This window comes from Dromiciops gliroides, chromosome 5 (genome assembly GCF_019393635.1).
Source record: "Dromiciops gliroides isolate mDroGli1 chromosome 5, mDroGli1.pri, whole genome shotgun sequence".
NCBI classification, from domain to species: domain Eukaryota; kingdom Metazoa; phylum Chordata; class Mammalia; order Microbiotheria; family Microbiotheriidae; genus Dromiciops; species Dromiciops gliroides.
The window spans coordinates 290,374,239-290,516,607 of NC_057865.1; the positions used below are offsets into that span (position 1 = coordinate 290,374,239).

A 142,369-nucleotide genomic window follows, 5' to 3' on the forward strand; every position below is an offset into this window, starting at 1 on the left:
CTAAAGGAACTTTCCACAGGCAGATGGTCCACCCCCATCAGGCCTCTATAAAAGTACTTTCCAGTCTCCTGTTCGAGGAGATTTGGTACCTCTGAGCCATGTGCTTTATGCCAAATCTCCCCATGAAAAGTCCAAGGATTTCTTTCATGGTTTCCCTCCCCCCACCTTTCCCTTCCCTTGCTCCTAAATAAACTATCACCTTATTCTAACTACGTTTTGTATGCAAGAGGGTGTAATTCTTTAAAGAGGAATTCCTAAGAACCCCAACCTGTACCCCATTTTCCCACCATTACACTAAGACAATATCAGGAATAAAAGAGGAGATTAGAGCTAAAACAGATCAGAGGTCATGACTTTCCTTCTTTCCTGGGATGATTTTAGGCTGCTTTAACAGAAATATGGTATTTATGAGAAGGGAGGTGGTCGGGCAATGGATGTGCTGTCTGGGTTTCCTGAATTGCTTTGCCTTCTCTTTTAAAATTCGTTACAAAGGGTGACTCTTCAGGCAAGTGAGGGATATGTTGTTATAGTTTGTCCTTCATTCCAGAAGAGGGCCATAGGGGGCATCTAGGTGGCACAGTGGATATAGCACAGGCTCTTGGAGTCAGGAGTACCTGAGTTCAAATCCAGCCTCAGACACTTGACATTTACTAGCCGTGTGACCTTGGGCAAGTTACTTAACCCCAATTGCCTCACCAAAAAACCCCCAAACAAACAAAAAAACCCAGAAAAGGGCTGTGACATTGGGAGGTAATGTCATGACTTGTACTGAATTGGATTTAAGTGAGGGAGGGCTGTACAAGGTCACCAACCTCATTATCTCCTCCAGAACCATCTGAATCCAGTGGCAAAATGTACATCAGGAGACTGGAGATGGCCCCAGATGTTTGAGGCAATTGGGGTTAAGCGACTTGCCCAGGGTCACACAGCTAGTAAATGTCTGAAGTGAGATTTTAATTCAGATCCTCCCAATTTCGGAGCCAGTGCTTTATCCATTGCACCACCTAGCTGCCCCTGGTGAGGAATATATTCTGAAATGAAAGGGACGTAAAATATATAACCTATATCAGATTGCTTTCTGTCTTGGGGAGGGGGGAGGGAAGGGAGGGAGAGAGGGAGACAGAAAAATTTGAAACTAAAAATCTTATGAAAACAAATGTTGAAAGGGATGTAAAATAGAAGATATTTACATAAACAAATTGTTGTTGTTGTTTTAAGGAAAGAGGTAATAGTGTCACTCCTCACTCTTGGTCGGACCTTATGGAAAGGTTACAGTCAGTTCTGGAAGTTACCTTTGAGGGAGGAAATTGCCAAAGGAGGGTGATTAGTCTGATGGGAGGGACCAGGGACTATGCCACATGAAGAATGGTAGGATTTGACAGCTTCCTTAAAATAACTGAAAGCCTGCGGGTTAGAGGAGGGCTTAGTTTGGTTCTTCTTGGCCCCAGAGGGCAGAATGAGAATGAGATGAGTAAAATCGAGGCTTAATGAGAAGCTTCCCAAAAGTTAGTTATAGAGAAGTGTAATGAGCTGTCTCCGGTTAAGGAATTCCTCTTTAGGTAGGAGTTCAAGTAAAAGTGTGTTGACATGTTGATAGATCATTTCTGAAGTCGTAGGGTCACAGGAGCCCAGATTTAGAGCAGGGAGGAAGGGACAAGCCATCTAGTACAACTTACTCATTTTACAGATGAGGAAACTGAGACCCAAGAAGATTAAGCAACTTGCCCAAGGTCACAAAGGTAGCAAATATCAAAGGCAGGATTTGATTCGACATCCTTGGAATCCAAGCCAGAGCCAGGGTTCCTTCTCTCTCTTACAGAGAGGGATCTGATGGTAAGGTCTGGGGTTCCCATCTGTAAATGGTAGCCCCTGAGCCCAGGTCAGATGGGCAAGGCAGCAGGATCCTTCAGTGGGGCTGTTGCCTTAGCAGTTGGGGTAAGAGGTTGGCTTCCTTAAGATTGGCCTCTCTAGGGGCAGCTAGGTAGCACGGTGGGATAAAGCACTGGCCCTGGATTCAGGAGGACCTGAGTTCAAATCTGGCCTCAGAAACTTGACACTTACTAGCTGTGTGACCCTGGGCAAGTCACTTAACCCCAATTACCTCACTAAAAAAAAGAAAGAAAGAAAGAAAGAAAGAAAGAAAGAAAGAAAGAAAGAAAGAAAGAAAGGAAGGAAGGAAGGAAGGAAGGAAGGAAGGAAGGAAGGAAGGAAGGAAGGAAGGAAGGAAGGAAGGAAGAAAGGAAGAAAGAAAGAAAGAAATAAAGAGAAAAAAAGAAAAAAGACTTTCTCTACCTTTCTCCATCTCAAGGGGAGCCCCAAGCCCTCTACTGGCCCCTTTGTGCTCCAGATCTGTTTGCTCATCTGTCTGCTGAGGATGTTTGTACTTCTCAGGGACATTTGGTGGCGGAGATTGCCTTGAAAACCCATGTACAGAAGCAAATGTTCTCTAAAGTCTCTTCCAGCTAGAAGACCAGGATCTATGCAGAGCAGAGGCTGAATGGATCTATCCCAGGGAATGTGATCTAGAACTTTCCCAGAAACTTCTGGAGACTTCAAGGACATGGTGGCTCAATGCTGGGGGCATTTGAGGAATGTTCTGATTGTTTATGGCATAAGAAATAGGGCTCCAGCTCAGCCCTCTTGGCTACAATTCTCCCTCATAGTGAGCAGAAACCTCTCTACTTGAACAAACAAAAGCATGTGTAGGGGGTAAAGGGGCAGAGGGAGGTCTCTCTTTACCTTGCTTCTGTCTCCACTCCCCCCCCCCCCCATCATGGACTCAACTAGGTGAGCCTACCCATAGATCTTTGCTTGGCTTTTTTGTTTTGTTTCTTTTTGTACTTCCTTCTTGAGTTGGGGACTGCCCATTGACCCCAAGGTGGACATGGGCAGGATTACGGGTGACTGTGAGTTCCAAAGGTCCAAGAAGAAGAGCAGGTAAGAATATTTGACTATGGCAGATATAAGAGGGTGAGAACAGTTGAGCAGCAAGTCCAGAAGAGATTTTGGTTTGGAAAGGAGAGAAAGGACAGAGTGGAGGTGAGATGTAAACTGTTTAATTGGCAGTCTCACAAACTGCTTTATGACCTTGTGAATGAATGAATGAATGCAAAAGCATTTATTATGTTCTTACTATGTGCAAAGCACAGTGCTAAGCTCTGGAGATCCAACAGAAAAACAAGACAGTGCCTGCCCTCAAGGAGGCTCACATTTTAATAGAGATAACACACAGAGGAGAGTTCAGCTGCAAGTCAAATGGAAAGATCCCTAAGTTTGTAGTTATGTGTTAAGTTACTGAATCCTCTCCTACTAACGAATGATTATAAATTGTTATATATTTAGTCTTTCTTGTGTTTGTAGGAGCAAATGCATCCCATTCCTGATTCATGCTGTACCCAGGATTCCTTCTTTATTCTGCTCCTTTCCACCTCTTTTTGGAGAGGACCTCGACACGAGCCATAATCTAATTTAGGAAGAAGGACTGGACTTGTGATTTCATTAATATAGAGAGGTCCCTAAGGAGGAAACTTCCTCTGTCAGTGCAGACTGGCACCTTTTTAGGCAACTTAGTCTTGGAGGTTTGTCCAAGGTCACACAGCCAGTATGAATCAGAGTCAAAACTTGAACCCAGGTCTACCCAGGGCAAGTTCCTTATCCATTATGCCCATGGAAGTCTTTATAATCTAACTTATTATTTTTATTTTGTTTTGTTTGTTTGTGGGTTTTTTTGTGGGGCAATGAGGGTTGAGTGACTTGTCCAGGGTCACACAGCTAGTAAGTATCAAGTGTCTGAGGCCAGATTTGAACTCAGGTCCTCCTGAATCCAGGGCTGATACATTATCCACTGTGCCACCTAGCTGCCCCTAATTTATTATTATTAAACTTGCTTCTGGGTCACAGAGGTGAATGAAGTAATGTGCCAATGAGTATAAGAAAAGGGAGCCCCATTATCAGCCATGCAATGATCCAAGACAATTCCAAAGAACTCATGATGGAAAATGTTCTCCACATCCAGAAAAAAGAACTGTGGAATCTGGATGCAGATTGAACCATACTGTTTCTACTTTTTTATTTTTTGAGGTTTCCCCTTGTGTTCTTAGTCTTCTTTCACAGCATGACTAATGCAGAAATATGTTTGATGTGATTATACATATGTAACCTATATTGGATTGCTTTCTGTCTTGGGGAGGGGGGAGGGAAGGGAGGGAGGGAAAAACATTTGGAACTAAAAATCTTATGAAAACAAATGTTGAAAACTATCTTTACATGTAACTGGAAAATAATAAAATACTTTTATGATTAAAAAAGGGGGAAAAGGAAAAGAAAAAGAAAAGGGAGCTCCTTTACCACTAGATTGGCAAGTGCTCCAGGACCCAAGTCAGCCCCAACCACATCCTTGACTGTAGGATAGGAGCGCCCCAGTTCTTGTGGACCCAACACTGATACAGAGGATTGAGATCGTGGTGGCGGGGAGAGTCTATCATCTGGAGCTGCACTGGGTGTTTTAAATGGGCTCTGAAACTAGGTTGTTGAGAAAATGGCCCAAAGAGACAAACCAGCTCCATTTGTTCAGACCCCCCCAAGATAGGGAGTGGCTAAAAAAGCGGAAGCCTGCTGAGTGAATGCTGACCTGAGGCTGAGAAAGGCAGTGATGGGATTTTGCTTCCGCCCCCTGCTTCTTTCTGGGGATGGCAAGCATTCATGCCAAGATCCTTTGTGAAGTTGGCTGGGATTCCTGATTTAGACAGTACTTGAAAAACTAGGTTATTGTGGTTAAGAGCCACCCTTCTTTAACTGCTTTTGATTCACGTACGTGCTTAATGGCTACAGAAAGGAGGAACAAGGCTGGTATGGGGCCAGGGGAGAGAGAAAGACACACAAACACATACAGAGAGAGAGAGAGAGAGAGAGAGAGAGAGAGAGAGAGAGAGAGAGAGAGAGAGAGAGAAGGAGGGGGAGAGGGAGGAGAGAGGGGAAGCAGAGCTGACATTTTTTCCGATAAAAGTATTTTATTATTTTTCAGTTATATGTAGAGTTTTCAACCTTCGTTTTTATAAGATTTCTAGTTTCAAATTTTTCTCCCTCCCTCTCCTCCCTCCCCCCTCCCCAAGACAGCAAGCAATCTAATATAGGTTATATACGTACAACCACATGAAACATATTTCTGCATTAGTCATGCTGTGTAAGAAGAATCAGAGCAAAAAGGAAAAACCTCAAAAAAGAAAAAAAAAATAGAAATAGTATGGTTCAATCTGCATTTAGATCCCATAATTCATTTTTTTCTGGATTTGGATAGCATTTTCCATCATGAGTCCTTTGGAACTATCTTGGACCATTGTATTGCTGAGAAGAGTTAAGTCTATCACGGTTGATCAACACACAAGGTTGTTGATACTGTGTACAATGTTCTCCTGGTTCTTTTCATCTCACTCAGTATCAGTTCATGTAAGTCCTTCCAGGTTTCTCCAAAATGTGCCTGCTCATTGTTTCTTATAGCACAATAGTATTACATTACATTCATTTACCACAACTTGTTCAGTCATTCCCCAATTGATGGGCATCCCCCTCAGTTTCCAATTCCTTGCCACCACAAAAAGAGCAGCTATAAATATTTTTGTACATGTGGGTCCTTTTCCCTTTTTTTATGATCTCTTTGGGAAAAAGACCTAATAGTGGTATTGCTGGGTCAAAGGGTATGCATAGTCTTAAAGCCCTTTGGGCATAGTTTCAAATTGCTCTCCAGAATGGTTGGCTCAAGAGCTGACATTTTAATCTAGATTGTTGGGGTAATAAAAGGGTAGAACTTCATACCATTGGATGATGGGGAGCCTGAGCCATATGAGGGAGAATCTTGATTCTTTTACAAATGTTTCCAAGATGGTCCCAGGGTCTTCTCTCAGTCTGGAATGAGCTTGGTAGCCATCATGGCGTGGTGAGAGTGATGGGCTGCTATTATGATCTGACTTGGTGGGAAAAGTTAGGAAAGAAGGCCCCCACACTGCCTTCCAGCTGGTGCTTATGATGAATCTTCCCAATTCCCAGAACACTTTGGATGACATTTCACATCCTGGCTCTCCCTTTGCCTTACTTTCTGACTTTGGGAAATTCACTTTCCCTCTCTATGCCTCAGTTTCCTTATCTGTACCATGGGGCTAATATTGTTTATGCTAGGCAGCGCTAGGTGGCATAACGGTAGAGTGCTGGACTTGGAATTCACCTTTTATCCTGAAGGACTGTCCTTTGGGTGCACATCATATGGTCCTAACTAGACTTTAAAGCCCAAGAGGGCCAGGGCCATGCAGCCTGCTGTAGTGGAAAGGGCTGTGGAACTGGAGTTGGAAGACTTGGATTCAATTCTTGGTGCTGACATTTATTTAATATCTGTAGAGACTTAAAGCTTCTTGAGGGCAAGGACTGGGTCAAGTACATGAAGTCTTTCCCCATCTTCCCAGCTGTTTTTTCTCCTCCCCTTTCACCTTGTAATGACTTAGTATATACTTGGGTCTAGTTTATATAGAGAGACAGTGGGGTTTGGGGTGGTGTGGCTAGAGAGCCAACCTTGAAACCAGGAAGACATGGATTCAAATCCTCCCTCTGAACTCTCCTAGCTGGATGACCCTGGGCTGTCTTTGCTCGTGTAACTGTCTAAGACAGGGGCTGTGTGTGTGTGTGTGTGTGTGTGTGTGTGTGTGTGAGAGAGAGAGAGAGAGAGAGAGAGAGAGAGAGAGACCTTTGGTAGTCTGGTGAAACCTTTAGACTAATTCTTCTCTGAATAATATTTTAAGCATTGAAGGAAATAAATTTCAGTTACAGATTAATGAAAAGAAATGGGTGATTTTTTCCCCACCCAAATTTACAAACCCCATGAAATCTATCCATAGCCCATCCCCTGTTCTAAGACTAAGATGTAGAGAAGGGGATGACCTGCATTAGTGGAAGGGATTTCCTCATCTGAGTATTCTCTATCCCAATGGAATCACTGGTCCTGTCCCTATCCCTCTGTGTACACACACTGTCTCTTTCAGCAGAATGTAAGCAGCTTGAGGGCAGGGGCTATTTTATTTTTTGTCTTTGTATCCCCAGCATGTGGCACATAGTAGGTGCTTTTTGGTGATCATTTTTCATCTTTGTATTCCCAGCCTGGAGCCTGTGCCATCACACATAGCAAACAAATGTTTGTTGTTAGTGAAGTTGGCTGAATGGTGAGGGTCGTACACCTGAGAGGAGGGGCAGGTGGTGCTAGGGCAGGCAGGAGAGTAGGGCGTTTGCCTGCTCTGCCACTGCCCTGAGAGCCGGTCGTCCCTCCCAACCCAACCCCCTGGAAAGAAGAGGCAGGAAGTAAACATCACGTTTATTGTCAACAATCAGATTTACCAAAAAAAAAGAACCACATGTTCATAAATATGGCATAGCTCACACGCACACACGCACACACAGCACACACACATGTTGCAGCTCGTGTCACAGATGTACAAAATGGGGTGGTGGGAGGGGGTGGGGAAGGAGAGGAAGAAAGAGCAGCTTGGAGGAGCCGGGGTGTGGTCTCAGTGATGGGCACGAGAATCACAGTGTTGCACAGCTCAAACACAATTGTCTCACAGGCCAAGTCCCACAGGTGGTGCCTGTGTCAGACACCTCCCAGGGGGGTGTCTCATGGGGCGATGAGTAGAGTCACACTCAGGGAAGGGGGGTAGGATTTGGGAGGAGTCAGAGGGCAGCAGGTAGGAGAGGGGGGCAGGACTGGGAGGAGTCATCTAGGGCATGGGGAGAGCATCGGGACATCAATGGGGTCAGGTTTGGAGGAGGACAAGTTGTTGAAGATGAAAGCCTTCCCTTCCTCCCCACTCCCATCTTGGGGACCTATACCTCAGAGAAGGTGGAAATTTGGCTCCTTGACCCACCTGATCCTGAGCTTCACAGAGAGATCAAGGCAGGCCCTCCCCCAAGCTGGCCACATGACACATGGCCCCATAGGGAGAAATGTCCTCATGCTGATATGACAGAGGACTCAAGAGTGTGGGAGTCTCAGAGGAAATGAAAAGAGGAAATATAGAGGAAACAGGCTTGGATTAGGGGACAGCCCTACTGATGGGGCAGGACCAGTCCCTTCTCTTTCTGGGAGGGTCTGAGACCATCCTATTTCCTTCAAGCTTCCCTATGGGGCCAACCTTGGATCGAGCCATCCTGCTACCTGTCACCTTCTTCCTGCGACCCATACTCTTGGGAAGAATTCGAGGGCTGTCTTGTAATAAGCCACCCCACTTTGAGTTTTTTCCCAGAACTGATGTGCACCCTAGTCCACTTCCTTCTCACTTCAAGCCTGTGGTGGGAATGGGACAAACTGTACCATGTGAATAGTCCCAACAATTAATTTTCACACCATAACCCCACTGTTTTGCCTGACTCCAGTCATTGGGATGTTTGAGCTGGGAGTGTCCAACTCTTTTTCCACTCAATAGAACTTAAGATTTCTGAGGGCAGGCACTGCCTTCCTTTTGTCTCTGTCTCCTCAGTGCCCAGCACACAGCAGGCACTTCATAAGCACCTGTGAATGATGGGTAGTTGCACTGTAATAGCACCCCCAAGGAAATAACCTCCTTCCCTGTCTTCTCTGACCCAGAAGCACAGAAACAGGAGAATACTTGAGACAACCAGGATTCAGAGCTGGAAAGATGAGACCTGGAAGAAAACTCAGTGAGCATTCATCAAGAGCCTGTTATGTGGTCAGATACTAGAGAAACAAAGTCAAAAATTGAACACCTTTGCCCTTTGGGGGGGCTGATATTCTTCATGTAGCCCCAAACCCTTTAACTTACAAATGGGGAAACCAAGGTTCAGAGGGATCAGTTGACTCACACAGGTAGTAAGTAGCAAAGGTGGGATTTGAACCTAGGTCCTTCACTCCAAATCCATTCTTCCTTCCACTGTTCTAAAAGTAGGAAAGGGAGTAGCTCCAGCTACCCTAGGCAGTAATGGGAGCCAAGTCCTTCCTAGGCAGGCTGCTGAAGAACTGACATCTTTAGAGAAATCACCTTCCTAGACAGAAAGGCACAGGTGGAGACACTGAGAAAAGGAGAGATGTCTGGGGCACAAGCCAAGACCCTGACTTGACCTACACCAGACTTTCAATTTCTCTTGGTTGCTTTTCCTTTCTTCTCTGGGAGGCTGCACCAGCAGCTGGGGACTCAGTCAAGAGGGGTGAGGACCAGGTGCTCCCTGCGAGGTTGTCTTGGTAACAAGGCCGAAAAAGCCTTGAGCATAACTTGATTTAACTGGCTATGGCCAATGGCATACATGACAGTTCTGAGACATCACCCCTAGACACTCCTTCTCTTCCATACCTGATTGTCACAAAGGCTTTATCTTTGAAGAAGGGGGAGGAGAAAACCCATACTCTAGACACCAAATTCTGAATTCTACTGTCACCACGGTAACAAGACATGGCATTATTGATAGAGCTCTTGACCCTGAGCTCTTACTGACGTCACCAGCCATTACCAGGGCAACTCAGACCTCTGCTGGTTCTGGTTGAATAACAACCACGACGTCACTAGGTCTTTGGGGAGGGTGGCTGCAATCAGGTGGTGGAGAAAGGAGAGAAGAAATGTTTTCTGCTCTTGAAATTCAAATGTGCCAGTGGGGAAGGGCCTGTGGAGCCGGGGGGGGGGGGGACTTTGGACAATGATGACTCCTTTAGAACAAGAATATGGCAGTGCCAAGTCTCTGGATGGGGACCAGAATGGGGGAGGACTGGGGGAGGCCAAGAGAGGGGGAGAGGAGCAGTGAAGGCTAGGCTTTGTAATGCAACCTAAAACTAGTCAAAGTGCAGTCAGCCTCTCAGGAGGTGTTTCTCTGTGGCAGGATCCCTTGGTTCAATCATTCCACCTGCATCATGTGTTCCTCTCAATCAGTGCCTCAGTTTCCCCTGTTCAAGGGAACAGTGCCACAGGAGTTGCTTCCTGGGATAGGCAGGTGCAAAGGTTTGGGGTTATGGTATAAATAAATATTTTCCTGTTGCTAGATGCTCTGGTTTCTTAAGATCACCATTCATCCAAAGCACCAAAAGCCAGGCAGCTTCATGTGGAGGAAAGAGAACTGGGCAGGGAAGCATCAAGTTTGAGTGTGAGCCCTGATATAGCCCAACCCACTACTAGATCTCAGGATTCAACGTCTTTTGGCCTCAGTTTCCCCTTCTGTAAGGCAAAGGATGAAGTCCCCCAACCAACTTGATGGATTCCCTTGAGGGGCCAGCCCCAAGTGAGACTAGATGCCCTGGGGGAACCCTGTCACCTCCAAGATTCTACATGGAGATTCAAGGTTCTCCACAGTCTAACCCTAAGGTATCTTTATAACTTTACCTCACACTACTTCCTTTTATTCATACCCGATAAGGTTATCAGCCTACACACTCATCTTGTACTTTCTATATGTCTTTAAGGCTCATGCTGTTCCCTCTGCTTAGAATACCACCTTATAACCCCAATTTTCACTTGTTAAAACCAAGGCCCAGTTCAGATACCATCTCTAACAAATGTTCTTAGCACCTTCTTCAACTCCATCCAACAAGCATTTATGAGGTCCCTGCTGTGTGTAGGACACCATGGGCATGAAGCCAAAACAAAAAGTAGTTTCTGCCCCCAATAACTTGGTGATGCTTTCCCTTATCACATTTCACATAGTTTATTTTGCATTTGAGTTATTTGCATGTGTGTGTGTGTTTGTGTGTTTGTGTGTGTATGTATATATATATATATATAATCTTCTAGACTGTATCCTCCATAAGGACAAGAACCAGATCTTATCTTTATACCTCACCCCACACTTAGCACACTGTGTATAGTAGGTGATTAATCATTGTTGGATGAATGAATGAATGGACTCTCCCATGGTATAGTGATGGAGCCTAGTAGCTGGAGCTGAGGCCACTTCATTAGTATGGAACCAATGGAGATTGCCTGGGGCCTGAGAGGATAGAGTAGACTTTAGCTTAAAAAAAAAAAAAAGTCACTTCCACTCAGGGAGCTATCCAGGGTACTGACGGGAGTGACCCTGCTGGAAGCCCTCTTGCCAGAGGGAACCAGGGTTTCCTATCTCATAGCCAAACCTCAAATCTCTGTCCACCTTGAAGCCTCCTCTTGACTGACAACTCCTGACATCTTCCCTAAACTACGCCTTGCCTATAGCGTCTGATAGATCTTTGTGTTGTAAGATTGTATCTTTCATAAAGGCAGAATCTATGTCTTATCTAATCTTCAAATCCAGACTTTGTGTGCTTTGTGAAGACAAAGACAAAACGAAACAAAAAACAAACCAAGTGTTCTGTCCCTTGTCCCTGAAGAGAAATGAGAAGGCGCCTCTTCTTTGTAGAAATGGTTTGGGGGGGACTATGGGTAAAGAACATTGCATACACTGTCAGACTTGGTTTTGCCTTACTATTTTACAATACTTTTTTTTTTTTTTAGTGAGGCAATTGGGGTTAAGTGACTTGCCTAGGGTCACACAGCCAGCAAGTGTCAAGTGTCTGAGGCCGGATCTGAACTCAGGTACTCCTGACTCCAGGGCCGGTGCTCCATCCACTGCGCCACCCAGCTGCCCCTGCCTTACTATTTTAAATTCTTTGTTATAAGGGATGACTCTCTGGATAGGGGATGAGGAGGGATATATTGAGAAATGAAGGTGATGTAAAAAGAGAAGATGAATAATTTCTAAGGTTTGCCCCTACAACTTACTCCTACCTTGCTCTGCCAAGCTCTGGAGCAGTAGACTGGATTCCCAACTGGGTTCTTTAAAGCTGGTTCTGACCCAAATATAGTATATAGAAACACATTAACACTGGTTCAACGACTAGAAATTCCCTGTATCCAGGAAGGTACCTGTCATCTCTTAAAATGAACCCAAAAGGGTGGCCTCATAGGGGCTGAGTACCAATGGGGAAAGGCCTCATTTCTGACCTGCCTGTGAAGTCTGATAGAGCACTTTTTTCCTTGAAAATAAAAAGAGGAAGTGGGTGAATTGTGGTGATGTGATGATTACCAGGCTGTAAATGAACATCCACAAATAGGATCCCTTGGGTTTAGCCTCTGGTCAATTGGAATATCTTTGAGCAGCCAAAGGGTTTGCTAAACTAAAACTACAAGATGGGTGGAAAAATTCATTGTTAATAATATGACCAGTTTGAGTAACTCCACTATGATCCTCACCTCACCATCACCAATTGTGCCTTCAGATCTTTACAATGCATCATCTGGTGTCCAGAACCTCAGCACTGAGGTTTACCATCATGCCCTTTAATACACATCTCAATGACCTTGTTGTCACAGGCTGACATATCAGCAAAAGTCTGGAATCTTAGATTAGTCACTCCAGATTCTGATAGAATAGATGGGCTACAGCCCCAAGGATTGTTGCTGCATCCTTATCTATCAGGCTTGAATCATCTTTCACCTGCTTAAGAAGTTGTTACATCAGAGCTTACATGGTGCTGCTAGAATAGGAGTCAAGAAGGAAATGAGTGTTCTCTCTCTCTCTCTCTCTCTCTCTCTCTCTCTCTCTCTCTCTCTCTCCCTCTCTCCCTTCTCTCTGTCTCTCTCCCTTCCTCCCTCCCTCCTTCTCTCTCTCTGTCTCTTCCTCTCTCTTTTCTCTCTCTCTCTCCTTACTAGTATTCTGCTATAAGCCTCAGTTTCATCATCTGTTAAATGGGTTTATTGCTACTCAGAGTAAGTACTTACTTCCCATGGTGGCTGTGAGGATCAAATTGTTTATCTATAAAAAGCCCTTGGTGAAACTTAAGTCTTAAATGTCAGTTGTCTTTGGCTCAGAAATGCATTCTATTAAACGGGGGCTTATGGCTTCTTGCTTAAACAGACTTGAGAATGGTTCATATCCCATCTTCAAGCTCTCAATCAATCCAGCCTTGAATGATCTAGATTTCATCCAAGTAAAGAAACAGGCCTTTGAGGAGCCATAGGGCAAGGATGCCACCAACTACTATGCCTGGTGGTTATGCCAAGAAGCTGGCCCCCTTCTCTATAACTCAGATACCTTCTGTGTGTTTGACCAAGGACTGCACTGGAAGGAGGTGGCCCCGAATGATTGATTAATTATGGCAAGTGCTGGGTGATACCGTTCAAGATGAGCTCTGTAAAACACAGGCTAACTTGATCCTTGTGTTTGAATGAAGGACAGCCACACTCTGGGAATCAAACTTCCTGGTGGGGTGCAGTTCTTCTCTTCTTGACTTTGCCTTCTCATTCAGGGAACCCAAGCTAAAGACCTAGGTAGTGCCCACTCCAGACTGATCCCAGTGAGGGATCCATTTCTGAGCCAATGTTTGATCATCCTGTGGTCTACCTGGCCCCTCCATATGTACTATTGCCCAGTTAAATAAAAGTCCACCTTGAGTCAAGAAGGAAACTAACGAGTTTTTCTGAAGGGAGAGCCACCAGTGACTTGGCCCCGAACAGTAAGATGGATGTCAGTCCATCTCTGTTCTTTGATTCCTTTCGGTAATGCTATCTCTTCTCAAGTTGTCAAGATATGGTGGATTCTGTGATTTTAGGAAACATTATGGACCACAATTTTGTAACACAAACCAGCATACCCATATGGGAAAAGGATGAGCCAACAACTGAGGAGACATTAATAACCAACCCTTAGCCTTTAGGCCAGGTACCCTAGTGCCTGTCTGGAAGGTGGGGCACGTCTTATTGTCCACCGAGTAGAGTTTAAACTCAAAGTTCTACACCACCTGGTACCACCAAACCTTTCCATCCTAATCTCAATAATACTCTCCTCCACATACTCTAAGCTTCAGCCAATTTTGATAGCTCTCTATTTCTTGTATGTGGTAATTCTCTATGTCTGAAATTCTCTCCTTTCCCCACTAAATCCATTGAATTCCTAACCATCTTCTGAGACTCAACTCACACACCAGCTACAGCATTTTATTTTGTCCCTTGCCTTTGCACTTAACAGATGATACTGTGTATTATAGTTATCTGTGATTCTCATTTCCCTATTAGACTATAAACTCCATGAGGGAAGGTCTCCCATCAACACCTACACAGTGCACTAGGCATGTCAGGTACCTAAAAAGCCTTTATGGGACCAAATTGAATGTGACTCACTCAGTCTATTTTCCTGTCATCTTGCATGTCCTTTGACTGTGATGACTCCAAACTATGATGTCCCCAGCCTGTGTCCCTCCTCCTGTCACAGTAGGATATCAGGTGGCCATCACCACCTTAAGTTCATCTTTTGAGAAGATTTTCTCAAATAATCTTCCTATAGCCCGGGTCTGACCATGTCAATCTCTAGCTAAAAAAAACATTATGTTTCCCAATTTCTCCCAGAATAAAATACAAACTATTTGGTCAGATGGCCTTGGCCCTCCACAGTGCATTTCCCATCTACCCTTCTGGTTTTATGTCACATGGTTCTCTACCTTGAGGCCATACTGGAGTTGTAGGGACTCCTCAAATCTGAAAACCATCTTCCATTTCTACGCATCCACAGAAGTCTGTGACCCTCTAGCCAGGGATGAATTCCCTCTTAATCTCTGACCTTTCTTTCAGATCCCTTATTTTCCTTCAAGGACTATCTCAGGTACTGCCTCCTCCATGAAGCTTTCCCTGATGATGTCAACTGAAAGAATCCTGTCCCTTTCTGAAATGTTCTTAGATCATTTTGTTGAGAGAAATGATGATGATAATGGCAAACTCTGCAAGGTCGTGCCAACTGACAACAGAATCACAAATGCCCTGCTTTCCTTAGGATGATCAAACCAGTGCCAGATTTACTGGTCCTTCTTTCTGGTTAACATTTCAAGAGCCCCAGGTGCTAAGAATCAGAGAGTCGATGCCCACACTACTTTACAGAGTATTTGACCTCAAAGGAGGGTGACCTTTAGCCTTCTCATTGCTCTGTAATTATTTTTGCCTAGTACATCCTTGCTAAAGTAGCTTCCTCCCACTGAACCCGTTTCCTGCTATGTAAATAAGGGGGATGTCATCTACTCTGGCACCTAATAGGCACTTAATACTTAGAATAGATAGATAGATAGATAGATAGATAGATAGATAGATAGATAGATAGATAGATAGATAGATAGATAGTCTAAGGCCTGAGGCAGCTTACATCTTGGTTATTTAAATGAAGGAAAGTGACAAATGAGCTCTTCACTTAGGAGAGGTTCAAGCCCAACATTAGGCAAATGCCCATGCCCTCTTTGGCTCAAGATGGACTTCCCATAAGACAGGCAGGACATGAGGCTGTGTCCAGAAATCCCTGTGGACCCTGGCTGGGCTAGGTCCCGAACCTGGACCTCAGGATGCTGCCTTTTGACCTCTGTCTGGTCTAAGACCCTCTGTGGCAGCCTGGGATATGTGGTGGCTCAGGAGATTGAAGGATGCCTCACAGATGAGTCAGAGATGGAGCAGATCAATGCTTACTTCTGTGATTTCAGGGGCACTAGAAAGGGAACAGAGATTCCCACTCCCCCAAGCTCTGACCCGAGAGCTGAATGATGCTTGAAATCCTTTAGAGTTATGATCTGGTAAGAAGGCAAATCTGCCCAGGATGGGTCCAGAAAGGAAAGGGAGTTGGCCAAAGTTACAGAAAAGCCCTGGGCACCAGGGCACTTGAGGCACCAATGCCTATTCCTGTAAATGCTAGGTGCAGTGGGAGGCCACATCTGTTGGCAGTGCTCAGGGGAGCTCTTGGGAACGAGCCCCTTCAGAACAGTGGGATGGGAGGGGATGGGCCCTTCAGTGCTCGGGGCAACAGCCCCTGCCCCGTACATCTGGTGATGCCTAGATGCCGCCTGATGAGGCCTTTGTGATAGGGATGATGACAGATGAATGGAGGACCAGAGGAGGGGGGCAGTGTGGTACTGTACCATAGGAGAGGCCGATAGATTTGGAGTCAGAGAAGACTGGGGTTCAAACTCTGCCTTTGCCAGTTACAATGTGGGCAGTAACTTAACCTATAGAGTTCACAGATTCCATCTGTCAAATGCAGGGTTTGGACCAGACCTTAAAGTCAATTTAGATCTGAATCTATGACCCTGTTGCTGTTCAGTCATTTCAATCGTGTCCGATTCTCTGTGATTCCATTTGAGGTTTTCTTGTGAAAGATACTGAAGGGGTTTGCCATTTCCTTCTCCAGATCATTTAACAGATGAGGAAACTGAGGCAAAACAGGGTTAAGTGACTTATTCAGGGTCACACAGCAAGTATCTGAGGCCAGATTTGAACTCAGGTCTTCCTAACTCTAGGCCCAGTCCTCTATCCACAGTGCCATCTAGCAGCTCCATGATCTTAAGACCTCTGATTTTGTCAGAGGTGTGAACTTGGGCAAGTCACTTACACTGTTTGGGCCTCAGTTTCCCCATCTGTAAAATGAAAAAATCGGAGTCCATCACCCTAATGTCCCTTCCATCTCTACATCTATGCTTTTGTTAGAGTTCAAGCAAGTCACTTAAATGTTCTGGGCCTCAGTTTCTCCATTTGTAAAAAAAGGAAGATTGTAGTAGATGGACTCTAAATTCCCTTTAGTTATGATCTGTTCTAAGCATCCATTCTGGTCAGTTGTTAATTATTGCACCCTAGAGTAGAGAGAGTTAGAGATGTGCCCAGGATGAATGGGCATTGCCAAGCTTCAGTTGCCCTCCTCCTGCCCCCCCTTTCCCCCAGGACTCACCCTACACTTGACAGAACAAGCCACAGCTGCTCAGTACCACCAGACATCTGTCCTCATTACCTGGAGAAAGTGGTAGAGTGGGGAGGGAGAGGAGGGGAAGGGATGATGTCCAGAGTCTAGCAGGGAAGGGGGAAGGGGGATGAAGGGAAGGGATGCTGCCCGCTCCGTGCTCCTCTGGGGAATGGCCTAGGAAGGAGGAGGGGAGGCTGGGACTACGGGCCCTCCTCCAGGCCTCACGCTTTGGCCTTGGCCTTGGTTTTGCTCTTGCAGGAGTCAAAAGCCATCTTGGTTGCACCCCCGAAAGCTTCTACCAGCTTGTCACTCCAGGGGATGATGTTGCCCGATAGGGGAGAGGTGCAGTTGGCAATGCCCAGGATCTGCGCCGGTGTCAGGATGTGGTCCCACAGGTTGAACTGAGCAATCTCACCCACAAAAGCCTGTGTGGCATCAAATCGGCCTCCCAGTGTGTCCTGGTGGGAGGATGCAGGGGGTAATGAAGAGAGGAAGGGGAGAAGTGGGGTAAGGGAAGAGAGAGACAGATGCAGATTCCATGAATAAAACACTGCCCTAAAGTGGGCAGCAGGGGTTTGTGGGAAGGGCCCAAAGACAGAAACCTGGAGACCTGAGTTCTAGCATTGGTTCTGCTACTAACCCCTTGTATGAACCTAGGGAATGACCCCCTCTCACCCTTTTCTCATTTGTAAAACGAGGCTGTGAAATTATAACCTCCCCCTTTCCTCCCTCCTTCTCTCCCTCCCTCCCTCTGAATCCCAGAACCTGAGGCCTCCTCACCTGTTCCTGACCCAGGATGATGACCCCATGGGGTTTAATGGGATGCCAAGCAGCCAGGTTATCACTAGAGCCACGCAGCTGGCCATCCTGGTAGGCTGACCACAGGCCATCCCTCGTGGTCCATGCAATGCAGATGTGGTGCCAACGCCCATCCTTCAGATTCAGTGGTAGTTGGGCCACCTGGGAATGGGCACAAAAGACCCCTCCAGTCACAGAGGCCCCTGCCCAGGGTAGATACTCAGGAGTTGGCCAATTGACTTTAGCAATTCATTGAAAACCTCAGAGCTGAAGGGGGCATCAGGATATCCCTTTTTTTCCCCTCTTCTTCTATTACATCCATGACAAGTGGTCATCTAGCCCAAAGCTTCTTAAAGTGTGGGTCAGACCCCATATGGGGTCAAGTAACTGAATGTGGGGGTTGTGAACAATTTGGCAACAGTAAAAGGGTATGTATCCCTATTTTATATACCTATAGAACTGGGGTTGACTAAAATTTTCTTGGGTGAAAAGGGGTTGCAAATGAAAAAAGTTTAAGAAGCCCTGATCTAGCCACTCATGATGGGGAATTCACTACCTGTATAGGCAGCTCATTCTTCTTTAGGGTAGTTCTATTGCTTAGGAAGTTTTTCCTTATATCAACAACCTATTTCACATCTATTGGGTATTCACTCTGTTCTAGGGGCTGGGCATGGTTGGGAGGTTTTGTTGGTATAGGAAACAGTATAAAAATTCCTTCCACTGATGGGTGGAAGGACAGAATAGCTCACCATTTAATCTTAGAGAGTTACCTGGGACTGTGAGGGGTTAAGTGGCATGTGCCATGGACAGAACTTGAACTCAGTTCCTGACTCCAAAGCTGGCTCTGTCTCATGATGTCTGCAAAGGTAGTGAACTCCCCATTATTTTGTACCCACTGCTCAAGGATGCCTGCATTTTCACGGGCTCCTCCCCAAAACCAAAAAGCTGTTGGGGGCCAAAATAATGAAATCCTCCTGCAATGAATGAACTTCAATCAAGCCATAAGCAAGCACTTAGTACGTGTTTATTCTGTGCTGCGTGCTGTGTTAGGCACTGGGGACACAAAGAAAGGCAAAACAAAAAAATGGTCCCTGCAGGAGTTGGGCGTATGTGTGGTGAGGTGCTCTTACCTGAGTCCCTTAATCAGATCCTCCTGAAAACCCTTTGAGGGAACTAATGAAGATATTATTCTTCCCCTTTGGCAGATGATGAAACTAAGGTTAAGCAACTTGTCCAAGGTCCCAAGGTTAGCAAAGTTCAGAGCAAGAAACACAAGTAGCTAGTTGGTAGGGTGACTGAGTTCAAGGCTTGGAGTCAAGAAGACTTGAGCTCAAATCCAGACTCAGATACTGCCTAGCTGTGTGACCCTGGGCAAGTAACTTAACTGCTCATTGCCTCAGTTTCCTCATCTGTAAAATGAAGGGATTTAGACTCAAAGGCCCCTTCCAGTTGACATTCTAGGATCATAGGTATCAGAGATGGAAGGGGCCTTCCTGGTCCTCTAACCTGATCCCCATATTTTATTGAAAAGGAAATTGAGATAATCACAGTGTCTGGCACTCAGTGAACATTTTATAAATGCTTGTTGATTGTTGACTGACTAAGTCCCAGACAAGAGAGAGGACTTGTCCAAGGTCACCAAAAGAGGAAGTAACCGTCCTGGGATTCAGGCTGAAATTGTCTGACTCCAAATTTCATGCTCTTCCCAGGGTGCCTGAGCCCAGGGTCTGCCGTTTAATCCCCCACAACATACTGCGGGTAGCCTGCCCCATCTCTACGGTTTGGGGGAAGAGATCTAGAGATGGGAGGCATTGTGGACGTCACCTCTTTCCCAGAACCTGGTCTTCAGCGGCCAGTGGCCAGTGCCCAGCAGCCTCTATGTGCAGCCCTCAGAATGGGGTGAAGAAAAGCCCATTCATTGTCAGAAGATGTCAGCCCAACAGCTCAGAGCAGAGGAGCCAGACCCTGAGTGGCCCTTGCCTCATCTGTGAGCGACCCTGCAATCAGGATTTCTCAAAAGCCAGGGTGACACCATTCTCTATTGAGGAGGGACCGCCCCATGACCCACTGGAGATAAGCTGGGGTCTCATCCCAGGCTGAGGGGTCTGGGGTGGAGGGAGTAGGGGGTGGTGGTGGTGGGAATCTGTCTGTAGGCAGCACTGGAAATTAAGAGCTGGGCCCGGGCTTCGATCCTACGCGTATTAGCTGTGTGATCACGGGCAGTTACTTAGCCTGTCTCGGCCCCAGTTTCTTCATCTGGAAAGTAGGCTGGAATCTTAGCTTTCGAGACTATTGAATCCAACTCCCTCATTTTACAGATAAGTAAACTGAGTCCTGGAGAGGTGAAGAGATTTACCCAAGGTGGTAAGAACAATGATAATACTTGTACTGCATCCCTTCTATTTTTTTTTTTTAGTGAGGCAATTGGGGTTAAGTGACTTGCCCAAGGTCACACAGCTAGTAAGTGTTAAGTGTCTGAGGCCGGATTTGAACTCAGGTCCTCCTGACTCCAGGGCCAGTGCTAGTGCTCTATCCACTGCGCCACCTAGCTGCCCCCAACTGCATCCCTTCTAAATGCTATGGAAAGAACGATGAATTTCAAATCAGAAAACAGGAATTCAGATATTGGCTCTATTACAACTGTGTGGCTTTGGGCAAGTCCCTTCCCCTCTCTGGGTCTAAATTTCCACATCTATAAAATGAGGAGGTTGGGCTGCGTGGACTCTGAGGTCGGCTGGGGGAAAGTGCTTTGGAAACATTTTAGCTTTAGGGAAATGTGGGTTGTTGGTTAAATGGTCCTGGGCCAGAGATCAGCCTAGCTTAATTAGCATGACTCCAGCCCCAGCCCCAGCCCTAACTCCCCCTGGGGGAGCTGATGGACTCAGACTTCAGAGGCTAAACAGCCAGACTGCACTGAGCCCCAGGGGACCTCAGTAAGAAGGACAGACAACCTAAGCAGATGGTTTCCTGCTCCTCCTCGCTTTTCTTAACCATCGAGGGCTCCATCCGTTGCATGAATATAAAACATCCTTCCTCCATCCTCTCCAACACGATCCCCACCCCCAGCAGAGAAAGAGAGAGAAAGAGGGAGAGAGAGAGAGAGAGAGAGAGAGAGAGAGAGAGAGAGAGAGAGAGAGAGAGCACACACAGCCCACACCCTGATGGAGAGGAAATAATACTGTCTTCCTTGGGGCAAAGGAGATGATGGCCTCTGTTAACCACTTCCCCCATATCCTTCCCTGGGGACAAGATGAAAGAAGGGCAGTGTGTGTGTGTGGGGGGTCTTCTCTGTTAAGATGGGCATCAGATCTGGGGGAGAAAAGGGAAAGGCGTACACTAGGGAGGAGATGTTAAGGTAGTCGCTAGAGGTGAATGGCAGGGAAAGGAACCCCTTCCTCACTCTTCCCTTGGTGTCTTCCCCCCAAACCTCCTTACTCTCTGGTCCCTTCCTTGCCTATCTCTCATAGGTGCCTTTCATGGTGGATAGAGCTCTGGGCTTGGAGTCAGGAGAGACCTGCCTTTGAATCCTGGCTCTGACACTAGCTTTGTAACCCAGATAAAGACAGTCTGAGCCTTAATTTTCTCACTTGCAAGCTGTGGGTGTCACTACCTGCCTCTCAGGACTGTTGTAAGGAAAACTTCTTGTAAACCTTCAAGCCCTATGGACTAGTAAACTTAGCTGAGCTGAGCTCACCTGGTCCCCTCTCCTCCCCAACTCTCTCCCTCCCTGGTCCCTGACCCCTCCTTCCCCAGCCTTCTCCACCACTGGTCCTCTTCCCCTACCAAGTCCCTGTGCTTCTTTCCTCCAGCCCTAACTCTTCTGGGTCCTCTTCCTCAACCCCTAGTTCCATTTCCAGCCCCAAAGGCTGTCTCCCAAGTCTGGGATGTGCTCTTTCCTCATTACTGCCTCTTGGAATCCCTGGCATCATTCAAGACTCACCCCAAGTGCCATCCTCTCCACTCCTCTCATCCTCCCCGATCCTAATTCTCTCCTTACTACCAAATGACCATGGATTCCCTTTCTACAGATGATGCACTTACTGACTGGTGTATGTGTTGTCTTCCCTACAGGTTGAAATCTCCTTGAGAGCAGAGCCTGTTTCACTTTTGTCTTTGTATCTACAGTGCCTAGTATGCAGTTGGCATTTAATAAATGCTGACTGAACTCCATTCCACTCCCCAGCCCCTCACCTTGTCATTGATGAGCAGTTCCATGGGGTCATGCCCCGCCTCCAGCAGCACCATCTCATTAGACTGGCCTGGCACTGAGTAGGAGAAGGGCGTCCCTATCCCCATCCCTCCAGACTTGGACTTCAGCCACATGCAGACAGTGAAGGAGTACAGCTCCGGCAGGGTCCTACGCACTCGGGCATACATGTAATTGTTCTTCACTGGGATGTTGATCTTGAAGGCATCTGGGGGGGTGTAGGCTGATGCTCCTGAGAATCAGAGAGGAGGAGACAACAGAGGGCCACAGGGGAAATGACAAAGAGGCAGAGGCAGACTCCCTCCTGACCACCCCCAAGCTCTCAGATATAAAGAGCTTATCCACAAGTTGGGATTGCTGAAGTCATTGATTCTAAGATTCTGTTTGGTCAACTGAGCTGGATGGGGCCTTGGAGTCAGCTCCAGATCAGACCAACATCTGAACTAGGATAAATCCCCTCTTACAACATCTTCCACAACCAGTTTTGTCCAGTCAAAATTCCAGAAGGGCTAGAATCATGGCTACCTATGCAAAATTGTAATGTATTTTGGAAGTATTAAGTGAGCTTATATATATATATATATATATATATATATATACACATACATATATGTGTGTGTGTGTTTGGTGGGGCAATGTGGGTTAAGTGACTTGCCCAGGGTCACACAGCTAGTAAGTGTCAAGTGTCTGAGGTCAAATTTGAACTCAGGTCCTCCTGAATCCAGGGCTGGTGCTTTATCCACTGTGCCACCTAGCTGCCCCCACTGTGCCACCTAGCTGCCCATGAGCTAATAGCAATAGCAATATCTAGCATTCGCTTAATACTTTAAAGTTTGCAAAGTGTGGTATATTATATGTTTTTAATACATATTTTATTTCATTAAATATTTTCCAATAACATGTAAAATTGTTTTAACATTCATTTAAAATTTTTTTCAGTTCCAAATTCTCACCCTCCCTCCTGTTCTTCCCCCTCCTTGAGAAGGCAAGCAATTCGATGTTGACTATATATATGAAGTAATGCAAAACATATGTCCATGTAGCCAATGTATATATTATATGTATGTATGTGTGCCTATGTATATATATATATATGTGTGTGTGTGTGTATGTATGTGTGTACAAATAGATATATTTTTATATATGGTTGTTAAATGATGTAAATTAGAATGTAAGCTCCTTGAGGGAATACTTCCACTTTTGTCTCTGCATCCTCAAGCATAGCACCTGACACATAATAAGACCTTAATTATGGACTGGTTGATTAACCTTCTACTGATGCTGTTTTGTTAGCCCCCAACTCTATGTAACCAGAGCCATGTGGGTATTCTACTCCCAACTGCTGGAGAAAGTCACGAAAACTGTGCTGGCTGCGTTCATGATGTCTAACCCCAACTAGGTCCTCGCTGCTACATGGCAATCCTTTTAAAGGTCTAAGTTTCTTTAATGATACATTGTTATTAGTTGTACTTTATGGTCTCTTATTGACTCACTCTCACATTCCCCACAGCAACTGCTCCAAACCTCCTCCTTAAAGTCCTCTTTCAGTGGATGGTCCTCCTTCCTACTTGACTAAGAAGCTCTAGACCATCTGGCATGAGCACTTTATCTTTCCTCCTACAGATACCCAAACCTGTTTGTATTCCATCTTCTTCTCTCCTCCAGCATCTGGGGAAGAGGTGGAGGAACCTTGACAAGACCAGCCCTTCTAACTTGTGTCCCAGATCCCATCCCCTTCCACTCCTACGGACCAGGCTCCAAATAGCAATCCCCTTCCCCAACCTCATTTAAAATCTCTCCCTCAGAAAGGACTGTTTGCTTCCTGCCTACAAATACGCCCAAATCTTCTCAGTCCTTGTCCTGCCTCAAGCCCCTCCAGAAAAATACCAAGACAAAACAACAATAACCAAATCCTGTCCATGGTCCTGGACCTCTTCTCAGGCTCCTAGCTCTGGAGAGAAAGGGAGGCCCAGAGAGGATCATAGATTTAGAGCTGGAAAGGACCTCAAAGGCCATCTAGCCCATCCCCCTTTATAAAAGAAGTAGGTCCATGATTAAGTGACTTGCCCAATCACAAAGCTAGTATCCAAAGTGGGTTTTGAACTTTGGTCTTCCTGACTCCAAGTCCAGTGCTCTATCCACTGTGCCCTAAAAGTTCTCCTTCCCCATCTACACCTCCTTGATTTAAACTACTCTTTCCATGACCTCTTGACTAGAAGATCCCAGAATTTCGAGCTGTAAGGGATTCTGGACATCACCTACTCTGGTGCAGTAGATAGAGCACTAGCCCTGAAGTCAGAAGGACCCGAGTTCAAGTCTCACTTCAGACACTTATTAGCTGTGTGATTCTGGGCAAGTCACTTAATCCCAACTGCCTTAAACATCCAGGGCCATCTCCAGTCATGCTGATGTATATCTTGCCACTGGTTCTGGAGGAGAGAGTGAGGTTGGTGACATTGCACAGCCCTCTATCACTTAAATCCAATTAACTGCAAGTTGTGGTATCACCTTGACTTCATGGTCCTCTTCAAAAACAAAGGACAAAGAACAACCCCCCCCCCCCATTTTGTAGATGAGGAAACTGAAGACCAGAGAAATGACTTGCTAGTCACACAGCTAGTGAATACGAAGATAGGATTTGAACCTGGGTCCTTTGACTTCAGAGCTCTCTTCCCTACCATGTGTCTTCTGCCAGTAACCTTTTTTCATTCCTCTTCCTCCTTGATCTTTTCAAAGCATTAGACACTTGTCCAGTGCCTCCTCCTGGATAATTTCTCTCTCTTTCTTTGCCTTCCATTCTTTCCTTCTCAGTCACCTTTAATGTTGCTTCTTTCTCCCACCAGTAAGTGTGTCTGTTTCCTAAGACTCTAGCCTCTTCTCTTTCAAAGATCACCTCTATGAGGATGACTTCGACACTTGTAGCTCCCTTAGCCCTAGAGCTGAAATCCCATGTAGCTGCTAGTTGATTCCACCTGGATGGTCTACCAGCACCATAAACTCAACATGTCCAAAAGTGAGCTCATCTCCTTCCTTTGAAAACCTAAAACCTTTTACTGATGCCTTATGTAGTTATGTCACTGCCATTTCCAATCATGTCCTCCTTTGTGACCCCCCAAAAAAATCAAGCAAAAACTTCCCATGCAGAGACACAGTCTCTTGACAATGTATACTTTATGCTGTCCTTGTTGTCCACCACCTGTCTGTTGTAGGTATGGGAGGAAGTACGTTTCATTATCTCTTCTCCCCAACATTTATTAGCTTTTCCATTACTCAGTAAATTTATCATTTCCCCCCAAAACTATCCATCTTCCCACCTGCCTTTTTCTGTTGAGGTCACTCCTATTCTTGAAGTCACTTGAAAGTTTGAAGTCATCTCTGACTTCCTTCCTCATTCTCTATATCTCACGAATTGCCAGATCTTTTCCATCTTCTCTCCACAACATCTCTTCCATCTCTCTCCTCTCCACTTGCAGAGACATTACTATAATTCAGGCCTTTATCACCCAGAGTATTGCATTAGTTTCCTGTATGTAATAGACTGTATTCATCACCCTGCATCCCCTCTCTCCACTGAATTGTCAAAGCAATCTAAAAACACAAGAAAGAGCCCTGACTCTGTGGTCAAGAGGACCTGGTTCAAATCTTCCCTCTGCCTTTTACTGCCTGCATGACCATAGGGATGTTCCTTCCTCTCCCGGGGCCTCCCTTTCTGTAAAATGAGGGGTTTGGAGAAGGTCTCATAGGAATCTTCCAACTCTGGATCTAGAAGCCTGTGATTCTATAATCCTAGGGCAGACCGTATTATTCTCCTGCTCATAAACCTTCAGTGACTTCCAACTTCCTCCTGAATAAAATAACAACTCATTCATTTAGCATTCAGACTCCATGGTCTGGCTCCATCCTGTCATTCTAGCCTTATTCCACTCTCCTTCCCTTCCTGTACTCATGGCCAGGCAAACAGCACCGCAAGCTCTTCCCTAATCCCCCATTAGAATGTAAATTTGAGGGCAGACGCTGATTTTTGCCTGGAACATAGGAGGCACTTAATAAATGCTTATTGACTAACAGACTGACCATTCACACAGGACATCCCCTTGGCAAGACTGGCCTCTTCCCATATGTCTGCCCAGATAACTCCATTTTCACTCCCTCAGGGAGGGTAAGTGATGAGCTGTAGTTCCCGCTCTATCCCAGAGGCTTTTTGGCTAGATCGAATCACTCCCTTCCCTGCCCACCAACACCTAGAACAGGGGAGATCCTCAGTTTTTGCTGAATGAATGAACAGGACCAGAGAGGCCTCCCTTTCCCCTTGCCGGCTCTACTTTGCTCCTGATGTCGAACATGCCAATGGGCTACGGCAACCAAAGCAGCCTGGGACAAAGCCTGCGCTTGCTACTCTGCTCACTATCCCTATGCCCTCAACCTGTCCTTGCTATTTTCCCTCCGGCTCTCACCGTGCTCCAGCTCCGACACCCGGTCCTGCAAGGCGCTCAGCTCCTTCTCTACTGCCTGCTGCTGCTTGTGGTTGCTGCTGCTCAGGGATGAGCGCTCCTTCTCCAGGGCCATGACCTTGGACAGAAGCTGAGCCTCGAGGGTCTCCATCTGGGTGTGGAGGGGGTCCTGAGCCGGGAGGGGACGGGCTGTGGTGGCTGAAATGTTCACATGGACTGGTAGCTCCTGCTGCATGGGAGGAGAAGGGAGGGAAGTCAGAGTCTACCCAGAGCCACCAGAATTGACACACCTCTCTTCTGACACCATTACCATTACCATTACCATTACCATTACCATTACCATTACCATTACCATTACCATTACCACCGCCACCACCATCATTCACTTTTTTTTTTTTGCAGGGCAATAGGGATTAAGTGACTTGCCCAGGGTCACACAGCTAGTAAGTATTAAGTGTCTGAGGCCAGATTTGAACTCAGATCCTTCTGAATCCAGGGCCGATGCTCTATCCACCTAGCTGCCCCATCATTCACTTCTTATAGGCTTGCAAAACACATTAGATATATACTATTACATAGTATATAGAGCCCTGTACCTTCAGTCAGAAAGTCCTGAGTTGGGTCTAACCTCAGACACTTACTAGCTGTGTGGCCCTGCACAAGTCACCTAACCTCTGGCTGGCTGTTTCCTCATTGGCAAAATGGGGATAATTAATAATAGCACCTCCTCCAGAACTGTTGTGAGGATTTGTAAAGTACTTTTAACACTATAGAAATGCTAGCATTATGTTATCCTCACAACAGTTCTGTGACATAGGTTGCTATTATTATATTATGATATATGTATATATATATAATGGTTATATTATGATACATTTTTGTCATCTGTTGCATTACTGTGGTGTCTTTTAAAAGCACTTCTATTGGTATCTTTTGATTTTTACATCGTCATTATTTCTGACTATATCTTTTAACCAGTGATCTGTCCCTTATATAAAAAAATAACAAAGAGGGGAAAAAAGTAATTTTTCAAAACTCACCAGTACATCAATAGGGTTTGACAGAATTCATGTAGTATAACACACCGAAAGCCCCCACTTTCTAGTATGTATGCAGTATTTCATACCCATAGCCCCCACTTTCTAGTATGTATGCAGTATTTCATACCCATAGCCCCCACTTTCTAGTATGTATGCAGTATTCTATGCCCTCAGCCCCCACTTTCTAGTATGTATGCAGTATTCTATGCCCTCAGCCCCCACTTTCTAGTATGTATGCAGTATTCCATACCCATAGCCCCCACTTTCTATTATATATGCAGTATTCCATACTCATAGCCCTCTATTCCAGTGTCTTTTCCCCCTAACTTTTCCAAAGCCCTTTCACAGACACTTGAGCTCTACAAGTATTCTCGTGAGGTGGATGGCTATGGGAAGATTTCCCCCATTTTCAGATGAGCAAACTGAGGTCTGAAAAGCACAGCGATTTGTCCAAGATGGCACAGAGAGTGACAGAACCCAGCATGGAGGCCAAGTCTTCTGACTCCTTGACAAAGGCTTTTTGCACTAGCTCAGGCCCTGGTCCACCAAACACTTGTTTAACCCTTGAGAAGCTCCACTGACAACCCTCCCATTCTAATGCAGGAGTAGCTACTGCCCAAGCAGCTCCTGCCAAACTGGGAGAGGGGGGAAAGAATGAGGACAATGATTCTAAGAGTTTGGGCTAGAAAAGCCATCTTTAGCTCTAATGATCTATGGTTCTTTTAACTCACATTTCTGTGCTGAAATATGGGCAAGGGAAAGATAGATGGTGGGTACAAGCAGAGGATAACAAGCTACCAAGTGTCCTTGCCTGTGAGAAGTGACATAAAGGGGATCTTTGAGGGCACATGAAACCTCCAAGCCTCTGCTTGATGGGACACCCACTCCCTCCTGCTGTTGTTGTTTGTTTGTGTGTGTGTATGTGTGTGGGGGGAGTGGTTAAGTGAGTTTCCCAGGGTCACACAGCTAGTAAGTGTCAAGTGTCTAAGGCTGGATTTGAACTCAGATCCTCCTGAATCCAGGCCTAGTGCTTTATCCACTGCACCACCTAGCTGCCCCCTTGACATGAGGGTGATGTCATGACTTGCAGTTAATTGGATTTAAGTGAGGGAGGGCTGTGTAAGGTCACCAACCTCCCTCTCTCCTCCAATGGCAAGATATAGATCAGGGTGACTGGAGATGGCCCTGGATGTTTAAGGAAATTTGGGGTTAAGTGACTTGCCCAGGGTCACACAGCTAGTAAGTGTCTGAGGTGAGATTTGAACTCAGGTCCTCCTGACTCCAAGGCTAGTGCTCTATCCACTGTGCCACCTAGCTGTCCCTACCCGATCCAGCAGGCAGTGTAGGAACACACCCTACAACTTTCTCTTTCTCTCTCTCCCCCCCCCATCTCCATCTCCTCTCTCTCTTCCTCCTTCCCTTTCTTTCCTTTTCTCTTTCCTTTCCTTCCTTCCATCCTCCCTTCCTTTTTCCTTCTTTCTTTCCTTTTCTCTTTCCTTTTCTTTCTTCATTCTTTCTTTGTCTGTCTTTCTGTCTTCCATTTTCTCTTTTCTTTCCCTTCCTTCTCTCTCTCTCTCTCTCTCTCTCTCTCTCTCTCTCTCTCTCTCTCTCTCTCTCTCTCTCTCTCTTGCTCTCTTTCCTTGGAAAACCAAGACCCAGGAGGGGGAGGGGATTGGTCATGGTCACAGAAGTGCTAAGTGACTGAGCTGTGATTCAATGCCAGGTCCTCTTTCCACCATATTATGTAGCTTCTGATCCCCTCATCAAAAGATATCAGTCAAGGCAGATTAGAATCAGCAACTTCTCTATGCCTGGCATTCAGTTCCTTCATAACCCCCAACTCTTAGAATCCCTAATTTTCTTCAAAGCTTTTCCCCTCTCTTCCTCCTTTTTCCTCTCCCCTCTTCCTCTTTCTCCCCTCTCTCTTCCCTTCTCCTCTCCCTCCATCTCCTTCATCCTCTTCCTCTTTCTCATCTTCTCCTCTCCCTCCCTACCCCCTCTTCTTCTATCTTTTCCCTCCCCCTCCCCTTCCCCTTTCCCTCTCTTCTCTTTTCCTTTCCTCTCCTCCCCTCTCCTTCTCTCCATGATTTCTTCCTCTGTTTGAGGGCATAGAAGGCTTATTATCAGGCAGAATCATTAAGAGGATGCTTAATAATTCAGCACACTTCTCAGAGACTAAGAAATCCTTTCTGTGTCTTTCCATCCTTCCTTCCCTCCCCCCACTCCCCATGGGTCCAATGTACTTTCTGGTCCCCTATTTATTCCTAGTTTCCAGCAGGCTGGTAGAACTGACATCGCTCCAGTAATTCTGACCAGCTGGTGTCTACTCAGCCTAGCATGGTGGAGGGAGCCTCTTGTCCTAGCTCCAGCCTTGGGACCAAATAGGAAAATTCAACTCAGGAACTTGAGGTGGGAGGGAAGATGGCACTGTACAGCAGAGGGCAGGAGGCTGATTACTTCTCCCCTTTTGTGATGCCAAGAACAGACTAAGGGAAGAGAAACTGAGGTAGAAAGAATGAAGTTTGCCTTGGTCTTCTTGCTCAAGGAGAATTCAGAGCTCTCTACTGGTAGCCACAAAAGTAAAGAGAAATACACAAAATACACTTAGGCAAGGGGCAATGCTGGACCCCAAAGGACAGGGTTTTATGCACAGTTCCATTGAGAATGGAAATCTCTGATCCTTGCTGTTGAGAGCCAAGAATTCAAACTTTGGCTCCCTGTCCAGGTGAAGCTGGGGGTGGCGGGGGGGGGGGGGAAGGTGTGGAGAGTTTATTTCATGCATGAGGGACAGCAAGATGTACTAGGGGAGCAGCTAGGTGGCACAGTGGATAAAGCACCGGCCCTGGATTCAGGAGTACCTGAGTTCAAATCCAGCCTCAGACACTTGACACTTACTAGCTGTGTGACCTTGGGCAGGTCACTTAACCCCCATTGTCCTGTGGAAAAAAATAATGAAAAAAAAGATGTACTAGGAAGTGGTCTGGGAGAGGGGTTAGTAAACCTGGCTACTGCCTTTCTAGTCAGAAGTTACTATGAGATCTTGGGGAAATCATCCCCCTTTGCCTTAGCTGTGAAATGGTGAAAAGATTTCCCCCTTGACTTCCAAGGATATTATGGAGAAGAAAAAAAGAATACTCATAGGAACAAAGCTCTAAATATGGAAGGGCCTCAGAAGCCAACTTCCCCACTGTTACAGTTTAGAAAACTGAGGAACTAAGGTCCAGAGGCGGGAAAGTGATGGATTATTTCAGATCTGGACCTAGACCTGAAGGGAACCACAGAGATTCCTGGTCCAACCCTGCTCCCCACCCCCATCTTACAGAGAAGTAAAGAAACTGAGGTCCAGAGAGAGGAAGAGACTTAGGATCATATGTATGTATGTATATATGTGTATACACACACACACACACACACACACACACACACACACACACACAACTGGAGAGACCTAAGAGACTATCTAATCTAGCTCTCTCATTTTACAAATGAAGAAACTAAGGCCCTCGGGAGGGCTGACTCACCGAAGGTCACACTGAGAATGAGTGGTCAGACATGGGATTTGAACCTGTTATGATTCCAGAGCCCTCTTTACACTGTGCCCTGCCTCATGCACTTTATAAATCAGAAGCATCATACACCTGTAAGGCATACCCTACATTGGGCTCTGACTGAACAATTTGGAACTCTGCCCAAAGTGCTAGAAAACTGTGCATAACCTTTGGCCCAGCAATACTGCTACTAGGTCTGGACCCCTAAGTAAAAGTAAAAGGACCTATATGGATAAAAAACCTCACTTTCTCCTCTAGAGCCTTCTGGGTGCAATGGCAAGATATACATCAAGATCTCATTGCCCTGAAAAAAAAAAGAATCCTCTTGACTTATCTGGTCATTCCTTGATCATCTCCAGAGACAGGGAGCTCACTATTTTCACAAGTTAATGCTATTGCATTATGGACTGGCTTGAACTGTTGGAAAGATTCTCTTAACATTACACTGAAAGTTCTTCCTTGTCACTTCCTCCCTCCCCCCACTGGGAGCCTTCCCTTCTGAGATGGCCTTTTATCCACTTGGTATAAATCTTGTATATACATTTACTACTCATTGTCCTTTCTCCCTACCCCTGTTAAACTGTGAGCTCCTCGAGAGCAGAGACCATGTTTTTGCCTTCCTTTACATCCTTAGCACAGTGGCTGACACTATATTATTATTAAGTAGGTACACTATTATTAAGTAGGTACTTAATAAATACTTTCCCTACCCAGAATTTAAACTCCTGGGGTGTCCCTCAACTGGAGAATGGACAAACAAGTTATGAATATGATGGAATACTATGGTGCTGGAAGAAATTATGAGGGGGAGGTTTCAGAGAAACCTTAGAAGACTTATATGATCTGATGCAGAATGAAGGGAGAAGAACCAGGAGGACAATTTCCTGAATAACCACAATATTTTAAAGACCATCAATTTTGAAAGACAATAGTCAATGTATTGCCCAACCAGTATTCCAGAAAACAGAGGATTAAGTCAGCTTCCCAGCTCCTGACATGGATGCAGGGCATAGAATGAGATATATTTTTTGCACGTGGACAATGAGGGGATTTGTTTTGCTTTACTATGCATGTTTCATACGAGGGTTTTGCTTTTCTTTTCTAATGGGTGGGGAGGATGTGAGAGGAGGAAAAATGAATGCTTGTTAGTTGAAAAAAAATGTTAAAGGCTATGAGTTGCTTTTAGGATAGCTTTATTTTTGTATTAATATCCACAGAGCCTAGCATGTACCTGGCACATAGTAGGCATTTATTTAATAAAGGCCATGTCTCCAACACTTGTGCTAGTCTTAAGGATAAGATTAAAGAAATCCCCTCCTCTGATTCTCCATTTCTTAATGGGGAGAGGGGAACTTTCTCTTCTCTCCTCTTCCTCTACACCCAAGGATAAGATTCCTCACTTCTCTCATTTGATAATCATAAGCTATATAAATTTATTTTATTTTTATTGGATTGTTAGACCTGCCTAACATCCCTATTTTTGTTGTAATGAACTATCCCCCCCAGTTGAAAGAAGGGACATAGTCCCACATGGAGGGGCAGAACCCTAAAAGGAGCTCATCTCAGCCTACCATCAGGTAACTTTCTAGCTTAGCTGACAATTCACCACAGGTGCTGCCAAGGACACTGTAAATTCAGTGCCCTGGGGAAGCAGTCCCAGTTGTCCCACCCCGGTTACAGCTCTTCTCTCAGCCCTCACACAGTGCTTCGGCTCTCTCTGGAGGCTGGATTGTAAAGGCCAGAAGTATAAGCTCTCAGGGCTGAAAGGGACCCTTAAGGTCTTCCAGTGTACCCTCTCCTTTTACAGATGAGGGGACTGAGACCCAAGATCACATAGATTTTGAATCAGGTCCCAGGACACTTTGCAATTTGCCACAATGTCTCAGTAGCAGGTATTAGCAATAAATAGTCTTTGAAGCCAAAAATATCAATCTTCCTGCAATGGTCCTGGTGATGAACCTCTCTAAAGATAGCTGGCTGGGCATGGGATAACACATATCTGTGCCTAGACCCATTCCTCCAGCCTCTACTTTCAGTGGCTAGGGGTCTACAGGAGTTTAGTTTTCACTGACAGAGCTTTCTGAATTGTCTCAGTGCCATGAGAAGGAAGACTCGAGTGAATGACACCAATGCAATCTATGATTTCTTGGAGGCCAGAGGACCCAGATTCAAATCCTACCTCAAATGCTTGCTCCCTGTATGACCTCAATCAAGTCATCTCCATTCTCTTTTCTCAACTGTGAAATTATTCTAGATGGTCAACTTCAAGGCTATGGCCTCATGACCAGTCACTTGACTATTTCCTAGGAGTCATTTCCCTGTAAAATGAGGGTCTATGAACCAGTCACCCTCCATGAGAAGGGTCCCTCCACCAACGCAGAGTGAAACCCACCCTTGCTTACCCATCACTCAGCATTCAGCCACGATTTTGCCCCACGATATCACCACTAATAATAGCTTGCATTTACATAACACTTTGCTGTTACAAATTGTGCTATATAAATGCCAATTATTAGCATGACTATTCATTTCATGCTGGTAATATATGCAGTAGAAGCTCTGGGGAAGGAATGAGGGTGTGGAGAAAGGGTGGCTGGCTGTTTTGGCTTTGTGTGTCTCTTCCTTGGGCTCATCATGTTTAGAGCAGGGGTCTTTAATCTGGAGTTCATGGATGGATTTCAGGGGGTGTGTGAAGTAGGATGGAAAAAATGACATCTTGATTTTCCCCGGCCTCTAATTGAAATTTCTTCTCATTCTGAATGTTGGCACCATGCCAAAGTAAGGCTACCAGTGTCTGGGACTTTGTCACCAATAGAAACCTTCGATCTTTCCTGGGCATATTGTAGTTGTCATCAATATCTCCAAATGTCACTTGTGCTATTGTTATCACTACTTGGAAATGATGGTAGGTATGAAACCCTCAGTTAGAAGCATCATTATCTCACAAGTTTGTTTTTTAATTATTTTGATAACCATATTTTGATGTGATTGGTTTTCTCTGTCATCTAATGTATTTCATTTTATGCATTTAAAAACACAATTCTAGGGGGACAGCTAGGTGGTACAGTGGATAAAGCACCAGCCCTGGATTCAGGAGGACCTGAGTTCAAATCCAGTCTCAGATACTTGACACTAGCTGTGTGACCCTGGGTAAGTCACTTAACCCTCATTGCCAGCCAAAACAAATAAACAAAAAAACAATTCTGAGAAGGGGACCATAGGCTCCCCCAGACCAACTGCCAGAGGGGTCCAAGACACAAAGGAGGTTAAGAAGCCCTGGCCATCTACTCCAACCCCCCCATTTTACAGGGAAATGACTCCTAGGGAATGGTCAAGTGACTGGTCATGAGGCCATAGCCTTGGAGTTGACCATCTAGTATTATCATTTCCAAGGTTCCTCCCAGAAATAACTCCTGTGTTCTAAGGACCTTTCAGCTTGGAATTCTCTGTTCTCAGATCAAATGAAATAATATTTGTAAAATGCTTAGTACAGAGCCTGACACTTAATAATGCTTATTCCCTTCCCTTCCCTTCTCTAAGGTTCCTCCCAGTTCTAACATTCTCTGTAGGATCACAGGACTCTGAACACCCCCCACCCCTTTTTAAACATCTACCAACAGGTATGAAGGAATAAAGCAACTTCATCTGATAAGTCCATTGGACAAGGCAAATAGTGAGCAGGGACCAAAGATGAAGAAGCTATTTCTAATTGGGCAATGAGGGAAGGCTTCCTGAAGGTGAGGCTTTAAAGGCTGGGCAAGAATTCAGTTGAGGTGGATGGGACTGTGGAAGGAGAAGGGGATGAGCATTCTGGATCTTGGAATGAGGTGAACAAAAGTGAAAGCAGACCAGCTATGAAGCAAGAGGCGCTGGCCAGACAGCACGAGTTGGCTGGAATAAGAATAATCGAGGTGCTTTCACAGACATGACCTCATAACAACAAAGGAAGGGAGGCAGTACAGGGATGGTTGTCTCCTTTTTAGAGGGGAGGGCCATGACAGGGCTTAAGTAGCTTCTTCAAAGTCACAAAACCATAACATTGTAGAGCTGAGGGAACCTTAGAACGTGGAATATTAGAGCTAGGAGGAAACTTAGAAAAGGATGTGTTAGATCTGGGAGGAACCTTAGAAACCATCGAGTTTCTGATTTTCTAGGGGGAAAGAGCGAGACCCAGTGCTTTCTTCAAGGTCATGAATTGATTCAAGGTCAGGGGCTCTCGAAGAATCACTGAACTTTAGAGTTGGAAGAGACCACCCTATTCCTGAAGCCCTGATCCCCGGAGAAATGAATGCAACTAGTTTTGTAAGACTGACACAGTTCTAGGTTCTAGCTTCCACCATGTTTAAATTTGCTTGGACCAGATCATCTCACTCCCCACCCCCTTCAAACCAAGGCTGGCTGCCACTCAAGCCTGTCGGGAAGCATGGTCACTATAAACCTTAGTCAGATCCCCAGCTCAGGAGGGGGAAAGCCCACAACAAACACAGGCTGGTGAAGGTGCAGAGATGGCTCAGCAGTTGCAGTTGGGGACGAGTGGGGCTCGTGAAGTCTATTCATTTCCCTCTTGAGGCCCTGACTGTCTGCGGCATCCATTGATCTGGAAACCTCAGCCACCTTGCTGCATGCTGGTGCTACAAAATCCTTGCTTCCCTTCTGAGCCCCAGCCCAGCTCTGCCAATTCCCCTTAAAAACATCTCCCTCTGCTTGGACTCTTTCTAGAAACTAGGGCTCAGGCTGAAAAAATTCTGCTTCTTAGCTACTCCCTAAACCCCCTACTGATGTAGAGTCTGGAAGACGTAGATTTGAACCCTGCCCCAGATACTGTGTGACCCTGGGCAAGTCACTGTACTTCATTGAACCTCATTTCCCATCTGTGAAATGGAGATAAGAATCCCTATAGTACCACTCTTGGTGTCAGGCTCTAAGGAGGTGGGTGCCCAGAAAGTTTAAGCTACTAAAGATTGTGCTTAAGTCTCTTGTTTCCATGACCCTGGGGCTTCCTTCTACTGTTCAAAGAGCCTAGAAGGCTGATGAAAGGTACCGCTGGACTAGAGGTCTCCAAGGGCTCTTTCAGCTCTACCATGGACAGTTCTATGAATGAGGTTCCATTCTCCAAGCTCAATCCAGGCATCAGTGCTCCACTTTATGTGCCCTCCCAGCTGTGACTTTCTGGGTCCTAAGAGCCCTTTCAACTCTGACATTCCAGTTCATAAGCTCCTTCTCAGCTCCTCAGGGTCCTAGGGTCCCTCCCAGCTCTGACATTCCAGGTTCTAAGGGTCCTCTGACACCTGACATCCCCTGTTCTAAGGTCCCTCCCAATTCTAACATTCCATGATTGGGATTCCTCTTTCAAGGACTTCATGGGATGTGTGCTCACACAAGAGGTCTGCAAACACAGCCTATTGCTTCTGAAGCCCACATAGCTGGCTCTCCTCTCTCTAGCACACCACTCCGTCAGTCACTCCACTCTCACTCATTGCAGAGAAACAAAGAAGCAGGATAGGCAGAGAGCTCCCAGAGCTGCTGGTTGGTCAGGAAGTGGCCACTTTGTCCCTACCACTTGCCAAGGTGGGCTGGGAAGATTTGTTTAGGGAGGAGGTGGGAATGGAAGTTGGGGCTGCTGGAGGTGGGTGGCATTTGGCCAAACCAGCTTGGGAAGGCAAACTCATCAGATCCCATTCCCCTGATTGGGAATCTTGGCATCTGGAGGGGAACATGGCACGAGACCTCTCCCCCACCCCCTGCCAACTTCCCCATCTGCCATCCCAGTCTGATGCTCACCAGGGTGGAGGAACTGACTGTCTTCCAGAAGAGCCCACTCAGAATTTATGAAAAGATGAGAGGGGGTGGATGGAGAAGAAGGGAGGAGGGAAAAAAGCAACACTTTCTCACCACTCACCTACTAATGGATCGGAAAATCTGTCTCTGCTTGGCTTCTTCCTGGACTCCTCTTCCTCCTCCCAGCCACCCCTCTTTCCCCCTTTGCTGGCAAGGGACAAGTGCACAGATCAAGCATCTTTCCAATCCAGAGTTTGGGAAGCTCCTGTGTGTGGCCAGGCTGGGAGTCAGGAGATTTGGGGACTATGGGTCAAATCCCAGATCTGCCCCTTACAGCAATACCCATGTGACCTTGAGCCAGTAACTCAGTCACCTTAGACCCATTTCTCCATTTGTAAAATGAGGCAGTTGGACTAGATCAGGGGTTCTTAGCATGAGTTCCACAGACTGTGGGCAGACTTCAGGGGTGTGGGGTCTGTGAACTTGGATGGAAAAAAATACATCTTGATTTCCACTAGCTGAAATTTAATCTTTCTTTCTATTATGTATGTCGGCAACAAACATAATTCTGAGAAGGGGCTCTGAGGCTTCCCCAGCTTGACTGCCCAAGGAGTCCAGCACAAGGCAAAAGCTTAAGGGCCCCTAGTTCCCTAGACCTGAGCTCCCTTACATTTGATCCTCTGATCAAATGATTGGAAGAGAAAAGATCTGAGTTTGAATCTTGGCCTTGATGTGTCTTAGCTGCAACCATGGGCACACTACTTTCCTCACTTGCAAAATGGGGGTAACAATCCTTGCAACCCTTGAAGCACTGTTGCAAAAGGTGTGGCCATCTTTGCACTGGTCCTGTTACTACGTAGAACCATGGATAAGTCACTTACTCTCCCTGGGCCTCAGTCTCCTTATCTATAAAAATAGGGGCATTGGATTAAGGGATTGTTAAAGTTTCTCCAGCTCTGACAGTCTGTGAGGCAGGAAGTTACCCCAAAGACAAGGGAAAATTAGAACTAAAAAAAGAATATACACACACTGGCTACAATTATGGCAATGAAATAAAAGGGTGGTGATCTGCTAGCAACTGAAAATGTGAGACCAGATAGTGCCAGTCCCTGCTCTCAACAGAGAGAGGCTCCCAAGGGTAGGATGCTGTATATGCTGTTACAGAGATTCAGACGATACAGTGTGGTTTTGTTTCACTGTTTTCCTTTGTTACAAGGAAGAGCTCAATCTGGAAGAGGGGAATGGAGGGTTGGATTTCCAAGAATGATAATGATCTAAGAACAAAAAGGGATCAATGAAATGTATTTTTTCATGGAAATGGAAGACATGAACAAGAGTTGGATTTAAACTGGCATGGATTTAATACTGATGCCAGATACAGCTATAGCAGGTCCCTCCCTGTTCTCACTCTCTCCAATTTAAGGTCCCCCACTAGCTCTGACATTCAATGCTCTAGGGCAGTGGTGTCAAGTTCAAATAGGAACAGATCCCTGCCATCTGCATATTGGCTTAGAAAATCTCAAATTAACATTATCTGTGTTGTATTGTATTTTTATTTATTTTTGTCAAATATTTCACAGTTATATTTTGATCTGGTAGCTAGGTTTGACACCCCTGTTCTAGAATACCTCCCTATTCTGCCACTCAACACTCTGAGATCATTTTCCTATCCCCATCCTCACCTCTGAGATTCTACTGCATATTCTGAGGTCCCATTCAGCCCAAATATTCTCTGTTCTAAGCTCCCTCCCAACTCTAACATTCCATGTTCTAAGGCCCTTCCCAGCTCTAACATTCCCTGTTCCAAATGCCTCACATGGTCACTAAGCAACAGATCCAGGACTTCCTGGGTCAATGACCAAAATGATGCTTCTTAAGGTAGTGAGCTCTGGAAGTGTTCGAGTAGCAAATAGACACCCCACTTGTGGGCCTTGGATTCCTGCTCAGATACAGGTTAGACTCGACACTCTCCAAGGTTCCTTCCTTCCAGCTCAGGCATTGTTGATTCTCGGATGCTTTTAGGTACTTGGCTGGCTGCCCTGTGATTCTTTACTAGGCTGTACTCACTGACCTCTCCTGGCAGAAGCCCTGGGGCTGGAGACTTTTATAAGAAAGACAAACAGAGCCCCTGGGACTGGATTGTAGTGAGGAAGGGAAAGGAGGGTGAGCAGCAGCAGCAGCAGCTTCCTAAAATACTTTCAGGCTTCCAAACTCTTCCCTCACAACTGCTCTGGGAGTCAGGGGGCACAAGTCTTCTTAACTCTCTTGTACAGATGAGGAGACCCACCCAGGGCTTCTCAGTCCCAGCCCAAGGTTCCTTCAGCACCAAACTTCCGGGTTCAGGAACGAAGGTTGCCAGAGATAGGAGGAAACTTGGAGACCATAAGGTATAATCATCTCATTTTACAAGTGAAAGGACTGACACCCACAATGGGGAAATGATCTATTTGGATGGTGACAGAACTGGTCATCTAACATCCTAGATGGATGTTTTCCAGGAGTTCTAGGGGAATTTACTCTTCAGATCAGAGATTCAGATCAAGGATTGAAAGGGAGCTCAGAGTTCATGTAGTCCAACTGCCTAGTTTTACAGATGAGGAAATGGAGGTCTTAGAAAGTGAAGTGACTCACCCAAGGTCATGCAGGTAGTAAGGGACAAAGTCAGGATTCAAACCCAGGTTCTCTTACTCCAAATCTGGTTAGTTTTCTTCCTGGTGTACCACATTGCCCAAGTCACCAACACACCTCTTCAAGTTAATGAGGAAACTCAGTATCTCCTCTCTTCCTCCCTCCACACCCACCTCCCTTTTCCTAGCTGGAAGCTCTGAGCTCTTGGCCTCAATCTAATCAAGGTTGGGAAGGGGGAGGGAGGAAAGGGGAACAGAGAGGGACAGATTGATTTCCCCTGCCTAGTCACCCAATTCCAATTTGGAACTGTAATTAAAAGAAGATGAATGGGGCCTCCTGGAGCCCAGACCTTGCCGGCTCAGGATAAATGGATGGGTGAGGGAAACAGAGTGGGAGGTGGGTAGAATCAAGCTGATACATAATAAAGGTGGCAATAACACCTCTTGGGATAGGGGGAATGAGGTCTCAGACATCCCTCACCTTATGTTGTTTGTAGGGTATTTTATGGAAAGAGCTGGAAAGAACCTTGTGGAGCATCTGGTCCAACCCTCTTGTTTTGCAGATGAGGAAAGAGGTCCAGAGAGGCTAAGTGATTTGCCCAGGGTCACACAACCAGTAGGTAGTAGAACTGAGAGGTGAACCTAGGTCCTCTAAAGGCCAGAGACTTCTGCCACACTGCCTCTTATGAGACTTAGAGATCACGAGGTACCTCATTTTATAGATAAAGAAACTGAGGCCCAGAGAATCAAAGGCAGAAAGCTAGGACTCACACCCAGATGTCCCTTCTTCTTTTACTTCGAGTTGCTGCCCTCTCCCTCCCTACTCAGAAGGAACAAAGGGACAGAATCCATTTGCTTCCATTCCCCATGGGAATCCCCCTAGATGAGCCTGGCCCCTCCCTCTGCAGGCACCATCCCATTCCAAGAAGTGAGCATCAGTGCAGCCCCATCCCTGGCAGCAATCTCCTCCCCTTTTTGCAGCGAATTTTAAAAAGTAAATCAAAATCAAATCAATAGATCTCAGAAAAGGTGCCTCTGAACCCCCTTCTTGGCCAAGCCCCTCTTCAGATTGACCTGAGTGCTGGGAGCCTGGGGCAGAGAAACACCCTGCCATGCTTCATGCAGTAGCTCCAGACCTCCGTGTTAGCTCTGCAGGGGAAACACTGCCCAAGACATACTCAAAGCCGAGAGCCAGGTGATCAGGGAATGTTTAGAATCATAAAATGCAGAACATTAGGACCACAGCAAGTCAGAGGGGGGAGGCCCCTCACACCCTTCTGAGGGAGCACTGTAAGTGTAAGGGAAGGAGGACTGGATTTGCAATTAGAGGATGTGGGTTCAAAACATGGCTCTGCTGGTTAATAATACCTGTGAGAACTTGGACAAATTCTTTCATTTCTCTGGACCTCAGTTTCCCACTCTGTAAAATGAAGGGGCTGGATTCTTGGATCTCTAAGCTCTAAAGCTGTGAACTTGTAAGTGCAGAATGTCAAAGCTGGAAGGGAGCTTAGAACAGGGATGGTTAGAGGTGAGAGGGAGCTGAGAACAGGGAAAGTCAAAGCTAGGAGAGAGCTCAGAACAGGGACAATTAGAGCTGGGAAGGACCTTAGGACAGGGAATGTCAAAGCTGGAAGGGAGCTTAGAACAGGGAGATTTAGAAGTGGGAGGGAGCTGGGAACAGGGAAAGTCAGAGCTGGGAGAAAGCTTAGAACAGGGAAAATTAGAGCTGGGAGAAAGCTTAGAACAGGCAAGTTAGAGCTGGGAAAGGCCTTAGAACAGAGAATCTCAGAGCTGAGGGGCTTTTGCAGATCTACCAGCCCAACACCCTGATTTTACAGATAAGGAAACTGACACCCAAAGACATACTTGCCCAGAATTGCTCAACTCTCCTTTCTTTTCTATCATATAAGCAAAACCCTGACCTGGCGTGTTTCTACTTCGAGGTCAAAATGAAAGAATCACCAAACAGAGGAGGAAGGGATGCCGAGGCTCTCTGATACTGAGCGGGGTTTCCTCTACAACAAAAATCACCGAAGGGCCGTGAAATCTCCTGGTCAGCACTTCTCCATTGTCAGCTCTTGTCATCCACTCAGGATACCCAGCTCTGTCCCTTACTAGGCATGTGTTCCTGTGTAAGTTAAGTCACTGTTCCCTTTGTGTGTCAGTTTTCTCATCTATAAAATGGAGATAACAGTGACTGCCTTTCCTACCTCAAGGATTGTTGTTGGGAAGAACATTATAAACTAACTCCTGCAGAAATGATTTGTAAGCAGCAAAGGGGTGGAACAATAATTCTTTCACTCACTTTCCTTTCAGAAGCAGCTCTGAAACTGAGCCCCATACTCTGGTGGATGGAGGTACCCAGAGCTGGAAACAGGAGGTACAGCCTCAATCCAGAGCCTTAGGATCTTAGATTTAGGGCTAGGGTTAGGGTTAGGGGTCTATGACCCCCCTCATTGAGTCTAATCTCACTTTACACCTGGGGAAACTGAGGCTCAGAAAGATTAAGTTACTCTCCCAACTAGTAAGGTCTTCCTGACTTTAAGCCTGACTTAGAACCTGTCTGGGACCAGCCTCTTTCACCAGGCAAGGATTTACATCACAAAGCAGAGACAGTGGTGTCCAGAGCACAGGATATCCCAAGTCCGGGCCATTTTATGGGCCAACTCTTCATGCCCCCTCTCCAAGGCTCCTATTCCTGATAGAGACGGGAAAGAGACTCTAAGAGGCAGCCTGGGGTGGCCAGAAAGAACATAGGAGGACCTGGGTTTGAATACTACCTCTACTACTTACCACCTGGGTGGGGTAGATAGTTTCCCCTCTCTAGGCCTCAGTTTCCTTATGTGTAAAATGAGAAGGTTATGCTAAGGTTCCTTTCAGCTCAATGATCCTTCCAGGCTTCATGAAGATGTGGCCAAATAGGACTTAGGGCCCTGGGGGCCACTTGACCCAGGGACATGCCGGACATTTCATTCAGAAATGGAGTCCAGGAGTCCTCAGTTTCCAGCCTTCCCTCTACCCACCTATTTCCTGGTTCTGCAGACTGCTGGCTCTCTATGCCTTCCCTTCCCCCTCCCTCCATACCCACCAGGACGAGGCACCTGCCTCACACGCTCAGAGGGCATCAGTTGCAGGACTGGGGAAGGAAGGAGAGCAAAGCCATGTCAGGATCAGCCTGGTGGGGAGGCAGCATTGAGGCCCAACGTTGGCCAAAGTCCACCATGACCATCGACCTTAAGTGACATGACATGGGCAGCAGGTCCTGCTGGGAGGGCCTTCCCAAGCCAAAAACTGGAGGTGTTGCCAAGCACAGGCTGGGAATGAAGCCAATCCCTTTCCGGCTCCATTATCTTGGGATGCCCAGGAAGGTAGGAGAGCCAAGCACAACCCACCAGTACCATCTGCATGCTGCATGTGTTGTGCGGGGTGAGGAGAAGGAGAAGGAGAAGGAGAGAAAAACCTATTCTCTGTCTCCATTTCCTTCCATTTGGGGATTTCGGTGCTGCTCATATTTCCAAAGAGGCATCCAAGTTTTCAATGGTATCCACTCATGTAGGTACCTTGGCAGGACCAGTACTACAAAGTAATGGAGCAGAAAGCCACTTGCTGAATATGTAGAAACATGGAAGACCCCATGAACCTTGTCTCTACCTGCTCCATCCTGGGACAAGGTCTTTCACTCTACAGGGAGAGCGCTAAGGGAGGGGCTGTCTCTAGGTCTTTGCACAGGCTGTCCCCCATGCATATCCATGCCGTGCCTGATACGCTCTCTCTCTCTCCTCACCCTGTGGAGGCCCGGGATCCCTTAAAGTTTGGGGGCTACCTCCTGAATGAGGTCCTTCCTCATTCCCCAACCTCTTGTCAATGCTTTCTTCTCCTCCCCCCTCCTCCCCCTCTTCTTCCTCTTTCCCCTCTTCCTCCTCCCCTCATTCCCCAATCTATTGTCAATGCTTTCTTCTCCTCCTCTCCCCCTCCTCCTCTTCCCCTTCCTCCTCCTCCTTCTTCTCCTCCTTCCTCTTCTCCTTTCCCTCCTCCCCCTCCCCCTCTTCCTCTCCCTTCTTTTCCATATTACTTTGTGCTGACTTATCTGTATATCTGATATCTCTACATATATACATATATATGATATCCCCACAGTAGAGTATAAGCTTCTGGAGGACAGGGACTGTCTCCCTCTTGTCACCGTAGCTCAGTGCCTGGGACACAGTAGAAAGTGAGCTCCCAGAGAGAAGGGACTGTGTGTTTATGGCTTTATGTCTTCAGGACCTAGCAGCACATACTAGCGGATACCTAATAAATGCTTGTTAAATACCAGCCAAGTGGGGACAGCTAGGTGGCGCAGTGGATAGAGCACCAGCCCTGGAGTCAGGAGGATCTGAGTTCAAATCCGACCTCAGACACTTGACACTTACTAGCTATGTGACCCTGAGCAAGTCACTTAACCCCAACTGCCTCACCAAAACAAAAAGCAAACAAACAAAAACTAGCCAAGTGGACTGAATTCCCTTCTGTGCTCACAACTGGAAGGGACCATAGAGGTCACTTATTAATAGTAATAATAGTTCCCATTTTTCTAGGGATTTAAGGTTTGCGAAGCACTTAAAATATCTCATTTGATCCTCCCAGCAGTCCTGGGAAGCTAGGTGCTGTTATCTTCACTTTATAGCTGAGGAAACTGAGGCAGATGGAGGTTAAGTGCCTTGCCCAAGGTGCCACAGATGATGTGTCTGAGGTCAGATCTGAACTCAGGTCTTCCTGGATCTAGGTCCAGTGCTTTATCCACTGTTGCCTAACTGCTTCTGGGCCAGAACCAGAGGCATGAATCTTTTCCATGCTGATCTCAGTGCCTCATACAAAGCAAGAGTTTAATAAATGTTGGTTACATTTGGAAGCTTTGATTCCCCAGCCTCCAGCCTGCCTATCTATAAAAATGTAAGGAATTAGGGAAGGCTTAAATTGTAGATCTTCTACTTAACCCGGAAAGCAGCCCCCCCCCCCCCCCCCGTCCCCACCAATATAGGGCTTTCTTTGCATGAGGCTAGGGGTTCCCTAAAAGTTTGTTGAAATGAACCACAGGACCATAGGGTTAGAGTTGGAAGGGATCTTAGAGGCCATTTTGTCCAATTTTTTAAAAGGTGGAAACTGAAGCCCACAGCGACTTGTCCCAAGTGCCTTGCCTGAGGTCACTCAGGTGAGAGTCAGGATTGACACCCAGTCCTCTGGCTCCAAATCTCATTCCTAGGTCTGATGGGACAGAAAGGCCTGGGGGCTGGGCTAAGACAGGAGCCTATGCTTTTACATCAGGTGTAAAAGGCCTGGATGGAACCTAGTCCAAGCCCCTCGCCTCTTATAGATGAGGAAACTGAGGACCAGAGAGGCAAATTATTTGCTCGAGGTCACACAGATTGTGGCAGAGCTGAATTCAAAGCTCAGGGTTTAGGGGTTTTGTATTGTTGTTCTCGCCCTCTACCACAGTGATAGAACAAGGCAAGGTGGGTGTGTCTCTTCATCTGGAACAGGATAATAAGACTATTAGCAGAGGTAGTCTGGCCTCTCCTGGCTGCTGCGACCAGTCTTTTTCCCTCTCTACATCAAGGGCAGTTCTTCCTCCACTCCCCTCCAGGTGAGTGAGGACTGCGCTATCTCTTAAGGGGTCCTCTACACCCGCACCGTCTGTCTTTCCCCCTCCCCCCTGAGAGGCGACTCTGGGGGCACAGAGAGAAGAAATGGGAAGAGAAGTCCACTGCCCACAGGCAAGAGGCCGGAGGCCGCAGCCCCTGGGATGTCTGGGCACAGAGCCCAGCATTTCTCGCTCTTAGCTCCTTCTCCCTGGGGGAGGGAGGGGCAGCGACTGGCTCTGAGATCACTCAGCGACCAACGAAGGCGAATTCTCAGCGGGGCCCCTGGGGGAACTAGCGGGAGCCCCGAGCCTGGGGCCCCTTGGGGCTGCGCTCCGTCAGCTCTCCCTAAACCCTGATCGGTTCGGCTCTCCGGAGAAGCCGCCTGTCCCTCCCCCCCACCCCCCACCTCGGGAGGGCAAACAGGGCGGGATGTAGGAATAGGATTTCTGTATGGAGGCTGTCCTTGGGTCTTCTAACAGACTCAGTGCTACACCAGCTCTCCTCCAGGAGAAGGGAGTTAGCAGGGGAAGCCCTCGGGCACCCCCAAGGCCTCCCTCTGACCCTTGTGGAATCCTGGAGCTATGAGGATCTAGAACTAGCCCAGTCCTTAGAGATCTCGCCCAGCCCCTACATTTTACAGAGAAAGAAAGTGAGGTACAAAGAGAGAGGAGGGGACTTGCCCAAGGTCACACAGCGGTGAGAGGACCAGAAGCCTAGTCTACTGTCTTGCTATCCAGCCCTCTCTTCACCCCATAACCCGAGCCTCGGTCTCGGTACCCATTTAAGAATGGGCACGGTGTTCGCACCGCCTGCCCTGCGGGGCTGCAGAGAGGCGAGCGCTCTGCAGACCTTGGAGAGCTCAAGCAATTCATCAACCAACGGGCGCTTAGGAGGCGCCTCCTCCTCCTCCTCGGAGTGGGGCTGTGCGCCGGGCGCGGGGGATCCAAAGACAAGAACGCGCCCGCAGTGCCTGCCCTCCGGGAGCTCCCGCTCCGAGGCCCTGGCCAGCGCTAGGCTAAGCGGCGCGCGGGTCTAAGCGCAGCGATCCTCCCGGCTCCCCGAGCCCGAAGGGGCGGTCGCTCACCTCGATCTTCTCGATCCTCTCCTTGAGGGCGCGCACGGCCTCCTCCAGCTCCCGGACCACGGCAGGGGAGTCCCAGGCGGGCCCGTCGCTCATGGTGTCCTGGCGGCCCGAGGGCCCCGCGTCCTGGAAGGGGAGCTGCAGGCCGCTCTCGCAGCGGCCCAGCTTGCCGGTGAGCTCGCGGATGGCTTCCTGGTCGGCTCGGATGCGCGCCTTCTGCTGCAGCGCGGTCTGCCGCAGCTGCTCCGCCGTGGTCTGCAGGGCCAGTAGCTCTTCCTCGCGCTGCCGCTGCTGCTGCTGGCCCGAGCCCGGCCCGTCGCCCTGCACCGCGGCCCCGTCCGACGCCGTCGGGCACTCGGTGGCCAGAGGGGTGCACAGGAAGCGGCTGAAGAGCAGCGGGTGCTGCAGGGGCCGGGCGCTGGCCAGCAGCTCGCCGCCACCGCCACCACCGCCGCCGCCGCCGGGCAGGGGGAGCTCGTGGGGCCCGGCCGAGCCGCCGGGCCCGTGCAGCGCGCTCAGGCTCTGCTCCGGCCCGGGGGGCAGCAGCGCCGCGGCCCCGGCGCTGGAGTCGTTGTCGGCGGCGGTCCCGGAGGGCGCCCGAGCCGGGCTGGCCGCCGGGTGCACGCTGGCGATGATGCACACGATGGCACCGAGGAAGGCCAGCATGCCCGCGGCCAGCAGCACGGCCAGGAACTTCAGGGTGGCGCGGGCGGCGGGGGGCCGCACGGCCCCGTACACGCGGGCTGAGGACGGAGAGGGGAGACGGACTAACGGACGGGCGCGAAGGCACGCGGAGGAAGCCCGGCACGCGGCTGGAGCTGCTGCTACTTCTGCTGGGGCGCTGCTGCTGCCACTGCCGCTGCTGCTGTTGCTACCGCCGCCGCAGCCCTGAGCTCCTCTACGACTCGAGGAGGGAGTGGGAGGCTGCGCCGGCCCCGCCCCTCTCCTCCCCGCCCCTCCCCTGCACAGCCCGGTCCGGCCCCACCTGCCAGGCTCGAGAGAGACCAACGCGGCACTCTGGCCTTGCGCCCCCGCCTGCTAGAGCCGCGATGGTGTCCTAAACCAGGGGGTGGGGACCCCCATCAGAGAAAGGGGGACTGAAAGTGAACTCTCTGCTCATCATCTAAGCCCGGCCACAAGGGGAAAGGGTGACATCCAGCCAGCTCCAACCTTTGTCTTCCCCCCTTCCCATTACACGGTGGGGGTTCTCTGGGATTATCCTCTGCACAATTCAGCCCCATCCCTCCCTGTCACGCCGAAAGAAGGGACGGAGATATCTATGAGTCTTGAGAGAATTCTTTCCTTTCCACCTAATGCCAGCTCTCCTTTCCTTTCCCCATGACATAGTCCTGGCTAGTGTTCCACCCTCCACAGGGTCATGGGGACTTCAGAGACCACAAGTCCAACCTCCTCAACTTGACACAAAGAAGGCCTTGACCAGGACCACAGAGCTAAGGTGTCCAATGCGGCTTCCTTCCCTCCAGGTCTAGTAGTACACCATTACACCAGGCTACCTTTCTCTATGACCCACTCTCTCCTCCCGCTGTGGGCAAACCAAAAGGGGAAAGGGTCTTCAGGGGTCTTCAGGGACCACCGCGTCCTAAGCCCGACTCCCCACCTTGCCATAATACAGGGTGGGAGGGCACATTCATATGGTCTCAGGAAACCCTCCTTCCTAATCCCTGCTCCCTCTGTCCAAAGGGACAAGGAAGGTTATGATCACTTAAGATGTTGAGAAGGGGAAGAGACAGGGAAAAAGGCCTGCCCCCATTCTTATTCCAGAATCCTCTTTACCAGTGATAATGCTACTCATCTCTTTGTATCCTTCCCTCTACCCCAATACCCACACACTCTCCGCGACCACACACACACACACACACACACACACCTTCAGCTCTTGTTGAAATGATAGCCCAGTGTTGGGTACCTCTCCAAATACAATAGCTCCACGAATGTCCATGTAAACTGTCCCTTTCTGAGGAAAGGGAATGGCCCCTTCAAGGCCCCCAATTAATTTCCTGTTTCACTAGGAAGACTTTGACTAACATAGACCAACAGAACTTTCAGAGCAGGAAGGGCTCTTTTGATAAGAGTTCCAACCTCTTCATTTTACAGGTGGAGACACTTGCTTGGAAGAGTTAAGAGACCAGACTGGTTTCCGGGGGGGGGGGGGGGGGGGGGGGGCAACAAGAAAACTGTTGACATGAAGTTGTTGGAGACTGGGCTCAAGCTCTGTCTCTTCCAGTGATTTGTTGTGTGACCCTGGGCAATGACTTCCCTTGCCTGAGTCTCAGGGATTGAACTGGATTACCTACAAGATCCCACTTAGTCTCTGTCCTGTGAACCTTGATTATGAGGCAGAAGCTTCTCAGCACTTAGCCCACTGGTGGACACATACAAATCCCTGGCTGACTGATGTTGGAGGGGAAAATAAGATTGATCCATAAAAAAGTTTTAAAATACAGACATGTGTAAACTGATGCAGAGCAACAACAAAAACTAAAACCTGGAAAAGAATATTACAGTGACTACAACAAATTGCACAGAAAGAGCACTGAATTGAAGCTGATGGCTGTCTCTGTAATGCCCAGTCATGACAAGATGAGAATATTCATTTTTTTCATTAGTTGGAGAGGTGGGGAACTATGGTTAAAGAATGTGGCATACACTTTCAAATTCGGTCACCCTGTTGGCTAGTTTTGCTTAAGTTTTTCTTTGTTATGTGGGAAGGTTCACTGGGTGGGTGAGGTATATTCAAAAGTGGCTATGTTATAAAAACCAAAGATATCAATAGAACTTTTGTAAAAAATGCTACCAGACAGTCCAAGATATGTGGCAGACTGTAGACAGTTCAATGCTCTGTGAGGACTTCAGACATTAAGTGTTATATATAGCTCAGAGGAGAGAGAGCTCATCAGAAAAGCTTCCTGGAGGAGTCAGCATTAGCCCTGAACTTTGAATGATAGGAAGAATTTTAATAGATTGAGGGTGCAAAACAGTAATTCTAAAATACTTTAAAATGTTTTGCTTTCTTAACAAGTTTAGAAAAATAGAAAAAAAATTTAAAATAGAAAAAGAAGTTTAGATACAACCTTGCTTACAGTATTGATTCACCTGATACCTTAATATGAAAAGGATCTGGGACTCTGTGTATATGAGGGAATTCCTAATATAGGAATTATTTTTACCAATTATCTTTACCAATTGTTATATTTACCAATTATCTTTACAATCTTTCTATGACTTAGTAGATAGATCCTGGGGAGTTGCCTTAGACGCATAGAGGTTATGTGATGTGCCCAGGGTCACTGAGTTCTATTGAGTGTACTGAGTGAGATTTGAACCCAGGTCTTCTTGACCTGAAGCACAGCATCCTATCCACTCATGCCATGCTGCCTCTCCAATTCATCCAGTCCATACCCCATCCCCTCCCTCCTCCCCCTGAATTCTTCCATAAATTTCAACCTATTACTCAGCCCAATGGGCAAAGTGATATCTAGATGACTTACCTTGTTGCTGAATCACAGATGATTGGATTTGGAAAGAATTTTTGTGGGCATCTTGTTGTTGTTTGTCCTTCATTCTCCAAATGGACCTTATATGGGGTGATGTCATGACTTGCACTGAGTTGGATTTAAGTGAGGGAGGACTGTGTAAGGTCACCAACCTCACTCTCCTCCAGAGCCATCTGGGTCCAGTGGCAAGATAGACATCAGGATGACTGGAGATGGCCTCAGATGTTTAAAGCAATTGAGGATTAAGTGATTTGCCCAGGGTCACACAGCTAGTAAGTGTCTGAGGAAAGATTTGAACTCGGGTTCTCCTGACTCTAGGGCCAGTGTTTTGTCCACTGCACCACCTAGCTGCCCCTGTAGGCATCTAGTCTGTACCTGAATAGGGATCCCCTCTACAACTTCCTCTTAAGTAATGCTCTAGTCTTTGCTTGATGACTTCCCATGACAGGAAGCTTACTGCCTCCCCAAACACCTCATTCCACTTTGGGATGGCTTCAGTTGCTAGAAGGCTTTTCATTACATTGAGCCCAAGTCTGTTGGAGGCACCATTATCACATGCTGCTCCTGGTTCTGCTCCCAGGGACCAAACAGGACTGCTCTAGCCCCCTTTCCTTAAGAAAACCTTTCAAATGAGTGAAGACTGCAGTCATGCCCCCCCCCATCCCCATATTCTCTTCCTCTGGATAACCATCTTCAATTCCTTCTTTGAATCACAGTTGGCAAGATCTCTAGTCTCTTCACCGTCCGTGTTCTTCTCTGCATTCACCCCAGTTTAGCAACTTTTTTTGGTGTGTGTGGGGTGGTTAGAGGGAACTCCCTCCAGCGATACAGAGGGACGACTGGTATGTACTTTATAGATGCAGAGAGTTACCTAGGACACTGGGACTTGGTGTCAGTGGCAAGACTGGAACTCAAGTCTTCCTGATTCCAAGACAAGTCCATTGTCTTCTTCAGCATGCTGCCACTGGCTTCCCCACGTCAATCCAAAAACAGGTGCCAAGAACTGAACAGAATATTTCAGAAATAGTCTGCGCAGGATAGAGCTCAGGGAAACTCACTTTATTTTAACATTATATCTGTCTTAATGCAGATTACAATTGTGTTTTGCCTTTTCTGGGAAGAGATCACCCTGCTGGCTCATTGAGCTTGTAGGGGGCAGCTAGGTGGTGGGATGGATAAAGCACTGGCCCTGAATTCAGGAGGACCTGAGTTCAAATCCAGCCTCAGACACTTGACACTTACTAGCTGTGTGACCCTGGGCAAGTCATTTAACCCTCATTGTCCTGCTAAAACAAACAAACGAATGAATGAATGAATGAATAAACAAATGGATGGACAGATAGATAAATGGATAAATAGACAAATGAATGAATGAATAAATAAAAATAATGAGTTTGTGGTCCACTAAAACCTTTCTCAGACAAACTGCTATTTAGCTATGCCTACCCCATCTTATTGTGAGCTCATTAGCATCAGGGACTGTTTGCACCTCCTTGAATCCCTAGTACTTGACCCAATGCCTGGTCTATAGTGAGTGCTTAATAAATGATTAGTGACTGATTGATTATTTGTGATTATGAAGTTGATTGTCTGAACCTGGATGTGGCACTTTACATTTTTCCCAGTAAAATCTGACCTTCCTCGATTCTGCCATTCATTCTAGACTGCCCCCTCTGGCAGTCAGTCTGGGGTCTATGGACCACTTCTAAGAGACATGTTCCTAAATGCATAAAATAAAATGCATTGGATTACACAGGAAACTGATCATATTTTGACATTTTTTAAACCGATCATATTAAATTGGAATTATTAAACTATTTTTAAAAGCCAACAAATTGGGGGCAGCTAGGTGGCTCAGTGGATAAAGCACTGGCCCTGGATCCAGGAGGACCTGAGTTCAAATCTGGCCTCAGACACTCGACACTTACTAGCTGTGTGACCCTGGGCAAGTCACTTAACCCTCATTGCCCTGCCAAAAAAAAAAGAAACGAAAAAAGCCAACAAATTTCTAGACCTTAGGGTGGGAGTTCCTTTTCATGTAGCCAGGTGAAGTCTTTTTGTGAATCCTCACTTTGCTATCCAATGTTTCAGCTACTCCTCACAGCTTTGTGACATCTGAAAATTTGCTGAGCATGTCAGGACAGGACTTGGTGGCCGGGGAACAAACATATAGGTATACTCACAAGTGCAGGAGTCAGGAAATCTGAGCTCAAAGTGAGGCACGGAAAAGCAGACAGTCACGGGGTCAGAATATGAGAATAAAGGAGAGATCCAAGGATCAGAAAGTCAAAGCTGAAAAGCACCTTCAATATTTCATATTTTAGAGGTGGGTAAAGTGAAGTGGGTAAAAGCAAGGTCTAAGCAGTTGTTATGCTAAAAGTAAGTCACAGGGAATTTGTGCTGTTCCATCACACCTGGCTGACCTAGCCACAGGATGTATCTATAGCATCCCACCTGACCTAGAGGTCAAAGGACAAGTGCCCTAACCAATTCACAGCCACCTGGGCCTCAATCTCCACTGATCATGAGTTTGAAGATACCAGGAGGCGGGGGTCCTCAGCTGACTTGCAAAATCCCATCTTCACCAGCCTGCCCAGAACTGGGCAAACAGAGATTCATCCCCTGGGGAGAGGAGGGTGGATTCAGAGGGTACCAAAAGCAGGGTCCTGGGGGTATTTTCCCCCTACCTGCTGCATTCATGCTGCAATAGGCTTAGCTTCCTTTTTCCCTGGTAGCACCCTAAGACAACCTTATCACAGCTCCCCCTTCCCCTTAGCCCCTTTCCCCAGTCCCACCTCAGTGCTGAAGTTCTGGCTATGGCTCTGGGGATGAGCAGAACAAGCCAGGGTTCAAACCCCACTTCTGACACTCATTACCCCTGTGACTACATGAAAGTTAGTCAGTCACTCTAGAACTCAGTTTCCTCTTCCGTAAAATGGGGGTAGTGGTGGTGGTCTAGATGGCCCTAGAGGGCCCTCCCAACTCTGGAGCTAGGATTAGGTGACAGCACAGACAAAGGCCCATGGCTTCTGGACCCTCATATCACTCACTAGGGCCAACAAAGGCCTATTGGAACCTCCACATTTTAGGTCCCTGTGATGCTATGGGGCCGCCTCTGCCAGCCCTCCCTGGGGAGTTTCTGGCCCCCCATTTCTATCACCTAGAAGAATGGGTTCGTGCATCCTTCAGAGAAAACCTGTCCTCAATGTCTTCCATATGCCTTCTTGTAGAATATTAATAATCCCAGCTCAGTACAAAATGTTCTGCTGCTCTTCTCCAGGGGAATAGGCCTTGTATCCAGGAGACTGACAAGAGGCATTGAGCAGCGCTTCATCGAGCAATCTATCAAAGGATGGTAGCTCTGGAGAAGGTTAAATAGAAGCCAGTGTGTCATGAGGGTTTTGGAGAGAACACGAGGCTGGGTACAGCAGGGTTCTGGGCAGAGCCAGCTCTGTGTGTGGTTGCAGAGAGCAGATGCCTCCGGGATGGGATAGCAGGCCCCCTGCCCCAACTCTCTTCCCACTGGCCTGCCTCCGTGCCTGGCAGGCCCCCATTAGCCTCGCCTCCCTTTGGGCTGAGACACTTGGATCCCCAGCATCCTCTGGGAAAAGGAGGATATAAGGCTTGCAGAGTAGGAGGCTGAAAGATGAGAGAGGCTTCAGAAAGGGAGGGACACTAGCAGAGGCAAGGGGTACTCATTAGTGAGACGTCTCTCGTGGTCTCCGACAGCCTCTTCTGGCTCCAGAGGAAGGGTTGCCCTCTTTTCAGACTCTCTCCCTTCCAGGCTGACCTGCTCCTTTGGTTTTAACTGCTCCCACTTCATGGATGGTCAGACTTGCCTCTCCATCCCTGACCTCTCTCTTTCCCAAGCTCCAGACTCACGTCTCCAACCGCCCACAGGTCATAGACTAGATGCTCTACAGGAGCACCTGATCATTCCCCAAACGCATCACCATCTCCCCCCTTCAAAACAATGTCCCTTTCCACCCTCAATCTTCTCATTGATTCTGTGCTGGGCACAATGTTGGGCACGCAGCAAGCATTTAATAAATGTTTGCTGAAGGTGGCAGCTAGGTGGCACAGTAGATGAAGCACCGGCCCTGGATTCAGGAGGACCTGAGTTCAAATCCGAACTCAGATACTTGACACTTACTAGCTGTGTGACCCTGGGCAAGTCACTTAACCCTCATTGTCCTGCACACCCCCAAAAAATGTTTGCTGAAAGCAAAGAACAGAGATGAGAAGGTGCCCCTCCCCATTCCTCTTCTGAGGTGAGGGAAAGTGGTGCATGGGAGCAGAACATTAATCTGGTCAGATCTTTCTTGATGTATTTTTTTTTTTTTTTTAGTGAGGCAATCGGGGTTGTGACTTGCCCAAGGTCACACAGCTAGTAAGTGTTAAGTGTCTGAGGCCGGATTTGAACTCAGGTACTCCTGACTCCAGGGCCAGTGCTCTATCCACTGCGCCACCTAGCTGCCCCTTGATGTATTTTTATAAACATTTTTTTTTTTTTTGCAGGGCAATGAGGGTTAAGTGACTTGCTCAGGGTCACGCAGCTAGTAAGTGTCCAATGTTTGAGGCTGAATTTGAACTCAGATTCTCCTGAATCCAGGGCCGGTGCTATATCCACTGTGCTACCTAGCTGCCCCTTCTTGATGTATTGATAATTTTGCTGGTAGTTTTTCTTCTTCCTCTTTTTTCTTTTGAACTTTTGTTATATGGGATAGTTCTGGTGGGGAGAAAGGAGAGGAACATGGGAAAATGTAGGTGATGTAAAATAAAAACATCCATCAAAATGTATTTTAATAACTGATTGAGTTATTCTTCCTCTCCATCATCCGGGTTTGAAATGCCAGGATCAACTCAACATAACCTTCTCCCCCAAACTCGCCCCACCTTCCACTTTGCTCTAGTAGACAACAAACTCACTTTCATTTTAAACTCTGTCCTTTCTCATTCCTTCCATCTTCTAGTATTCACGGAACCCCTATTCCCTTCTAATGACATAACCTCCTTGGCTGCCCTTTTCAGCACTGGTTGAACTTCCTCTCATCTCCTTCTTCTCTCCACCCCCAACCCCTCATCCCCACTCACTGGTCATGGTGAGGGATCTGGAATTCTTGCTCCTCATTGGAACTTCTAGGCTTTCCCTCTACCCCCATCACTAAATAATGTCTTCTTCTCTGAGGTTTGTTCAATTCATATTTACCACGCAATCAAGATTCTGAAAATTGTTGTCTACAACCTCCAGGTACTAGCTCTTCTTGCAATTGGGGTTAAGTGACTTGCCCAGGGTCACACACCTAGTAAGTGCCTGAGACCACATTTGAACTCAGGTCCTCCTGACTCCAGGGCTGGTGCTCTATCCACTGTGCCACCCAGCTACCTTCTGACTTTCCTTCTTCAAAGAATTCAGTGACTGCCTTATCGTCACAGAAAAAAATGAGACCGTTCACCTGGAGATCCTTCTTGTCCCCTCCTCTTCATCTCACATCCCTCTCTATACACAAGCTATCTATTCCATCCCATCTTCTCCAGCAGATCTCCCTGCTCTCATCTTTCTTATGAGTCTTCAGTCTCTCACTGGCCACGATCTCCTTCCATTGCCACAAACACACCTGTGACACTCCCGTCTTCAAAAAGCCTTTGTTGATCTGTTCACCTCCACGGGTTGTCTCTGTTTCTCCCTTCCCCCTTTCATGGCTACGCTCCAGGAGAAAGTTATCTACAATGGGCACCTCCACTTCCTTTCTTCCTACTCTCTTCTAATCTCTCCCAAGTCTGGCTTTCAGCCTCATCATTCAATTGACCCTGCTCTCTCCAGAGTGACCAGTGGTCTCTTAATGGCCAAATCCAATTGTCTTTTCTCAACACTCATCGTTCCTGATGTTTCTGCAGACTTTAATGCAGCTGACCACCCACGTCTCCTGGATACTCATCTCTCTAGGCTCCTAAGACATCACACTCTCCAGGGTCTCCTCCTTCCTATCTGTCTGCTCACATTGTCTCCTTTCCTCAATCTTTATATCCAGCTCACATGGGTTAACCGTAGGGCTCCCTCCTTGTTCCTCTTCTCTTTTCCTTCTACATAATTTCATTTAGTGAGCTCATCAGCTCCCATAGATTCAATAATCACCTCTAGGGGGCAGCTAGATGGCGCAGTGGTTAAAACGCTGGCCCTGGATTCAGGAGGACCTGAGTTCAAATCCAGCCTCAGACACTTGACATTTACTAGCTGTGTGACCCTGGGCAAGTCACTTCACCCCCATTGCCCCGAAAAAAAATAATCACCTCTATACTGATTCTCAAATTTATCTATCTAGCCCTCAGTTCTCTTCTGATCTGCAATCTCTCATCTCCAGTTGTCTGTTGGGCATCTCAAACTAGATGTCCTGTAGCTATCTGAAACCCAGCATGTCCAATACTGAGCTCATTATCTCTCCCCACCCCCCAACTTTCCTATTACAGGCAAGGGCACCGCTATCGACCCACCTAGACATAGGTGTCATTCTTGACTCCTCCCTGTCTCTCTCCATCACTCCACAACCAATTAACTGTCAAGTCCTTTCGTTTCAGCCTTCCCAACAACTTTCCTATATGCTTCCTTCCCTACTGTGAGACTGTCACTATCTTGTTGCAAGCCCTCATCACCTACCTCCTGGATCCCTGCAATAGCTTGCTGACTGGTCTACCTTCCCCATTCCCCACTCACCCTGGCATTCAAAGCCCTTCATAACCTGCCCCTCACACATACCTCTCCAGTCTTCTTACACCTTATAGCCCCCCATATACTCTGGGTTGTGTGATACTGACCTCCTGGCTGTTTCTTGCACAAGATGCTGTCTCCTGAGTCATGGCTGTGTCCTATGCCTGGAATTCTCTCTCTCTCTTCATTTCTGCTTCCTGCCTTCCTTCAGGTCCCAATAAAATCCCAGCTTCTACAGGAAGCCTTTCCCTATCCCCTTCTTCATTTTAATGCCTTTCCTCTGAGACTGTCCCCAACTCACCCTGTAGATAGCTTGTAAGTACATTAGACTTCCAGCTCCTTTTGAACAGGCACTTTTTGGGCCTTCTTTGTAGCCCCAGTTCTTAGGACAGTGCTTGAGCATCTAGTGGGTGCTTAATAGTGATTGTTGACTGACTAATATGAGGGAAATGGACCCAGAGGGAAAAACAAAGATAATCCTGTCCCTGCTTTTGAAGATGATATAGCAGACCATGTAAAAGGAACCCTAAGTGCTGAGACGCTATATAAGATGTTAGTATGACCTTGGACCAGGTCCTCAATGATGACGGCAGAGGGGAGAAAGACACCAACTTCATCAATGACCTGTGATTGACTTGATTTTATTGTACGATTGAGAAACAGAGATTTCTATTCCTCATCTTTGTGTCTTACATGTAAATCTCTAAATGTGCCATTTGTGTTCAGATTTAGATCTGTGTCCAACCACGTTTTACAGACAGGGAAACTGAGGCTCAAAGAGGCGAAAGTGACTTAGCTCCTGTCCTACAATCACTGGAGCTCAAGGTCTGGAAGGGAAACCACCTAGTCTAACCCCCTCCTTTTACAGATGGGGAAGCTGGGCCTCTGGGAAGTTGTCACTTATTCAAGGACCACCTGTGATATCTGTCACTTGTTTGCTTTAGAGCAAAAACATCCATCAATGTTGGCTTTTTTTTTTCCCCACACAGAGGTCCAGAAAGCCAAATAGTTTAATCTAGGTAGGGTTGTAAGGAACTTCAAGGATCCTTCATTCACATCTGCTCACTTATAGATGACGAAACTGAGGACCAGAAGAGTTAATTGGGTGGCCCAAAGTCAGTTACTTGAGCTAGAATTCAAACCCAGGTTCTTTGTGTACTGTCCACCATTTGCCCTTGTTCTAAGACTCCTCCCAATCCTGACATCCCTTGTTCTGAGGCCCCTCCCAGCTCTGACAATTCTGGGTCCTAACATTCTTTTGTGTGTGTGTGTGTGTGTGTGTGTGTGTGTGTGAGGCAATTGGGGTCAAGTGACTTGCCCAGGGTCACACAGCTAGTAAGTGTCAATCATCTGAGGCCGGATCTGAACTTAGGCACTCCCGACTCCAGGGCCAGTGCTCCATCCACTGCGCCACCTAGCTGCCCCTCTAACATTCTTGTTGACTGACATCCTCTGTTCTAGTACCAGTTAAGGAAAGAGAGGACTCTGCTATTTAAAGCCTGAGCAGGTGAGAACTAGAGGAAGGAAACCGAGGCTGGAATTGTTGCTGGCCAGTGCTTCTGGCTCAGGATCCATCCATACCTTCACAGGTGCTGTGGTGTTGTCTCTCAAGATCAGGAGGATTAATAACGCTGAAATCCCATTAGGCTTAAATCAAGGCAAGGAGCATTTATTAAGGTGCCTACTACATGCGAGGCCCTGGGCACGTCTCCGTGGCTGGGAGACCCCAGCGAGCCCACCCTTCAGAAAGAAAGGAAACCAGAGACAGGCCGGCAGCCAAGGCTGGGCCGGAAGAACCTGAAGCTTTGGAATGTAACAATTTATTGGGGGGCAAAAATAGGCTTTTAACTCCCCATTCCTGGCATTGATACAATACGGAAGAGCAGCAGGAGAAACAAAATGTACAATACAAGAGTAATTAGCACAAAAACAACCAGGGAAAAAACCCAACAGAACCAAAAAAAATCCCAAACCCCGAGACCAACCAGTTTTTCTACTTGAAACATCAGTTGGGGAAGGGAGGGTGTAGAGGCTGAGGTGCAAAGCGGACAAAGGCAGGGAGGCAGGCCAGGAGCGGGTGGGGGGCTCTCCCCTCCTCCCCCGGCCCCAGCCACTGGGGGTGGGGGGCCAAGTTTAGCCAGCTGGGGGCTGGATGTTCAAACATCGAACACAGGAAACTGAGCCAACAACACTCCATTTTGGAAATGAAAAGATGACAGGACCCCCTCCCAAAATATATAGAGAGATATGTATGTGTATATATTTATATATAGAATTCATTCGTGCACAATGCTTTTCATTAAATGCGTTTTTCTTTAAAAATCTAAAAAAAAATTAAAAGATACATTATTCCTCTTAAGGGTTGTTTCTTTCTTTTTTGTTGTTTCAGCTTTTAAAAATGAAAACAAAGTCTCCACCTCTGCCCATCCAGCACAGGGAATCCGTCGGCCCACCCGGGGTCCCTTGGGAGCTCACGCAGATGGAAGACGTTGGCACACAGGAAGGCATGAGCTGGAGGGTGGGCCTCGTGTCCACCTCCCCATCCCCTGCCTGGCTCTCCCAGCCCATCCCTCTCCCAGGCCTTGTTCCCAAATCCCAGGAACAGAGAAGGGAGCGACGGGGGAGGGGCACGGACCCCTCCACTTTTCCCTTGGTTCCAAGTTGCAGGGTAGGCCGCAGAGGGCAGGTTTTCATCAGAAATCTGGGTGGAGAACATGCTTCCTTTACAAGTTTCCTTCCAAGGTGGGGGCTGGGGCCAGAGAGGGCCTCTGACAGCCCCAGGGGAGGTGACCTTGGGCCAGTGCATGAGAACTGGGTGGGCTGGAATCCAACCAGTCTGGTCTCTCCAAGGCAAGAAGTGCAAAATGGTGGAAGGGGCTGGACAAGGAGAGGGCACAGGCTGCGGAGCCTGATGCCTCCTGGGACTGAGTGGGCAGAGGCCTGGCCTAGAGAGAGGCCCTGCCCCTGGCCACAATCCAACTGGATAGTTCCTCCCCTGGGGCCTTCTCGAAAGAGAAGGGCCATCGCTTCCTTCATCCACCTCTTCCTAACAACCACCTTTGAGGGGGCAAGACAGGAGGGTAAACGAAGCAGGCCTCTGAGCCCTGCTCTCTGTGCCATCTCTGGCCTCCCTCTTCTGAGAGAACAGCCTGGGTCCATTATTGGGTGCCCAGAGGGATGACTGACAAGTGCTCAGTGCTGCCCGCCACCAGGGGAAATAAGGCTGTCTAGCCTCAATGCCCACTCTGAGAGTCTAGGCCTTCCCTTCTGTCCCCTTCTCCCCTGCCCAGACTTTCTTTTTCCCTCCCCCCAAAAAGCAGCACAAAGCAGGGCAAAGAGTCCCCAACCTTGGGAGTCACAAGAGCCAGGTTCAAATCCCAATCCTGCTGATTACTGTGTGACCCTGGGTAAGGTACTTTGTATCTCTGGGCCACAGTACCCCTCGTCTTAAAAAACATTTTTTGGATGACTGGATCTTGATATCATTGATGTGGGGAACTAGAGCTGAGGAAACCAGCACAGAATGGTGAATGTTCTGGTCTCAGAATTGACTGTGGCCTGAAGGGTTAGGCGACTTACCCAGAGTCACACAATCAGGGTATGTCAGAGTTGAGACGAACTCAGGTCTCCCTGACTCCGAGGTAGCCTCTAATCTGCTACACCAGGCTGCTGAGCAATTTTAAAATAGTAGTAATGATGCCTGCCTCCCCAGGACCGAGCGAGACCACAGATGGGGAAAGTGCTTTGAGAATTGTAAAGCGCTATAAGAAATAGTGGGGACAGAGCCACCACGGCCCCTCTTCTCCTCCACCCTGTCGTGCTGGGCATGCTGGGAGCAAGGACCAGGCACCACCCAGTGATGCTCCCTGATCCCACCTCCCATTTACTGCTTTTGAAAACACATCCCCGCCCCCAACCCATTTCACAGACGGGGGAAAAAGAAGGCGATCTGGGGGCTGGGGAGGGGGTAGTCACACAGTTTAGACAGGAACGGCCTCACACAGGAGACCAGACCTTGGTATTTCTGCTTTATCCTATGACAGTGGGGACGATGGGGGAACCCAAAAGGCTCTCGTGACGAGATCAGGCTGGGGAGAACAGGGTTTGGGGGAGTTGGCATACAAAAATAAAGAGAAGTGGACTGCAGCTTCTGCCTGGTTAGGAGGCAAAGGGACAAGCGGCTGAGGCCTTGGGGAAGGGGCACCCCTCTGCTCAGACAACCTGGGAGGGGAGGCGTTCAGTCCCCCCCTGGGGGGGCTAGGCACCCCAGGCCCGAGGCTCTGCTCCTGGGCCTAGGGCTTGGGTGGGCATCAAACCCTGCTGGGGGCGGGGCAAGGAGGAATTGACATGACCTTCCTCTAAAGCTTATCCTCTTCCTCCCTGGGGCCCTTCCACTGTGGTGCTCCATGGCCAGGGGCGGAGGTGGGGTGTGGTGTCTCTCTCCCCTGAAGCATGGGACCTTGCTCCTCAAGGGATTGCAAAGACACCACCCTCACCCCAACCCCCATGCCCTGGCCTCTCCCGCTTCCTACCCTCTGGGGCATGGCCAGGTCTAGCCTCTAGAGGGAGCCACCCACCATGACCCTTCAAGCCAGCCCCAACTCAGCACCATTCACCCATGCCCCACCCTCAGACCCTGGGGACCTCTCCTGTCATGGGGGAGCTGTCTCACGTTGGCCCTTCCTCCTCCCCTAGGCCGAGGAGGAGGATACTTTGCGGATCCCTTAGGGCTGCGCACTCACCTCTAGTGGAGCTGGGAGAAGGGGAGAGGTTCCCGCCCACCTGCCCGCTCCCAAGATTACAGAGCTTTCCTCTCATCTCCCGGCCTTCCCTTCACACGGCTGGCTGACAGCCCCACCACAGCTGTGCAATCACATTTATTATTATTTTTTAAATATCTCTTTCTTCCCCCTCCCGGTAGGAATTCCACAATATTTTTTCTATCTTTTTTTTCTTTTCTTGTAAAACTAGTTCTTTCACTCTCCCATCATAAAATCACCTTTGAAAACACGACTCCCCCCCCCCCCGCCCTTTTTTTAAGAAAGAAAGAAAAAACTTCACGAATGACAGACTCTCAGAAAACACGTTTCTAGGGTCCCCGGAAACGGCCAGATTTGGACGCCCAGGTGAATTTTCATCAGAGGGGTGGGGAGGGAGGCCAGCTCTTCCAAGAGGGACAGCCGACCGGCACTTGGACAGCCAACCAGCCAATGGAGGGTTCTGGTCCTTTTCACCAGGGGAAGGAAAGGATGGGCCCACATGTCCCATGCCCTATCCAGGCCCACCCGAGGGCCACTGTCCCCTGACCCTCACAGGCCAGCGGCCCTTACTTCTAACAAGTCCTGAGGAGGGCCAGGGGACACAACAGGGAGGGCTCCAAGGGAGGGGACAGATGGGAGTTTCCTATTTACGTTCTCTTTCCACTTCTCTGCTTCCCTTTCTAATTAGTATCTGGAGTCACTCTACTCCTACCCACATACGTACACACAGATACACATGTATATACACATGTACACACACACACACACACACACACACACACACACAAAATCTAGAATCAAACAGCCTTCTTGGACAAGACACATCTACTCCCCCAAACAATTACCTTCTAACCAAGCACAGTAAAGTATCTGCAAAGAACAGCAGCCTCCCTTTGTCAGCTCCCCCTTCCTGGGAGCCCCGTCCTCACCCCCACGTTCAGATAAGCCACTTGAAAGAGAAGGAAGGACCCAGGGTCCGCTCCTGCCTACGGAGAGTGGAAGGGATGTGGGAAGCAGGAAAGATTGGGATCCTGGGGGGAACGGGAAGGTGTGGGATCTCCGTCCTCTTAGAAGGAGGCGGAGCTCTTGGCCCGCTCTCTGGGTCTGGTAGCCAGAGAGAAGAGGAAAAGACCACCAAGGTCCCACCAGGCCACCCAGCATGCACGAGGACCCAGTGAGAAGACAGAAGATCTCCAGGGACCTCGGGCTTCGTGGGACCCCCCCCCCCCAAGGCCCCAGGGGATGCTGGAAGATTTGCTATCGGCAGTACTGCTCAATAATTCCTCCCACAGCCAATGAAGGTAAAGTGGAATGAAGAGCAAGCCTTCTATACACAGAGAGACTGGAGCACCAATACAGGGTGTGCGGGCAGCAGTGGGGAAGGCTGGGAAGGAGGGGGAATGGCCCACACCCCCACAGTGCGCGCGCACACACACACACACACACACACACACACACACACACACAGAGGCACATACATGCCAAGATGCAATGGACACACACAGGAAGGACAGTGTCCCCAGAAGGCTCTGCTAGCACCTTTGGTTGACAAACTAGAGGGGCCCACTTGGGTTCCTGGGTGTCTTTGGAGGGAGGGGAAGGGACCCTCTCAGGCCATCTCCCCCAAAGAAGAATTAGGAAGGAGGAGGGCTAGCAGGGGATAGAGTGGGCTGGCCACCAGGGGAGAAGCCTGTCTGCGTGTGGACAGCGGGCTGAGGGGGGTGTCCCTGCCAAGCAGTGACCAGAAGTTCCCCACCCAGTGCAGCTGCCCAGGCTAGGGCCCACACTACTGATAAGAGACTCCTACCCTGGAGCTTCAGGCCATGGATGCTGGGGAGAGGGCAGCCACGACCTCCATATCTGCCCACAGCAAAGGGAGGTGGGACCCAAATAGGTAGGAAGAAATCCGCCCCCATTGCCAAATCAAGGAGTGGAGGGGGCGCTGAGGACGGACTTAGCACCTGGGGATGGGGGAAGCGGGGGAGATCTCGAGAGCATCCCGTCAGCTGCCCGTTTAGCACCGAGAGTGAACAGACACGAGCTCTGGGTGCCCAGGTCCGGGGGGCAGGGGGGAGGGCAGGAGAAAGAGGGAGGACCTAGAACCCCAAGGAGGACTTAGCCAGACGCCAACGTGGCTGCCCGGGTTCTCCAAGCTGCTGGGGCAGATGAGGAGATGTCAGAGGCAGCAGCCTTGGACAGGTGGGGACCCAGGTGTGTGTCAGAGGTGGCTGGGAGAAGACAGGAGAGAGGCTGGGAAGAGCAGGGAGCCCTGGCTCATTCATGACAACACCAGCACACACCTGCCCCTTCCTCACTTGCACTGGGCTTCCCACAGACAGAATCCTGCCTGTCCTGTGCCTGCCCACCCACCGCTCAGGCAATCCCATTCTTCCTGTCCCCTCCTGGGGCTGGGGTGAGGGGTGGTTGTAGAGAGGTGGGGTGCCTGTAAGCCAAATAAAATCAGCAAAGGACAGGCGGGGGTGAAGTGCGTGGGTGCAGGGGGGGAGCAGAGATTAAATCGATAGTGAATGTGGGCAGGATAGGATCCCCGACCCCTGCCCAAGTCAACCCTCCCCTCTGGGTAGAGACCCCCCAACTCCCTTCATTTGCTCCCCCCACTGTTCCCCCCACCCCCGGCCCCAGCCCCCTGTGCCACCTTCTCAAAATCCTCGGGGTTGCAGAATTCCTTGATGGTGACTGTCAGGAGGTTGCTGGTGACATCTGTGACCACCACGTTGGAGCATGGAGACATCTCTGGACGCCAGTCCCCAGCCTCCTGCTCAGGGTCAGAAGAGGGAGGCGGGGGCGAGGACGAAGGAGGGGTCTGGCCCCCCTCCCCTCCTCCGGGGGGTGACCGCTTGCTGGTAGCGGCAGACTCGGGCGGGATGGACAAGTCGAGCACCTCGGATTCGCGCCAGTCGGGGACCGCCGGGCTGAGGGTCTCCGGGAGAAGCTTGGGGGGCGAGTCGTCGGGGTCGGAAGAGGAGTGCGGCGTCGGGGAGGGGCATCCTGAGGAGCCGGAGCTGCGGATGTCATAGGGGGCTGCGGCCAGAATGAGCCCCCGGGGTGGCGGGGCAGGGCCCTGGGAGGACCCATCCTCGGGCTTGCCAGCGGGCACAGGGGGTGGAGTGGGGCTCGGGGAGGGCTTGTTGTAGATGGAGAAGGCCCCAAACTTCATATGGCGGATCTGGGTGCGCAGGATGCTCTCGCTGAACTTCTTGCTCTTGCCAATGACTCGGTTGCGGGAAGGGATCTTGGGGCGAGCCAGGGCACCGCCGCCGGCGCCCCCCGCGGAGCTCTTGGCGCCCTTGTCGATGACTTTCAGGTTGAGGATGATGCGGCTTCTCTTGGGCTCCCTGGGCTTCACCTTGCGGTTGATGATCCTCACAGTCTCGGAGAAGGGCGAGATGGGCGGCCTCATGCCCGGGCTGGCCCCCGGCCCTCCGCTACTCTGCGGGTCCGGGCGGGGCAGAGGGCGCCGGGACATGCGGTGGCACCGCCGGATGTCTTTCTTGAGACGATGCACGGCGGCGCTCGAGTGCAGCTTAGGGGAGGTCGCACTGGAGCCGGGCTTGACCGAGAAGTGGACATCGCCGATGCGCAGGGCCTCGGCCTGGGCTCGGGCCTGCAAGGCGGGGTACAGATGGGCAAAGGTGAGAAGCTCACCTGGAAGCCGAGGCAGGGGGCCAGGCTTCTGGAGGCCAGCTCTGCCTCAACCTCCCCCCCCCACCCCGAAAAGGGAGGTTGGGGGGGGGCAGCTAGGTAGCGCAGTGCATAAAGCACCGGCCCTGGATTCAGAAGGACCTGAGTTCAAATTCAACCTCAGACACTTGACACTTACTAGCTGTGTGACCCTGGGCAAGTCACTTAACCCCCATTGCCCCGCCCCAAAACCCCAAACCAAACCCAAACCCAAACCCAAACTAAACAAAAAAAAAAAAGAGAGAAAGGCGGTTGGGAAGAGAAGGTCCTTCCACCTGGGTCAGCGAGCTGGTGACGTCACCCCTCTGAAATGCCTTGAGGATGGGGAATCGACGCACCTGGCTCTCTGCTGCCCTCTAGTGGAAAAGTGAGGCATCCTTCCCGGGCTGATTTAACCCAGCCTCAGGTCCTACTTCGTCCCTTCTCCCAACGAACACTCTCGCCTCTAATCAGACAACACTCTCCAGCCCACCCATAACGAGAACAGTAATAACAGCTGGTGTTTCCAGAGAACTGATATGTCTGCAAAACCCTTTACAAATGTGATCTCATCTGACCCTCCCAACAACCCTGGGAAGTGGGGGCTGCCATTTTACGGATGAAGAAACTGAGCTAGAGAGAGGTTAAGTGACTTGCTCAGAGACACACAGCTAGGAAGTGTCTGAGGCTGTATCTGAGATCTGGCTTCCCTGAAAACTCAGCTCTTGCAAGAAGCCTTTCCCAGTTCTCCATGTTGGTGCCTTCCTCCTGAGCCAGCCCCCCCCCCATTTCTCTCATATTTCTCTGGTTTATACTTGATTCTTTTCAGGTGGAGTCACATCTTCCCCTTGTGAGCTCCCTTTGTGTCCCCGGGGCCTAGAACTTGGTTTCAACAGGTGCTGAATAAATGGCTGATCAATACCTGCATGACCTTGGTCAGGGCCTTCCCCAACTCACCCGGCCTGTTTTCTCATCTGTGAAATGGAAAGGTGGAATATTATAATATCTCTAATATTTCCACCAGTCAAAATGTTCTCTGTTCACAGGACCGTTGACCTAGGTCTCAAAAACCATCTGGCTCCTCTCACTTTACAGATGAGGAAACTGAGGCACAGAGAATTTAAGGGACTTCCCCAGGGCCACATAGGTCATAAACATCAGTCGAGATTTGAACTCAGGTCCTCAGAGGACTCCAGAGCCAGGGCTCTGTGCCCTGCTGCTCCCCAGTTCTGATATTCTGTGACCCTGCAGAGACGGTGACAAAGGGGAGGAAAAGTATCATGAGAAAGGGGGTGGGTGGTAGGGAGGTACAAGAAGGTGGAGGCCAACTTCCTTCCAAAGAAAGAGGGCAGCCTCTCTGCTGACTGCCCCCCATGAATGCTCAGCAGACCCTGGGCCTGGCTACCAAGGGCCTAGGGAGGGGGTGATAATAACAACTGCTAGCATTCATTTAAGGCGTCACACAGACTGGGCAGACTTGCCAAACACGTCACTCTGACCACGCTCCCAAGCTGAAGATAAACTGACCCAGGAGTTTGGCTCCCACCCCCAGCCTTGGTTCTAGGACCAATAGGGAGAGATTCTCGACCGGCCCAGCTCACTGAGACCACTCCCCTTCTGGCTCCAGGCAGCCCTAACCAAATCCATCACTGGACATTTAAAAAAAAGTCAAGGAATGGGGCAGCTAGGTGGTGCAGTGGATAGAGCACTGGCCCTGGAGTCAGGAGGACCTGAGTTCAAATCCAGCCTCAGACACTTAACACTTACTAGCTGTGCAGCCCTGGGCAAGTCACTTAACCCCAATTGCCTCACTAAAAAAAAAAAAAAAAAAGAAAAGTCAAGAAATATCAGGACTGGAAGGGCGCTTAGAACAGGGGATGTCAGGCTGGGAGGGCCCTTAGAACAGGGGATGGCAGAACTGAGAAGAAGCTTAGAATATGTCTAGTCCTGGGATCTTAAAGCTAGACGGGACCTCAGAGGCTATCTAAGCAAACCAGCCCTCATTTTACAGAGGAACAAACTGAGCTTCCAAGAGAGCAGGGCAGGGGCCTGGCAGAGCCAGCTCTTGAACCCAGGTCCTGACTCCCTGACTATGAACGTGCCACACAGGCAGGACGTGATATGAGGGTGTCTGGGGACACCCTGAGACCAAGCTTCTCGAAGGAGAGAGCCCTCCATGGGGAAGAGGGGCCCACCCCTCGGTCCTTTGGAAGGGCCACAGAGACAGCTGGTCCCACTCCCTGGGGAATCAAGGCTCATCCCAGGTGACTGGGGGGGGGGGGGAGATTCACAAGCCGTCCTCCATTTCTCAGGCTGGTGGTTTCTTAATGTCAGGGCTCGGAGCCTAAAAGTTCTCTCTCAGCCTTGCTCTGCCCTACGAGAATCATCAGAGGAGATCCAGGGCTTGGCAAAGGTTCTTGGCACTCAGGAGGTGTCTAATAAATGCTTGTTGCCTTCTCTCCCCACCCCCACTCCTTTCCCCTGTCAATAACCCTGATGGCCACACGGTGGCACTAGACCCCTCCCTGGCAGCCATCCCAGACCAGGGAGTCTGCGCCATATAAACAATCAAGGATCTCTCTGAGGTCCTGCATTGTTACGAGGAGGACAACAAGATGTCTCATAGGTCAGGAGGAAGAAGGGGAGGGGGGGAGAGGGAGGAGGAGGGGGAGAGAGAGGAGGAGAGAAAGAGTTACTACAAGAGAGGAAGTGGGAGCAAAAGGAGAGAGGGAGGAGAGGGAGGAAAGAGGGAAGAGGGAGAGGAGGAGAAGGTGAGAGGGGGAAGAATAAGAGGGAAGAGGGAGGAAGAAGGGGAGGGAGAAAGAGGGAAGAGGGAGGGGAAAGAGGAGGAGGAGGAGGGGGAGGAGGAAGGGAAGACTAAGGATAAGAGAGGTAGGAGGTAGGAGAAAAGGAGGAGAGGGTGAGATGGGGAGGGGAGGAAGGAGGGAAAGAAGGATGGGAGGGGGAGAGGGGAAGGGAGGAGGGAGGAGGGGAAGAGGGAGAGGGGAGGAGGAAAAGGAGAGAGGGAGGAGGGAGAGAAGCAGCTCCCATTGCTAAAAGCAGTTTCCAAAGTGTCTCTTGATACTTGTTAGATGAATGAATGAAGGCAGCTAATATTAGAGTCACAAAGGACCCTCAAGGCCCTCAAAATCTATTCTCCCATTTACAGAAAAGGCCATTGAGACTCAGAGAGAGGGAGGAGCTTGTGAACTGATGGCCCACACTTGGAAGTCCTGGGTTCCAATCCCACCTCAGATGCCTGTGATAGGACGGGATCTGGTTTTGTCTTTCTTTGTCTCCTCTGTATCGAGCCCAGGGCCTGGTACACAGTTGGTGCTTAATGAATACTTGGATTGATTACTAGCTGTGTGACTCCCCCCACCCAAGCAAGCAAACTAACCTCTCTGGGCCTCCTTCAGCTTCCTCATCTAGAGCCAACAAGACCTGTGATACTGCCCTCTCTGCCTTGTAGTGAAGACCCCAGGACACATGGTCTGTAGATCTGTATGGTTTGATGCTGCTGCTACTACTACTTCTTACTAGCCAAAGCTGGGTGGCTCGACTGAGGCCACAAAGCTGAGAAATGGCAGAACTAGATTGCTCTTTCTATCCTCAGTCAGACAGCTAACTCCCTTAGACCCAGGGCTGCAAATACAATACACCATCATTTATTAAGTGCCTACTGTATGCAGAATTCCATGCTCAGGGCCAGGGGAGATAAGAAGGGTGGGCAAGATATTGTTCCTACCCTCATGGCATGCACAGTCATTCGACATGCATTTATTAAGCACCTCCTGTAGTCAGGGGGCCCAATTTCCAGGGCTGTGTAGAGAACAGGAGCTTAATAAAGAATATTGTTGGTTGACCAACTGATGGCATGAGACTATAGATCCTATGGAAGGGGAAGGGAGGGAGCAAACTCAGACCTCTCCCCTACTTTCCCAGGCTGATTCTGCGTCCGCAGCTCACTAGATGTAGGGTGAGGAGGCCTGGAGGGTGGGGAAAGAATAGGAGGCCTGGCTTTTAGTCCCGGCTATCCCATTAATGTTCTGGGCGAATGTAGACAAGTCAGTCCCTTTCTGGGCCTCAGTTTTTCTTTGTAAAATGGGAGGGTTCAATATAATGATCTCTAAAGTCTCTTCCAAGCTCAAGCATTCCCTGTCTTCCTTCAGTCAACAAACACTACTCCCGACCTATGGTGTGTTTAGCAGCCTGGCTCTAGACTTTCCAGCCTCACTCCTAACTCCACTTCCCACACTCTTTGGTCTAGCCAGACTGGCATTCTTACTGTGGCTCATGTATGGTGTTCCACCTCACATCTCCATGCCTTTGCCCGGGCAGTCCCTCCTGCCCGAGATGCCCTCCCTCTTCACCTCTGCTTCAGAATCCTTGTCAGCTGACCAGGAACCCAGAGCCTGAAGGGCCTTGGAGGGCTGAGACCAAAAGACTGCTCTTTACAGGCCCCAGAATAATCACCAGGAATAATAACCAACACTTCTCTAGCCATTTAAAGCCTTCATTTGACCTTCACACCAACCCTGTGAGGTGGGTGCTATTAATTATTCCCACTTTACAGATGAGGAAATTAAGGCTGAGAGGTGTGCCCATGGTCACACAGGGGGGCAGGGACAGGCAGGGGCAGCATTTGAATCCAGGTCCTATAGGTCTCTGTGTTCTAAAGAATCAGAGCACTGGCCCTGAAGACCTGAGTTCAAATCCAACCTCAGATACTTGACATTTAACTAGCTGTGTGACCCTGGGCAAGTCACTTAACCCTCACTGCCCTGCAAAAACCACCAAAACAAGACAAAACAAAAACAAACAAAAAAAGAACCAGACTACCATCTAAGTCCCCCAGAAGTCAGGCTCCCAGATATGGCTCAGTGCCACAGTTCCACCCATGATGGTTCTACCCCCTTTGCCATGCCAGCAAGAGTGCTGATTTTGGAATCAGAGGACCTGGGTTCAAATTCCAGCTCTTGGCACCCTGGCCCTCAGTATTTTCCTCTGTATATTAAGAAGTTGGGCTAGCTGGCCTCTGAGGTCCCTTCCAGCTCTGGGATATCCATGATCCTCTAAGTCACTTTTCCTCCCACTCTGACCCTCAGTGTCTTCCTCTGTATAACAAAAGTTTGGGCTGGCTGGCCTCTGAGGTCCCTTCCAGCTCTGGGATATCCATGATCCTCTAAGTCACTTTTCCTCCCACTCTGACCCTCAGTGTCTTCCTCTGTATAACAAAAGTTTGGGCTGGCTGGCCTCTGAGGTCCTTTCTGGCTCCCCAGCTGGAATCCCCAAATCCAGGAATTTTTTCCCGTTACACAGCCCTGGTCTGAAAGGGGAAGAAAACCTTGAAGCTTCTCCTTGTGAAAGGCCCAGGAAGCTCCCCCAGCGCAGGCCCCAGGGGGCTGCACGTCCTCCTCCCCTCCCTGGCCTTTCAGTCCGGGTTATCTGTCCAGGGACGGTCACTGCCTCCGTTATCTACACCACTTCTCTTTTCATGAAAAACAGGTTTGGGAATAAACAGCTGGGCACACCCTGGGAAGCCAGCACCTGTCGAGGACCCCACTACTCAGTAGCTCCAAGGCTTGTAAGCCCCTCCTTTCCTGCCTCAGCTTCCCTGCCTGAAAACTGGGGAGAAGAACGGGGCCAGGGTCTGCCTCTGGAAGGCCCTGGAAGTCTCCTAGTCTGATCCAATTCAGAGGAGAAAACTGAGGCCCCCAGAGGTCAAATGAGCTGCTGGAGCCCATGGCTGCAATGTGGGAGGGCTAGGATCCCAGATCCTGGCCTCTGTCTTCACTGAGAGAGCTTCTCAGGACAAAATTAGTCCTTATGCCCTTTCACTTAAAAACACAAACACATGCCTCAGAGTCCCTTAGGGAGAGCAATGCCCTGCCCCCAAAAGGAGGCTGGGTAACACTCCCTACCAGGAAGAAAATCACAAAACCCCAGAATAGAAAGAGCCCTTAAAGTTTGTCTGAGACAACATCTCAAATAATACAAGAATCTGCAACTACAGCATGCCTAAGTGGGGGACTGGGGGAAGGTGCAGTCATCTAGTCTTTGCTTGAATACTTGCAATGATGGGGGGCTCACCACCTCCAAAAGCAGCCAGGTCCACTGTGGGATGGCCCTAATTGTTGGGAAATTCTTAGGCCTGCCTCCTGTAATGGCCACCCAGGAGCGGGAACCACATAAAACAAGTGCGATGCTTCTTCCCTATGACAGACAGGTGACACGCCGCTTTCTCCATGGTCCAAAAGGACCCTCCTATCTTGCTCAGGTTCTTACTTCAGTATTGGATGAAGCCCAAAAAGGGACATAAAAGTGTGGTGCAGTGGAAAGTGTGCTGGCCTTGGAGCCGGAGGACCTGGCTTCTCCTCTGGGCACTGATGTTTGCACCTGTGTGGCAGTGGGAAAGTCAACCTTTGTGAGCCTTGCCTTCCTCCTGAGGAAAGAGCTTGAATAAAGGCAACGACTGGTCAAAAAGAGAAAGGGAGAGAAGAAAACCAGAGGACTGGGCTGGATGACCTCCAAGGGCCTTTCTGCCTCTCAGTCCACCGCCCTGGGTCTCCTCTTGGAACCTAGTAGGTGCTTAATAAATGCTCATCTGCTTCTCCTCCCCAAACCTGGGCCAAAGCCTAGGTTCTGATTTCTACACTTCACCCCCCCACCCCTTCCCTCTCAGAGGCACTGACCTGCTGAGAGCTCTATCTGCCAGCTGCCATGGGCAATCCTTACCCCTGCCAGGGCAGAGTCCACTCTGTCTGCCCCCAACCTTCTCTCTACTTGGTGTTATAGCAGAGCCCTGGACAGCAAATGAGCAACTGTGACGTCCTCTCTGACTCTGTATCCTCATCTGTAAACTGGTTCTGAGGCTGACCCTGCATGCCCTTAGCACTTAATTAATGCAGAATTGCTTCCAAACCCATCACCTGGTCTCTGTTATCCCCATTTTTCAGAACTGGAAAGTGAGGCCAGGTGAAGCCCAAGGTCACGTGGCCACTTGTGATGGAGTTAGGGCACAGACTATAACCCAGAGTTCCAGACTCCTGTGTAAGGACTCCTTCTAGTACACTGCAGCTGAACTGTCCCCCTGTCATGCCCCCACATGCCTGTGATCAGTGCTCACGCCTGGCACCTTTACTAGCTCTGAGAACTTACTCTAGAGTGTGGGGGCCCTGCCCCCCCACCAGGTCCCCTCCTGTACTCTCCCCCAAAAGGCAGGATTCGCCCAGGGGAGGCTAAAGGATCTTTGAAGTAGGGATTCCTGCACTGGTGATCTCCCCAGAGTGGGGTCTAGAAGCAGTTGCCTAATGCCAGTGACTCGATGGACCTTGAAACATAGAATGTTACAGTACTGAGCCAGCTAAGAATGTCAGAGTAGGTAGGGGCCTGAGAACAGGGGATGGCAGAGCTGGGAGGGGCCTGAGAACAGGGAATGGTAGGCCTGGGAGGAGCTTAGAACTGGAGATGTCAGGGCTGGGAGAGATCTGAGAACAGGGGATGGTAGGACTGGGAGGAGCTTAGAATGGGAGATGTCAGGGCTGGGAGGAGCTCAGGGGATGGCAGAGCTGGGAGGGGCCTGAGAACAGGGAAGGTCAGAGGTGGGAGGGGCCTGAGAACAGGGGATGGCAGAGTTGGGAGAGAGCTTAGAACACAGAATGTCTGAGTGGGTCAGAACCTTAGAACAGGAAATGTGGCAGCTGGGTCGAGGGGATTAGTCAAAGCTCTGGATTTTACAGCGGAAGGATATGCAGGCCTGGGCAGAGGTCTTGCTTCTAAGGTCACACAGAGAGTATGAGGCAGAAGGGGTGTGTGGGGGCTGGGGGCCTGAACCCAGGTCTCCTTTCTCCTAAGCCAGCGCTCTTCCCACTAGCCACACTTCCTCCATGGACACACTAGTAGCCCAGAGCCTGGCCCAAGTTCAGCTCCCAGGGCAGCTGTGCCTGGGGGAGGAGGGAGGCTCGAAGAAGGGATGAGCAGGGGTCTCCCTGGACCAGAAGGCGGGAGGCCGCTGACAGGGACCAGATCATTCTGTCTGTACTAATTTGGGGGCAGGCTCCAAGGGCCTCCAGCCTCTGCCCTCTCACTTCCTGTGGGGGAAGCAGCCCCCTTACAGGTGGACAGCCCCATTTGTCACTGGCCCCCTGACAGCAGCCTGGCCGTGGGTGCGGCTTTCCCCCTTCCCTAGGCAGGCCCCAGCCTACACAGCCCCTCCCATTTACCATCCCGACCGGACCCCCCAGAGCTTAGCCTTGAGGAGGTGCCGGCAGCCTTCCCCAGGGCAAGCACCACCATGGGGAGCCGCACAATCTGGCAGAGGGCCAAGGTCGAGGCTGGGCCATCTGGGACGCCCCAAGTTCAGACACCTAACTTTGCCAGCCCCCCTTTACTGAAATGCACCGAGGGATCAAGCGAGGCTGCAGTGCTGGGGCCCCGAGAGGGGGTCATGGGGAGGAGACGGAGGGACCCTACGAGGGTGTTGTATCGCATTACCTTCAGCAGGAAAGTTTTCGGCTTGGGTCCCCTCTTCTTCGGCCCATAGAGTTCCCGCTCCCTCTCCCTGGAGAGGAGAGACCCAAACATGAATTGAGAGACACCCCCCAACCACCTCTCTTTCCTTCCACGGATCCTGATGCAATGCCACTCTTCCCCTCCTCCCCCACCCCCCAACTCACTTCTGCTCGAAAGCCGCAATCAGCCTGGAGTCCAGGATATTTTCTTCGGGTTCCCAAGTGCTGTACCTGCGAAAACACACATGCCAAAAGGGGGGGAGTGGGAGAGGTGCGCGCACATCAGGCCAAAAGCAGAACGAGCCCCCCCAGGCTTGCAAGAGACCCCCTGGAGCGCAGGCAGCCAGCTGGGCGGCGAGCCGCCAGCGCAGCGCTGGCCAGAAGGGCACGGGGCACTGGGCTGCTGCTGCTGCTGCTCCTGCAGGAGGGAGGAAGGGAGGGAGGAAGGATGGAAAGAAGGATGAGAGGAAGGATGGGAGGGAGGACCGGTGGCTTTGCAAAGAGCGACCCGAGACACTCACTTGATCGCCCAACCTTTCCATTTCACCAGGTACTCGATGCGTCCCTGAAAAACAGAGGAAGAAGATGAGGAAGAGGAGGAGGAGGAAGAGCAGGAGGAGGAAGAAGGGCGCAGCAGGGAGGGAGACAGGCAGCACAGTGCAGGTCAGCGCCCGGCTTGCAAGGCACTGACCCGGCCTCCACTGCCTGGGCTCGGGGCCCCTGTAAGGGCCCCAGGGCCGGGGTGGGGGAGGGGCGGCCGCTCACCTTTCGGATCCGCCGCTTGATGATGGATTCGGCCGCAAACACCCGCTCTCCCACTGCAGACAGCTCCATCTTGTTCAGCAGCGCCCACAGCCCATAATACTTGAGCTCCCTCCTCCCGCGGCCGCTGCTGCACCGCTCGCGCACGCGCGCCCCGAGCACCCAGACCCAGACACGCTCCAGCCCCGGGCCCCCGCCGCTCCCCGGCTCGCCTTCAGTGGCTCGCGCCGCCGCGCGGGCACCACGTGACCGGCACCGTTACCAGGGCCTACACCTCCCCGGGGGCGGTTGCTAGGGAAAGGGAAGAGCGCGCGCTGGCTCTTAAAGGGACCCCGCCCCCGAGAAGACTGGGGAGAGGAGGTGGGAGGAGGAGGAGAAGAGAGGAAGAGGAGGAGGAAGGGAGGAGAGGAGAGAGAAGGAGGGGGGAGAGCAGAGGAGGGAGGAAGATAGGAGGAAAGGAGGAGGTGAGGAGGGAGAATAAAAAGGAGGAAGAGGAGAGGGGAGGGGAGTGAGAAAGCAGGGAGAAAGAAGAGAAAAAGGAGGAGGGAGAGGAAGATGATGAAGAGGAGTCAAGACGGAAGAAAGGAGGAGGCAGATGTGGGAGAGGATGGGAAGAGAGAGGAAGCAGTAAAAAAATGAGGTTGTGGAGGAGGGAGGAGAGGAGGAGAGAGGAAAGAAGAGAGGAAGAAGAGGGAAGGAGGGAGAAGAGAAGAAAAGGGAGGGAGAGAGGAGAGTGAAAGGAGGAGAGAGAGAAAAGGGGTGGGGGGAGAAGCCAGAGGAAGGTGGAGAGGTGAAGGAAGGAGGGGGAGGAAGAGCTGGGACTCCCTAGCTTTTGCAATGCACCACGGGGATGCAGTGCTGCGGGATAAACAGTGCCCCCACGCCCTCCCCAGGCTGCGAACCTCCGCCTTGGTCCACCCTCCATTTAACCAGCCGGGGCCTCCGGCCAGGCAGTCACAAGGCTCTCCAGGGAGTCTGGAAAGGCAGCGGGGTCTCTGGGCCCCTCCCTGGGGCTGGAAAAGGAGGCTCTCCTCCAGCCCACGTTTGCAAAAAGGGACAAGTGAGACAGCCCAAATGCGCGCCGATCCCTGGCCGCAGATTTGCCTGCTGCTCCCGGTTGTTCCTTTAACATCTGCATTTATTTATGGATGGGGGGAAAAGGGTGAAGAGGCCAGTCCCGATGCATTAAAGACACCCAGCCAGATGCATGCCCTGCACTTCCCCGGGGAAGGAAGGGAGCAGGAAGAGGGTGTTTCACTGGGAACGACTGGAGGACATGTTATCTCTGCACCTTAACCCTTCGGCTACCGGTAGTCCACGGACGTACCCCACCGATGGTAGACAGACGTAGCCACTAGAGCTCGACGGATTCACCCCCGCAATCCCAGCCTAGGCCTTTACCTCCTTTCTCACCATCAGAGAGGGAGGCAGGGTGGGGAAACTGAGGCTCAGCACCCAGGGTCCCATGATGATGGAGCTAGGTATTCTGATTCCTCACCCAGCACCCTCTCCCCCAAACTAGTTCTACAGAGAAGGGGGATCTAATTTGAGTCATAGCAAGGACCCAATTAGGATTTCAACTTAAAGCAGGGACTCTTAACCCTCAGGTTGGTGGATCAATTTCAGAGGGTTCATCAACTTGGATGGGAAAAAATTACATCTTTATTTCAATATAATTGATCTCCTTTGTAAGCCTGTGCATTTTCTTTTATGCATTCATAGACATCACTCATAAGCTTCACCAGATTGCCGATGACGTCCGTGGGATGTCAGAGCTGAGCAGTCACTAAGCAATTATTAAGTGCTTACTGTGTGCTGGGGACAGAGAAAGGCCAGAACACTGCCTCTACCTTCAGGGATCACACAAGATACATATGAGGCATCTATAACGCCGGGCACACAGAAGTGGGGGTGGTTGGCAATAGGAGGTTAGGGCATGGGACCTGGAAAACCTTGGGGAGGCAGGATCTGTGCTGAGGCTCGAAGTCAGGGACAATGAGTCGGGGAGAAGAGAGAGCATTCCAGGCATGAGGGGACAACCAGTGCAAATGCAGGGAGATGGGAAATGCCATCCACAGATAGCACAAAGGCCAGCGGCAGTGGATTGTAGAGCCTTTGGGGGGAGGAGAGGGACAGATTGGAAGGAGACTGGAAAGGTAGCAAGGACCCAGCCTGTAAAGGAAGCCATAGGGGTAGGGGTGATGTGGTCAGATCTGTGATTTAGTAAAATCACTTGGGTGGATCGGATTGAGGGAGAGACCAATCACAAGGCCGTGGCAACAGTGGTGAGGACTTGTGCTGCGGGGAGGGGGACGAGTGGAGAGTAGACAGATTAGATTTGCAGCAGGGATGATGCTCAGCAGTCTGGGGAACTGGGAGGCCTGGTTGGTGTCCTGGTCATAATGAGGAAGTTCAGAAGAGAGGAAAGATACCAAGGTCTATTTTGGTCATGCTGAATTTGAAAAGGCTATTGGTGATGCTGGCCCAGAGCGCAGAGGGACTAGGGCTAGCTAAGTACAGAATTTGGCTGGATAAATCGGGAAGATAATGAGATCTCCAAGAGATATGAGAGAGAGAGAGAGAGAGAGAAAAAAAGAAGAGGCCCAGGACAGCACCTAGGGGGATGCCCATAGTGAGTGGGTATAGTAGGCTACTATCTCACTTCATTAGCTAGTGTTTATATAGAGCTAGTCTGTGGTTCGAAAAGGGTTTTATAAATCTCATCTCATTTTAACCTCATAAAAACAGGAGGGAAGGGGAGAGTAGGTGCTGTTGTTAGCCCTACTTTACAGATAAAGAAACAGAGGCAGAGAGGTATTAAGTGACTTGCTCAGGTCACACACCAGTAGGTGTCAGAGGCAGGATTTGAACTCAGGTCTTCTGGATTCTATGTCCAGCAAAGAAACAGAGGAGTAGTTAGATAGGAGAACCCAGAGAGAGTGGTGTCACAAAAACCTAGAGAGGTAAGGGTCCCCTGGAAGAGGGAATCTCAGAGCTCAATGGAAGGTTAAAGCAGAGAATGTTCACGCTTTGAGGGTCTTTGGGACTAGGCCCCTCCAAGCTGTGACCGTGTCTGCTCTAACCTCCCCATATTTCTTTTTTCTTTTTTTTTTTTTATTGAGGCAATTGGGGGTTAAGTGACTTGCCCAGGGTCACACAGCTAGTAAGTATTAAGTGTCTGAGGCTGGATATGAACTCAGGACCTCCTGAATCCAGGGCCGGTGCTCTATCCACTGCGCCATCTAGCTGCCCCACCTCCCCATATTTCTAAGGGTCCCTGCCAGTCTTAACATTCTCTGTTCTAAGGCCCCTCCCAGCTCTGACATCCCCTGTTCTAAGGCCTCTCCATCTCTGACATCCCCTGTTCTAAGGCCCCTCCCAGCTCTGACATCCCCTGTTCTAAGGCCTCTCCAGCTCTGACATCCCCTGTTCTAAGGCCAGTGTCAGAGCTGGGAGGGGCCTTAGAAAAAGGAAGTCAGAGCTGGGAGGAGCCTCATGTCATCTGGTCTAACCTCATTTTGCAGATGAAGGAGCTGAGACCCAAGAGGGGAGCTGAGCTGCCTAAGATCACCCACTTAGTCCATGGGGCTGGTGGAATTTGATGCCCACGGGTCCTTCTGCCCCTCCCCAATTCCCCCCCATTCAGAAGCCCCCCCCCCCATTTGGGGAAGGGAACCACAAAGAAGAGGAATCAGCAATCTGGTCTGTTGTCAAATTGTTTTTTTTTAAAGAAAAAAAATGGTGAATGTGTAACAATAATATTTATGTGAAATCTGTCAAAAAGCAAGCAAGGTTTAGGTTAAGCAGGCCATCTGCCGACTCTGTGGGCGGCCCAGCTGGGAAGGCACCAACACTGGCCTCACTGGGAGCCCTTGGTCAGTAGACTAGAGCTGGGGCATCTGCCTGCTCCTCTCAAGGCTAGGGGGCATCTGCCCCCTCTGTCCAATCCCTCCACCTGAATTCCCTCTGGGCTGCTTGGCCTGCTGGGGTCTTCGGTAACAGTATAGAAAGAAGCCAGGCCAGTTCTGGGGGCCTGGAAACCCACGGTGGGGGAGGCCCAAGATCAGGCTCTGGATACAGCTCTGTGCTCTGTGCACTGGGAACAGGTGCCTCAAGTCTCCCCCACCCCATGGCCTCTAAATAACTTTGTATATCTTATATAGTTATTGGGTAACATTGTTTCCCCTAGTAGGTCTTCAAGAAACAGAACCTGTTCTTCATCAGGCATCGTGCTAAACCCTTGGCATACAAACAAAGGCAAAAGACATTCCCTGCCTTCAAGGAGTTGACAGTCTAAGGGGGGAGACAACATGCAATGCAAACAGTCATGAGTAAACAAGATAGTGACAGAATAAATTGGAGATAAACAACAGGGAGAGAGAACTTGCACTGATGGGGAAATGTCAGCTCTTTGAGGGCTGAAACAGTTTCATTTTATTCACTTTTGGTTTTAAATCTCTCACACCTAGCACAATGCCGGCTCATAGTAACTGGCTCTTAATAAATGCATGTTGAATGAATGAATATCAAATACACTGCTTGGATTCGATAAACCTCAAGGTTCAAGCCAAGCCAATTTAACAAGCATTTATTGAGCAACGCTTCCGAGTCAGGAAGCATGCTAACTCCTGGGAGGCAGTATCATCCAGTAGAAAGAGACCTGACTTGGGAGTCAGGGGACTCAGGTTCAAATCCCACCAAATCTCACACAAAGTAGCTGTGTAGCCTTGGGCAAGTCACTTCCCCTGATGTGAGTTTCTCTGTTTGCAAAATGAAGGTATTGACTTTTCTTTCTGGCCTCTTAATAGCCTTCCTACTCTACATCTCTGCCCCAGTGGGGGTATCCCACTGGCTCTAAAAGGGATGAAGGATGCAGCCAGACCTGCCTACAGTGATAGATGCCCTTATATCTCATGACCATCTCTGCATGGGAGTCATCTGGACTTATACGGCTCTGGTCTTACCCAGATGGGTGTTATAGTCCCCTAGCACAGCACTCTGCACCCAGTAGGCACCGTATCAAGGAATGGTTCATTGGATTCAGGATCTGCAATTCCTATTGCTCCCCTAGTTACTGGCCAACCCCTTGAACACTTCCCCCTCAGTCTAAGAAGCCACAATAAATTCATGTGACTTAAGGGACCTTAGAAACCATTAAACCAAACCCCCGCTCATTTTGCAGAAAATGAAAGTGAGACCCAAGGTAGTTAAACGACTTGATCAGGGTCACACAGGAAGTGACTGGCAGTGCTTAGCCTGAACTAAAATCCAGGCTCTTGCTCTCAGGATTCAGTGTGCCCTGCCCTGCTCTGACCTTGCTCCTCCACCCTCACTCCCTTGCTGTTGCCCCCTTTTTCGAACAAATCTGTGATTTCATTGATAGGGACCTCCCAGTGATGAATGTCCCTCAACCAAGGTAGCTGTTCTGTGGCTTGGAATCTTAATCTGCTTGTGTTGGGGTGGAGTGGGGAGATTTACCCAAGGTCACAGTCAGGATTTGAGCCTAGGGCCACCTGATCCTGAGGTTGGCTCTTTATCTGGTCTCTCCCATCCCATGGTTGCAGAGCCAACCATGTCACTTCCACCGTACCAGTGGCCTTGAGGCCACAGAGTCCCCTTACCCCTTTCTCCCTGACACATCCTCTTCAATCCAGGGATGGCGGCCTTCAGGATATCCCACCAAACAACCCCCCCCCCCGCCCCATCTCACTGCGGCCCGCATTTTCTCTGGCCCTCTCCTAGGCCTGAAGAGCTCCTCCTTATTCCTCTTACTGGCTCCCTTTGAGAACCACCGCAAACCTCACCTTCTGCAGGAAACCTTCCCTATCCCCCCCTTAATTCCAGTACCTGCTTCCCTCTCCTAATGATTTCCTATTTATCCTATAAATAGCTTGTTTGTACACAATTGTTTGCATGTTGTCTGAGATCCTTGAGAGCAAGGTCTGTCTTTTGCCTTTTTCAGTATCTTTAGCTCTTAGCACAGTGCTTGACAAATAGTAGGTGCTTAAGAAATGCTTACTTTCCCCAATCTTAAGCCCTTTTTCTTTATTGAGATCTCACTCTTATATCACCTACATTTCCTACTGCATCACTTCCTCTGTGCCCTCCAAGGGAGCCAACTCATAAAAGATAACAACAAAAGGGGGGGGAACCAGCCTTTTTAAAATAAAAATTTATATATATATATATATATATATATATATATATATCACAGATATATACATATAAAAAATAAAAACGTATAACTGAACATTTTAAAATAAATTCCTTCTTTTTGTTCTTGGTTTTCACATCACTTATATTTTCCCCAGCATGCACCACTCCTAACTCTCCTGGACAGCCATCCCTTAGAAGAAAAGATTCTTTTTGAGTTCAAATCCAGCCTCAGACACTTGACACTTACTAGCTGTGTGACTCTGGGCAAGTCACTTAGCCCTCATTGCCCTGTAAAATAAAACAAAAACAAAACAAAGATTCTTTTTAAAAAAGATAAATTTTAGGGGGCAGCTGGGTGATGCAGTGGATAAAGCACTGGCCTTGGATTCAGGAGGACCTGAGGTCAAATCCAGCCTCAGACACTTGACACTTAACTAGCTGTGTGACCCTGGGCAAGTCACTTAACCCTCACTGCCCTGAAAAAGAAAAGAGAAATTTTTAAAATTCAGCAAAAACACACAGAAAAATCTTGAATTATATGCAGCATTCCACACCTGTGCACCCCCACACACACATATCCCTCATGAAGCCCCTTCCTAACAAGCCATCACACTAGCCTGTTTCTCCTGATTTCAAACAGGTCTGGATGAGCAGAAGGGTCTGGTGGTGGGATGTTCTTCAGTAGCTCTAAAACTCCAGCAGCCTATTAAGCTGCAGAGACTAGGCCAGGGCATTCCTGGGGCCTTCCCTTCCCTGGTGGGCAGAAAGGTCTTTTCCATTTGTGTCCTGTCCCCTCAGCGCAGAGACCCGCATTGAGCTTAGAGGCTTCTAGCTCAAGGTAGGCCTTGGCATGAGGCAGGCAGGGGCCAGGGAAAGGCACGTTTTTATGCCCCACCCAGCCGCCAATGCCTTGCCCTTCAAAGTTCTGTCCATGGATACAGGGACACACATGGAGGCTTCCAAACCAAGAAGGCTTGGGTTCAAGTCCAGCCTGACACCTCCTGGCTGTGTGACTGGACCTCTCTGAGCTGGAAGAATTCTCTGAAACTAAAGGTGCCGAGAGGGTACCTACCTGTACCGGTGGAGAGAGTGTGTCCACTTGGGAGTTCCTGATGAACCAAAGAAATCACAAGAAGCCTTCATCCGTATGAACTCAGGTCTGTTCCCATCACCTCCACTGAGGTCATAGATTTAGATGCCCAACTCCTTCATTTTACAGATGAGGAAACTGAGGCATGGAGGTTAAACGACTTGCCCAGGGTCACACGGTAAGTGTCTCAGGTGGGAATGTACACTGCTTAAGGGCAGTTGTGTCCCCGGGGCTTGGCTCGTAGTATATACTTAAATGCTTGTGGATGGATTGAATGGAAAGCTCTCTGAACTTGGCATCACAAGGCCTGGGTTCTAGTCTAGTGATTGTCCCATCTCATGTGCAGTGTGACCCTGGCTGAGCTGCTTTCCCTCTCTGAGCCTGAGAGGGATGATAATCCTTGGACCTCAGAGGGTCCTCTTCAGGAAAGCTGAAGGGCTCTTTGCTGCAGGCTCACCTTGAGCTAGATTGGCAGGTGAGCCAGAATCCCTGCTTTGGATCATAAAGGGCCCCTTCCTTGGAGTCCAACATGCTCATTTCATGGAGGAAACTGACTACCATTTAGGGCAAGTGACTTACCCAAGGCCACACACATCAGTAAGGGAACTCAGGCAGATGAATGAAAATTATCTATGCTTCCTTGGAAGGACAATTATGAAAGTTTCGGAAATGAAATGAAACATTATTTTTTTTCTCCAAATCATCTTTAATATTCTCTTCAATAATTTTTTTGCCTCATATACCAGATAAATCATCTAAATAAATAGATGAGGTACAGTCTTTTACTGATATCAGTACAAAAATAAACCACATTCTGAGTCCATCGGAACCCCCCCTGCCCTGCCCCCCCACCCCAGTCTGACCAGCTCCCGGCCGGCCCTCCCTCACCTGCAACAGGCCCGAGTACCTGGACGGACCTTGCCCCTGGCCCTGGCCCCAGCCCCTCCCTCCCCTCCCCTCCCCAATACATTCATTTGTCTGTACAAAGCTATAAGCTCATTCTGTGCAAAGAAAGCTTTCCCAGGCTGAGACTGGGGAGCTGGGGGTGATAGGAGCTGAAGGGGCTCCATCAGCCCTCAACCTGCCCCAAGAAAAAAACCCCAACCTCGTCCATCCCTGGAGCAGGAGGGGAAGGAAATTGGCCACCGTTAGAAATATTATTAAAAGTAATGCCCCAAAACAGGCTGGGATGAGGCCTGGCCGCCCACCCAGGGTATGCGATGTTTGCTCCTTGTCCCTTTAATGTGAAAAAGAAAAAAGCTAAGTACCAGCCCTGGATTGTAACATTCAAAAGTTAGTGTGCTGGGGGCAAGGAGAGGCAAGGAGAGAAGGCTGCTCACCCTGGAACTGGGGGCACTGGGCTAACTCTAGCAGGCCTGGGAGTGCCCACAGCAATCTGCCTGCTCCTTGGCCATCTTGCACACCCCGGCCTGCTCTACCGGGCCCTTCCATGGAATGCCCAGTCAGGAGAGGAGGGGAGCCCTGGACACCACCCTCTCCAGGCTGGGAGCCGGTAGCCTGAATCTCAGCTTGGCCTCCTTCTGGGCGGATCCTGACCCCGCAGTCTCTGTCTCTCTCCCCTTCCTCAGCCAAGCAGAGCTCCCAGCAAGCTGGTGGAGTCTCTGGGGAGAGGGTCCCCAGGGGAATCCAGTGACCCTCACTTCAACAAGGGCAGAGGGTGATGGGGGTCAGGCTGGGGACTGAGGGCCCTTGCAAAGAGCCCTCTGCTAGCCACAGGAGTGAATCACAGGGTCTAATTGGGCTGGCAGGGCCCTCCAAGGCCAGAGGCAGCCCCCTCACTTTACAAAGCAGAAAACTGAGGGCCAGTGGTTTGCTACGATTACAAAAGTCCTAAGTGACAGGGCAGGCCTTCAAAGCCAGGTTCCCTGATTCCCAGCTGGGATGAGCTGGGCCTTTGGCCAGGGGAATCCCCTCAAGCAGAGGCAGTGAGGGTCAGACCTCAGATGGGCTGTGAGACCATAAGCAAAACCCTCGGCCTCTGGGAAGGTGGAGGGAACCTGGGGGAGCTGGGAAGGAGGACTGGACCTTCAAGTGCTGATCCAGAGGCTTGTTTATTGCAGACATCAAGGTAGTCACCCCCCCCCCCAATATATACTTGAAATTTACAATGATCTCTTTGAAAGGGCCCACAGAGCAGAAAGGAGGTTGAGGCAGACACCCTCTGAGTCTTTCTCTGGGGCCTCAAAGAGAAGGGCATTGCAGCAGTCAGAAAGGTAGGGGTGTGTGGGTGTGTGTGTGTGTGTGTGTGTGTGTGTGTGTGTGTGTGTGTGTGTGTGTGTGTGTGTGTGTGTGTGTGTGTGTGTGTGTGAGAGAGAGAGAGAGAGAGAGAGAGAGAGAGAGAGAGAGAGAGAGAGAGAGAGAGAGAGAGAGAGAGAGAGAGAGAGAGAAAAGACAAAAGGCCACAGCCTAGGGCAGCTATTTCCCAAGGCCCTCTGAATACCCCAGCCTCTGTCCCATCATCCTTTTGCCACATTTGGCAGCTGCTTGTGGACCTCCCTACTGGTCTTAGAACCTCACCTTCCATTGGGGCCTGAGATTGTGGCCTCCTTGCCAACCCCTGTGCCAGTCCAGGAAAGAGACTCCAAGAGAAGATGGGGTGGGAAGGAGGCTGTGGCAAGCAGGGCATTAGGAGGGGGATCAGCTCCTTCTGCCTCATGCTACCATCCCTGATGCCAGCTCAGTGAGGGTGGGGCCCCACCCTCTAGACCCTGCTTATACCTAACTCCATTTCCCCAAATCTACCTAGTCCATCGTTCCCCTCCACCCATGTTCCCATAGCAGCTTGGCCTAGGTATTTGACCTCAGTGTCCCACCCTGCTTCTTGGGATGTCATCACCAAGACTGGCTGGCGAGACACCCACTCTAATCCTGCCTCAGCTGAGCTTAAGGGGTCTGTCCCAGGGCCAGGTGACTCCATAAGCCTCTCCCTGGGTCTGCCCAAAGCATGCCCTTGCACATGGACACAGGAAAGTCAGTAGTCTTGGATGGGAGAGGGGAAGGCCGCTAGCTCCCCTCCCTGTAACTCCTGTCAAGACCCCCTGTGGCCCCAAGCTCATGCCCTGCTGTGCCAGGGGTGAGCTGAGGATAGGTCATCCTGGCAGTGATAGGAGAGGAGAGGAAAGGAGAGGAGAAGAGAGGAGAGGAGCGGCCTCCTGCTGATGAGGCTGGCTTCCCCTTTAACTCACTGGCCAGAAAGGGGGAGGGGGAGGGGATCTGGGGGTGGCCCTTCCCCATCATCTGGTCTGAAGCAGATGGGCAGTCAGGATGTCCAGCCTTCTCATTTTACAGATGGGGAAAACGGAGACCCAGAGGAGGACAGGGGACTTGTTCAAGGTCACAAGGCTTATAAGAGGCAGGCTAAGGATGCAAACTCAGGATTGCTTCCTTTAAACCTAGTGTTCTTTCTACTACCCCACAACTGAGAAGGGATTTTGTATGTGAATGCTTTGTATTTGTGTATAAGTAAATCAAAGCTTTTGTTGTTGTCTTAGGTTGGGGGTGCAGACCTAAAATAAGTCAAGAGACCTTGGGTAAGTCATCCATTTTTTCAAGGTCTCTGGTCTGCCCCCCTCCCTCTATCTTCTGGGACCAGCTCACCCTCCAGGGTAGAGGGGGTGATGATAGGAAGCATGTGAACCAACCTTGTAAAGGTTGAAGGCCAAGACCTGGGATAAAAGAGCCTGTAATTGGAAGGAGACAGGCTGGGTCCTCAGCAGCAACAGCTGGAGGCCTCCCTGATCCTTCCCCCCAAAAAGAGAAAGGGGAGTGTCTGTGGGTAGGGGGAGGGCGGAGAACAAACTGGATGCTTTCTTGAAAATATCTTTGGTTTGGAAAAGTCGGGAAGGAAGGAAGCAGAGCCAGAGAGGGAAGGATGCCCTCTCTTCTCTCCATCAGACTGTAAGATCCCTGAGAGCAGGGCTTCTCTCATCTCAGCTTGACCTTCTGTCCAGTGCCTGCCCATCACAGCTTCCCTAAGTGTCCCAGCCTGAACCAGGGGATGGCGGGCACCCCACACCCCAGCATCTCAGGGGGGAGGCCGTTACTCGGAGACCCCCCCAAGGACAGAAAACTCACTACCTTGCAAGCTAGCCTCAAGTCTACTTTAGGAACGCTCTTGTCAGGAAGGTGGTTGGGCCCTGGAGAAGGGTGGAAGACAGCTATGCCTAGGAGAACTGACCATTCTCCTTGCCTCCTTCCTTCCCAGTAGAGGAAGGGAACGAGGCTACCCTGAGAATGGGGAGACCCCTTGGGGATGGCTGAAGCTCCCATCCACTCTGTCATAGAACCAGCCCTTTCTCTGCTGACTTCAACATTATCCCCGTGTTAGAGAGTTTGGGGGAGAGTCCAAGAGGGTTCAGAGGGACTGTAAACATCACCTGAGTCAGAGATCCCGAAAAGGAAGAGTCACTTGGAAGGATCCCTTCCTCCAAACGGGGGTCAGGCCCCACAAGCTGCCTGAGACCAAATCCCTGAGGCTCAGCCTCGGGTGGGGGGTGCCTTTTGAATCTGTCTCCATTTATCACTGACTCCCCCATATCCAGGGGCCTGTGGGCTGACCTTCCCTTGATGGCAAGTGGGGGATTTGAGGGGGCTTGGCCCCAGCACTGAAGGGACCCTGGGAATCACCCACTCCAACTGTCTCATTTTACAGATGGGAAAACTGAAGTCCAAGAGGGCAGGAGACCTGTTCAAGGTCATAAAAAGCAAAGATTGGAACCCGGGATTGCTGCCTCTAAACTCTACAACTGAGAATGGAGTGTGTGTGTGTGTGTGTGTTGTTGTTGTTGTTGTTGTCTTGGGGTAGAGGTCCTGACCTAAATAAGCCATGAGACCTTGGGCAAGTCACTCATCTTCTCAAGGTCTCAAGTTTCTCTCAACAGGGGTGGAGGGTGGGGAAAGATGGGGGGTCAGGGAAGGGCTCACAATGAAAGGCACTGCACCTGAGCTATGAGGTCAGATTTAGCGAGAAGGGACCATAGAGGTTGTCCACCCCTACTCCTCCACTTCAGAGATGAGAACACTGAGGCCGGTGCCTTTTCATCCTGCCATTAAGTCAGCAATGGTGGATGTCCTTAAAGTGAGGCCCACCTGGATATGTGTTGGGGATCTTCCACAGAAACCTCCGACTCTCTCCTATACACAGGCGGCTCTACTTCTTACTGGCATCGAGATCTGGAGCAAACCTGTCCCCATCTATGGACCTCGATTTCCTCATCTGTAAAATGGGCCCACTTTTGGCCCCTCAAACGCCAGGCAGCCAGGACAATTGTGTGTATCTTGAGCTGGGGATTTAAAGGGATTTTTTTCCTCTCCTAGAATACAGGCCCAAAGGGAAGATGAATTATTCACCTGGAGGCCCCAGGGGGAACAAGCAGGCCAGGCAGGTGCCACCTCCCAGCCCAGAGGATCCTGGCTTCACGCCCAGCTGCTCTGCAGGGTGTGGCGTGTACACAGGTGTGTGCTTACAGGGCTGGGAGGGGGGCTGGCAGGCTTTGGGGTGCTTGGAGGCCTTTGGAGGCAAGCTCTTGGATTCTCTGTGATCACCCTGAAGCTCCTAAAGATCTCAATGAGAGCATAGGGATTATGGGAGCTCATGTCTCCCTGGTTTTTGCTAGCGGGCTCTGCTAGCTTCACTTGCAGCCCACTGCCCCCTGCCCCCAGTCCTCCTCAAGCTTCTCCCCACCTTTGTTATCTCTGCCCTCCCTGTCAGCCCTATGAAAGGAGCCTGTGTTAGTGCAACTTCCTTGTTCTCTCCAACAACTCTGGCATGGAAAATCTGAAACAAGTGGGAAAGGGGAAAAAAGCTCACTGGAGCTCACTGAAAGTGGAGCTGGAGGGCCCCCAAGGGACCCCTCTGGGGTCCCATCGCAGAGGAGTAAACCAAGGCCTAAGGAGGCAGTGCAAGGAGTAAGCCTCAGAGGTGAGATTTGAATCCAAGGCTTCTGACTCCAAGGCTGGACCCGAATTCAAAGTCCTGCCTCTGCCAGTTCAGTCCTTTTTTTGAGGCCTCACTGTCCCCATCTATAAAATAGGGGGAAAATGTATTATACAAATGTGTGTGTGTGCTTGTGTGCTAGGACTGGGGAGAGCAGATCTATAAAAGGCAGCGGGCTGAAGACCTGGCCTTACAGTAAGGAAGACATGGGTTCAGGTCTGGCCTCGGACATGGGCGCTAGCTGGGCGGGACAGTCCTTGTGTTGGCACCTCTGGAGGCTCTCTGAGACTACACGTTTATCAGTTTCAGAGGAGGTGCCAATCTGGTACACAAGAGGGAGTTTCCATACTAGGAGTTCCTCCCCCCTCCCCAATGCATGTGGATCACAGAACTGGATTTTTTTTTTAAACCAAATCCTTCCTTACAGCATAAACACTAGAAGAATCCTACTTCTGGAGTGGAAGTAGATAAATGCCCCATTCCCACTAAGCTGTTTGCACCTGGGCAGGAAAGGAGGGAGGTTTTGTTTTTGTTTTTTGTTGGGTTTTTTTTTGGGGGGGGGGCTCTCATCTGCATGGATGAATGGGAAGCTCCCATTTCTTCCTTCCAGGCATCAGATCCTCTGGCCGCCTACCCCTGCACAGGTCCCAGAAATTGGCCCGAGGGCCTCTGGGATAGGCCTAACTAAGAGCATGGATAAACTACAGCAAACTCTGGCAAACCAACCTCAGTCCTGGAGCCCCAGGCTGGGGCAGGCCCTTTGACCCCCCCCCCATCCTTTGCCTTGTCCCTCCTCTTCCCTGCCTGGGCTTCCCCGACCTGAGTCATTCAGCTCAGGCAAGGTCAATGCCAGCCACCACCTGAGAAATAGACAAGAATCCCCCCAGATCGGCCCATTCCTGCCCACCCCCCACCCCCAGCAAACTTCTGTAGACATCACTGTCCCAGGATGGAAGGCGGACTGGAGAGTGGGGAGCATCTCTCTTCAGTTCTCCCTCTTGTTCTCTTGGTTTTTTAGGAGTTTGTCATTTTAAATAAAGTCCTTGCACTGCCCTCCTCCCACACCACTTATGGCCTGAGCCCCAAACCCACAGAAAACCGTTTAAAGAGGGGTCAGAATGGAGAGGTTCAGCACTGCCCGCTCCGGTCCCGGAAGAAGCCTTCAGCGGCCTGTGCTTCCCGAAAGGTGACAGTGATGGAGTTGGCTGTGATATCAGTCACCGTCACTTCAGAAGGGGGGTGCGCGGGGATCCAGGGAGGGCCCCCTTCAGACAGGTCACCACCTACCACAGCCAAGGAGGAGAGACAGAGACAGATGGGGGAGAGCTTCATTGGATCGATGGCATGGCAGGGGAGGAGAGGGCAGGGGAGGGCAGGGGAAGGATCGGATGTACCCCCCCTCCTCACCTCATTTTACAAATGAGGACGCTGAGACCCATAGAGACCAGGGGACTAGACTGAAATCACATAGCTTAGTAAGGAGCAGTGATCTGGGGTTCTATGGTTCTGAATCCATCGTTCATGCTCCAAGACCCCACTACCGGATGCAGAGAGGTATAATTTAGAAGCTGGGGCTGGGGGAAGGAGAGAGATCACACCTCCCACCTGCTTGTCTCTTGCATCAGACAGAACACCTTGGAGGGTAAGATGCGTGAGGTGGGGGTGGGGAGGGATCTTGCTTGTTTGTTGGGGCAATAGAAGTGGTTTGGGGGAGAGGACTCGTTTATGGAGCTGTCTTACTCCTGAGACAAGCTAACAAACCCTCCCCACGTAGACCTGAAAATGATGATAAGGGATGGAACAGAGCCTGAAGCTGGAACTCGGGATAGCTAGAGCTGGGTCCCCTAACTCAGACTGGGAACAATTCCCTTCTACTCTGTGGGCCTCAGTTTCCTCCTCTGAAAAAGGAGGAGTATTAAGCCCTGCTGCAAAGGAGCATGTTGGGGGAGGGAACAAAAGGACAAAATGGATAGGGAAGAGCTCAGCAACAAAGATGGGATTGTTGGTGCTTTTAGACAGAGGAGACGATGGGGGCTGACCAGGCATAGGGAGGCAAGAAGAGCTGACTTCAGGGTCAGCTAAGTGGCAAGCATACCATCCTAGCAAGCGCTCCAAACCCTGGTTATTATTAATAACGATGTTGGGGGGATCTAGGATTTCATCGAGAGTTTCTGGTGGGGAAATGCCCTTCACCAATGCAGATCTGCACCTGCTCTCCCACTACAGTCTTAGAGAGCTGCCTGGGAGGGCTGAGGAATTCAGTGACTTGCCCAGGGTCACATGGCCAAAAGGTGGGGCCTGAAGCCAGGTCTTCTGACTCTGAGGTTGCTGTCTATCCATTACCTCACAGGCATCTTGCTGACCTCAGAGGCTGCCTTGTCCAACAAGAATTCCTTCTAAAGCATATGGGACCAGAGGCTATCTGCTCCACTTGAAGACCTCCCATGACAGAGAGCTCACTACTTCCTGAGGCAGCAGGCTGCTCTGGACAACTCTGATCAATAGAGAACTTTCCTTGAATATGACCTGAGTGCTGACTTTCTCCCAGTCTCCAAGGCTAAGCCCTCTTCCAAAGGAGAGCCTATGACAATCTTGAGCTATCACGGACCCCTGAGGCCTCTCCTCCACAGGCTAACTGCCCTCAGCTCCCCCAACACAGCCATGAATTGGTGGGGAAGGGTTGCATTGCCTTGGCGGCCTCCTCTGGGCACTGCCCAGGCAAGGGTGGGCATTTCAAGGCCCAACGTCTGGGGCGAAGGTTGCCATCTTTACTGGTCTCTTTCCTACTAGACCCAAGGTATGTGACTGGGCCAGGGAGGTAGTGCAGGGGGCAGAGATGGCTGGATTTGTGACAGAAAGACCCAAGGTTGAATTCAGGCTCTGCCAGCCACTCCCTGCCCCTCTGATCCTCCCCTTCTCTCCAGGTCTCAGTTTCCTCGAGTTTACAAAGAGAGGCTTGGACTAGGGGATCCTTAATGTCTCTTCTGGCTCTAGAGTAGTGAACAGAGCCCAAGAAAACCTGGGTTCAAATCCTAACTCAGACACTCAGTAGTAGCTATGCAACCTTGGGCAAGTCGCTTCATTGCCCTGGGCTTCAGTTTCCTCAGGGATAAAATGGGGGCAGGGCTTACCCTCTTTGCCAGAGTGCTGCTCAGCAGGGGTAGTGGTGGCCATGGCCTCGTCCCACTCGCCGGTGTCCTGCATGGCCTCTTGGGCAGCGGGATCCTCCAGAAAAGCCTCTCTAAGCTGGCCACGGCCCTCCAGGCGGGGCGGGAACTTCTTTCGGGACAGCCGCAGGTACTTCTGGGCCTTGCTCTGCTTCCTGAGCGGGAAGGGCAGGGTGGGTACGCCGCTGCTGCTCTTCTCTTCCAGCTGTGCTGGGCCCGCCCTACCCACCCCGTCGGGGGCGCCGCTGCCGCCGCCACCGCCGCCAAACTGGCGGGCCAGGGAGAAGCAGAGTTTCTCCTTCCCCTTCACCTGGTGGGCACTGCGCAAATCCATGCTGTACAGCCTCTGCAGGTCAGGGGTGGGGGACCGGCGTGGGGAGCAGGGGAGAAGAGGGAAGGGGGTCAAGGAGCTGGCAAGGATGGCCCCAGCTGGGGGCGGCCGCTCTCTCTGCAAACTCTCCCCTGTCTCTTTACCTGGGCAAGCTTGCCACCTGGGACCCTCTGCCTCCCTGATGCTCCCCACGTTCCATGATAACCTTCTCCCTCCCCATCGGGCCAGCCTTTCCCAGTTCAGGTTCTACCCCGCCCTAAAGCCCAGGTGGACAGAGAGGGGGCAGAGTGGAAAGGGCATTTAATGCCTTCACCAAGGGCAGGGACTGTCTGGGTTTTTGTCTTTGAACGTCGGTGCCTGGCACGTGGTAAGCATTTAATAAATGAATATTGGCTTAGAATGGGTCGATTTGGAGTTGGGGGACCTGGGTTCAAATATCTACTTTGCCACTATCTTTGTGACTTTGGACAAGTCCCTTCACTGCTTAGGGTCCTAGACCTGCAGGATTCCTTCCAACTCCAAATCGAGGGTCTGAATCTTGGGGTTGAATTCCAGCTCTGCTGCTCCCAAACTGTGCGACCCAGAGCCAGGGGCTTAATCTCTCTTGACCTCGGTTTGCTTCTCTGTAAAATGAAGGGGTTGGGCACAAAGATCACCCCACTCCAGATCCTAAGAAGCTTCCCCATTAGATTGAAGATCCCATTCAGGTGGAGCTTCTGCATACAGTAAGTATATAATTATTGTCTGGTGAATGAGCAAAGCTTCTGCACACAGTAAGTACATTATTATTATCTGGCGAATGAAAAAAAAGCTTCTGCACACAGTAGGTACGTAATTATTGTCTGGTGAATGAAGAAAGCCTTCCCAGCCCCCAGCAACACTCAGAATACACTGCCAGAAACTGGAAGCCCCTATAGGACAGGACATAAATGACTATTCTTGCTTCCTCTCTCATACTGGGCACATTACTGTGCCCTACTGTGTGCTCCCCAGACTAGCTGGTATTTATTTATCTTGTGTATGCATCCATCTCATCTACCTCCACAGAATGTTAAGTTACTTAAAGGCAGGAACTACGTCATGTCTTGGCTCTGTATCCCCAGCGCTTCACACAGAACCTGGTATGGCAGGAGGGGTTTGTTCATGGACAGCTTGACTAGAAATAATTGGAATTTGGGGATCTCTCGGTAGTCTGGACAAAAAAAGCCTCTTTGGGACATCCCTGGCAGCCAAAGCTGCCTATCTTGCTTGAGTAGTGCTGTCACTGTTGGAAAGTCTTTCTGATATCTGCCTAAATCTGCTTCCCTCTACCATTCCCGTCACATCTACCTCCTGGGCCCAGTTCTTTCTATGGGGACAAAACAGAAGAAGCCTAGCCATAGATTCAGGAGCTGGAATGGGACCTCACAAGCCAAGTAGCCCTCCTTCCCTCTTTCTTTCCATCCCTCCCTCCTTCCTTTATCTTTCCTTCTTTTTATTCCTCTTCTTTCTTCCTTCATCCTGCTTTCCTACCTCTCTCCTTTTCTTTCTTCCCTTCTTTCCTGCTTCCTTTCCTTTTTCTTCCTCCCTCCTTCCTTTCATTTTTCCTTCCCCTTCCTTCCTCCTTCCCTCCCTTCTCTTTTTCTCCTTCCTCCCTCCCTCTTTTCCTTCCTCTCTTCTTTCTTTCTTCTTTTCTTCTTCCCCTTCCTTCCTTTCTCCCTCCCTCCCTTCCTTTGTACTGAAAATCTGAAAAGGTGTGCCCTGCGTTTTATTATTGTTTTTGTTGAATAAGCTGGGTGATTTACACCTGCTGCTGTTAGGTATGATCATAGATTTAGAAGTGGAAAGGACTTCAGAGGTCATATAGGCACCCCTCTCTTTCCATTTTACAGCTGATGAAACTGAGTCTCAGGGAAGTGAAGTGATTTGCCTGAGATCATACAGATGGTGAGGAGAAGAGCTAGATTTGAATCCAGGTCCTTGGATTAGAAATCTCTTCCCACTATACCATATTGCCTCTCTCTAAAAAAACCAAAACACCCTTCAGGAAAAAGAAACCCATTCCCTGCCCCCGCCACACACACACACACACACACACACACACACACACACACACACACACACACACACACACACACACAGAGGCTTCTCTTCTTCAGTCTAAACTTCCCTACATTCTTTAACGAATAACTGGAAATGCATAGACTAAAATGACTTAAATAGAAATCTCAGCCCCCAAATGAGATTCCTTTGAAAAGGAAAAAAAAGCCCAAATCCACAGTACAAAATCATCTGCTGCTGCCTGACTTGGATTTTATTTTATTATTATTATTATTTTGCAGGGCAATGAGGGTTAAGTGACTTGCTCAGGATCACAGAGCTAGTAAGTGTCAAGTATCTGAATCCAGGGCCGGTGCTTTATCCACTGCATTACCTACCTGCCCTTGACTTGGATTTTATACAAGTCAGCTTCAGGGTTAGAAGGCAAGCTTGGGCTTGAGGCATCGCTCTGTTCAGGTTTGACTTTAAGTCAGGAGAGACCAGACTTCTAATACTACACATGACAATTTTGAGCTGTGTGACCCTGGGAAAGTCACTTACCTTACTGAGTCTCCATTTCCCCAACTGTAAAATGTAGATAACCACATCTGGAAAGGACAGTCTCCCTCATTAGGTTAATTCAATGGTTCCAATGAGTTCATGTACATAAAATGCTTTGCCATGTCCTATAGCAATATCTATATTGATTATTAACAGATTATTTTACTTGCTATAGGACTGGTCAGTCCCCTGATAAAAAAAAAAAAAATCTTTCACAGCTCCCTGCTGTCTATTGGATAAAATTTAAGCTTCTGATTTTGGCATTCAAGGCTCTTTTGGGTTCTCTATCCTCCCCCCCTCCAGTCATATTTTCTGCTACTCTCTTCCCAGCCACATTTGGTGAGCCTGCTTGCATGCTCACTCTGCCCTTTTTCTCTGTTTTTAAATGTAAATAAAATAATTACACAATGAATGACTTGCTCTGACCGTCCAAGACCTCCCATCTTGATCTCCTCCCCCCCCACCGAGGTGCTACCTGTCCCTTAGGGCCGAGCTCCTCCATGAGGCTGCCCCAACCCCCCACACGGCCATGAGGGAAGGGATTGATCTCTGCTCCTCAGAATCACAAATCTAGAGCCTGAAGGGACTCAACTGACATCCATGGAGGGAAAGGTACTTGTCTAAGATCCTGCCCGTGGTAAGCATCAGATGCTGGATTTGAACCAGGCACCTCAGTGCCTCCTGATGGACTTGAAGTGAGGAGATCAGGACTCGGTTCCTGACTCCGATGTTGACTACCTATGTGTCTTTGGGCTCTCTTGGGGCCTCGGTTTCCTCATAAATCCTGACTCAGCTGTATTTCTCCTCTGTATTTATCACGCTCGATTTTGTCTCCCACACAGGCATTGTGTCCATGGCTTATCTGCTGTAGCAGACTATAAGCTTCGGGAGGGCAGGCACTGGACCCTTGAGGACCATCCTGAGCACTGGGGAGAAAATCCCCAAATCCAACATCTCTGCCAGCAGGGTCCTTCCATTTTATCACTGAGAGGAGAAAGTGGAGGTGCCTCTGGCCACTCTAAAAATGTGTTGCCACTGACCAATGACCAGTTACGGCGGTGGGGGGGGACCATCAACCCCCCCACCCCCAAGTCAAGTTTTAAAACTCGAATAGAAAAACTGAGGGCTGATTTTGTGCCCAGCCGGTGAGGCCAATCACAAAAAGCTGTGAACAGGGCACAGCGGGGGTAGAGGAGGGGACCAGGCTAGGGGTGGGGGGGCACACGACACTATAATCCTGTAGAAGGATTGGGTGAAGGACCTTGGGGCGTTTTGGCTGGAGAAGACAAGGCTCGGGGGCACACAACAGACAGCCGCCAGTGGGTATCTGAAGGATTAGCCTCAGTCAGCTTGGCCCCAGGGGGCAGAACCAGAAACCATGGGTGGAAGTTATGAGGAAGGAAACTTCTGTTCAATGTCGGGACACATTTCCTAACCAAACAGCCGTCCCAAAGTAGAAAGGGCCTGCTGGTCAGGGGGTGTAGAAGGGAATTCTTCTGAAAGGCTTAGGTGCCACCCAGCTGTGAGCGTGGGTGTAGGGTCCTCAGGGGAGGCCAAGAGACAGGCCAGCAGGTGGGAGGGCACATGAGGGGATCTTTGCTGGGTCCCCAAGGAAGCTGCTGGTCCTTTCTCCCTTCCTCCAGCTGCCGTCTTTAGTTGGGGGTGGGGGGGGGGGGGGGGGGGGGGGGGGGCGGGGCAGAGAGGAGGGTGGAGATTCTGTGCATCTGAGATTCTCCAGTCCCTTCATGGATTACAGAAGCCCAGATCCAGAGCTGGAAGGGGCCTGGAGGCTCCTTGACACCAGCCTGATCCTTTGGCAGATGAAGAAACTGTGGCTCAGCAAAGTGGGGATTCAAACTTCAAGTCCCGAAACCACTGAACCACACTGCCTCCGCAGAGTAATTCAACCAAGCTTCTGGAAGGCCCTTCCCTGGGCACCTCAAGACCATGTGCCTGGCCTCAAGGAGCTTATGAACAAGCGGGGCAACTGAGGCCCAGAGTAATGAAGGCCTAGGACACATCCAGACCCAGAGCACAAAGAATCCGGGTACAGAGCATGGTTTCCATGCCTGGTGCCCCCGCCCAGGAAATCAAGTTCCTCATCGATCACCCCAGCTAGACCACTAATTTCTCCTTCCATAGAGCACCATGCCCATTTTATAGATGAGAACACTGAGGCCCATGGCTAGTGCCCCGAGGCAAGATTTGAACCCAGATCTCCTGGCTCCAGGAGTCTAACATTTTCTCCCCTGAACTGGTTTAAGCACGCGGGAGATCAGAATTTGAATGCTAATGTTTGTTATTTCATCCTTGTCAGGTGGTCCAGAATACCATGGATTTAGAGCTGGAAGGAACCTCTGGGGTCCTCTGACCCCCTTCATTTTACAGATGGGGAAACTGAGGCCTACAGAGAGAAGTGACTTGCCCACTCTTTTTTTTTTGTGGGGCAATGGGGGTTAAGTGACTTGCCCAGGGTCACACAGCTAGTAAGTGTCAAGTGTCCGAGGCCAGATTTGAACTCAGGTACTCCTGAATCCAGGGCCGGTGCTTTATCCACTGCGCCATCTAGCTGCCCCTGACTTGCCCACTCTTGAACTACGACTAACATCCCACCAGATATCGGACCATTCTTCTGCCCACCAAGTCTACGTCCTATTCCTCCCAAGTCCTGCTCAGTTAGAAAACAGAGTATCTTCTGCCAAAGTAATCCCGACCAACACCCACCCCTCTGCTTGGAAACTCCCAATGGTTCCTGTAGCCAAGAGGATAAGTTTGTAGCTCCTGATCCCGGCATTTGATGCCCACACCAACCTTAGTTCCCATTACTTCCCCTTCACATCGGCCTGGCTCCTGCCCTCCCTGCTCTCCACAGACGGCATGCCTGGGATGCCATCCCATCCCCTCTCCTTGGTTGCCTTTTTGATGCTGTGGTGGTGATAAGCACCTTATCCCAGAATTCCTGGACATGCTGCTGAGGGAGACCTTTGGGGCTCTCCACCCCTCCCACGTGGGCTAGTCTGCAGGGCTGAGGGGAGACCACGGGGGCCCCATCCATCCAACCAGTGCCCGAGGCCAGAGTTGGGGGAGAGAGGGCAGGGGCCCGAGGTTACCTGCAGCAGCAGCCGTTTGGCCTTCGGGCCTCTTTTCCTATACCCGGATGCACGATCTTTCTCCTCCCTGGGGGGGGCATGAGGCAGATGAAGGGAGAAAATGAAAAACCAATGACGGATGTGGCAAGGACATTTGGCCGTGTCCCTCAGACCCTTGGGCTGACTCCACGGGGCAGAAACAATGCCGGGGAAGGGTCTCAGAGCTAGAACTGGACGGCCTAAGAGTTCCTAGCATCCAGCCGCCTTCCTTTTATAGAAAGTGAAACTGAGGCAGGGGTGGGGGTGGAGCGCCACACCCAATGACCAACGGCAGAACTGGGACTAAAACAGCGCTCAGGCGCCACCCCAAGGGCTTCTCCATCTGGGATGTCTCACTGTCCTAGGACCCAGCACCAGGGTAGCCTTCACGGGGTGGGGGTGGGGGTGGGGTCTTAGAAAACCAGAGGTGGCCCTCACTTTAGGGAGAGCCCAGAAAAGCTGTATCTAAATGCGATACTTGTCAATTACATTCTTCTAGCGCCCCACGGGAGTGAGCTGACGTCACACAGTTACACTGTTCTAGGACTGAGGGAAGGGGAAGAGAGCTGGACATGGGCTCTCTGTAAGTGAAAACGGGAAAATGGCAGCTTTGAAAGGTAGTGAGCTCCCCATTACCGGAGGTCTCCAAACAAAAGCCTAGATGACCACTTTGGGGCCATGTTGTTGGATCGTTCTTGTTCATTCACCAAGCGGTCAGTAACCACCTACTATGTGCCTGGTCCCAGGGGCACAAAGGGCAAATAGCAAGCAGTTCCTAGCCTCAAGGACCTTCTAGTCTGTTGAGCTGGGCTACATCCCCTCTAGAGTCCCAGCACAGAGCTTCTGGGACTCTTCGGGTGAATCTGTATAGAAACTTTCTTTTTCTCTCTTCTCTTTCCCTCCCTCCTCTTTTTTCCCCTCCCTCCCCTCTCTTCTTCTCTCTTTCTTTTCCTCCTCCACTCCCTCCCCTTCCCTTTCCTCTCTCCTTCCCTCTTGTCTATCCCTCCCTCCTTCTCTTTCCCCCCTCATTCTTTTCCCCCCTCTTCCTTCTTTCTCTCTCCCGCCCCTCTTTTCTCTCTTTCTCTCCATCCTTTTTCCCTCCCTCTTTTTTCCCTTCCTTTCTTTTTCTCTCCCTTCCCTCTCTTCTCTTTCTCTCACTTCTCTTCTTTCTCTTTCCCTCTATCCTCTCTTTTTCTTTTTCCCTTCCCTCTTTTTTCCCCTTTTCCTTTCTTTTTCCTCTCCCTCCTCTCTCTTCTCTTTTCCTCCCTTCTTCTTTCTCTTTCTTTTCCTCCTCCACCTCCTTCCCCTTCCCTTTCTCTCTCCTTCCTTCCCTCTTCTCTCTCCCTCCCTCCTTCCCTCTTCTCTCTCCCTCCCTCCCTCTGTCTCTCTTTCCCCCTGCCTCCCCAATTTATCAGTTTTAAGAAATCCAGACTCTGCCTAAATTGGTTTTGCCTGAAGCTGCGGGAGGACACAGCCAGCCGGTTGGCCGCTGCCCACTGCCTGTGGGGAACTTGTGATCGTGACCAGTCAGTGCAGCCAGAGAGCCCAGACAGAGCATGGTGTCCCCTCCTTGTGATAATGGAGAACAGACCCGGCCCTCCTGCAGGCTGGGACCTCTCAGCCAGGATGAACAAGGAGCCAACAGAGCCCCCGGGAAGGGGCGAGTCCGCAACTGTACAACAGTCGCCTGGCAGCTGTTTGAGTAGCTCGAATGGAGTGGAAATTAGAAGGCCCTGGATGGGGGACTGAAGGGAAATGGAGGGAAGGGGCCCAGTAGGGGGACTTGGAACATTCTGTCCTGGTCAGGCACAGACCAGCCCTACACAGAGTCCTGGGTTCTAGTCCCAGATCTGTAAGGACTCACAAGATGACCTTAGAAAGTAAATCCACCTCCTGGGTCTGAGTTTTCTAAAATGGTCAGAACGAACACAAATATCTGAGCTAGAAAAATACCTTTGAGATTCCCTCTCACTCTCATAAGTACCTAGACAGGGTTTGGAGTTGGAGCAGATTAGATGGTCTGAGGTCCCTTCCAGCTCTAGGTGGAGGATCCTTTTAACAGAGAGGTGGGGGACTATTGGTGCAGAATGTCACATACCCCAATCAGTGCTGCTGCTGTTGTTTGCTGTATAACTGTTTTTGTTTGTTACAAGGGTAAGCTCAAAGAGTCCAAACTCCTATGGGTTGGGGGTGGGGGCAGTCTAAGAATAGCTCTGAAACAGAAACTTAAAAACAAAAGAACGGGGCAGCTAGATGGCACAGTGGATAGAGCACCGGCCCTGAATTCAGGAGTACCTGAGTTCAAATATGGCCTCAGACACTTAACACTTACTAGCTGTGTGACCCTGGGCAAGTCACTTAACCCCAATTGCCTCACTAAAAAACCAAAAAAAAACCCCCAAAAAAACAAAACAAAAAAAAAAACAACAAAAGAAGCCCAAAACTTTGGATTCCAAGGACCTGAGTTCAAGTCTTGACTCAGCTACATACTACTTGTGGGACTTCAGGCAAGTCGGAGACTTTGGAGGCCTCAGTTTCCTACTCAGTAAAATGGACTGGGGGCAGCTAGGTGGCGCAGTGGAGAAAGTACCAGCCCTGGATTCAGGAGGACCTAAGTTCAAATCCAGCCTCAGACATTTGACACTTACTAGTTGTGTGACCCTGGACAAGTCACTTAACCCTCACTGCTCCGCAAAAAAACAAAAAACAAAAACAAAAAAGCCAGACTGACCTATGTTCCCCAATTCTAGGATCTTACCAAGCATGAATCTCAGAAGACCTAGGTTCTAATCCCACCTCAGATACTTACTAGCTATGTGACCGTTGCCAAGTCACATGACTTCTCTAGGCCTCAGTTTCCTCTTCTGTCACAATAAAGGAGTTAGATCAGTCAGGCTCCAGATCTGTGCTCTATGACCTTGCATAAACCATTTAGCTAATCTGAACCTCAATTTCTGACCCATAAAATGGGGATAATAACTCCTGACATCCCCAACCTCTCATGAATCTTGTGAATCAAGATAAAGACAGGCGCGCACAGCACTCTGGGAGCAGCTCTGAAGCTGGACAGAAAGGATGGTTTCTGAAGGGTGGGGAGGAGTGGGGTGTCCTCTCCCAGGCCTTGGTGGGGGTCTGCCCAAGCCCATGAAATTGGGTGTGGCCAGCCCAAGGTCAAGATTCAAGGGCCTGGTGATCCAGCGGGGCTCCCGGTGAGCCTGTGAAGGCGGATGGCTTCTGGGCCACAGAAGAAGGGATCTGAGCTGCCGTTTGTCAGCCTCAATCTGGGCCCAGCTTAGAAAAAGCCCCGGATGCCAGAAAGCTTAGCCTCCAAAGACTCAGCACGTTCCCAGACAGACATGCCCCAGCTGCAAGCCTGCGGAGAGTCTGCTCCCAGTCCCAGCCCATGGCGGGGGGCGGGGGGGGGGACACAGAGTCCCCCAAGGGGCTGTAGGGCATGGCAGCGGTGATGGAAGCTGCAGAAGTGGCAGAGACCAGGAGAGAACAGCCTCCCCAGCAGCTGCCCCCAGCCCTGGCCCCTCTCTAGGGCCCCTTAGGGTAAACAAGCCGTGTGTACCCCGAGCCCAGCTGGGCCCCCCTGTCAGCACAAGGACGTCCCGGACCCGTCACGTACTCAATGTTCTCGCTGATGCAGGCAAGCTGTGCTGCCTTGTTCCAGCCTGCCCTCTCCTGCACGTTGTGTGTGCGCATCGCGCGGTATGTGTGTGAGCGTGAGGGAGAGTACAAGTGTGTGTCTGTGTATGTAGTGTATATTTTGAATGTAGTGTGTGTCCATCGTGTATGTGAGTGTAAGAGTGATGTGTCTGTGAGTGTGTGTGAGTATATGTATGTGTACAAGAGTGTGTATCTCTGTATGGGAATGTGTATTGTGGATGCAATGTAGTAGGAGAGTGTGTGTGTGTGTGTGTGTGTGGTGTGTGTGTGTGTGTGTGTGTGTGTGTGTGCTGAACCCAGGCTGAAGCCCAGGGTCCATGTTCTCCACACATCCTCTATCAGCAAAGGCCCTTCTTCCCTTTGAGGCTAGGCTCAGTGAATGCTGGGCAGTGGATACAATAGAAAAAAATTCTGGGTTTGAAGGTCAGAGGATCTGGGTTCAAATCCTGGATCTTGCTTGACCTGTCTGGGCCTCAGTTTCCTCCTCTGTAAAGGAAGGGGCTTTGCAAGATGGCTTCTTAAGTCTTTTCCAGGTCTAGACCTAGGATCCTGCCTGTGTGGCCTTAGGCCATTTGCCTCCTCACCCTGGGCCTCAGTTTCTCCATCTGTAAAATGACCTCTAAAGTCTCCCACAGCTCTGATCCTGTATGTAACAGCACAACATATGAGTTAAGCCTCAAAACTTGGTGCCTGCCAATTCCTCCCGTGTGAGTTTGGGCAGATCATCTGAGCCCTCGGGGAACCCTCAATTTCCTCTTCTATAAATAAAAGGTTGGACAAAGTGATCCCTTAGACATATAGTCCCCACTGATCCCAAGACACTGCTTCCTCCAGGAAGTCTTCTTTGATGTGCCACCTGGGAGTGACCTCCTCCTCAGATTTCTCCTGGGCCATTGCTTGCACCTGGAGTGTGTTACTGCCGGGTCACTTGGATGGGGACTCAGAAGAGCCTTAATACCTGTTTTAAAATCGAGCTGAATCAAGGGCATCTGCTGAGTCAAGTCCAAGCCAGAAATCAGAAACGACTCTTCACAAAAAGAGACAGACCTGGGGATGGTTCATCACCTCTCGGATGCCCTAGGTTTGTTGTTGTTGTTGTTGGGTTTTTTGGGTAGTTTGGGGGGTTTTTCTGTGGGGCAATGAGGGTTAAGTGACTTGCCCCAGGGTCACACAGCTAGAAAGTGTCAAGTGTCTGAGGCCAGATTTGAACTCAGGTCCTCCTGAATCCAGGGCCAGTGCTTTATCCCACTGCGCCACCTAGCCGTTCCCCCTGTTGTTGTTTTTAATGGACTATCAACAACTTGGCAGAGAGCCTAGAGACAGGGTGGAGGGGATCCAGAAAGAGTCGCTGCCTTGAAAATCTGGCCCAACATATTCTGTAATCACTATGACCAAGCTTGGACCCAAAGAGTGGAAGAGAAAATATCCCTTCTTCCCTTCTTTGCAGAGGCAGGGGTCTATGGATTTGGAACATGGCATACGTCACTCAAATGATGTCTTGGCTAGTTTCCCTGAGCTACTTTCCCCCTCCTCGTTGACTTTTGTATCCTTCGTCATTGGGGATGGTTATCCAAGGACAGAAGAATAATTTAGAAATAAAAGGTGACATAAAACCAAAAGATACAAATTAAAATAATATAAAAAATGAGGAAAATGAGTTAGAAATGGAAATTAAAGACTCCTATAAACTACAAATCAATGGAATGTAAGATTTGATTTATACCCCATTTTCTGGACCATCTGCTGCAGATGAAGCCCTCCTGAGAACATCTGGGTAACATCTGTCTGCCCTCTTGGCCTCTGTATTGTGCATGTGTGTGTGATTGTGTGTGATGTGTGCGTGTGTATGAGTGAATGAGTAAATATGTGTATGTGAGAGCATGAGAGAGTATGTGTGTATGAATGTGTTGCATGTCTGTGAGTGTCTATGTGTGTGTATGTATGTAAGAGTATGAGTAAGTATACATGAGTGTGTATGTGTGTTTGTGTATATTTGTAAGAGTAAGAGTATGTGAATGTGTGTGTGTGTGTGTGTGTGTGTGTGTGTGTAGCCAGCCTCCACACTGTACTATCTTCCTTTCCTATTCTCCCTCCAGTTCCTCTTCCAACACAGTGGGATGGAAGAGAATGAAACTTTGCTTCAAATGAAAGGCCAAGATGAAGACACCTTGGAAAAAAGAGTCATTTGGCAGGTTCCTTGCAGGAAATCAAGGCACAGGAACAGTGAGTGTCTAGACAAGGGCAACCTAACAGGTCACAAAAGGGAACTGTGGAAGTCTACCCACAGAGAACACTCCCCATGACCATAAGCTCCTCGTGGGCAGAGACTGTCTCACTTTTGGTCTTGTAGCCCCAGTGATTGTAACGCTATCGTAAATGCCTGTGATAACATTATTTGGGCTAGAAGGTCTCTCAGAGGTCACTCAATACTAACTACTCTTTTACAAAAGGGGAAACTGAGGTTCAGGGAAATGGGGACTTGGCCACAGTCCATGGTGGGTCAGGCCAGAACCAGGACTTTGGATACAAGGACTCTCCCCTTTTCTCCTGTGGTGTCCTGGCCACTTAGCTACAAGAAGGGTCCATGGCTGCCCATGTCATGAAAGTGATGGAGAAAACTGACTTTCAGTAGCATATAGGAGGGAGGTCTCATCTCCCTTGCTGGAGCTCTTCAAGCAAAATTTGGATGTCAGAGAGGGATTCATGCCCCATGAGATGTCCAGGATGATTCCCAAGGTCCCTGCCGACCTTGGGTTATAAGCCTGGGACTTCAGCTCCCTGAACCTCCTCGGTTTTCCCCTTCTGTACAACAGAATAGGGCAGGTCTTAGGATACTAGCTTTTGAATTGAGAGAGAACCTTAGGGACGATTGAACTCCCTCCTTCCTTTTACAGAGAGGAAACTGAGACCCAAAAAAGTTAAGGAACTTGCCCAGGTAGAAGTAACAGAGTTTTTGTTTTTTGTTTTTGTTTTTTTGCTGGGCAGTGGAGATTAAGTGCCTTGCCCAGGGTCACAACAGCTAGTATGTGTCAAGTGTCTGAGGCCAGATTTGAACTCAGGCACTCCTGAATGCAGGGCCGGTGCTTTATTATCCACTGCCCCACCTAGCTTCCCCTTGAAAGTAACAGAGTTTTAAAAGAGTTGAACCTAGGTTCTCTGACTCTAAATTCAACACTCTCTCATAGCTTTAACCATTCTGTGCTCTGGGCAGCTAGGTGGCAGAGTGGATAGAGCACCGGCCCTGGATTCAGGAGACCTGAGTTCAAATCCAGCCTCAGACCCTTGATACTTACTAGCTGTGTGACCCTGGGCAAGTCATTTAACCCCCATTGCCTCACCAAAAAACCCCCCCGAAACCAACCCATTCTGTGCTCTGTGATCTAGCTCGGGACTTAGTTTCTAAGTTCTGTCCCAATGCAGGACAATTGTGCCCTCCAAGTCCCCTCCAGCTCTGACAACCTGTGCGTCTGTGAGGCACCTTAGAGGTGAAGTAGCCCAACCATTTTACACACGAAAAGACTGCGGCCTAAGGAGGAAGCAGCCAGTGGAAGTCACGCATCTAGACGAAACTAGAACCTGAGTCTTATCACTTAGAGCGGTGCTTCTTGCCTCTAAAGATCACAATATTCTAGGGACTATTTTGACCACAATTGGAACTAAAAAAACCCCAACTGTTATTTTTATATCACTTTCCCCTGCAGGGAAACGGAGGCACAGGGACCCTAGTTGTCTGGATCAATGCAACATAATGGGTCAGGGATCTGGGAAATGCCACCCACAGGGATCACCTCTAATTCGATGGTTGTAAGCTGCGTGAGGGCAGGGATTTTCTCGGGTTCAGCTAGAACCTGAACTCAGGTCTTCTGACTCCCAGGCAAGTGTTCATTCCCCTACAGGGGTTGGTAGTGAGTGATCTCTCACTCATAGAAGAACGTCCCTCACTTAGGTCTTATAGGGTAAACTGAGGCAAATTTACAGGAAGCAGGGAAGGCAGGGCGTGTTGTGATGTGTCTTCCCCCAGGATTGTGCACAAGTGGCCCTCGATCCTGTGCTGCCTTGGGACACGCCTGTTCTATTGCTTCCATTTTCATGGGTACAAGCCATAGACCCCAAAGCGTACTCTCGTTTCTCCTAATCTGCTGAATTCTTTAGAGTCCCACTTGGATGTCACCTCCTCCAATGAAGCCTGCCTGGGTTCCACCCTGACCCTCTCAGTTGTGATGCCTCCTTTCTGTCCCTCAGATGCCCATGTTGCATCGGCGCTCCCCCCCAAAGGAAATCCCCTGAGGCCAGAGCCTATGTCGATTTTCCACTCCATATCCCCCAGGCCTAGCACATAGTAGGTGCTTCACAAATGCTGGTAAAAATTATCTGACTGTAGGCTTGACGAGGGCAGGGACCTTGCCTTTGGCTCCTCTGTACCCTCGGGCTGAGCATGAGGACCGAGGTTCAGGAATTGCTTGGGGACAGCCGCCCATTGCCCATTCCCTCTCCCCAGCAGCAGGGGAACAAGGGGCCCGCTTACTTCTCCTCATACGCCATGACGAGGCGGGGGTCCAGGATGTGCTCCTCTGGCTCCCAGGTGCTGTACCTGGGAAAGATGGAAAAGGGCACAACTGTCAGTAGCAGCAATAACTGGCTGCTCTGGGGAAGGGGGCACCCTGACCTTGCTGGTTACGGCTATACTGAGAGATGCCCTTATACCGTTATGGGGGCCTCCTCTCTGCTCTTTCCTCCTCTTCTGCCCACGCCTGGGCTTTGTCAATGGCTCACGTGGTAGCAGCCTTCAAGGCCCGCCTGGAAAGGACTCCTCTGGGAAGCCCTCCTTCATTCTCCAAAGGAATTCTCCAAGCGGGAGTGATCTCCTAGCACTCCCCTGCCCTGGAGAGCTCCTTCTCATGGCCTAGATTTGTGTCAAGATTGCCCATGGAGTGCCCACAGCCTCACCGTCCTGCTAGACTAGAAGGTTCCTGGAGGAAAGACCTGGGTATGGAGCCTTGGCCAAGTCCCTTTGGGTCTGACTATCTTCGTTGGCAAAAAGAAGGGCTTGGAGGAGGTTATGACCAAAGTCCCCTCTAGCCCTGACATTCTGGGTTCTAAGTCTGCTCCCAACTCTGACATTCTGGGTTCTAAGTCTGCTCTCAGCCCTGACATTCTGGGTTCTTAAGTCTGCTGCCAGCTCTGACATTCTGGGTTCTAAGTCTGTTCCCAGCTCTGACATTCTGGGTTCTAAGTCTGCTCCCAGCCCTGACATTCTGGGTTCTAAGTCTGCTCCCAGCCCTGAACTTCCCTATTCTAAGGCTCCTCTCAGTTCTGACATTCCCTGTTCTAAGACCCCTCCTAGCTCTGTTCTTTCTTTCTTTTTTTTTGGTGAGTCAGTTGGGGTTAAGTGACTTGCCCAGGGTCACATAGCTAGTAAGTATCAAGTGTTGACATTCCCTGTTCTAAGACCCCTCCCAGCCCTGACATCCCCTATTCTAAGCCCCCTCCCAGCTCTGACATCCCCTGTCCTAAACTCCCTCTCAGTCCTGACATCCCCTGTTCTAAGGCCTTTCCATGCTTTAACTGTTCAGGCCCATCCTACTTGGCCCCTCTCACTTTTCCCACATTTTTTCCTTAATTAGTTATGTGTCTATCCCACCAGCAGGCCCCCTAATGGCCAAGAATAGGCTTTTCCCCTCTATTCCCTACATGGAACCCAGGGCCTCTCACAGTTAAGTCACAACACGTTTTGGTTGAATGAACCTTTCTCTAGCATGAGGTGTCTGGGCTGGTAAGACCTGGCTTGGAATTCCGGTTGAGACACGTCTTCACCTTGGGACTCAGTCTCCTCCTCTGTAAAAGGGAGACTGATACTTGCACTCTGGGCCTCAGTGGGTGCTTTGAGACAACTTTTTAAGACTCTGCTCAATAATGACCAACCCTGATTTCCAAGGACTGATGAAGACCGCGCCCAGCCCCTTCCTGCATGGGACACTCAGGGCAGAAGAAACACAGTTTTGGAATGGACAATGTGGGGATTTGTTTTGACTGCACATTTGTTTCAGGGCTGTTCCCCCCTTGATTTCCCCCCAGTGTCAGGGGGAGAAAAATACATGTTTGTTTAATGAAAAGAAAATTAAATTTCCAAAGTGTTGTGTAGTATGGATTTTGGTGTTAGTTTGGGGGTTTGTTTTGAACTTTTAAACTTCTGGCTTATCAGACAGAGGTAGAGCTGATGAAAAACAAGAGATCCACCTGATTTCTGTAAAGTGTTGGCTAAGCATCAGTGAACTCTAGAAAGATGGGCTCTTGTTCTTGTTGCTTATGACTGAATGACAGTCAGTGGGACACTGAGGTGGTTCCTAGTCTGCAGAGCACTCTACGGAGGAGGGGGTCTGGGGGCACCGTGCCCATTGTACAGATGTACACATTGAGGCTTGGACCGGTGAGGTGGTTTGCTTATGCTCCCCAGCGGTGAAGGGTCTGAGGCAGGATCTGAAGCAAGGTCTTTCTGAGTCCAGATGCAGGTCCTACCTGGGCACCCCATTGAGCCACAGAATCAAGCCAGATCAGAGTCGAAAAGAAACCCAGAGGCTGCCTAGCCCATTTCTCTCAGTTTATAGATAAGAGAAGGAAGTGACTGCCTCGGACTCCTTTGTATGAGGCAAACAAAACAGATGGGGGCTGGGAGGATGCTATCTGAGAGAAGATGGGAGGTATATCTGGTGTTCCTGATCTGGGCTGGCACCCTGCAGAATGGCAGGGCCAGAGAATGGCAGGGCTGGCAGGGGCCTGAGAACAGGAGATGTCAGAGCTAAGAGCAGCTTAGAACAGGGGATGTCAGGGCTGGGAGGGCCTTAGAACAGGGGATGTCAGGGCTGGGAGTGGCTTAGAACAAGGGATGTCAGGGCTGAGAGGGAGCTTAGAACAGGAGATGTCAGGGCCAGGAGCTGACTCAGAACCCAGAATGTCAGCGCTGGGGGCCCTGTGGTGCTGTGGTCCTTAGGGATCATCTAGTCATCTAACCCTTCTGTAGAGGAGGAACCTGAGGCCCACAGAGGCTCATGAGTTGCCCAAAGGGCAGCATACCAAAGGTTAACTAGGGTAGAAAATGGAAAGTTCCTTCCAGTTCTGTGCAGGAGGGGACGGGCTGAGACAAGCAGGGATGACTCAGCTGTCCTGGCCCTGGGTTCCCTCAATCCCCTCACCTCTTTTCCTGGATCCTTTCATCCATGCCCCTGCCCCTCCCCCTGGCTCCCATGGAATGACGTCATTGGAAGCAGGAAATTCCCTTTCTCCTGGGACAGAGAGGGCAGGCAAGGAACCCAAGCCCGGAGGGTTTTTTTATTTCGAGGGGTTGAGGATCAAACGAGATAATGTTTGTAAAACCTTAGCACAAGGGCAGCTAGGTGGCACAGTGGATAGAGTACCAGCCCTGGAGTCAGGAGTACCTGAGTTCAAATCCGGCCTCAGACACTTAACACTTACTAGCTGTGTGACCCTGGGCAAGTCACTTAACCCCAATTGCCTCACTAAAAAAAAAAAAGAAAAAGAAAAAGAAAAAACCTTAGCACAGTGCCTGGCACATCAATGCCCGGCTTACTAAATGTGTACTCCCTTTGTGGGATGTGGGGAGTGGGTCAAGAAGGGTAGGGATTGGTGAGACTTGGGAGACCAGGCAAAACATTGACCAAGCTGTAAATGAGGAACTAGGGGGAAAAGAGAACAAAGGTAGGGGAAGGCAGGAGCAGAGGGCACACTGACTCGGAGGGGGTAGGGGAGGCTGCTGAGCACTTCACTGCAAATTTGGCTCTGCCACTGACTTTCTGTGTAACTTTGGGTGAGTTCCTTTTCCTCCCTGGGCCTCAGTTGCCCCATCTGCGAAATAAGGAAGTTGGACTAGATATTCTCTAAGGTCTCTTTTGGCTTGTACATACCCTGTTCCAAGGGTCCCCCCTTGGTCTAAAATCTCATGTTCTACGGGTTCTCCCAGATCTGACATCCCATGCAATAAGCTTCCTTCTAGCTCTAACATCCTATATTCTAAAGCCTCTCCTAGCTCTGACATCCCATGTTCTAATGGCTCTCTCAAGTCTGACATCCCATGTTCTAAAGCCTCTCCCAGCTCTGACATCCCATGTTCTAATGGCTCACCCAGGTCTGACATCCCATGTTCTAATGGCTCTCCCAGGTCTGACATCTCATGTTCTAAAGCCTCTCCCATCTCTGACATTCCATTCCAGGTCTGACATCCCATGTTCTAATGGCTCTCCCAGCTCTGACATCTCATGTTCTAAAGTCTCTCCCAGCTCTGACATCCCATCCCAGGTCTGACATCCCATGTTCTAAAGCCTCTCCCAGCTCTGACATCTCATGTTCTAATGGCTCACCCAAGTCTGACATCCCATGTTCTAAAGTCTCTCCCAGGTCTGACATCTCACGTTCTAATGGCTCTCCCAAGTCTGACATCCCATGTTCTAATGGCTCTCCCAGCTCTGACATCCCATGTTCTAATGGCTCTCCCAGGCCTGACATCCCATGTTCTAATGGCTCTCCCAGGCCTGACATCCCATGTTCTAAAGCCTTTCCCACTTCTGACATCCCATCCCGGGTCTGACATCCCATGTTCTAAAGTCTCTCCCAGCTCTGAATTCCAGGTCAGAACCTCTCTGGGGCATGGGGGGTGGAGGCAGCCTCCTGAGCACAGACAAAGCACGAAATCCCATGGGGCATTGCCCTGCAGTTTGACAGATCTGAGTAGGGGGATGGGATAGTGTGGGGGGAGGCTGCATCAGGCTATGATGGAGGGCGTGGGAGAAGAAGCTGAGCAGGAAAACAGCAGGCCACGTGACCCAGGCTCCCTCTGGGCTCCTCCTTCTTCCCCCTCCCCACCTCTGGAAGGAACTCGTAAACAAGCGTGTTTGGAGCTGACTCAGAGCCCAAGCTGGCACTCATGCCAACTAACGGGGAGAGGAAGGAGGAGGTGCAGGCGCTGGGGGAGGGGGCACACCGAGTGCAGCTTCTCTGCTCTCTCACTGTCCCCACTGGGGACAGGACAGAGGAAGAAGGCAAAGAGCCTTCAGCACTCTTGGGGGGGGGGCACTGAGGCCCTTCCCTTCTTATTCCCTATGACTAAGAGGCAGAGACATTCACTGATTCGTCCCAGGTCAAACCCAGGATCCAACAGAGCCTGATTCTGGCTCTTTCTACCATCCCCTTGCAGTGACCTCAGCCACCCCTGACAATTCCTTATTCTGTGACCTCAGGTGAGTTCCTTCCCCTCTCTGGGCTTTCAGTTTCCTTATCTGTAAAACAAGAAGATTCTCTAAGGTCTCTTCCAGCTCCAGGGTTAACATCCTACCATGAAGTCCAAACTTTTTGTCCTGGCATTCAAGGCCTGGCACAAAACAACTCCCCCCTAACTTTCTTTCTTTTTTTTTTTTTTGCGGGGCAATGGGGGTTAAGTGACTTGCTCAGGGTCACACAGCTAGTATATGTCAAGTATCTGAGGCCAGATTTGAACTCGGGTCCTCCTGAATCCAGGGCCAGTGCTCTAACCCCTGCACCACCTAGCTGCCTCCCCCCCCCAACTTTCTAGCTTCCCTTCACATGCTACAGAGGGACCTCAGAGGCCGTCTAGTCCAGCTTGTATCTCAACAAAAACATCTTCTGTACCTTTACTGACAAATGGTCAACCAGCCATTACTTGAATACTGTCATTAACAGGGAGCTCACTACCTCACAAAGCAGCCTATTTTACTTTGAGACAGCTCTCATTATTTGAAACCCAGCTGGGAAATGGAGGAGATATTCAAGCATGTTATAATGAACCTAAATCTGCCTCCTGCAGCTTTCCCTGCAGGGGTTCTAGGTCGAGCTGAATAAAGCAAGGCTCTCTTGGGAATAACTGGCAAGCAAAGATCATGCCCTTTTGCATGCCCAGCCCTTCTCCAGGTGGATAGTTTCTAGGACCCTCACCATCTTGGTGGAAGGATAATTAATCCATATGTTTCTACGGTTGTGCCAAAGTGGACAACTCTGTCCCCTCAACGCCTGCCTTCTCTTTCCCACCTCTGGGACTTTGCTCCCTGAGGTGCCCTACACCTGGAGTGCCTTCTCTACTCTGGCTTAGTCGTCCACTTGTTAAAATCATTCAAGGTCAAGGTCAGATGCTACCTCCCTAAAAGAGATCCCAGAGGCCACTGAGTCTGGAACCCCCTCATTTTACAGAGAAGAAAACTGAGGAGAGAGAAGTGACATCATATGGGTAGTAAGTGGCCAAACCCAGGATTTGAATCCAGAGCTACTAACTCCAAATCAAGCCCGCTTAAAGTCAGGAGATCCTGCCTTGCTGCTCTTTTTCTGGCTGCTAGCAGTGGGCTGGGGCCAGTTCAGGACAGGCTCCTGGGCAGCCTCATCTCAAGGAGGGCGAGAACCTCCCTCCACCCTGGAATGTGGGACCGGGGCTGGCCCACCCCTGGGGCCCTCCAGGACTGTCACCTCTAGGAGAGGGGTCCTTGTCCCCTTCTGGCCCCCGGTGGCAGGAAAGCTCCTCCAAATTCAGTATCACCAAGCCAGACCCAGGCACCATGCTGCTGCCCAGCTAGACAGTGTGCACCTGGCCCTGGAGGCGTGGAGGTCCTTCCCCAGGATTTCCAGGAGCCTGAATAGTAGCCAAATATTGCCCAGAGAGCCTCGCAGGGCTGATGTGGGCAGAGTCACCTAGAGGCGCTAGGGGGCACCACAGGGGCACAGAGGCGCTAGCCTGGAGTTGGAAATCCCAAGCTCAAATCGTCCCTCAACTCATACCAGCTGTGGGATCCTGAGCAAGTCACTGAGTGGCTACTTGCCTCCATTTCCTCAACTGTACAATGATAGTACCCACCTCCCCAGGGTTGTGGTTGAGAATCAAATGAGAGAGTATTTAAGTGCTTTAGCCCCATGCCTGGCATATAGTAGGTGCTTAATTAATGTTCCCTTCCCTTTCCCGTGGAAATTCTTAGCATGGATCCTGTTCATTCCCTTCAGTAGGGGTAGCAAACCTGCCTCAGCAAACTCTCCAGCTGCCTGAACCACATTTAAACTGTCATTGGAAAATGTTTACAAAATGCTAAAAATACAACAAAACGTAGATAATGTTAGTTTGTGGTTATCTAAGTCTATGATGCAGCTGGTTTTATTTGAGTTTGATAAAACTACCCTTCAGTGCCCCCAGACCTAAGTACACAGTAGGAACTTAATAGTGCTTAATCTCTCTCTCTCTCTCTCCCCTCCCCCCTTCAACAACACAATTTTCCTTATTGCAGGGGCTCCAGCTACCCCTGGAACCAAGACAAGTGGAATAGAGGGCCTAGCCTTGTAAAGATGGCTTTGACAGGAAACAATCCAATCCAACAAACATTTATAAGCACTTACTATGTTCTAGGCTGCTGGGAATACAGAAATAATGGATCAGCAGTCCCTCCCCTTACATTCTACTAGGCTATGGTTGGAAAGAAACCTGGGCTCATGGTTTGAATCCGCAGCACCTGCACAGTGCCTGCACATGCTATTCAGTTGTTTCAGTCATGTCTGACTCTTCAGTGACCCTATCTGGGTTTTCTTGGCAAAGGATATTGAAGTGGTTTGCCATTTCCTTCTTCAGTTCAGTTTACAGATGAGGAAACTGAGCAAACAGGGTGAAGTGACTTGGCCAGGGTCACACAGCTAATAAATGCCTGAGGCTAGATGCAAACTCAGGACAAGGAGACTTCCTGACTTCAGGCCAGACACTCTATCCACTGTACCACCTAGCGCAAGCCTGGTACATAGTAGGTGCTTAGTAAATGCTTGGGTGACTGTCAGTTAGGATAAAAACCTGCCTGTTCCTCCTCCGTTGGGTCCTCCTATAAGCCCAGCCACCCAGGTCCGTGCCCTCGCAATGTGGGGCAGTCCAAAGGAAGACTCTGCTCTCTTTCCAAAGCTTTCCTGGCCCCTGAGTCCAGCAGCCTGGGCAGCTGAGGCTGAAGATCTTAGCCTCGACCTCAAAGGATGACCAAGCAGGCAAGAGAGGGAAGGGGGAGGGGAAATGGGGGAGAGGGAAAGGGAGAGGGGCAGGGGAAAGGGGGGGGAGGGAGAGAGGGGGGGGGGGAGTTAAACCCATTTCCTCCTCCCCTCCTTTGTCACTTGTTTACCACTCTCTTTCCCTGGAAACGACTTGTAGAAACTTTGTGGTTTACTTAGCTGCGGCCTCACTGGAACACTGGCCCTCCCCCAAGGAAGCATCCAGACTCTATCATCATTTATCTTTGTACAGATTGGACAGCTCCGGGGTAGGAACCAAGTCTGGTACAGGAAATCCCAAGTCTGATGCTGACTGCTAAGGATGTGTGACCTTAGATAAATCATTTTACCTACTCAGGCCTCAGTTTCCTCCTCTGCAAAATGAGAGTGTTGGGCTGGGTGCCTGAGGTTAGGGGCTCACCGTGACTCCACTGGCATAGGGGGATTAACTCCTCCCTCTACTAATACAGGCTGGCACCTTCTCCTCAACTTACAGTCCTAGGGAATTGGGGGAGGGGGGCAGCAAAAAGTTCAGTGACTTGTCCGGGATCACACAGCCAGGAGGACAGATCATAGGCAGGATGCAAACCCAGGGCCTCCCGATTCCTATCTAGCTCTCTTTCCTCCAGAGCACAGTAGGCACTTAACTGTTTGTTAATTGAGATACTGGGGATAGGTTGAGTGTAAAGGGCTTGCCATGTCCTAGAAAAAGGAAAAGACTTTGTAGCCGTGGATGTTTGGGGGCAGAATGTGGCATATACTGTCAGCTCTGGATTGTGTATTGGTTCATTTTTGCAGAATTGCCTTTTTCCCTCCCTCTTTTTATTCTTTGTACAGGATTTGGTTCTTTGTGTGTGTGGAGGGGAGAGTGGGAAAGGAAAGGGGAAGGGAATAAGCACTAATTAGGCACCTATTATGTTCCAGGCACTTTACAAATATGATCTCATTCGATCCTCACAACAACCCTGGAAGGTAGATGCTATCATTATTCTCATTTTACATCTGAGGAAACTGAGGCAAACAGAGGCTAAGTGACTTGCCTGGGGACACACAGCTAGTAAGTTTCTGAGGCTGAACTGGAGACACAGGTTTTCTGACTACCTCCAATACCACCTAGTGTTTGGGTAGGAAAGTAGTGGGAAATAAAGGGATGCACAACTAAAGAAATCAATTCTTTAAAAAAAAAATTAATGCGTATCAAGTGGCACAGTGGATAGAGTACCAGCCCTGGAGTCAGAGGACCTGAGTTCAAATCTAGCCTCAGACACTTGACTTACTAGCTGTGTGACCCTGGCAAGTCACTTAACCCCAATTGCCTCATCGCCCCCCCCCCCTCCAAAAAATGCCTCTTCAAAATCCTCTTCCTTTGAGAGTAGTGTAGTCAGAAGACATGACTTAAATCCTGCTTCAGGCAATTCTTAACTGTAACCCAGGCAAGATGCTTTTCTTCTGTTTGCTCAATTTTTCGTCATCTGTAAAATGAAGATGTGATAATTGCATCAACCTCCCAGGATGTTTGTTAGGATCAAATGAGATAATACTTGTAAATGACTTTGTAAATCTTAAAGCACTATGGAAAAGCAATTATTATTGTTGTTGTTGTTGTTAAAGGCCCAACTCCTACATAATTCCTTGCCCCTCTGCTTGGATCCTGTTCATATCTGTGTACTAGCTGGATTAGATTGTCAGCTCCCTGAGGGCAGGGCTAGGCCTTATTCCTCTTTCTACCCATAGTGCCTTGCAGCATGCTGGGTGATCCATAAGCATCTGGCTCTAGGAGAGGCAGGGTGGGGAGGGGAAGAGGGGATGGAGTGAGGGGACTCCTTTGGGCATGATGGTATTGTTGGAGATGGACGGACGGACAGACAGACACAGACACATACACACAAGTCTTACTTTGGGGGCCATCCTTTCCACTTGACCAAGTATTCCACTTTCCCCTGGGAAGAGAGAGAGAGAGAGAGAGAGAGAGAGAGAGGGAGAGGAGGGGAGGCAGAGAGAACACAGTGAGCCCTCAAATGGAGTCACAAGTCCTTGGTTGAGGGACAACTGGACCCAAGCTCTCAGGAGTGTACCGACTGACCGATCATTGACACACCATGGCTGGGCCAGCCCACTGAGGATGTAGAACTCTCTCCCACTCCAAGGGAGTAATAGCAGCCCATGCCATCTTGAGCTCCCCTTGACTGGGAAACAGGCTTGGGATGAACGCACCCATTCTCTAGTGCCTTCAAAACTATTTGTAAAAACTTAAAAAAAACAGTTCTAACGGAAGAAAATTCCTTCTTGGGATATCTCCCCTCCCCCTGATTGCATCAGTACCAAATGCAACTCTTGGGGAAGTCGGGGTGCCTTGAGTTTTGGGGGACCCAGCCTGTGGTCTGGACCTCAGTTTCTCATTCCTGTATAAGAAGCAGTGTGGTGAAATGGAAAGAGTTCCAGGCTTGGTACCTGAGGGGCTCCAACTGGGTCCTAGCAATGATATTAGCTGAGTGACACTAGGGCAATTACTTAACTCCTGGGGAAACCTCAGTTTTCTTATCTATAAAATGTGTCCAGTCATGCTTGTACACAGGCATGGGGTTTCTTTTAAGGGAAGTGCTTTGGAAACTGTAAAGCCCTACATAATGTGAGCTATTTTCTGGAGCTGGGAGGACCCATCTAGTCCAATTCCCCCATTTTACAGATAGGGAAACTGAGGCCTGGGGAGGTCAAGTGACTTAGGGTCCAAACTCTCTAGGCAGGAGCAACCTCAGAAGCCGTCTAATCCAACCCCTCTCATTTTTACAGACAAGGAAATTGAGTCTCAGAGAAATTAAGTGATTTGCCCAAGGTCATAAAAATAATAAATAGCTGAGCCAGGATTTGACCCCAGATCCAAACCTAGTGACTGCACTGTGGGTATACACATTAACAAAGATTTATATTAATAGACACAGAAAGGCAGTCACTGTAGCTTACAGTGGTAAGTGAGCCAGTCTCTGAGTCAGAAGACCTGGTTTCCAGTCTCACTTTTATAAGTTTCATGACCCTGGCAAGGGACTTGAAGCTCCAAAAGTCCCCAGGCAACTTTGCAAGACTAAGTTACAGATGAATGCTGATCGGCTCCAGTGAAGGGAATTTCCACGCTAGGAGTTCCCCGTAAAATTGAAATCACAGTCATGGACCCCAAAAAGAAAGGCAGTAACGCCTACCTGGAGAGCTCCCGACTCCACAGAGGTTGGAGAAACAACGGAAATTTCAACAGTCTCCTTAAAAGCTCAATTCAATGACCCGCCTTCTTTAAGGTGGAGCTACGGGACCTGGATCAATTTCGACCTTTGGCTTAACCTCTCGGGACTCCTCGCCCAAATGAGGGGATTGATGAGGCTACATGGCTCCTGAGGCCCCGTTAGCTTCAGATTTAATTCTGAAGGGCCGCCAACTCCGTTAGGAGACGGCGTTTGTTGGTCTCCCTTCATGAATGCTTGCTGATTGACTGCCCTGCCGTCAGCTGTGTCTAACTGGGCACCAAAGCGCAGTGGAAGGGAGAGCAAGTCCATTCCTCCCCTAAGGCTGTTTCCCAAAATGGAAAATAACGGGAGGTAGGGAGTTGAGTGACACGCTCAGCTTTGAGGACCTCTCAACCCACGCGGTCAGAATCGGCCCGGTTCCTCGGCCGGACCCGGGAAGGAGAGAAAGAATGGCTGGGGTAGGATGGGACGGGATGGGATGGGCAGGGCAGGGATGGGACTGCCGCTGGAAGCCGGGGGAGCTTGGGCTCTCCAAGCCTACTAGAGCAGCCAGGGCGGGTTCACGCCGTCCAAGGCCCCGGGGCAGCCAAAGGGCAGGGTACCAGTGCCCAGCCCCGCCCCGCCCAGGGTCACGGCTCTGAAATGGACTTGAAAGGTCCAACCCTCTTCACCCGAGGGCGGAGTTTGGGGAACGTCCCGGGATCCTAGAAGAGCTCCAAAGTGTCGGCCCGGCAGAGCTGGGATCCTCCAGGGAAGTCTGAACACGCGGTCTTGGGACATGCGGTCTCGGGACATGAGGGGGGTGGGGGAAGAAGGGGGAAGGGAGGAGATGAGGGGAGGAGAGGAAGTGGTGTCTGAAGGATAGTTGGCCATGTTCACCTGCGCACAAGAGGAGGGGGCATGACAGACTGAGACTTTGCTTTTCCCTCCTGCAAAGTTGAGTACATAGGGATTACTCAGGGCTGAGGATCTCAAAGCGCTCTATTGGCCACACAGGACAACCACTTTATCCTCCCAGTTCTTCAAGGCGGGAAACTGAGGCTGGGACCCGGCTGAGATCACTGAGCCAGCCTTTGGGAAGCTCCCGAGATCACTGGTCAAAGGAAGCCCAGCCCCCCTCACCCGACTCCCAGAGTATCCAGCTCCACGAGAGGGGTGAAGGCGGCCGGAAAAGTGCCTCCTCCTCTTCCCAACACCCCACTTGCACCAGGACGGTTTGGGGGCCCTCTCCGCGCCGCGCCGCGCCGCGCCACTGGCGGCGGGGCCCGAGTGGCCATGCACGGAGGTGGGACGCGGAGGCCGCCGCCCCTTGCCCAGGCTCACCTTGCGCACGCGCTTCTTCCGGATACTCTCCACGGCAAACACCTGCTCCCCAATAGCAGACAGCTCCATGCGGGAGGGAGGCGGGGGCGACCAGGCAGAAAACCCCGGGGCTCGGGAGGAGGCGGCTGCTGTTTCAGCTGCTGCTGCTGCCGCCGCCACTCGAGAGTGCGCGGGGTCCTGGGAGGGCGCGCACACACGAACACAGACACGCACCCCCACCACTCACAGCCACAGCCTCGACCACGGTCACAGCCACACACCCCCTCGCGCTCACTCACGCCGCTGCCGCCGACGTTCCATTTTAGAACCTGCGCAACATTTTCCCCGGGACGCACGCGCGTCCGCGAGCCGTCCCGCCCCGCCCCCGCGCCCCAGGCCCCGCCCCCCGCGCCCAGTGACATGGGTTACCCCTTATCGGAACTGCCCTAGGCCAGGGCGGGGCCAGGAGAGGCGGGGCCTCGAGTCCCCGTGGCCACTGGGGGCCCGGGATCCGTAGCCCGCCCCAAGCCCAACAGCCCTCCCTCCCCTGGGAGTGTGTGGGGGGGAGGGGGAGGATGCATCCTCCCCACCCCCTAGACCGCCTGCTGCGATCGGAGACTGGGGGATTCCACAAAGGCATCCCAGGGCCCGGCCGTTCGCAACCTGGGCGGCCGAGAGCAGGGTCGGCACTAGGGCGCTCCCGCGGGGTCTTCGGCCGTACGTAGAATGGCCAACCTGGCTTGGCATGCCTGGCATGCCTTCTACCTGTAGGTGTACCCAGACCCTCCTCTCCCTATATTCTCTTGGGGTCCTCATTACCTTTTATGGGCTTAATTATCAGCTTTCTGTAAAGCACTCTCAGATCTCTCTCTCTCTCTCTCTCTCTCTCTCTCTCTCTCTCTCTCTCTCTCTCTCTCTCTCTCTCTCCATCTCCTCTCCTTCTCTGTCTATCTGTCTCTCCTTTTCTCTCTCTTCTTTTCTCTCTCCTCTCTCTCTTTCTCTCTCCCTCCCCCCTCTCTTTCCTTTTCTCTTTTCTCTCTCCTCTCTCTCTCTCCATCCCCACCGCGTCTCTCTCCTGAGCTCTATTCCGTTTTCATTGCCAATGGGACATCCATTTTGAACTGTCCCATGGACATCTCAAACTCAACACGCACAAAACCGAGCTCGTTACCCTTGCCTCTCACTTCGGACTTTCCCTATTTCCGCCAAGCACCGCCCCCCCCCCCCCTCCACTCTACTGGCTTGGCCGCATTAACTTAACCCTCACAACCCGTCAGTTGCCACATTTCCTTGCTCCGACCTCCACCCCATCCATCTCTCCACGCAATTCCTTCTTTCCTCCTCCTCAGCAACCACCTTGGTCCAGTTCCTCATCACCTCTCGCTTTTATTATTTATTGTTGTTGAAGCACTCTTTCCCCCTTGGTTTCCCTGACTAAATTCACTTCATATTTCAATCCATTTTCTACACAGCTGTCAAAGGGATTTCCTTAACCGCAGAGCTATCAAATCAATCCCCTTCTCATTGATCTCCTCTGGCTCCCTATTGCCCCAAACTTCCTCTTGTTGGCTGGTCCCAGCCTGGTCCCACGCTACCTTTCCAGCTCCATTCCACATCATTCCCCTTCCAGCGCCCTCTACGGTACTTCCAAATCGTCCTTTCCGTTCTTCACACCCGAAATGCCGTCTCCCTTCTTTGTGCCTTTGCACCGGCCACCCCTCATGCCAGGAATGTCTTTCCTCTATCTCTACATCATAGAACCGATGCCTAATTCAGCTCAAGCGCCGTCTTCTATGTGAAGCCTTTCTCCATCTCAGCGTCTGCCCAGCAACTGTCCTCTCCCCGTGACTCCCTGCATTTATTCCGTACCTACTTATACACACGCATGTCATGTCCTCTCCTGAGAAGAGACGGGGACCCCTTCATTTCGGTCTGTGTTCCCTGCTGAACCAGTATTCGTGCATTACAAGTACATACTTCTTGATAAATTATTTCCTTTGAGAGCTTGCCTCTCGGTTCCCCAGACGAATCTGGTTATTTTGTATAGTTCCACAAAGTAACCCCTTGGTAATTTGATTGGTGTGGTACTAAACTTGTAAATTAATTTAAGCAGAATTACCGTGTTTATTATTTCTCCAATTATTACTCTCTCTCAAATTGGCTTTAAAAAAAATCTGCAAAGTGGGATTTTTGTAGTTATGTTTCTGAGTTTGTCTTGGTAGGTTGACTGCCAGGTAATTGATATGTTTTGTAGTTATTTTGAATGTAATTTCCTTTTATTAATCTCTACTTGCTGGGTTTTGTTAGCATAACCCACCGCCAGGATGATGGACTAACTTAGGTCAAGTCTGATCCTGGAAGCATCAAAATCCTCCACCCTCTCTATTTAGGAGGGTAGGATTAAAAAACTTGGAGCGCCTCTCATGCTGTATGTAAGCCTATGACTAACAACACCATGTACCCCTGCTCTGTCAAATATACTTATATATACAAATTTATATACAAATATATGGTCATGGAAGAAAGCTAGGTGGTGCAGTGGTTGGAGCTTTGAACCTCTAGTCAGGAAGACCTGAGTTCAGATCTGACCTGAGACTCTTACTAACTGTTTGACCCTAGGCAAATCACTGCCTCAGTTTCCTCAACTGTGAAATGGGGATAATAATAGCACAGCAACAAAACTGAAAACTAAATAATTGATTATCTACCAAAATATTCTAATGTTCCCTCTTGGAATAGGAAGGGAATGAATATTTATATAAATGTATATAGAAGCTGACAACTTATGTGTTTTTGTAGATATTCAGCTAGTTTTCAGCTTTGTTGGTATGTATTTAAGTATAATAGTTTCTAATAATTTCAATTGTTTCCTCATTATAGTAAATTCCTCTTTTCATTTTCTTTTTTGGTAATTTGGCTTCTTTCTCTGTCTCTCTCTCCACCTCTATCAGACAGATACAGTAAGTTAGCTAACAGTTGGTATGGTCTACTAATTTAAAAAAGGTCTCCCATCTGCCCTTTTCACTCCTTTGCAGAGGTCCAGTCCACAGGTGTGAATCATTGTGTACAATGCCAGATCTTTTTTCAGACTTCATTGATTTCAATAACAGTTTTTCTCTTTCTTTTAATCTTTGTTGTAAGGGATGGCGACCTGGGAGACAGAAGCATGAGAGATAGAGGGGGAAATCTAGGTAATATAAAACAAAATTTATCAATAAAATAGTTTTTAAATATCTTTAAATTTTTTCAACTCAATGGACGTTTGGTTTTAATTCTGTTCCCCTTTGATTTCCAAAATGTCTATTTTTCTCTTTATTTGGGAGTCTTAAAATTTGTTGATTTTTAAAGGGTGTGTTACTTCTATGCTAAATTCTCAATGAGATCTTCTTTCTCTCTTTTCTAATAAAAATGTTTAGAGAGAACATTTTCCAGTGAGGTCTTTGGCCATATCCCCAAGGTTTTGGTATTTTGTCTCATTGTTATTTTATTTGTTTTTGTCTCTATGATTTATTCTCTGATGTACTTATTCTTTAGAACTTTATTACTTAATCTCTAAGTCAAAATTCTTTCTTCAAATTACTCTTATTGATTATAATTTTTATTGTGCTGTGATCTAAAAAGGATATGTTCAATATATCTACTTTTCTGCATTTATTTAAGTGTTATTTATGCTCTAACACGTGGTCAATTTTTTCCCTGAAAAGAAACACACACACACATATATACACATATACATATACATACATACATATCTCTATCTTTAAATTCCCATTCAGTCATTGCTAGAGAACTACAATATCTGATTTATCTAAAATTATATTTGGGGCCCTTAAATTCTTTCTTGTTTATCTTTCTGTTAGATTTGCCTAGATCTGAAAGGACACATTTTTGTGTCCCCAATAATGCTTGTCTTATTATCTATCTGTTTTTCCTTGTAATTTGGTTGGCTTTTCTTTTAAGTACCTGGATACTTTGCCAATAATTGAATATCATTTAGTATGATATTGTTTCCTAAGTATTTATAATGCCTTTAGCCATAATGTTATTTTCTTATTTGACTCTTTGCAATGCTTTTTATGATATAATAACTGATGCCCTTTTTTCTTCTTGGCTTCAGCTGAGGCATAATAGATTCGATTCTAGCCCCTCATTTTAATTCTGTGGAACTTTTTTTTTAAGTATGTTTTTTGTAAACAATATATTAGACTTTGCTTTCTAATCCAGTGTGCTACCCTTCTCCATTTTTGGGGTGAGTTCATCCTGTTCATATTAACAATTATGATGTCTGTGTTTATCCCCCTATCCCCATCATATTCTATTATAGTTTTTCTGCTCTTTGTATACCTCCCCCCTTTCTCTTTATAAGGAAAAATGATAGGGAAAGAAAAGAAAGGGAATGAAATAAATACTAGTAGTCTATAGTTGGATTGGTCTAAAAAGTATATGCCCATTCTTCTTTCCTTCCCCTCTTCCCCCTGTACAGCCCTAGATTGCCCTGCACAGCCCCAAGTCTTATCTTTTCTTTATCTCCACTTAATCCTCCCACATAATCAGTTCTTTATAGCTAAAGACTGTTTTGCTTGTGACTATTTCTGTCACAGTGACCCTCCCTTCTAGGAAGCATTCCTGGAGCCTGCCCTCTCCTGGTCCTTATCCCTGGAGATGGATCCCTTATGGTGACACATTTGCCCTACCTCTTTCCAGTTGCATCCCTCAATAAAAGACATACATGACCAGAGGCTTCTCTTTGGTCCCCATGTGCCACCCACCACATCCCCTGTGACAAGGGACAATGTCACAGAGGACAAGACACAGCAGCAAGAGCTGCCCACTCACTAGACTTTAGAGGGAAAGACAACTGTTCTTGCTCTCTTCTTCCTTTCATCTGAATATGTTGTTCAGCATTCAGATAATTCTCTCCAAAACTTCCCAGGGGTGGGCGAGAGGGTCCTCCTCCCTTCTTTTTCTTGATGGTTTTTTTTTTTGGTTGGACAATGAGGGTTAAGTGACTTCCCAAGCCTCCCCTCTTTTTCAACAGCTGTAGCAGCTGCTTGCCCATGGCATATCCTCTCTGAGTGACCTGATGCTGGAACAACTTCTTTTTATTTGCTTTTCTTTCCCCATTCCTGAAATGGCCACTTACAGGCTTTGGAGTCATTGGAGGGTCTAGGTAACTACGAGCAGAAAGAAAGTACTTTGTCCTGCTACTACGATGTATCTTGGGGGGGGGGTGTCAATGAGGGTTAAGTGACTTGCCTAGAATCACACAGCTAGTAAGAGTCTGAGGCTGGATTTGAACTCAGGTCCTCCTGAATCCAGGGCCGGTGCTTTATCCACTGCAGTGCCACCTAGCTGCCCCTACAATGTATCTCTTAAAAAAAAAAAAAAGATGGCCCTAGATCAGAGGGTGAGTTGAGGCTATACCCTGGATGGCCAGGAGATATAGCCCTTGAAGAAGGTACTCAGAGACAGAGTCAAAAAGAAGGATAAATGGCTGTTCAGCAGTCCCACAGACAGTTTGTGGTTTTATGTATCGTCCTTCTGGCAGAATATACTAAGAGTTACTGGTTACTGTTCAGTGTTTTAGGTCTATATCAGACACTCTTATGAGTCATCACGGTTTAAGCATTTCTTTTGTGATGGAAGAAATAAGTAGATGTCCCATACCTGAACTCCCTCATATACTGAGTACCTTTCTAGAAAAAACCCTAGACATGAACCATCCCTAAACTTTAAATAATGTTCCCTAGGGGTCCAGTGTGGGGACATAAGAGGAGCCAGAGAGTAAAAAAAGTCTGATCCCTCTCTATAAATGTCAGGTTCCTTCAAGACTGAACCTGGTCACTGTGAGCCCCAAACTGAGGCTCTCAGTGAAAGAGAACACCCCTGACCCCTGGGCCAATGTGTTTTTACCTGTTGCCAACATTTTGGTCTCCTTGTGACCCACTTAGTTCCTTGTTTACTTTATTGTGTTTCTCTACTTTCTCCCCATACTTTCTTTGCCATGGTCAAACAAGAATGAAACACCTGCTCCCTTCATCCAAACCCACATTTGTATAAATTTGTATAATTGTATAATTTCTTGTCATGTCCCAAATACACAATTAGGTATGTTCTTCCCTCCTTCATCCTCATTCCTTCCTTTCTTCCCTTTTCTTTCTTCAGACAAAAACAAAATGAAACAAAAATCCACACCCAGGATCCCAAGCTTCTCTTTCTTTGCTTCTTCTTTGACCCCTGAGGATGATGGGATGTTGAAGAGAGAGTAGTCTCTTCTCTCTCTATTCGGATGTAAGCCCTTGATCATCCTTTAGCTCTTACAAATTCATTATACTTTGCTGCATTTTATCCTTGTCACCTGTGTGTGTGTGTTCCAGAGATCCTGCCCAGCACTGATATTTTTCAACAGGAAGGATTGGAAGTCAAAAAATTCAATTTTTTCCCCTGGTAGGATTATGCCCAACCCTGAAGGCTGTTGCTCTTACTATCTGCTGCTGCTGCTGCTGCTGCTGGGGGTGATATACTCAATGACCACCAAAATAAGCATAAACATTTCAATATAAAAAGAAAGATAAAAATGAGAATGTATTATGTTTTGGGTTTTGGGGTTTTTTTGGTTGTTGTTGTTTTGCTGGGCAATGAGGGTTAAGTGACTTGCCTAGGGTCACATAGCTAGTAAATGTCTGTGGCCAGATTTGAACTCAGGTCCTCCTGAATCCAGGGCTGGTGCTTTATCCACTGTGCTACCTAGCTGCCCCTGAGAATGTATTATAGAACCATGAATTTCTATTACAGCTTTTTTTGGTGTATATGTAATGGGGAGGGGACTGGCCAATGTAAGCCAAGTTTTTATGAGCATGCTCAGTGCGTGCAGCTTGATGCAATCTCCCAGGTGGACTTCAGGGCATGCACAGATATTCTGTGACCATTCTTGGTCTACTTACCACTTGGTGAGGAAAAGCTTTGAGACTGGCTCCTGAGCTGGACCCGGTTCTTTTTCCAACCTGGCTGTGTGAGTGAGGAGGCAATGAGTGCTATAAGCCTCAGGGTAAAGCTTTACCATTATTATCTCATTTGAGAGGCAGGTGCTACTGTTATCTCCATTTTACAGATGAAGAAACTGAAGAACAGAGATGTTCACTAACTTGCCCAGGATCACACAGCTAATCAGTGTCTGAGGTTGGATTTGAATTCGTGTCTTCCAGCCTCCAGGCCTGGAGCTCTGTGCACTCTAGTGAGCCCTAGCTAGAGAAGAGTTCTTGGCAGAGATGGGATACTATGTGAGTGGAGTATAGCATAGACAGTCAGAAATCTTGGTTAGTTTTTCTAAATGACTTACACACACACACACACACACACACACACACACACACACACGCACATGCACACTTTGTTGCAAAGGAGAAGAAAATTAATATATATTTGGAAATGAAGGTGCTACAAAAACAAAATGTTTCAATAAAGTTAAGATAATTTTTTTAAAGAGTAGCAAAAACATCCTATTTGCTTCCCGGTTCCTTTTTGGACTCTTTTTCTTAAATGGGTTTTGTTATATTCTGTTGCTATTGCTGTGTTCAAGTTGTTATTAATTTGCATGGTGGTATTACACAGCATGCCAGTGGTGACGCCCTCTGGATGATCCTGTTTGCAAATGGCATTCTGTAGATTCCAAAAAGCCTGGGAAGCCGGCAAAACCTCCTGTGATCTCTCAGAGGTGTTGAGGAGCAATGTGGCCTCTCACATAGAGAGTTGACCTTGGAGTCAGGAAGATTTGGATTCAAATCTTCCCCCAGACATATACTGGCTCTGAAATTTGGGGTCCTCAGTTCCCTCCCAGCTCTGCCATTCCCCCCTTTTTTGGTAATTGGAGTTAAGTGACTTGCCTAGGGTCACATAGCTAGTAAATGTCCATGGCCAGATTTGAACTCTGGTATTCCTGACTCCAGGGCCAGTGTTCTATCCATCACCTAGCGTATAGCTTGCCACTGGACCCATATGGCTCTGGAGGAGAAAGTGAGGTTAGTGACCTTGCACAGCCCTCTCTCACTTAAATCCAATTCAGTGCAAGTCATGACATGACCCGGATGTCCTGGTCCTCTTGGAGAATGAAGGACAAACAACAATTATCACTTAGCTGTCTCCTAACATTCTCTCTCAGCCCTAGCTTCTTTATTAGAGACACCTTGAAACTGCTTACTAAATGAACGAATGAAGGCTGTAGATCTCGACCTTTGTGTCTGGATACAAGAGACCCTAACCACATGTGCAGGGAAGGTAGGGAAAGGAACAAGTAAGAAGAGGCTGGAAGCTCAATGTTCACATAAACCTTTCTAGCAGACAATAAGGGAAGACAGCTTCTATTTTGCACAGGACTGGCATAGAGGAGGCATATAACAAATGCTCATTGATGAATGGGGGCATTGGCAATCATCTGATAGTTCTAAGTTGGAGCCAAAGAGCAAGGTCATATGAAGAGACAGGTAGAGAAATGATAGGCAAATACAGAAGAAATTGACTATAGCAAAGAAAGCCTAAGAATGACCACAGGAGCTGCTGAAAGTGGCATTTGGCTGCCACTTTCAGATGGTGCGTTATGTTTGTTTTCCTGCCAGAGTCAAGTAACAGCGCCCATGTAACAGCTATGTATGCGTGCACAAAGTAGGGGATGGTCTCTACCCTAGAGAAGGGGAAGTCGTGAAGAATTGCCCCAGATTCACTAGGATATCGAGAACGTAGCATTTCTTGGTGGAATGAACAAGAGAGGAACCAAGAGAAAAAAAGGAATCCAGAGGCACAAAGGGGACTCCTAAACCATGCCAGGAAGTTGGGGGGGGGGGGAATGGTGAATACTGTGATGGAAAAGAACGTTTGGCTCTATACAAGAAGTACTGAGCTCTTTCTATACATGTCCAGCTAGACCTCCCCACCCACATACACACACACACACACACACACACACACACACACACACACACACCCTGGGAGCAAACAACTTTTCAAACTCCAAGGAATGATGATGGTCCTTATTATAGGAAGATTAGATAAGTGGGGGTTAGCAGCTCCCTGCTGAGGCATGCCAAGGAGGTCATACATTCATGCCTGGCACAAGCAATTGAGAAGAATGCTATTTCCTCAGTGCATGTAGCCAAGCCAGGAAGAACTTTCTGAAAATTTATCAAGTCCGATAAGCCCTACCCACTTGTCATGTTGGGACAAATGCTGCCATTTAAAGGAATCTAGAAAACCTTGGTTGGAATTTTGTAGTCTAGGCAGGAAATGGTAGATTTGGGGGCCACAGGTGGTATCTATAACTCATTTGCCAATGGAAATTAGAGGATTCCAAAGAGAAAAGTGAATTTAGGAAGTAAACAATTGGTTAAGAAGAGAGGGAAATTTGAAACTTTACATTTCTGGTCCACAGTTAAAGATAAGGGAATAACAGTCTCTTGACCAGGGATGGAGTATATATCTAAGGATAGATGAAAATATATTTTCCTGGAGACATAAGAATCTGGTCAGGAAAGTTTTCAACTGAAAACAAAAAGGGAAAATCGTCCACATTTATCTGCCAAGCCAGATACCACAGAAAATAGCAGGCATGATGCAGGAAGGAGGCTATCAATGGAAAGGACCAGAAATTCTCAGGAGACAATATTTAAGAAAAGAGGCAGGAATAAAAAAGCCATGGTCTCTGATGTCTATGGACAAATGTGCAAAATATTGGTAATTACCAGGGTGAGCTAAGAACTCAACCCAGGGAGGTAAATTAGATCTCGAATATATGATTGAGGGTTTGTTATGCTGTGATGCACAGTTAGAGTGTGGATTTAGAAAGGCACACTTTAGTCCAAAGGAACTGGGGGAGAGAGAGAGAGAGGAGAGGGAGAGTAGAGAGAGAGAGAGAGAGAGAGAGAGAGAGAGGGAAAGAGGAGAGAGAGAGAGAGAGAGAGAGAGAGAATGCAGAGTAGCATTAAACTGGAAGAGATCAGAGATCATCTCATCTAATCTGCTCATTTTACAGATAAGGCTCAGAGTTGTCAAGTGATTTGCCAAAGTGATAGACAGACAGACAGACAGATAGATGATAGATATTTGTGTGTATATATACACATATATATACATATATACACACATACACACACACATAAAGACAGAGAGTGAGTAAGGCATAGAGACAAAGAAATCACTAGCTATGAAGAAATACACAAATTAGGGGACAGATTCACAATGGAGAGCATTTGAGCTAGCCTAGAGCTAGAAGGGACCTAGTCCAACCCCCTCATTTTACAGAGGAGGAAGTTGAAGCCCAGGAAAATAACTTTTGTAAGGTCATACATTTATTATATGACAAGCAAAATTTGATACAGGCCAGGGGCAGCTAGGTGGTACAGTGGATAGAGCACCAGCCCTGGATTCAGGAGGAGCTGAGTTCAAATCTGGCTTCAGACACTTAACACTTACTAGCTGTGTGACCCTGGGCAAGTCACTTAACCCCAATTGCTTCACCAAAAAAAAAATTGATACAGGCCATTGGACTCTAGATCCAATGTTTTTTCCACTGTACCATGTGCTATAGCAGTCTTGTGTTGGGAAACACTATGGTGGTTGTGGTTGTTGAGTTATTTTGAGTTATATCTGAATCTTCATAACCCCATTTGGGTCTTGGCAGAGAGTCTGGAGTGGGTGGCTATTTCCTTTTCCAGTTCATTTTACAGATGAGGAAACTGAGGCAAACAGGGTAAAGTGACTTGCCTAGGGTGGAACAGTTAGGAAGTGTCTGAGGCCAGATTTGGACTCAGGAAAATGAGACTTCCTGACTCCAGGCACCAATCCTGGACTTGCAGTCATTACAAACTTGGGCATGAATTCCATCTCTGGAATTTAGCAGTAATCATCGATTCCCTTTTCAGTAATCCCAGGAAAGGAAAGTGATGACTGCCAAGAGACAACATTGAGGAAAGATCAGATCATAGGAGACTGACCTTATTTCTTTTTTTTGACAGGATTACTAAACTGGTAGATCAAGGGTGTGTGTGTGTGTGTGTGTGTGTGTGTGTGTGTGTGTGTAAAATACCTGTGTCTCCACAAGATATTTGATGAAATCTTTCCAAATACCCAGAAAGATATGGGCAGATGATAACATAGGTTGGACCTGGTTGAATGACAAGACCCTAGCCATTGTGATGAATGGATTGACATACACCTAAAGGGATTGTGGGATGGAGTGCCCCTGGCATCTGCTTTTGGCCCTTCACTCTTCACCAACCTCATTAGGGACTTGGATGAAGGTTTAGATGACATGCTCCCCAGATTTGTAGATGGTAAAGAACTGGCAGAATCAGGAGCAATAGAAGTCTTGACTGGACAGAAATTATGATCCCATCTAGTAAGAGTAAATGTAATAGAGGCAAATATAAAGTTCTACATGTGGGTTCAAGAAATCAACTGCACATGTAAGGGATGTGAGAGGCAAAAAAAAAAAAAAAGAATGTGAGAGGCATGGCCAAAGAACAGTTCATGGAGAAAAGTTCCATCTCAATTCATCAATAAACCTTTTTTTAAACCTTTACTATGTGCCAGGCACTGGAGGTACAAATACAATAAATGAACCAATATTAATTCAATATGAATCCAGAGTGAATTAGCTTTGGGGAGGGCTAACAAGAGCAGATCATTGGCTGTGCTAATCAAAGGGGAGAGCCCAGCATGAGAGTCCTTCTGTGCCCCAGCCTGGTTGGACCAGATCCAGAGTTTTGTGTGTGGCTCTGAGTACCACATTTTAGCAAGGATGTTGGAAAGCTAGAGAAAAGAGCATCTGTTACAGGGAAAGAACTTCAAACCAGTCCAAAGGAATATTGGTTGCAAGGTTGAGGACAGAGAAGAGAAAAGCAGAGTTAGGAGGGATGTCATCTATATTTTCAAGTATAGATAGTCAATAAACAGATGCTTATTATTATTATTAAGCACTTAATGTGTTCCAGGCACTATCAATTTCCTGGTTCCAGATGAGAAGATGATTGCCCATCATTAGAAGCAATGGATGGAAGCTTCTAAGAAGCAGATTTTGGGTAGAGATAAAGAAAAGTGTCCCCACTATCAGCTATCCCAAAATGGAATTGGCTACCTTAGCAGATAGAGAGTTCTTCATCACTGGAGGGCTCCAAGGGAAGCTCACTGGTTATGTTGTAGGAAATGCCTACTTCAAGTTGTGGTAGGGCTAGAGTTCCTTCCAGTTCTGACATTCTGGGGTTCTATAGGGTAGTAATGGGAAATTAAATGACATGGGATTTCCTTGGTTAAAAAAAAAGAAAAGAAAAAAAGACGGGGCAGGGAAGCTGATACAAAAGCAGGCCCTTCTCCCTGCTGACTGACCCTCCACTTGGGCTTAAGGCAGAGGTACTGATGTCCCAGCCTCATTAGCCACTCTGGCTGTCCTTGGCCAGCCCCTGGGAAGTGAAGTAAGGATCCCTGACTATATAGCTTTGGTCTCAATGCTGGGACATGGTCTATGCTTGCTTCATTCTGACCACAAGATGGCGCTCAAAGCCCACTTGGGCTGGCAGGTCTGGGACCAGGTCCTAGAAATTTATTTGGGTATCTTGGTGGGTCAGGACTCACCTAACCTCATGGATCTGCTCCAGAGGAATTGTCTAAGCAAAAGGGCTTCCTGAGCTGGGTTGCCCTTATTGCTGGGGAGAGGGAAGGTGGTTGGGGGGAGGGTATTAATATGTAACTATTTGCTAGGATATATAGAAATGGAAGCACTCCCCATTAACTCTTACCTCTACCCCAATAACTCCTTTGACATTTCATCATTATAAATTCATTCCTTTGGCTTGACACTTCTCACTTCAAATTCACTCTGTTGAATTTCTGATTTCCTCAGTGAGGGTATTTCCTCCAGGGTGCAGATATAACTCCAAATCCTCGTTCTTATCTTCCTAGAGGGGTCTCTCCAAGACACTGAAGACCTTCCTCTGGGTCTTGGGCACCCCGTGAATACCAGGGCAGTATGTGGGGTGTTAGCTATTACTCCGCTCTCTCACTAAATGGGTAGTCTATCTCATATAGTCATTCATCTTGGGGATTTTTTTTTTTTTTACCCTACTTCTCAAATTCAAGGCCTTATTGGCTACATATGTTGTAAACTATTTGTATCATCTATGAATCTTTTCTTGCCCATGACTAGTCCTAGATTGTGGTGTTCTGTGATTTCTAGGTTTACAGCTCTAGGGTGGGGGTGGGGAGGAGGAGGTGTCCCTATTGGTGCTGGGAGAAAATACAGATTCTTCTGTGACACATTGACACCCCTTCACATTTGGTCTTACACTCCACCATTGGAAGGGAAGGATACAACTCCAGGCTGCTGCTCTCCAGGCTCAGTGACGAAGATGGTCACACGCATCCTCTTGTCCAGCACAGAATGTCCCTCTTTTGCCTCCTCCCCCCTCTTCCCACTGGGCAAGAAATAACTAGTCTCTTGGCTGAGCCAAATCCTTCCCTGGGGTGGAAGAAGGATGGAGCATCTGGGCTGTGATTCTTTTCTGGGCTCCCTTTCCCTTCCCCCACCAGAGAAACATCCTGTCCCCTCTATGGGGGGAGACAGACTCAGTTCAGTTGAAGGATGTCAACATTCATTACACACCTACTGGATTCAAGATAAGACATGGGCCCTAGGCAGCTAGGTGGCACAGTGGATAAAGCACCGGCCCTGGATTCAGGAGTACCTGAGTTCAAATCTGGCCTCAGACACTTGAGACTTACTAGCTGTGTGACCCTGGGCAAGTCACTTAACCCCCATTTCCCCCCCCCAAAAGACATGGGCCCTGCCGTAAAATAGCTTACAGTTGAATGAGGTCAAGGATCATAGGATCATGGCTGGAAGGTCCCTTGGAGTTCCTTTCATTTTACAGAGGAAGAAAATAAGGTCTAGAGAGAAGGAAAGGACTTACCCAAGGTCACACCATAACCAAATCAGAATTTGAACCCAAGTCAGATGGAGGTCTATTCCAGAGGGTCTGAATGAAACAAAATATAGTCATGTGATCCTCTGACCCCTGCCCAGAATGCTTGCCTCAATTTTGAATTGCAAAGCTCCTACTCAAGTCTTTGTGAGTGAAAATCCAGCCTCTATATTTATTGTGGTGACTCTGGGCAAGTCACTTAACATCAGTTTTCCTATTTCCTCAACTGTAAAATGGAGATAATAGTAGTACCTACCTCTCAGGGCTGTTGTGAGCATTAAATATTATGTTTGTAAAGAAATCAGTTTAGTGCCTAACACATAGTAGGCACTATATAAATGATCATTACTTTGGAAGGGACTTCAGAGTTCTTCTAGTCCAATCTGATATAGAGTTCCCCTACTACATCACTGCTGAGTGGTCATCCAGTCTCTGCTTAGAGACTTCTAGTGATGGGGAACTCACTATCTTCCAAGGCAGCCAGCTCACCCTGCTCATGATTTCTCTCCATCAAATCCAGTTATTTTACCTTTAAAAAAGTAGCATAAGGAACCATATAGCTTGTTTTACTTGAAACAATATGATCAGGGTCACTACTTGCACTCCTAGACACCCCTTTTCCTTCCCCAGCCCAGACTTTAACCCCTGGATTTTACTTTTACTGACATACTCTCATAGAGATTTTCATCGCCAAGTCCAGACAAAAGTGTCGTTCAGGTGCCCTTCTTCCCCCATCCCCTCACTTATTTATTTGTTCTAATGACCTCCACCTGGGATACTCCATTTCAGGAAATGATAATACATTTCTTTCCCCATTTTTCCCTTTCTTCCTCCAAGTGACATATTTTTATCTGATTTTCTTTTGTAGGATAGCCCCTCAAATTCCTACAATTCCTTACAATTCAATACAAAACAACACAGTAAACATTCATCAAATTCCTCCTTTGTGCAAGGTACTGACCTATGTACAGGGGATAAGAAGACAAAAACCAAAACCACAATTGTACCTGTTCTCAAGGGACTTATTCCTTTGTTTCCTTAACAGATCTTTACTAAGCAGGAACTTCTAAGAGACAGTAGTAAACACTATAAACACAGTGAGCCCATACTCACTTCTTGTTATAGGATATTTTTTTTTACCTTCTTGAGTTTCTGACCCTTGATGAGTTTGCAGGTCAAAGGCTTTGCTCAAAAAAAATTTTTTTTCAGGAAAACCGAATGAAAGTGCTCCTCTTTTAACCTGAAGGAAGATGCTCAGCTTCCCTCAGATGAGCTATTTTGAGCATTAACTGATTTCCTTTGCTTTTTGCTTTAACATTTTTCCAACTTTTCTTTCACTTGTTATTGTTATTAAGTATTATAGCCTGGGTTCAAATAGTTACGTTTCCTGGCTGCTAACAAGATTCCCTCTTTGCTTTTGAAGTTCTGGGTGGTCCTGCTCCTTGTGATTGAGAAGCAGTGGTTTTAGTAAGGTAAAGAATAAACCGGGGGCAGGTAGGTGCAGTGGATAAAGCATCAGCCCTCAATTCAGGAGAACATGAGTTCAAATTCAGCCTCAGACACTTGAAACTTATTAGCTGTGTGACCCTGGGCAAGTCACTTAACCCTCATTGCCCTGAAAAAAAAAAAAAGAATGAACTAGGTTGACTTTTTCAATTATCTAGGGACTAGATACACAATGGCAGAATTATATGAACCTCAAATTCTTCCCTCTTCTCACAGAATCTTAGAGGGAGAAATAGAAATGTGTTCAATTTTAAGTATGAGCTTTTAGACTTTGGAAATAGAAATGGCTACCAATCAGCGTCTGATTGTTTTAGGGATTGTTTAAACTTTTCAGTGATAGAGAAAATTTCAATGATGCAGATTCTATTTAAAGACACATCAAAAAAAATAAAGAGACATCGTCCATGTCGTGGGTTGGAAAGGACCTCAGAGGCATAAAGGGCAACTTTACCTAAACCCCAATCCCCTCTGTATTATTCCTGGGAAGAGGTCATTCAGCTTCTGTTTGACTTTCTCTGTATATGGGTGAACTCACTGTCCCTTTCCAAGACAATTGAATCCACTTTTTTTCTGGTGGAGCAATTAGGGTTAAATGACTTGCCCAGGGTCACACAGCTAGTAAGTGTCAAGTGTCTGAGGCAGAATTTGAACTCAGGTCCTCCTGAATCCTGGGCTGGTGCTTTATCCACTGTGCCACCTAGCAACCCCGATTGAATCCACTTTCAAGCAGCTCTCATTTAAGTGGTCTTTCCTTATGTAGATCTTAAATTTGTCTCCCTGCCACTTCTACCCATTGGTCATAAGATCATAAAGTTGAAATGGCTCTTAGCTATTATAAAGTCAAGCTCTTCATTTTACACATAAGAAAACTGAGGCTTTGTGATTTGTACAGGGTCATACCACTAACAATACCCTGAGGCAGGATTTTAATCCAACTGGATCCAAATGGGGCAGTTAGACTGCAAAGCAGATAGAGCACTGGGCTGGGGACTGAGAAGACTCATCTTCCTGAGTTCAAATCCAGCCTCAGACACTTGATGCTTTACTAGCTGTGTGGCCCTAGGCAAGTCACTTAACCCTGTTTTCCTGCTTTTCCTCATCTGTACAAATGAGCAGGAGAAGGAAATGGCAAGGCACTCCAGGATCTTTGCCAAGAAAACCCCAAATGGAGCCACAGAGAGTCAGATACAGCTGAACAATAACAACTTCCCAAATCCCAAGACTCAATTCACTGTTGTATGATGCCTTGGGGACAAGCAGAACAAGTCGAATCCCTTTTCCACATAAAATCCATTTAAATCCTTGAAGACAGTTGTCATGCCCTCCTAAGTCTTCCCATCTTCAGAATAAATAGTCCTAGATCCTCTTAATGGCCTAGTCTTAAGGGTTCTCATCATTTTGATCATCCCACTCGGAACACTCTCCAGCTTGCCACTGTCATTCCTAAAAGTAATGCCTCAAAGGCAGCTAGGTGGCGCAGTGGATAGAGCACTGGCTCTGGAGTCAGGAGGACCTGAGTTCAAATCTGGCCTCAGACACTTGACACTTACTAGCTGTGTGACCTTGGGCAAGTCACTTAACCCTCATTTCCCTGAAAAAAAGAAAAGAAGAGAAAGACTAATGTGAGCTCTTGTTACACTGAGATAAAACCTTAGTGTGGAGGAGGTGGGAGAGTTAGAGAAGTGATTAGAAGAGAGAAGCAATAAAAAGAGGGAGGTAATAGAAAGAGGGAGGTGGTAGAAAGAGGGAGGTGGTAGAAAGAGGGAGGTGATAGAAAGAGGGAGGTGGTAGAAAGAGGGAGGTGGTAGAAAGAGGGTGACGGTAGAGGGAAGTGATAAAAATTAAGGAGGTGATAGGAAGGGAATGATAAAAAGAGGGAGTGATAACAAGAGGGAGGTGATGGAAGGAGGGAGATGATAGGAAGAAGGAAGTGATATTCCCACTACTCTTTGCTCTGGCCAGAGTATATCTGGTGCAGTGTCTTCAGCTTGGGGGTACCTGATGGATAAGACTAGAGCATTACCATCAGATTTTGATGAGGGGCCTAAGAACTGACTGAAGACATAGGAGATATTCAGCTTGGAAAATTGAAAGAATCGAGGGGGATGGAGGGAGGAGTATTTGAAAGGTTGTTGAGAGAGAGAGCATACATGAACACATATGTGTTGGGGGAGCATAATAGGGAAAGCACTGGACTTGGAATCAGAAAGACACTTCCTACCTGTGTGGGCAAGTCATTGGACCTCTCTTGGGTGTAGGTGTAAGTGTAGGTGCTCTCTTCCATAATTAGAAGGTTGTATTAAGTCAGAGGCTTCCATGCAGTCCTATGTACCCACAACACCCCTGAGTAAAGCCTGAACCAGACTAAATATAATTGGGAAATATTTAACAAAATGAATAAAAATAAATAAAACATAGATAATATCAATAACATTTGACATCTACTAGCTGTGTGACCCTGGGCAAGTCACTTAACCCCAAGTGCCTCAAAATCTGTGGCCATCTCCAGTTGTCCTGATATAGATCTTGCCACTGGACCCAGATGGCTCTGCAGAAGAGAATGAGACTGGTAACTTAGCAAAGCCCTCCCTCACTTAAATCCAATTCACTGCAAGTTATGACATCACCTCCCAATGTTATGGCCCTCTTCAAAAATAAAGGACAAATAGCATCAAGGGCTAGAAAAATGTAACTTTTCATATTTATATGGCATTGCTTTTCTTTTCTTTTCTTTTCTTTTTTTTTTAGTGAGGCAATTGGGGTTAAGTGACTTGCCCAGGGTCACACAGCTAGTAAGTGTTAAGTGTCTGAGGCCAAATTTGAACCCAGGTCCTCCTGACTCCAGGACCGGTGCTCTATCCACTGTGCCACCTAGCCGCCCCTTGCTTTTCAATGGTCTCTTTAGCAATAAGCCTGAACCTAAACCTGGTCCAGATATAGACTGGTTTTGGGGGGTTGCTGTTAAAGAAACCATGCCCTTCTCTTTTATTTTTTTGGGAGGAGTAGGGTAGGGGAAAGGAGCTGTATGCCAATATACATTTTCTTTTTTATTACAAATGTAATAATCATCAGCAAACATTGACATTAAATTTTTGGTTTTTTTGAGGGGCAATGAGGGTTTAAGTAATTTGCCCAGGGTCACACAGCTAGTAAGTATCAAGTGTCCTGAGTTCAGATTTGAACTCAGGTCCCCTTGAATCCAGGGCCAGTGTTTTATCCACTGCACTACCTAGCTGCCCCTGACATTTAAATTTTTTGTTTTTTGTGTTTTTTTTTGTTTTTTGGCAGGGCATTGAGGGTTAAGTGACTTGCCGAGGGTCACACAGCTAGTTAAGTGTCAAGTGTCTGAGGCTGGATTTGAACTCAGGGAGTCCTGAATCCAGGGCCAGTGCTTTATCCACTGAGCCACCTCGCTGCCCCCCTAGCTACCTGTTTTCTAAAGTGAATATTAAATTTACCAAGGCAGTAACAAGATTGCCTTGTTTTCTTCTCCTTATTTTTCAATATTTAGTTGATGCTTTTTTCTTTATTTCTCTGCCCATTTCTGTCTCACTAAAATGCCCCATGTGTGCTTGGTAGCTGTGCAACACAGAGTCTCAGGCTGGCCCACTTGTGGCATTGCCAGATAGACCCATCTCCAAAGAAGACTGCAATCTCTAAGTTTTCAGACAGTAGGGGGAGAGCTCTGGTGTCACTGCCATTAACCCCCTGGGACCCAGGATCCAGGATCCAGGATAGCCATGGCTGGGCCATCTCTCCTTCAGTCTCCTTTCCCCAACAGGGCTGTTGGGCCAGAATTACACCTATCTACCACACATCAAATACTTGTAGTTTGGGGGTATGAGAGAGGGTCACAGTAAAACCTGTTTTCTTTGATTGCTTATGAGGGGAAGGAAACACTTAGTTTACTCTGCCCATTGGCTTCCTTCCACTAAACACTAAAGAATTCCTTCCATATAAACAAATGTCAGGGATGGCTAGTATACTGTTTGGGAGGGGGGATTACATATGTATATCTAATGTGTGTATGCACATATATGCACACACATATATTAGCTAGTACACTGCTTTATCATAGTATAATTTATCATAGATGGACAATGGGACACAGTAGAACAAATGAACTCTTTGACTTGGGAATGAGATAAAACTTCAGTTCAACCAAGGAAAGAATAATGTCACAGGGAGAGCCCACTCTTAGCAGCCTCTAGGGTTTCAAGCACAGAAGTCAGGGAATTGTGGAAGCCAGCTTCCTGACATGTTTGCAGTGCCAAGGGGATCTCCCATCCACCATTCAAAAATCTTCACTTAAAAAAAAATCTTCACTTGCCTCTCACAAACTCATGTCTCTAAAGCTCCTCTATAGTGTCTGCCCCATACCCAGATAGGCAGCATTGTCAACTCAAAGTTCTCTCTGCTGATCAGGAGTCATGTCTCCTTACACATACACATGTCATAGGGTAACATGTGCCTCAGGAAAACTGTTCCACACTTGGGTAGAAGTGGAGTTATACAAGAAAAACAAATAAAAACAATGGTACCAAATCCTTTTTTCAAACCAAGAGCTGGTTGTTAAACATTTACCATTATTCTACTGCATACAGTGAATGCCTTCTTATACCTCTCGTTTGGGACCAAGCTGGCTCATTATTATTTCATAGCACTCAGTTCCAATTATTTTGTTATTGATCCCCACTCCAATTTCCATCATTGTAGTCATTGTCCATCTCTGTCTTTTTCATTCTTTCAAGCATCAGTTCATGCAAGTCTTCTCTTGTTTCTCTAGATTCCCCATCTCTATTGGTTATTACAGTTCAACCATTTCCCATCATATCCCTATATCACAGATTATATAGCTATTCTCCAAATTAGTGGTCATCAATCCAGAGCTTTGCTACTACAAAAAATGATATTATAAGTTTTTTGTGTATATGAAACTAATTTTTTGCTATTAATCTCCTTGGAGTATATGCCTATTCTCTGGGTTAAAAGGTATGGATATTTTAGCTACTTTCTTTTAATTATTTCAAACTGCTTTCCAAAAGGATTGGCCTAACTCACAGTTCCACCAACAATATATTAGTATGCCCACTTTCCCATGGCCCACTCAACATTGACAATTCCCATCTTTTGTCATATTTGCCAATTAACTATGTATGAAGTGAAACATCATTGAGTTGCATTTCTCTTACTAGTAGTGATTTGAAGCAATGTTTCATATAGTTTTTTTTTTGTTTTTTTTTTGGGGGGGGAGGCTTTTTTTTGCAGGGCAATGAGGGTTAAGTAACTTGCCCAAGGTCACACAGCTAGTAAGTGTCAAGTGTCTGAGGCCAGATTTGAACTCAGGTCCTCCTGAATCCAGGGCTGATGCTCTATCCACTGCGCCACCTAGCTGCCCCCATATAGTTTTTTCTAACATTTCAGCTAACCACAGTAAGGATAATGAACAGCTCCAATGGGACCATATCGCAGAGAACGGGATAGAGGAAGTGGAGGCAGAATGTGGGAGAAGGAAAGGGGGGGAGGGCACTATGGGAAGAGTGGGCAGGAATGAGTTCTGCAGGGGGCTGTTTCTGAGTCCCCTCGGGTGGAGGGAAGGCCTTATGTCTGGACGGAGGATCTGGCCCAGGTGGTCAAGGGTGGGGCACAGCTGAGGAGCCATTTGCTTTCCTGCCTGTGAGCCAAGACCTACCAAACAAACATCTCCTTGGCCTTGGCTCTTACTTATTATAGCTTTTGCTTCCTACTTCCTTTCCTACCAATTCTCTTTCTTCCCTTCTTCCAATATGCTGAAACTACCTCAACTCCCTATTAGGTCTCACTGGGTCCATTAGTCAATCAATAAGCCAGTCACCAAACATTTATGATTTGCCTGCTATCTACCAGGCACTATGCTGTGTGCTGAGGGTACAAAGAGAGGTAAAAGCAGTTCCTACCCTTATGAAACTAACAGTCTAATGGGAGAGACAACATGTAAATGATACCTTCCTCACTTTGTGGAAATAGCCAAGGGCCCCTTTGTCTCTTTGAAAGGTTAGCTCCAGGGCAGCTAGGTGGCACAATGGATAAAGCACCAGCCCTGGACTCAGGAGGAACTGAGTTCAAATCCGACCTCAAACACTTGACACTTACTAGCTGTGTGACCCTGGGCAAGTCACTTAACCTTCATTGCCCCAGAAAAAAAAGGTTAGCTCCAATCTACCCATTCTGGAAAGAGCTTTGGAACTCTGCCCCCAAGGTCACTGAATCATGCATCTCTTTTGGCCCAGCAATGTCACTATGTGCCTACATGCCAAAGAGATCAAAGAAAGCAGAAAAGGCTCCATATAGATAAAATATTGATAGCAGCTGTTTTCATGGTGTCAAAGAGTTTGAATTCTGAGAGGGATGCCCCTTAATTGGGAAATGACTGAATAAATGATGGAATATGAATGTGATAGAATACTTGTGTGCTGTAAGAAGCGATGGAGGGGGTGATTTCAGAGAAACCTGGGAAGATTTCTATGATCTGATACAGAGGGAAATGAATAGAACCAGGAGAATAATACCTACAATAGTAAGTAACAACAACATTGTAAAGAGAATCAGCCATGAAAGACTTCAGGACTCTGATCAGTGCAATAACCAGCCATGGTTTCAGAGAACCAAAGATTTTGTTTCATCCTGCCCACCTCCTGATAGATGAAAGACTCAGGGTGTAGATACACACACACACACACACACTTTATATTTTGGGTTTGTCCATTTTTTGATATATGTATTTTGTTTGTTTCTTGTTTATTTCTACATATATCCCTCACTCTTGCCACATCAATATTCACCCTATCTTCTCTTTACTTCATACAATTCTTTAGTGATACTATTTAGCTTGAAATCTGGACAAAACACCGGAATTAATTTTCTTTGACTATGCATATTTGTTTCTAAGGTTTTATTTTTGCTTTTCTTTTCTCTGCCCCGCCCCTGCCCTGAAATTGTGTGGAGAAGTAGGAGGGAAAGAAAATAGATTTTTAATTGAAAATATTAAAATTAACCTCAAAAAGAAAGATTTCTCTCCGAGGCCACTTAGTCCAACTCCCTAATTTTATAGAGGAGGAAATGAAATCCCAGGGAGAAGAAGGGATTTGACCAGGGTCACACAGTAGTGAGTGACAAGGATTTATCAAGCACTTACCCACTCACCAGGCCCTAAGCTAAGCACTGGACACATACTGAACTCCTCCAGGGGTTTTGTGATCTCATCACTTCCCTCCAGAGATGCAGATAGCAATCCATCCCTGCTGATCCATTCTGTGAGACTCTCCTCTTTGTCTTCCTGTATGTTTGCCTTGGGGGTCCATCCAAGATGCTGAAGGCCTTCCTCAAGTTACCCCAGGATCGTGAAAGTGCCAGTGGGGAGCTTTTGACTGTCTCATACTTCACTCTCATCATAAGTACATCCCATCCTCTCTTTCCATTGTACCTCCACATGTTAGCTATGAGACGCCTCTGTTTGCCTCACTTTCCTCATCCATAAAATGGGGATAATAGTAGCTCCTAACCCACAGGGTTGTTGTGAGACTCAAATGAGATAATAATTGTGAAGCACTTAGCACATAGGAAGAACTTAAGAAAGGTTGGCTATCATTATTGTTATTATTATTATTATATTATGAAGGCTAGCTTGAAACAAACTAACTAAGGCAGCCAGAAAGGACACACTAGTTCAAAGCAAATGACATTGACCCAAATAGTGCAGCAACTTAAGTGCCGAGACAAAATTGCCTTAGACCCCTGAGGTGTGTACACACATGTGACCAGGGAACATACAGAGAGAGACTGCCTTTCCTAGGCCCATAGGTGAGGGGGCACACCCAGAGAACATGGGTGGCCTGGTCATATACCTGGAACTCCAAATCTGGGCAATGGCCAGTGTCCTCTGGGGATGTCAGAGTCCTGTTCTCTGCTGCTCTCTGCTGGGCATGTGCTGAACTGCTCTGGGCTACCATCTGCTGGGCTAGGTATGAGTAGAGGCCAGTAAGTCTCTCCCAGATGCCCTTTCGTTGTTGTTGTTGTTTAGTCATAGCTGACTGTAGGGTTGTCCCAATCTCTTCACTGACCTCTAAGCTCCCATCTCCAGCTGCCTTTCAGACATCTCAAAGTGGATTCCAGTAGACATCTTCAACTCAATAGGTCCAAAATGCAACTCATTATCTTTCCCCCTCCACTACCCCCCTTCCCTGTTACTGTTGAGGGCACACCTGTCTTTCCTGTCCCTTATGACATGGGGCTTAGGATAACTCAGAAGAAATTTCTCCTGTGAGAAGCAAAACCAAAGATGACCACGTAACAGGACAGACATATGGAGGAATCAAGGGGCTATTAAAGTTTCAATCGACCAACTAGATGTTGGGACGGATATACCTTTCGGGAAATAAAATTCTATAGCAGAAAAGTCACTTAGGGATGGCTCCTACCTGACCAGAGCCAGGAGACAGAGATAACCCCAAAGGTCAGGACCATTATTAAAATCCCCCTGGAGTCTCAGGAATATGACAAGCATCCAGGCTTTCTCCACCCCACCCCCAAAAGGAACTTTCCATTTTCAGGTGGTCACCCCATCTTTCCTCTATAAAAGCTTTTGACTTCCTTTCTGTTCTCAGAGGAGCATGTTTCTAAGCCCTTTTCCCTGAGGGGTGAAGTCTTTGATTTACCCCTCTGTCCCTCTCTCTAGTGCCCAATAAAGGACCATTTTAATTCTACTTGGACCGTGTTTGAGAATAAATCTTTACAGAGGAATACCTAAGGACCCCCACCACCCCACACCTTTTCCTGTGACACTTAGCTCCCAACCCAGGAGTCATCCTGGACTCCTCACTCACTCACCATCCCATATCTAATCTGGTGCCAAGGCCTGTGGACTTCACCTCACCAGCATCTCTCAAATATGCCCCCTTTTCTCCTCTGACACTGCCATCCCCTGGTGGAGGCACTGCTCACCTCACACCTTTACTATTGCAGTAGCTGCTGGGGGCAGGGGTCTGCCTGCCTCTAGACACTCCCCACTTTAGTCTCTCTCCACTCCATTTAGCCACCAGAGTGATTTTCCTCAAGATCGGGTCTGATCATGTCACCTCAGTAAATTTCAGTAGCTCCCTATTTCCCCCAGTAGCAAATACAAAATGCTCTGTTTGGCATTCAAAGCCCTTTGTGACCCAGCCCCCACCTACCCTTCCAGATTCTTTATATGTTACTTCCCAACACATACTCTGATCCAGAGACCCGGACTATTCTGAACCCATGTCACCATGGAGAAAGCACACCACAAGAAAATCCAAGAGCTTAGAATGAATGACTTACAGAAAACAGACTTCTGCTCTTCCTGGGGCTGAAGTTGCCCCAGTTGGCCTTGGAGGGCACAACTGACCTGGACCCCTGCTCCATCCCTGGGCACAGTCAGATGCTGGAGAGAATCTCAAAATCGCTTCTGCTAAACCTGGCATTGCTGACAAGTGGTCCCCTGGCTCACACTAAAAGGCCCTGAGTGCCAGAGGGCTCCCCACTACCTCCAGGGGGGTCCTCTTTCTTTGGGGGCTGATGTGACTGCTCAGGAGTTCTCACCTCGTATCCAGCCTAAATCTGCCTGTCTACAATCTCTCGATGTATCTTTCACTGCCACTGTCACTGCCCCCATCCTATCCTTTGGGGCTTAGCCCAAGAACAAACCTAACCCCCTAGCAGTGATGGCAAAGATTCTGCTATGTTCTAAGGCCCTCCCTGCTCCCCCTCCTCCCCACCCCAGCTCACATGGTGATGGTGCGAAGGAGACCTCTCTAAAAGTGATTCTGCAGAGGACTCAGCTGGTAGTGATTCGAATGGGCAAGGCTTCTTAGCCTTGAGTCCCCTGAAGGATGGAGGTCGGGGAACCGGCTCTCTTCACCCTCATTCCCAGGTGCTCCCCATGACTCATCCATTTGTGGCCCTCCCAAGGGAATGTCCCTTTCTAGAATCCCAGTCACCCCAGGCTAACAATAGAAAAATGTTTGACACATACAGTCATGAAAACAGACAGCCCTGGGGCCACAGAAATACACAATGGTAAAGATTCCCTAGCCGAGAATGAACAATGACCCACTGTTGTACTCACTCAGCACCAGAACCAACACGGAGGTGGGCGGGGTCCTACCCTTTTTCCTTTGACTGTCCCAGACAGACAGCTGGATGGGTAGACAGTCTGAGGGACAGATGGAAAACACCCAGGAAGGGGGTGGGGCAGAGGTGACAATAGTTTGTGATGGGATGGAGGTGAGGGGTGGGGGGGGGGGGTTTAAGCCATGTGGGCTATCTCTGAAGTGACCAAGAGAGCCCATTAGGGTGGATGAAGGGGAGATGGGAGGGGAGTAAACATGGGTAGAGGGCCTGGGAGGATGGGGACTGGATGGATGAAGCCAGAGAACAGAGAACATCTCTTTGGATGGGGTGT

The 142,369-nt window shown here is 48.6% G+C and overlaps 3 protein-coding genes across 3 annotated transcripts; all 3 read right to left on the reverse strand.

Moving 5' to 3' along the window:
- Positions 1-11,616: 11,616 nt before the first annotated feature.
- Positions 11,617-58,798, reverse strand: NPTXR (neuronal pentraxin receptor). Its single transcript, XM_043967726.1, has 8 exons — positions 58,558-58,798; positions 52,900-52,977; positions 52,632-52,737; positions 45,865-46,846; positions 26,170-26,395; positions 21,700-21,947; positions 17,491-17,670; positions 11,617-17,168 (listed from the first exon to the last, which is right to left on the reverse strand). Exons 1-8 carry the CDS (start codon positions 58,796-58,798, stop codon positions 16,932-16,934), a joined length of 2,298 nt encoding a protein of 765 aa, XP_043823661.1. The 3' UTR covers positions 11,617-16,931.
- On the reverse strand, positions 57,555-73,987 carry CBX6 (chromobox 6). The gene is made up of 5 exons (XM_043965809.1): positions 73,802-73,987; positions 73,558-73,601; positions 73,202-73,267; positions 73,020-73,086; positions 57,555-64,467 (listed from the first exon to the last, which is right to left on the reverse strand). Exons 1-5 carry the CDS (start codon positions 73,868-73,870, stop codon positions 63,445-63,447), a joined length of 1,269 nt encoding a protein of 422 aa, XP_043821744.1. The 5' UTR covers positions 73,871-73,987; the 3' UTR covers positions 57,555-63,444.
- An 8,015-nt stretch (positions 73,988-82,002) lies between these two features.
- CBX7 (chromobox 7) lies at positions 82,003-116,661 on the reverse strand. Its single transcript, XM_043966761.1, has 6 exons — positions 116,459-116,661; positions 113,799-113,842; positions 104,404-104,469; positions 96,189-96,255; positions 90,132-90,513; positions 82,003-88,283 (listed from the first exon to the last, which is right to left on the reverse strand). The coding sequence occupies exons 1-6, from the start codon at positions 116,525-116,527 to the stop codon at positions 88,129-88,131; spliced, it is 783 nt and encodes a 260-aa protein (XP_043822696.1). The 5' UTR covers positions 116,528-116,661; the 3' UTR covers positions 82,003-88,128.
- Between the last annotated feature and the right edge of the window lie 25,708 nt (positions 116,662-142,369).

Bases quoted from the DNA above. Each gene is read 5' to 3' on its own strand.
- NPTXR (XM_043967726.1), bottom strand. From the start codon at position 58,798: ATGTTCTCCACCCAGATTTCTGATGAAAACCTGCCCTCTGCGGCCTAC. The intron at 26,396-45,864 runs GTGAGCGACCGC...CCTCCCATGCAG, and splicing joins AGAGGATCGAGAAGATCGAG to CAGGAGCTACCAGTCCATGT. The intron at 17,671-21,699 runs GTGAGGGGCTGG...GCCCATTCCCAG, and splicing joins AACTGCTCATCAATGACAAG to GTGGCCCAACTACCACTGAA.
- CBX6 (XM_043965809.1), bottom strand. From the start codon at position 73,870: ATGGAGCTGTCTGCAGTGGGAGAGCGGGTGTTTGCGGCCGAATCCATC. The intron at 73,602-73,801 runs GTGAGCGGCCGC...TCTGTTTTTCAG, and splicing joins TCAAGCGGCGGATCCGAAAG to GGACGCATCGAGTACCTGGT. The intron at 73,268-73,557 runs GTGAGTGTCTCG...GTGTTTTCGCAG, and splicing joins TGGAAAGGTTGGGCGATCAA to GTACAGCACTTGGGAACCCG.
- CBX7 (XM_043966761.1), bottom strand. From the start codon at position 116,527: ATGGAGCTGTCTGCTATTGGGGAGCAGGTGTTTGCCGTGGAGAGTATC. The intron at 113,843-116,458 runs GTGAGCCTGGGC...CTCTCTTCCCAG, and splicing joins GGAAGAAGCGCGTGCGCAAG to GGGAAAGTGGAATACTTGGT. The intron at 90,514-96,188 runs GTAACCTCGGGC...CCTGACCTGCAG, and splicing joins CCAAACGGCTGCTGCTGCAG to AGGCTGTACAGCATGGATTT.